The sequence below is a fragment of the Cibotium barometz genome, chromosome 26 (assembly GCF_041138505.1).
Source record: "Cibotium barometz isolate CiBa-2024 chromosome 26, ASM4113850v1, whole genome shotgun sequence".
In the NCBI taxonomy this organism is placed as follows: domain Eukaryota; kingdom Viridiplantae; phylum Streptophyta; class Polypodiopsida; order Cyatheales; family Cibotiaceae; genus Cibotium; species Cibotium barometz.
In genome coordinates this window covers 41,934,538-42,078,716 of record NC_141071.1, presented here as the reverse complement: position 1 = coordinate 42,078,716, position 144,179 = coordinate 41,934,538, and the positions used below count along the sequence as shown (strand labels likewise).

Genomic DNA, 144,179 nt, shown 5'->3' with positions numbered 1-144,179 from the left:
TAGTCAATGCCATAATTTTGCACATAGCCCTTGGCAACCAATCTTACCTTATACCTGCTCCTGAACCATCAACGTTATGCTTGACCTTATACACCCACTTACATCCAATTATCTTCTTTTCCTTAGGCAAAGACATTAACTCCCATGTTACATTTGCATCCAATGCTGCCATTTCCTCATTCATGGCATCTTCCCATTTCTTATTTTCAAGTGCCTGCTCAAAATAAGTGGGCTCCAACTCCTGTATTGCTTTAACTAAGTAAGCATAATGATGGGCTATATATCCATCATATCTCAACCTGTCAATAGGGTACCTAACCCCCATAGACTTACATAGGGTACCTAACCCCCATAGACTTACATACACTTGGATCACTATGCCAAGTGTCCACAAAATAGCCCTGGTTCTCCTTACACTAGGAGTGGCCACAGACAGAATGCCAAGCTCCTTATATCAAGGCTCTCTACTCAAAGCCGCTAGAATCACCATCCACATATGAGTGACCTACTAACAGATCAGGCACAAAAGGTTAATCTACCTTTTCCTTCCCTTTGCATGATACATGTGTACCTACAGCTGCCCCCTCAACCTGCCTGACCATGGACTAACATTGGATCCACTACTAGAGGACTCTCTAGGTCCACTAAGCACCCATGTGATTGCTACTCTACATGTGGTGTAACATCAACACTACTTACATATGCATCTTTTATTGCCTTCACTACTAGTGCATACCAGCTACTCATCTCGTCAAAGAAAACATCTCTGCTTACTCACATCTCATGAGTGGTAGGGTTATAACATCTATAAGCTTTCTGTTCCATAGCATAACCAATAAATATGCATTTCTCTACCTTTGGATCCAACTTTGTTCTTACTTCATCCAGAACATGCACATATGCAATACACCCAAACACTTTCAAGTGAGATACATCTAGTCTTAAACTTCTGTTTAGGCATTATACCATGAATAGTTGCAGTGGGTGTCCTATTCATAATGTACACAGTAGAGTTGCTACTACTATGGCAGCATCAGCAGTGGCTGTCCTATTTATAATGTACACATCAGTTGCTACTGCTTCTACCCAAAAATAATGTGACATATTCTTTTCAGCCATTAAGGCACATGCCACTTCTGTAATGTGCCTATTTTTTCTTTCCACAACACCATTCTATTGTGTAGAGTGTACATGGATGTAAACTATCTCTCAATTTCCTGCTTTCTCAAGAAATCACTGAACTCATTAGAGAAATACTCTCCCCCACCATCTGATCTCAGGCACTTTATCTACATGCCTTTTTCCTTCTTAACCGAGAATTTAAATCTCTAAAAGTGAGCAAACACCTCACTTTTCTCCTTCATGAAGTAAACCCACACTTTCCTAGTGTGGTCATTAATAAATGTAACATAATACCTATAAACCTGCAATTGTTGCAGTCTTGGTCGATCCACATACATCTGAATGTACAATATCTAATGGCCTTGCACTGACATGCTTTTCATGTGGGAAAGCATGTTTGGCTTGCTTACCAAGTTGGCATGTTTCACATATTTTATGCATACCATCAACCTTAAACTTTGGCAAACCTGCAACAATATTTTGGGCTTGCATAGACTTCAACCTGTATATTCACATGACCAATGCGCTTGTGCCATATGTCAATTTTTGCAACAATGATATCTATTTCATTCACAAACATGACTGCCTTTACCTCATGCATGTTCACATCCAAAGTAAACATCCTGCCATTTCTATTACCCTTTGCAACCGCGCGACACTAATTTTTGAAGTCTTCTACAAAACATCCTTGCGGATTAAACCTCATTTACAAACCCTGCTCATCCATCTGTCCAACAGAATCCAGGTTCTTTGTAATATTTGAAACATGAAGTACATCTACCAAGTACTTCATTTTACCATCGTGTATAGACAATGGCACTTTACTAACATGTGCAATGGGATGCGCAGTATCATCACCTAAATTTCTGCATAACCTGGTTTTTCCATTTTCTACATGTCTCTAAACCATTCACCATGACTGGTCATGTGGTCAGAGGCGTCAGAATCCATATACCATATATCTTGATATTCTGACACATCTCTTGTTGTGGAACTGATCATGTGCTGCATCACAAACAACTACTCACTTCTGTCACCACCCTATTTACTAGATGATGCATAGTTCCCTTGCTACAAGTCTCCACTTTTAATGTCATTCTACTTTTTATAGCAGTCCTTTGCCATGTGCCACAATAATAGCACTCTATCCTATTTGCACTCTGATTTCTTTGCCAACCACCTCGGCCTCTTTGGCTCCCCTTGCCTCTAGAATAGCTTCTTCCACCTGTGTATGATTGCTATTGCTATTGCTATGAATCATTGAACTGTTGTTGTCCAAAATGATGAGAAGGCTATGCTTTGGGGAGCCATAACTATGTATTACCTTTACAAATGCCCTATGCCTACTCTCATGACTCACCATGTTTGTGGTTGTGGGCTCTTATAAGCAACGACTCTTCTCTTGTTCATGGATTGGGCTGGTATAGTTTCTATTTCTCTCTTGGTAATCCATATACTACCATTGTCCTTATAGTACCCTTGTGCTTTATTACCGTATATATGCACTTGGGAACCCAACCTAATGGCAAGCTTTGAATTTTTAAGGTCTTGTTTTTTAGGTCTCATTGGCCTTTGAAGCACTCTTATGCTTATTATAGTATATGAACTTTACCTTCATGATGGCAACCTTTGATGTTTTTCCTTGGCGATTAGCTATGGTTGGCTCTAGACAAGCTCCAATTTGAGGGCTAGTTGAGTTAGTGAAAGCATTATTGGGTTATCCCTTAGCAAGGGTGGTTGCTCTCATGAGGGTTAGGAAACATTAAGACTAAAAACCTATCACATAGTGAGGCTTTGGATGGAACAGGGTGAATTACCTTGGCATAAAGTCTAAGCATGTGCCTAGGTAGTATGGTCAATGGTGAAGGTCTCTTTGGCAAACCTATGGAGAAGAAATTATGTCATGTATTCCTTGGGATTTCATGAATTTTGGTTCTTCATCTATCATAAGGATGATTATGTGTCTAGATGTTAGCTTAAGAAATAACCCTTAGTATTATTAATCACTTATACCTTATTTATTTATTCCTTAGCTTAGGGGTAGCTTAGGAAGGAGACCCAAATAGTCATGACAAATTGTAGAGGTGACATTGTGCTCCTCGATTCATGTGATCAATCTCTAGCACCATTGGTAGTGCGTTGTTGATGAAGATAGTAGGGGGAGTCTTGGGTGGGGGTGTCGCATTGGCTTTTTGATCATGTAATGCATGGGTGTTCCCAAGGAGCCACACCACTCTATATGTAGCAAGCTTGCTATCTTATTAGGGAGACAAAAATCAAGGGTGGTAGGGTGCCTCCCAAGGATACACACCACCCTATATGCACAAACTTGCTATCTTATTAGGGAGACAAAGATCAAGTACACATTTTGAGTCAAGGATGCTCATCCTCTCCTCTTGACCAATTGTGGAGTGATAAAAAACAGGAGCAGGATGTAACACACACAAGAGAAGCAAACCCTAATCCATAATCATCAACCATAAAGAAGGAGAGAAGCCATAGTCACCATCTCTCACACACACACAAAGGAGAACACAACATAGTGTTATGTCCACACTACAAAGTAAACCTAATGTAATGTCCACACACACTATGACCAGCTGGACACGCGGTCATTTATGTCTCACACATGTTCCTACCTAATCTGCCAGCACATAGCATAGCTGGCTCACACTGACATCGAGCTTGAATCTCAACAGCCCCTCTCAAGCTCATGATGTACTGCCGATGAAGATGTAGATGAGCTTGGGATATCAACACTCTCAACATCAACCATAAAGAAGGAGAGAAGCCATAGTCACCATCTCTCTCACACACACAAAGGAGAACACAACATAGTGTTATGTCCACACTACAAAGTAAACCTAATGTAATGTCCACACACACTATGACCAGCTGGACACGCGGTCATTTATGTCTCACACATGTTCCTACCTAATCTGCCAGCACATAGCATAGCTGGCTCACACTGACATCGAGCTTGAATCTCAACAGCCCCTCTCAAGCTCATGATGTACTGCTGATGAAGATGTAGATGAGCTTGGGATATCAACACTCTCAACACTCCCCCTCAAGCTCATCCCATGTACTCCCAACATAGTCCGGAAGTACTCAAACTTCTCCCTGCTAAGTGGCTTCGTGAAGATATCAGCCACCTGCTCATCAGTCTTCACATAGTGAAGATCAACTGTACCATCCAACACCTTTTCTCTGACAAAGTGATAATGGACCTCTATGTGTTTGGTCCTCGCATGAAATACTGGATTCTTTGCCAACTGCATACTGCTCATGTTGTCACAATGTATGACAACTTTGCCATCAAGAGGCTCACATAAATCTGCCAAGAGACTCTTTAACCATATAGCCTCACAAGTAGCAATGGCTGCACCTCTGTACTCAGCCTCTGTACTGGATAAAGCAACTGTAGGTTGCTTTTTGCTACTCCAACTCACCACAGCACTGCCAAGTGTAAAAGCATATCCACTAGTAGACCTCCTGTCATATGCGCTACCTGCCCAATCAGCATCTGTGTAGCCATGTATGTCCAAGCTTTTACCACTCTCATAGAATAAACCATAATGTGCTGTGGTTTTCACATATCTCATGATGCGTCTCACTGCATCCAAATGTGGTTTCCTGGGGCTCTGCATAAACTGGCTGACTAGCCCCACTGCATAACTCAAATCTGGGCGTGTGATAGTCATGTATATGAGACTACCAACCATCTTCCTGTACATGGAAGGATCATCCAATTCCTCGCCATAATCAGCCCGCAACTTCACATTTTGCTCCAATGGTGTACTCATAGGCTTACACCCTGTCATGCCATACTTTGCCAACATATCCAATGCATATTGGCGCTGTACTAACCAAGTACCTGCATGATCTTTCACCACTTCAATGCCAAGGAAATATCTCAACTCACCAAGATCTTTCATGTCAAATTTCCCACTTAAAGCTTTCTTGACATGCATCACATCTGCACTATGATCACCTGTAATAATCAAGTCATCCACATAGATGACTAGTAAAACAATCCCATGCTGTGTCTTCTTCACATACAGTGAAGAATCTGCTGTAGAAGTCTGAAAACCAAGTGAGATAAGATATCTGCTCATCTTATCACTCCAAGCACGTGGTGCTTGCTTCAGACCATACAATGCCTTTTTCAACCTGCATACGTGAGTGGGATATCTAGGGTGTACATACCCTTCTGGCTGTGCCATGTATACTTCCTCTTGTAGATCTCCATTCAGAAATGCATTCTTAACATCCATCTGATGCATTTCCCAGCCATTAGCTGCAGCCATAGCAATGACTGCTCTCACTGTGCCCATCTTAGCCACTGGGCTAAACGTCTCATCATAATCCAATCCATGGGTCTGTGCATAACCCTTTGCTACCAATCTTGCCTTATGTCTTTCAATAGAACCATCAGATTTGCACTTCACTTTGTAAACCCATTTACATCCAATAACATTCTTATCCTTTGGTAGTGCAACCAAATCCCATGTATCATTATGGACCAATGCGTCCATCTCTACATCCATTGCTTTTTCCCATACATGCTCTCCAATAGCCTCTGTATAGCATGTAGGTTCCACATGCTTCACCATAGATGTCATGTATGCATAGTGCATAGCAAAATCTCTGTATGTCAACCTGTCAACAGGATATCTGACCCTCTGGGATCTCCGCAATGCATGCGGGTCACTCTGTACACCTGTGACTCTAGCATGTGGTGGCACATATCTGTCCTGTCTAGCACCAGGTGTGCGTAAAACAGGTATGCCAAGCTCCTCATCCAAACTCTCGGAGCTAGATGACTCATATCCTGTGATTCCAATTCCTTCGACTTTCTTTTTGCCTTTATCCATAGCACTACTCCCAGTGCTCACACTCTCATGTCTCAGACGTCCTGACCATGGACGTACACTGCTACTACTCTCAGCTTCTGCTGGCCCAGACATAGTAGTAGAACTAGAACTTGCTTGTGATGGCAAGTTCACAGGCACATTTGCCTCAAGTGTGTCAATGACTCCCTCATCTTTGGCTTTATACCAACTAGCAAGCTCATCGAATACAACATCCCGTGAGATGACTACTTGTCTAGTTTGAGGGTTATAGCATTTGTAAGCTTTGCGATCCTGTGCATATCCAACAAATACACATTTCTCTGCCTTAGGATCCAATTTCCGTCTTCTTTCATCAGGCACATGAACATAAGCTACACATCCAAAGACTTTAAGATGTCCAATGTCTGGCCTATAACCTGTGAGCCGCATCTCTGGCGTGCTTCCATGAATGGCTGCTGTAGGTGTTTTGTTCAATATATAAACTGCAGTAGCACATGCTTCTGCCCAATAGTAATCTGGCATGCTCTTTTCATTAAGCATCGCCCTTGCCACTTCACATATAACTCTATTCTTCCTCTCAGCCACACCATTCTGCTGAGGTGTATACCTGCATGTCAATTGTCTCCTTATTCCATGCTTCCTCAAGAAATGCTCAAAGGCCTTTGAGGTGTATTCACCACCTCCATCTGTCCTCAGACATTTAATCCAACAGCCATACTGCTTTTCTGCAAAAGCTTTGAAATCCATGAATTTTTCCAATACTTCACTCTTCTCCCTGAGAAAGTATATCCATGTCATCCTGCTAAAGTCATCAATGAATGTAACATAGTATAAACTGCCTTTGATAGATGGGTTTTGTGCAGGACCCCATACATCACTATGTACGATCTCAAGTGGCCTGTTACTCATATTTCCTTCTCTAGGAAATCTCAATCTTGCCTGCTTCCCAAACTGACAGGCTTCACAAACATGCATATGTCCATCATATTTGAACCTAGGCAATCCATTGACTATGCCTCTTGTTTGCATGTTCTTTAATCTCTGTATATTTACATGACCAATCCTCTTGTGCCACATGTCAATATCCTGTACCACATTCCTGCTCTTTGAGAACATGGCTGATTTTAGCTCAGGAATTCCAGCATCCAGCTTAAACAGTCTTCCTTCTTTCTTGCCTTTAGCAATCACTCTACATCCATGTTTAAAGTCTTCAACGAAGCATCCATGCTCATTGAATCTAACCTGTAATCCCTGTTCTACCATTTGACCAACTGAGGCCAAGCTTTTAGTGATCGAAGGCACATACAGCACATCTGACATAGACTTTGTCTGACCATTATGCATGACCAATGGTACACTTCCAACATGTGTAATGACATGCTGGGTATCATCACCTGTTTCCACATAGCCCTTCACATCCATTGGCTTCATGTGCTCAAACCATTCTCCATGACATGTCATATGGTTTGATGCTCCTGAGTCCATGTACCATGTATCATCATTCTCAGCATTTGTTGTCATAGAACCCACAACATGCTTCATGGCAAACAAATGATTTGCAGTTCCATCATTGCTACTTGATGCATAGTTGCCACCATGTTGTGCATAGTTTCCACCATAATGACCACCACGTTGTGCTCTTCCCCCTCTCAAATCATTCTGTTTGCGAAAGCAATCTCTCGCCATATGACCATATTTGCCACAATAATGGCATTCCACATCTTGCATAGAATTTTGTTGGCCTTGCCAACGTCCTCGTCCACGGGGGTTACCTCTGCCTCGCTGAGGTGCATAACCACGACCACCTCGAGCACCATATGAAGGCTGAAAATTCTGCTGTGGAGGCCTATCCTGCCATCCACGACCATTACCACCACGTCCACGTGATGCGAATCTCCCCCTGCCTCGAAAGCCTCTAGATGAGTAAAAAGCTTGATTTCTTGCATGTTCATCATTGCTTGACGAGGATGCACCACCTGTAACACTCATACCACCAAGGCCAAGCTTCAATTCTTCCACAATGAGCAATGACACAAGCTCATTAAAGTCTGGCATTCCTCCCAACCTTACTGAGATGGAAGTGTCAAAAGATTTGTATTCTTTGCCTAAACCACGCAACGTGAGTGCAACCAAATCATCATCATCCATTGGGGCATGGATTGATGACAAGGAATCAGCATAACCCTTGATTTCCTGAACATACTCATGTATACTCCGATTCCTTCGTGTTACACTGTGAATCTGTTGCTTTAGTTGTATCTTCCTGGCACCAGTGTCTGTCTCATACATTCTGCACAAGATACCCCATGCTTCTTTCGGTGTATCTGCATCTTGGATGTGAATAAGCAAGGCATCTGTTACACATATTGAAAAATAATGCAACACCTTCGAGGACCGCTCTACCCATTGCTTGTGAGCCAGTAACTGAGCATTATTTGGTTGAGGAGGTAGGTATGGCTCCGGGTCTTCCTCCGAGACAAGACTCCACAACCCTTTGCCTTTCAAAAAACTCTTCATTCGAAACTTCCATACTTGAAAGTTAGTGCGATCAAGCTTCTCTCCAACAATCTGTATCGGACCATCTCCCATTGTTGCAAAAAAATAGAGTAGATGTACCCTTTCGATCACAATGTACGAAGTACCTGTAATGCTCCAAATCTCTTCAAATCACATCAAATGCTTGCAAATTGTGTGCATTAACATCCCACAATGGTTCACCAACAATGTACACTCGATTAAAGTTGAAATCAAATGAAACTCCTTCACAAAAAATTTTCTGGTTTTTTTCTCGCCAGTAAATTCTCGCCAGTAACCAGTCAAGATTATGCTCTAAATCCTTCAAATCTTGTCCAAATGCAATGATTCAACTTGCATTAGCTTCCCAACACATTGATCCAACATATCCTAGAAGGGTTTGATCCAATTCTTCAAGGGGAATGAGAACCACCAATTTTTGTAACCTCTGGTTTGAATTTTTCTGCACCTGTCAGGTACCACCTCTCACTAAAATTGCTCTATCTCCTTCAAATCTTCTCCAAATCCAAAACTTTTTGATTCAAAAGTTTAGCAACTCATAGGACTCTACTTGTACCAGAGGAATTTGGCCAATTTGATATAGGCAAAGATTAATGCCTTGATTAAAAATGCTCTGTTTCTGGACAGAATTTTTGCAAACCTGCACACCTCTGATAAATCACTTCAATGAGCTCCAAATACATGAAATGAGCTGCAACCAAGCATCACAAGGCCTTAGCAATGTATTTGCTAAACTCTCCAAGCTTTAAAGCATTCAATTTGGTGTCCAAATGAGTGAATTAGGATGAAATCTTTGAAAACTGTCCAGAATTCTGCATCTTCATGCACCGCCTACTCCAGAGGGCTGTAGAGAGAGGGGAAATCACAATTGAATAGATAGGCCTCTTAGCAATGACCTAATCTACCTTGGGTATGAAGGGTTTAGCTCAATTTTGCCTCTAGCTCCTGCAATTGATCCTCCACGGGGGGTATGTTTTCTGTTTTTGTGAAAAACCAAAAATTTTTGCATAAACTCACTTTCACTTGATTTTGCTCAAATCTGTATGCATCAATCTGCTTCAAGATCCTGTATGTTGTTTGTGTCCACTTTGTTAATACATTTGCAAGCCCGAATACATGTTCCTTTGTGTATACATTTGCCAAGAGTATACATTCACTTCAAGCTTTCCATGAAAGCTTAGAGAAAAAACCAAAATTTTTCCTTTGCTTTATGCCCTTCAATCTTCACTGAACTTGCTCTTTGATACCTGCAATCCGCAGAGGGGGTCTTGCTACACTCACCAATGGTCCTTAGCTCTCAGATCTGATGCCGGTGTGTGCTCCACAGCTTTTCCTTTGCTCCAAGCTCCAAAAACCAGAATTTTTCCTTTGCTTTATGCCCTTCAATCTTCACTGAACTTGCTCTTTGATACCTGCAATCCGCAGAGGGGGTCTTGCTACACTCACCAATGGTCCTTAGCTCTCAGATCGGATGCCGGTGTGTGCTCCACAGCTTTTCCTTTGCTCCAAGCTCCAATGGCTTCCTTCACAGCTTTTTCTTCTTCTTCTCTCTTCTCTCACTCACTCTCACAACTCAGCTAATGAGCTCTTGGCTCTGATACCATGATAAAAAACAGGAGCAGGATGTAACACACACAAGAGAAGCAAACCCTAATCCATAATCATCAACCATAAAGAAGGAGAGAAGCCATAGTCACCATCTCTCTCACACACACAAAGGAGAACACAACATAGTGTTATGTCCACACTACAAAGTAAACCTAATGTAATGTCCACACACACTATGACCAGCTGGACACGCGGTCATTTATGTCTCACACATGTTCCTACCTAATCTGCCAGCACATAGCATAGCTGGCTCACACTGACATCGAGCTTGAATCTCAACATGGAGCACCCTTGGGCACATTGCATCAAAGAAGATGAATCGACTAGGCACACAAAAATCCAGTGATCTTATTTTTGTGAATGCAAACTTTCTCCTCTTCTTGGCTAGATAGCATATCCTATGCTAGAGGCATTTGTTGAGTTACCTTAGGGTGGTGGGGTGCTAGTGGTCATATGGCCGCATGGTAGTTGTGCTTAATGGGTCTATGCCATGGTGCTCCTCTTTACATCAACTCTCTCTACACTGAAATTAGGCCACAATACCTCTCCGAACCCATATGTCATCAGGCATGCTCTCTAGGTGAGCTATGATCTGCATCTAGGTGAGCTTAAGATGTAGTGGATCTAACCTTACTAGATTTTTGTAAAATTTGGTACCGGTACATTTGAATTGACATTATTGGATGGTGTGATGTTAGCAAAGACAGTGGATGGATTTAGAATGAAACCCTATTTTGGTAAACATCCAGAGATAGTGACGGTGTATATGGATAAAGAAAAACTCAAGAGCATATCCAATGTTGTTGGGCCCACCATGGCTACAGCATGGCAAGATTTTCCAGAACAAGAAAACTGCTTGGATTAACATCTGTAGAGCAAAGAAAAAGGTCAGAGTCTTAGTGCTCTCCAAAGGAAAACTAGATCTGTATGTCCATCCTCTCCAAGTGGAAGGAGTCTCAATTAGTTGAAAGGAGTGGAGAACGATGATGTTAACCCCATTTTGAGGTTAACTTAACATCTCTCCATTACATAATAGAGATATCATAAGAAGTGTCTTGAAATGGCACTGCATTTTGAGGTTAACTTAACATCTCCATTACATAATAGAGATATCATAAGAAGTGTCTTGAAATGGCACTGCATTTTGAGGTTAACTTAACATCTCTCCATTACATAATAGAGATATCATAAGAAGTGTCTTGAAATGGCACTACAAATGTTGTAATTATGAGAATAGCTAGCCATGCCCAAGCCTATGTATAACTTGTAGTCATTTAGTTCATTTATTTTCAAGTTTTGGCCATCCAAGTGTAAATAAGGTCCAATTGTATAAATAACAAATTCTCATAATGCAAGACACAATCCCCCTTTGTGTCAATTGAGTTTAGTCTTATCTCCTTGCTCTCTTGTATATATGGTGAGAGAGAGAGAGTTGAGAGGAGAAAAAGCTTAATTCTTGGTGCATGTTCCTCTTATGCTTATGTTTGTGAGTGTGAGAGTAGAGAGGAGTGAGTGTCCTTGTATTAGGAGAGAAAACCTCATAGTGGTGAGCTTGAGGAAGGAGGCAAAGAAGTGGAGCTTGCCACCACTAGTGCAGCTTGGAGTCTCCAGAGATACGAGATTGGATGCTGGCAAGTTCCCCACGATGTGTTAAGGTAAGCATTATCCATTGTATTTAGAGAGGAGTAGTGTAGCATGTAACATTTTTGGCACCGCCACCGTGCTGGGGGGAGCCACCGATCTCTTTCTGCTCTATTTGCACTCCTTATCATCTTCTTTTTATAAGTTCCTTTTTCCTAAATATAGCTTCTTTAAGCTTTGTGTGATTGGTTGAGAAGAGGATAAGTTATGGACAAGGTTGTGAGAAAAGAGGAAAAAAGAGAAAAAAAAGGTTATTTTTAATTATTTTGGCATTTGGAATGGTTGTTTGCATTTTTTAGGAGTTACAAAAGCAAAAAAACAAAGCATTCGTATCTGTACTTACATCATGGGAACTCAATTATCACGTTGTGATTATGCAGTAAACACCCATTTTTACTTTTTTTAAACTTTAAAAATATAAAAAATAAAGAGCCATTGTTCCTATTGCTTGTTATGACTTAAACATTCATGTTGCAAAGGAAGCGTCTAGAACTTTGGAACTAGAGAAATTAAGATTTGCACCCCCAAGCCATTGCTTTTTGGTCAAAACCTATAGAATCACGTCGTCGTAATTCTATAGTCTGCAAAATCACGCCGCCTGTGATTTTTAATCATGCTGTGATTCTCTAAAATTATAGCTGTCTACTAACAGCCTTGGGATTGCGCATTAATTGTGTGTTATCTCTGATAGATTTCATCTTATTTTATCTAATCGCATGATCACAGTTCATGGTTCATGGATCATGGATCATGGTCTGTGAGATGACTAATAATCATGCCCATGAATGCTAACGTCATTAATCACGTCTTCCAATCACACTCGTGACCTCGATCACAGTGACCCCACTTGATAATTTGATAAGATTGCTATCTAAGACAAACACTAGAAACCTCAAGAAACTCACATATACATTTATTGAACTTGTTTGGGTGATTCTACAAAGAATCACGGCTGGGATTCTTGACCCTACAAAATCACATCAATTGAGACCTTGAGTGTCATCAAAATAAGTGCTCAGGGGTGTTTCTAAGGTGGCACTAGGGGTAATTGTCCATAGGTGAGAATAAATGAAAATTTACCATGATTTTTGTCGTGATCACGCTCATGATTTCTAATCATGTCTGTGATTCTACATAAATCTAGTAATTATAGAGCTGAATTGTGTACAACAAGTCAACATTTTTGCTAGTTAAAAACATTTCATACACTAAAGGTAGGAAAGGCTTGTTATTGGTGATGACATTGCCCCTGATGATACTGCATCTAACCAACTAGGATCCTCCTACCAAAGAAGCCTAGGGTCAGCTCTCAGGGCCAACACACAAAGGAGTGTGTTTATTTTGCAAAAGACTAAATTCTTTAGAATCATCAAACTATGGAGAGCCCTCTTAACGAGGAATTAGCAAGGGATAAGGGTACTTCTCCAACACTATCTGGTGGGTTCATAGCCTTAGCCTGAGGAATCCTAGTTGCAAAAGACTAAATTCTTTAGAATCATCAAACTATGGAGAGCCCTCTTAACGAGGAATTAGCAAGGGATAAGGGTACTTCTCCAACACTATCTGGTGGGTTCATAGGCTTAGCCTGAGGAATCCTAGGCTATAATTGTGAGCTTGAAAAGAAGCTCCACAAGCTATGAAGGGATAGCCATCGAGCTCCATAGGTTGCCAAGGGATAGCCATTGAGCTACCAACTGTTACTCCTGGTAACCGTTCCTCCTTCAATTGTCACTCTCTTCCGAAAAGAGAAGTAGATGGCAACAACTGATGGAGGACTGGTTACTACGTCCTCTGGTTTTGGGCCTTACTCCGATTTTGTCCTTGACTCCACTTTATCTTAGATAAATAGGAATTATTTATCGAGATCAAAGTTATCTTTGGGGGAGGGAACATAAGGGATTTTTGCTGAGTTGTCTCGTTCAAAAAGGCTTGGGCAAAATCGTCAGCCATCTTCACCACTTTTAATATTGATGAGGGTTTAGCATTTTTCACTAGCCTATCTAATGGGATCTAAATTTCGAATAAACTCATGAAGAAGCATTATGTCATTAATTACTCACACATAATGAATAGGATTCACATAGGACTGATGATATCCTTCAACAATAGACTTCTTGTTTGAGATAGCTCCAAGAATTCATTCATCTTGTTTTCTTGGAATCCTAGGGGGGACACAATCTGTGATGAAGGTATGCCTTCATGTCTTCCCACTTAAGCTGATCCTGATTTAAATAATTTGATTCAACATGGTTTCTCTAGCTATTTCAATCAATTCTAATTTTTTCAGACGAGCAACAGTCATCTTACTATGTTCGTTGTACCCTGTTATATCGAAATACTCATCCATAGAGTCGATCCAACTCAAAACTGCTTGTTCCATTTTTTTGGAGCCTCGGGAGCATGTTATTATGTGAGCATTGCATGCATGTATGTGTTTTGTGTTCGCATGTGTCCATGTATTACCATTATTATGTGGCCTTGTGTTTTTTTTTGGAGCCTCGGGAGCATGTTATCATGTGAGCATTTATGTGTTTTGTGTTCGCACGTGTCCATTTATTACCATTATGTGCATCTCGCATAATATTTATCTCACACCGATGATGATCTCATTTAGTTAGCCTTGAGGAGCTATTTTGATAGGGACAAAGATCGTTAGCGCAAGATAAAGTGTAACCTTTAAAAAAAATGAGAAGAGAAGATATATCATGTAAAAGGGGTGCAAGCCCATGAAGGAAATTTTGTCATTGTTTATCATAAAGAAGACCACCTATGAGTCACAGAAGTGGACTTGCATATTGCTAAAGAAAGGGGGGGATTATGGTCACTACAGATGAAGCCAGCATGAATCATGTGAAAGGGGGCTTTAAAAAGATTAGTATTAAAGGTAGGTAAAATCCTTTATATATAAACTTTAGGAAAAGAAAGGGTGGCCATTGAGCAAAAGCAACCTTGCAGTAGAAAACGCAAAAAAAAAAACGAAACCTTGCATGGCGCCAAGTGCAGTAACAAAAAAAGCAAGCTTGGCCCTGCACACAACATAAACAAAAGCAAGATCATAAGCAACCAAGAGCTCGCATAGAACCAAAAGCTAGCGTAGCAACATAAGCTTGTAGTAGCATAAGCATGTAGCAGCCAACAGCACACTTAGTGCACAGCAACATAAGGCCCATTGAGCCTTGAGAAGTTTTTTTTTTAATTTAATAAGAGAGGCCTTTGCTAGCCCAAACACACACACAAATAAACACATGGATGCTTGCAAGATATGTATATAGAGATGGAATTCTAGAGGGGCTTTGTTTCACACAAGGAGTTTGAGAGAAGAGGAGCATGACTGAGAGAGAAGCAAGAAAAGAAGAGGAGAAAAAAATAACTCTTCTTGAAAGGAGATTGGCGATGTCAGGGAACAAACAACAAGATAAGATATTTTATTTACCTTTTTTGTGATATCAAATTCATGCTCTTGTGATATATAATAACAACATTCTAGTTTTGTTGTGAAAACACTATCAATTATGAATATATTCAGTTGTTCTTCGGTTATGTCTCATGAATGTTGATGTTATATTCCTTTGTTTCATTTGGCTTATTGATGCTACATCAAAATAACATGTTCTTATCTTAGCTAGTTTGTGATATTAAGATTGCATTGCATGCTCCTGACACATAACATAGGTCCTTTTCTTGTTGGGCTTCGCTTTGGGAGTTGAGGAGAGCTGTCAATTTTGAGCAGCTTTCTTTGCTAGGTGTGTTCTTGGGCTTAGGTTTAGCTCCAGAGCTTAGGGTCAAGAATATTTCCTGACAGTGGCACACCCGGTGGGACATTTTCCTTTGCATTGTGGTCCTCTGATGCAAACCTATAATCTTTAACATGGAGATCATAGTACATTCCTATTTTCGTTTTAGGTTGCTAGCTTTTCTTTTGGATTTGTGGTATAATTGGACCGCTAGCACCTAAAAGCATAAGATTTCTAGAGAGTTTGTAACCCAAACTATTGAAAAAGTTGATAAAGAATACACAAAGTCTTTAGAGGACAACGAGGCTAGTTTCCTAAGAATATGGGATGAGTTTCTTGATAACCTTGTTGATGACCAAGTTTTAGAGGCCGAAGAGATTCTTGTGTGAGTAAAGGCAAAAAAGAGTGTAAGGAAGACAATGATGCAATCTAGACTCCTCTTAAACCTAGAAGGGTTGATATAAAGCCTTATAATGGGGTTGGGAGTGAAGAAGCAGACATTCATGTTAGAGATTTCATTCTTCAATGTCTAATAGCTAGATATATACACCCCAATGAATGGAAAGCATGGTAACCTATAACTTTGCGCGAAAAAGCCAAAAATTGGTTCTATGACATGGAGAAGCATGAAGCATATTTCTTGAGCAATTTTCACCTACCTTGAGTCCATTAAATGCCCTTATTGCATTGGAAGGTTTCTTTCAAGGAGAAAATGAGACAATGAAAAGCTATGTGGGTAGATTTGTCAAGTTTGTGATCCTCATAGTTATGATGAAAGAATAATGATAGAGATCTTTATCAAGGGTTTGTCGTACTCATTGTGCAAGTCTATGGGAGGTTAGCAAGGCCACTATCACTTAAGATGCATTCACCAAAGCTTATGAAGTAGAAAAAGCCATTTTGGATACAAATTTAGGACTACGATTTAGAGCTATGCAAGAGCCACAGGAAAATGAAATTCAATATAAGCTTGGAAGTCCTAGAGATGTGACAAATTGTAGCCTTGGTGAGAGAAACCAAAATGAAGAAGCAAACACATAGAGTGTACCATTTCAAGGTGATGTTCTAGGGAGTCATGAGAAGGGGGATAATATTCCACAAAAGTCCAGAGGGCCAAAGAAGAAGACGATTTATTTTTGGAGAAGGAAAGAAGGATGGATGGCCAAAACACTACTTGTTGTTGATAGAAGCCCACCAATGGATAAAGCACCCGTCTAATTTGAAAATCTAGGTTCACACTAGCAGGCTAGTGTTCTCATAGGATGCCACACAATGCGAAGGAAAGGGTCCCATTGGGCGTGCCACTGTCATGAAATTTTTTGGAGCCTAATCTCTGGAGCTAAACCCAACCCCAAGAATGCCTAACAAAGAAAGCTGCTCAAAACTGACAACTTTCCTCAACTCCCAAGACCAAGCTGTAAAGAAGAATGGATCTATGGGTTGGAGTGTACGTCTATGCTCACTATCTGCTAGGATTATGTAATGCAATCTTGTCTAAATATCCCTCCCACTGATAGGCTCAATGTTTATGCACAAGGTATGTGTGTATTAAATAGAGATAATCATCTTCACAAGACACAATCAATACAAAACGTGTATTAAATAGACATAATCATCTTCACAAGACACAATCAATACAAAACGTGTATATCAATGCTAAGATATTTATGTCACCACATATAAAATTATTTTCGTCATTCAATGACTGGGTCAACAAATGAAGAATGCTATGTTAGTCCATCTTGATAAAAAATTCAGATCCCATTAGATAATGTTTCTAAAGTCTTAAAGCATGTACAACAACAACTAATTCCTTGTCATATGTACTATAATATATTTCTGCTAGTTTAAACTTATGACTTTCATAAGAAGTGGGATGTCCATCTTGCGTGAGAACAGCACCAAAACCATGTCCACTTGCATTAGTAACTACAACAAAGAATGGTCATTGAAAATCTGGTAGTGTAAGAACTAGTGCATGAGTCAATGTTTTCTTAAGATCAAAGGAGGATGATCCTATCTACTAGTCTAATCAAAATGTCTAGCTTTCTTAAGGAGTTTAGTTAAAGGATGTGCAATATATATAAAAATTTTAATGAACTTCCTATAAATAGCTACACAATCCAAGAAAGATTGAAGTTCGTGAATATTACATGGTCTAGGCTAGTTAGCAATGCTTTTGATCTATTTGGGGTCTACTTAAATACCATCAGACAGAAACAATATGCCCTAAGTATTCGATTTCCTCTTGAAAGAATTTACTCTTTTCAAAATTGACATAGAGTTGATTTTCTTAAAAAAGTGAGAAATTTTTTTCTAAATATTGCTCATGCTCTTGATAATTCTTACTGAAAACTAAGATGTCATCAAAAGACAACAACAAAATGTTGATGTTTCAAGAATATTCTATTCATTATTCTATTGAAAGTAGCTAAAGCATTAGTCAAACTGAATGGCATAACTAAAAACTCATAATGACCGGTTTGGGTTCTAAAAGCAATCTTAAAGATATCCCCTTCATCCATTCGAATCTGATGGTAACCGGACTTAAGATCAATCTTGCTAAAAACTTGTGCTCCCTTGAGCTTTTCTAATAAGTCAACCACTCGCGGCATTGGATATCGGTTCTTGATAGTAATCTTGATGATCGATACACATTCAATATGTCCCATTCTTCTTTTTAACAAGAAGAACTGGAGAACCAAATGGAGAAACTATTGGGTCTAATCAATTCTTTCTCTAAGAGTTCTTCAACTTGTCTCTGAATCTCTTTTTGCTTAAGCATGTTAACTCGATAAGGAGCTTTACATGGCGGAGAGCTACCAGGGATTATTTTAATTTTATGATCTTTTAGATGAGTTTGGGTAAGCTAGGAGGTAGGTCATTTATAAAGTAATTAGAGAACTTAGAAATGAAAGAATCATGACACACATTTGGTTTAGAGTCAACCTCCTGAGCACTAAGCTAGTTGGCAAGAATAAAAAATGTCTTCTCCTTTTTCCTTACAACTCTTTTTGCTTGGGTATGAGTTAAAAGTGGACCTAAGTCACCCTTGGTCTAACATTGAAGACACATTTCTTTGTCACCTTTCATTAACCATGTTGTATGGGTTTCATAATCAATCTAGGGATTATGTTCATGTTTCCATGGCATTTCTAAGATAACATCAACACCTTGTAAAGGAGCAACTAAAAATGTTCTCATTTCTTTTAGTGAATCCATTTTCAATTCTAGATTATTAACCTCTTTAGTGCAATTGTACTTACTTCCTTGAAATGCAGCTTTCACTTTATGACTAGAATACGATGCATCTAGGTTAAGTGCTTTCAATTCCTTTTAAAAAATGAAGTCATGTGAGCTACCATCATCATGCAATATAGAAATTGGTTTTCTTTTTATTTTTGCATGAATTCTCAATAAAGCATGAATTGAAACCTTACCTTCATCTGAATGGTCAGGATCAGAATTACCCTCTTGCTTAAAAGAATCATCGTTATCCTCTTCAATAATGTTGAGTCGAGCCACATGTGTAGAGTTCTTTTTCTTCTCTAGATGGTCTAGTGCAAGGTGTCCTTCATTGTGACATTTGAAACACTTGACGATACAATTCTTCAGTTGACCATTTGAGGGTTTGTTGTTATTGTCTTTTCAAGCATATCTTTATCCTTGTACATCTTGGATTTATCAAAATTATTTAAAGGAAAAGATGGTTTAGAAGACTTTGTAAAAGACTTTTCCTGCATTTTGGAATCTCTAGAAATAGATGTTTTATATTTAGAATTTAAAGCAAGATCCACAACAGAAGTAAGAATATGAGGATGAAACATATTGACATCAGCTCTAATACTAGGCTTGAGAGACTGGCAATGAATTTTCTTCATTACTCCCTTTCTTTGACTTTCTAGGTTTAGCAATCTGATAATTGGGCTTGAGCCTCCTTCAATTACTGAATTCATCCATATGGTTGGATTATGAAGTAGCTTAGAGAGTGGTTTACCACCTCCTTTATCTTTTACCCTTTGGTTAAAGCGTGTAACTCTTGAACACCTTTGATTTAAGCTTTCAAGCTTTTAAATCTTACCTCTATCTTCCTAGACCCATAGCTCTGATACCAATGACATGGATCCATTTCTAGGAAAATAGAGAAAATAGGAACTTGCAAGAAAATAGATTATTCAACCTAATTAACTCATCAAAGACCACAAATTCAACATATTCAAGAATTGAATGAATAACAAATAAAATACTTAGCTCAAGATAACGACTCAACAATGGGTGCAATCATTCCCCCTCACGTGTGTGGCCTCTCCCCACACATGAGTATTTACGTAAATCTTTCATCCCAAAATAGGCCATAGCATTTAAAAATACAAAAAGGTACTTTTACTTACACGGCACTCTCTATGCTCAAAATAGAGTGTCGATAAATTGAGGCTAGGGTTAAAGCATATCACGCTTTACAAAAGCATTAAAGTTCAAGTCTAAGCTTGATAAATCAAAGGTTTCTAAAATAAATCAAAATGTGCAAAAGCTAGAACATTTATATACAAATCTTGTTTACAAAAATGTGTGGTGCCAACAAATAATATTGTGTATATTCTCCTCAATCTTCTGAATCCTCTTCACCTATAAAATAACCAACAACAAATTGGTAAACAAATATTTCATAAGTATACAAACCATCACCACACACATGTTTGCCAGGCGTAAGTAACCAAGGAATCACCCTTCCATACAAACCAACTGACAAACATTGGAGGCCCCAACCATACGTTAATGTATACAAAACATATTAATATTTACAATGGCATCATCCATGATATTAGCATGATTTGGCATTACACAAAGATAATCTGAGCATCCTCGAATTATCTAAGAGGGTAGAATAATATTTTTAAGAGAGCTTAAAATATATTCTCATAATAGTCCATGCTTCCTGTTGGTGTATTTTAATCATATTTGCTTGAAATACTTTGTGGGACTCAAAAATAGCTTCCACTTTTACAAAGATGTTGACTTCAACAAAAATAGCACATTTTATTGAATGTGCAAGACAAGCTACTCAAAATAGGTATAAACCTCAAACCATGTAATCTTTTGTAGAATTAAATATGCATAAGGGAGCATTCACATGTCCAAATAAATATATCCACTGCCAATAAATATGGATGCCATCTAAAATGGAATAAATGGCATGCATTACTACACAAAATCAAATAATAATCTGCAGACATCTAATTCAAATGTCTCAAAATATTTCTAACCACCACTCGCTCACCTCCATTTCCATCAATTCACTCCTAACATGCCCCAAGGGGGTAAGAAGAAATTGTTCTCACTTGTCGCAAAATCTAAAATAATCATGGGTAAGTATGAAGATAAGACATAATCAAGGATGGATAGTTAGTGAGGACATGATCAAGGAGCCATTGAGCCTATTCAATTATTATGGCTCACCCTAACCCCCCTTTGAAACATATCCAACAAGAGATTACCTAGTGAACCACAACTGTTGTGTGAGGATCTTTCCAATAATGGGTGAGCTCGTAACCCTTGAGGTCTCCAAGCTCTACAACTCCTTAAGAAGCAATTCCACCGCACCTCCCGTGAGCTCGTAACCCTTGAGGTCTCCAAGCTCTAGAACTCCTTGAGAAGCAATTCCACCGCACCTCCCGTGAGCGTTGTCACATCGCCGCATTGTACTACATGTACTCGTCCCTCCTCTCACCTCACCTCACATCACTCACACACACTCACTAGCATGCATTAGAGAGAGATTAGCAAGAGCAAGAGCAAGACTCTATTACATAATGGGAGAGTATATTGTATTATGAGATAAATTCACTTATATACATGGCCATAAGTGTTCACACTCACTTAAACTGTGGCCATAAGTGTTCACACTCACTTAAACTGTGGCGAGCTAGGTACTTTAGGCTCATAAGAGGCCTAATTCTATTATAACTACTACTCTCATAATATATCCATGAAGTACATCACTTGGGACTTCATCCTAACTTGCTACCACATGCTCTTGAAGTGGGAATCGCCATAAGTATTCCATCAAACCATTACGGACGCCCCTCCAAGTTGTAGATTTGGATGCCATTACTTCATATTTTGAATGTATGACCTTTTGGTGTATCTACCTTGACTCCTTGATATAAGATAATGGTAGTAGCTCTTGTTAACCTTAGGAATGGGTTAACATTCCCCCCTTCTTGATGCTGATCACGTTCTCGTGATCACGTGTTGAAGACCTTTGTGTGGGGAAAATTAATAAGCTTTGTTTATGGCTTTTGATGTTGAGTGACGTTCAATGGTCGTTATTCCTCTACGGAGGAATGAGAAGGGCTAGTTACTAAATGAAAAGGTTAGTGGATTTTTGGGAATTCCTAACGGGTGGGTGGGTGGGGTTTTTTGTAAATGATTGCATTTTTATATTTTTATGAGCATGGTTTTTTTTTGCCCACTTTGTTTTTGGCAATCATAAGCTAGGTTACATGTGATTTGTATTAGTGGTGGGGAAGCTAAGTGATGTTAATGATAGGGGAGAAGGAAGGATCTGGAAGAACGCAGACAAAATCATCAAAATGAGATTGTGTTTCTCAGTTCCTCATTTGATTCATTGAAAGCAACACCAAGCAAGCCACTCAACCTATCTTGTGCATACAGCACCTACACAAGAGCTTGTGTGTTCACTCATCCCATTGGCAACCAACCAGAAGCTGTACTTACTGCCTCAACAATACTTGAGCCACAAATTTAACAATCGATTTCCACGTCTACTACGGAGACTTATGAGCACATCAAAGACAAAACTCACAATGCTCTTTTTTGGATGTGACGTATAAGTGCAGGAGCTACGCGGCGGTAGACATAAGAACCTATTCTCTTAAAAAAGAGTAGATCATTAGAAGCAACTCCCAATGATCTATAATAGCCATTACAATTTTGTTGAGCTTATAGCTTACTATTCTTTTGGCTAAGTTAATGTACAACTGCTCCATGAGAACATATCCATACTCATGCACTGGAGAACATTTGCACCAAGGCCTCATTATCGACAACTTTCTAGGTACTTCTCTAGATGGGGGGGCCATGGTGGGTGAAAGCTTAGTTAATGGTACAACCGATCGCTTGGAACTTTCCTTCAAATTGCAAACCTCTGTAAAATTAAGTCTTCACAATGCATGGGTCTAAAATCCTTAGTGAAGATATCTTAGTCTTACAAGTCGACGTAATTCTTTCAAGTTTCATTAACAAGTGGCTACTTCAACAGAGCAGCTCAATAAGAGTCTATAACAACTCAATTCTTGTACTTCATGTATCTATGCTTCATAAGAGCACTTAAATATACATAAAAGCATAAAAAGCACATTAACTCCCCTTGAAACACATCTAACAAGAGATTACCTGGTGAAGTGCAATTGTTATAAGGATCTTTCCAATAATCGAGCTCAAACCCTTGAGGTCTCCAAGCTCTACAACTCCTTGAGAAGCAATTCCACCATGCCTCCCACCACGAACGTAGTCACACCGCCACGTTGCACTACGTGTACTCGTCCCTCCTCTCACCTCACATCACTCACACACACTCACTCACTAACATGCATTAGAGAGAGAGAGATTAGCAAGAGGATTAGCAAGAGCAAGACTCTATTGCACAATGGGAGAGTATATTGTATTATGAGAGAAATTCACTTATATACATGGCCATAAGTGTTCACACTCACTTGAACTGTGGTTGGCCAAGTACTTTAGGCTCATAAGAGACCTAATGCTATTACAATGACTACTCACATAATATATCCATGAAGTACATCACTTGGGACTTTATCCTAACTTGCTACCACACGCTCTTGAAGTGGGAATCGCCATAAGTATTTCGTCAAACCATTACGGGCGCCCGTCCAAGTTGTAGATTTGGATGCCATTGCTTTATATCTTGAATGTATGACCTTTTGGTATATCTACCTTGACTTCTTGATATAAGATAATGGTAGTAGCTCTTGTTAACCCTAGGAATGGGTTAACATTCCCCCCTTCCTAATGGCGATTTTGTCCTTGTGATCGCGTGTTGAAAACCTTTGTGTGGGGAGAATTGACAAGCTTGTAGATGGTTTGTGATGTAGAGTGACGTTCAATGGTCTTTGTTCCTCCAGAAGGAAGAAGAAAATCTATTTAGTGGAATAAAAAGGTTAGTGCTTTATTGGGAATTCCTAACGGGGTGGGGGGTGGGGTTTTTTGCAAGTTATTGCATTTCTATATTTTGTGAGCATTTTTGGGTTTTTTGCTCACTCTGTTTTTGGCAATCATAAGCAAAGTTACATGTGATTTTTGCTAGTGGGGAAGCTAAGATATGTGAAGAATGGGGGAGAAGAGAGGAAGGATCCAAAGGAACATAGACATAATCATCAGAACGAGATTGTGTTTCTCAGTTCCTCATTTGATTTATTGAAGTGACATTCATCATCATTTGAATATATTGGTCTTCGATAATGTCTCTTTGTATATGGGAGGATTCTTGTCAAATATTGTTGAGTAGAACCTATTCCTGCATGCTTCTTTCCATGTGCTTTTTATGCTTTTATGTATATTTAAGTGCTCTTATGAAGTAGATATACATGAAGTACAAGAATTGAGTCTCATAGACTCTTATTGAGTTGCTGCTTTTTGTTGAAGTAGCCACTCATTGGCAAAACTTGAAAGAATTACATTAACTTGCAAGGTTTATAGAGATATCTTCACAAAGGATTAGATATCATTATGTTGTGAAGATTCTATCTTCGTTTGGAGAGGTTTGCAATTTGAAGGAAAGTTCTAGACAATGGGTTGTACCACATTGACCAGGCAGTCGCCCACCATGGCTCCCAGAGATGTACCTGGAAAGTTGTTGATGGTGAGGCTTTGGTGCAAATGTCCTCTAGTGCATGAGTATGGATATGTACTCATGGAGCAGCTCCTACATTGACTTAGCCAAAAGAATAGTAAGCTATAAGCTTAACAAAAATGGAATGGCTATTTAAGATCCTTGGGAGTTATTTGTGATATTCTACCACTTTTATGTACGCCATGTGTGTGACTCCCTTGTGTTTGCGTGTTTTTTTTTTGTTACCACCTTACAAGCAAGAGGTTCTTATGGCCACTCTCCTTTTTGAGAGAATAGGTTCTGATGTTTGCCATGTAGCTTTTACACTTACGCTTCATATCCAGAGGGGTGAAAAGAGCATTATGAGTTTGTCTTTGATGTGCTCATAAGTCTCCATTGCAGACGTCTGAATTGATTCTTGAATTTTTGGCGCAAGTGTTGTCGAGGTGGTAAGTACAACTTTTGGTTGGTTGCCATTGGGTTTGAATGAATACACAAGCTCTTGTGTACTTGTTGAGTGTCTTGTTTGGTGTTGCTTGGGTTTCCATTCTTGTTGTCAAACTTTAGGTGAAGCTATTGGGGTTAAAGTTGGTGGTGAGGCTGTCTTCACTTGGTTTGATTTTGGCAACCATATGATAGGATTACCATCATAGTATCCTTGTTGTTGAAGCACGTGCACATACACATGCACCCATCTTTGATGAACATTATAAATTGGTGGCTAATTCCTTTGGTGCTGAGGCTTGTTTCTTTGAACAGGCTTAGGGAACTTTTTAATGCGCTTGGAAATCCAAGATTGAGTATTATTTTGGTAGTACCCTTGTGCTTGCAGCAATCTTTTTGGTGCCCACACTTGTTGACTTGGTGGAGTTCTTTGAGGAACCCGCACAGGCTTTTGTGGACGGTGCTGTGGAGTTTGCCGTGGCCTCTAAGTGATACGTTAAGGAAGAGGCTTTGATGATCAAGGCACCCGAATTGGATTGGTTCCTTCATAGTAGCCTTGGGCTACAAGTAGCTTCTCTCCACCCACCTTTAATACCATTAAGATACCTTGATTTGTGTTGTCTTGGTGGATTTTTCTTTTTGCTGGAAGTGGAAGGTTTTGGGCCCTCCTTCACATTGGTTAGCACTGAGGCTACAAGTTTGAGACTCATGGGCGTTGTTGAGATGAAGTTTAAGTCTCTTGTAGAGTGGTGGTTATTGATGTGGAGGCTTTTGAGTATGAACCACCTCTTTTGGTGAGGTTGGTTGAGGAAGATGTTGGAATTAGGGTTGCAGGAAAGCACACAAAGCTTGGAGAAGAAGAAGCAAGAATGCACACAACACAAAGTGTATTAGATTGTGTCAATGTACAAAAGATAAGTTAGCCCTAGAATGATGGGCGTATATACAAGCCGGGGGAAAAAAACCTCCTAAAGAGAGAAAAAGTGCCCCGGCGGTCCTAAGCGTGTTCACACACATCACTGCCTATATATATGGCAACAAATCCCCCCTGGGAGTGATGGTGTGAACGAGAGCTGGCACTCATGTATAGGGAAGTGCCATGCCCGAAGTAGATCAATCCACAAAGGGGAGCAAGCCCAAAGCTTTGCGAAAAGCTTCGAACTTCTCAGGAGGAAGCGCCTTTGTGAAAAGATCGACGAGGTTGTCCTGTGTTGGCACATGATCTCTCCTGCTGAGAGTCTCTCCCTGACATAGTGATAATGCACCTCAATGTGCTTTGTGCGAGCATGAAAAATTGGGTTTCTCGCAACTGCCAATGCGCTTTAACTGTCAATGAAGATAGAGGTGGCACTCCTGTCCAACACCCAAGTCAGCCATAAGCCGTCTGAGCCACACACACTCAACCGTAGCTGTGAAAGCTGCCCTGTACTCAGCTTCACAACTCGAAGTGGCCACAGTAGGTTGCTTCTTGCTCAACTAAGATATGCATGAGCTACCAAGCATGAAACAAAAACCACTTGTGGACACTCTTGTGTCATAGCATCCAGCCCAATCTAAGTCCGAAAAAGCATGCAAATCTGGCGGCAACGATCCCCCCTTGGGATAAAACAACCCAAGATGTATGGTGCCACTCAAGTAGCGAAAGATGCGTTTAACTGCCTTCCAATGCTGAGACCCTGGGCTATGCATAAACCTGCTCACCTATGAGACTGCAAACTGAATGTCCGGCCTCGTAATGCATACATAGATGAGGCAACCAACAGCTGTCTGATAGAGTGTGACATCAAAGTGATCTCCAGCATCATGAAGACTCAACTTCAAACCTGTCTCCATTGGAGTAGCAATAGGCTTGCAGTCTTCAAGGCCAAATCTCCGCAACAATGTCTCAATATACTTTGTTTTGACACAAAGCAATAGCTCCATCACACTGCTTAAACTGTATCCCCATATAATGATGCAAATGCCCCAAATCTGACATCTCAAAAGAGGCATTCAAATCAGCCTTAAAATCAGCAATATGACTCTCATTTGGTCCTGAGCAGCATGTCATCGACATAGAGAGCAATGATTAGATGTATATCATCCACACGTTTAGCATACAAAGTGCTTTCTGTTGGACTATTCTGAAAACCATGTGCACTCAAATATGCATGTATCTTTTCATACCAAGCTCGTGGAGCTTGCTTTAAACCATATAAAGCCTTTTTCAACCTGCACACTTTGTTTTCCTGTCCTCTTTGAACAAAACCACGAGGCTACGATACATACACCTCCTCATGCAAATCTCCATTGAAGAACGCAGTCTTTATGTCCAACTGATGTACATTCCAACCATTATGAGCTGCCAATGCACAAATGCTACGAATGGTAGTCATATGACAAGTGGGAGCAAAGGTCTCATCAAAATCAATGCCCTTTTCTTGAGCATAACCCTTTGCAACAAGTCTAGCTTTATAGCGATCAACACTGCCATCTGGCTTTCGTTTCAACTTAAAAACCCACTTACATCCAATGGCCTTTTTACCAATAGGCAAATCACACAAAGACCATGTACCATTCTTCATTATAGCATCATATTCACTTTGCATTGTAGCCAACCAATTTTTTTATTTTTGTGCCTCATCAAATGAAAGAGGTTCTTCCTCTTCACACATACTAGACACAGCCAAAGCATAACAATCTGATGCATAAGAGGCATGCTAAAAACCTGAACGAGTAAGGTACGACTAGACATAGGTGCATCAATTTTACTATCACGCAAGGTTTGCACCAGCCATTTAGGCATACCTCTAGCCTACTCATTTTCAGTCCTATCCTCATAGATTACATCCTGTAAATCTGCATCAGAAATAGACTGATCTATGATGTCGTTTGAAATCTGCATAGGCTGAGTATTTGCCTCATTAGGACTTACATTTGAATTCCCACCTGTAAATAGAGGCAACGTATCAAATATATCCCGTGAGCTCACACCTGTCTCTTTGGTACATGATAACAAAGGCTGCACAACATCTTCCACAAAAACAACATCTCGACTAATCAAGATACGCTTTGACTGCGGATGATACAATCTGTAACCCTTGCTCTCAGCACTGTAACCAACAAAAATGCATTTGATAGCCTTATCATCCAATTTTCTGCACTGTTGCATAGGCACTAAAGCATAAGCCAAGCAACCAAAGACACGCAAGTGACCAATAGAAGGCTTCTTGCCATGCCAAGCTTCGTATGAAGTAATAGACTGTAAGGCCTTAGTGGGACACCTGTTGAGTACATATGCAGCACACATGACAGCCTCAAGCCAAAATGCATGTGGCAACGCTTGGCTCTTGACCATACATCGTGCCATCTCCATAAGTGACCTATTTTTTCTCTCAGCAACACCATTTTGCTGAGGGGTATACGGCACTGTACATTGGTGTTTTATCCCACAGGGTGCCCACATTACAATTGGATACATTTTCAACCATAAGCAAAAACTGTTTGAAGCACAAAAACACTTCGGACTTTGCCTTCAGTGGATATACCCATGCATGCCTTGAGTAATCATCAATGAAAGTCACGAAGTACAAGTGTTTACGGAGTTTGCATAGGCCCACATACATCACTATGTACAAGTTGCAATTTGCGAGTGGCCCGCACAGAACCATCCTTTGGAAACGCAGAATGCTGCATTTTGCCCAAAATACAGCCTTCACAAACATGTTTCAATGGTGCCTCAAGAGGGGGCAATAAAGCAACCATATCAAATTTCTACAAACGCAGCAAACTAGCAAAGTTTAGATGACCAAAACGAGCATGCCATAGTTTTGCATCTGAAACTACCTTTTCATCAGAAACTGCATTTGCTGAATCTTCCACACACTTGTCATAAGAATTGAGCCTATACATCCCATGAAACAAGGTGTCAGATACAATAATCGTATCACCAGAAGTCAAATCATGAACAGTACATCTGTCATCCACAAATTTGACTACAAGTCCAAGTCTAGCAAGCGCAGAGACAGACAATAGATTCTTCTTTATCCCTGGCATATACAAAGCATCTGAAAGTGTGAAAACGCTGCCATTTGCAGCAGTGAGCATAATTTTACCAATGCCCTTCACTGGGTAAGAAGCATTATTGGCACATGTGACAGTATTCCCATTAGGGACAGCCTCAAGATAAGTGAACATATCACGATGCGAGGTAATGTGCTTTGTAGCACCACTGTCAAAATACCATACATGAGAGTCAACAGAAACTGCCAAACATGCATCATGTACAGATGGGTCATACTGGCAATACACGCTAAACGCCCATTCTGTATCCTGCACAACATTTGCAGAATCTGCATTTGTAGAAGCATCCGCTATTGTGGCTGCATTTGACTCTTTCTTCTTTGCCTCTTTAGCCTTTAGCTTAGCGCAATTCTTAATGACATGATCATTTGCCTTACAATAGTTGCACCTGATCTTTTTCTTGCCTTTATCAAGAGCCTTCTCTCAGACTTATTGTTGCTACCTGTGGAAGGAGAAGAAGTTGCAGACCTATTAATAGGAGAAGAAACAGTGGAAGGGGTTGCCTTACCACTTCTTCTCTGCTGGGCAGCAATAAATGCTTGATCAACTGCACGCTGCCTAGCCCTGTTTTGCCTAGACTGTGCTTCTTGCAAGAGCTTGTTGACTAAATTATCATACTTGACAACATCAGGTCTGTCCTCAGTAACAAGTCTCCACATGGAAGCAAAAGTCTGATATGACTCAGGTAAAGCATCAAGAACAGTCTGCACAAGAGAATGATCAGGAATAATCTCACCTGCAGAAATCAACTGTTCCTTGAGATCTTTAATCTCAGCAAGAAAGACATTTATGTCATCATCTTCCTGCATAATCTTCGATTCTAGCTCTTTACGCAGGTAAGAGATTTTTGCCTCGTTACGACCTGCATACAAACCAGCTAGAATATCCCAAGTCTGTTTTGCTGTTTTAGTTGAACGAATATGTGGGGTGATGTTACGTTTGACAGAAAGTGTAATCAAGGCATGAGCCTGTGCATCTTTACCATCCCAACGAGCTTGTTTAGCAGTGGGTAAAACAGCAGCAACAGTAGAGCTGCTAGAACCTGCAACATCCTCAAAACAACAGATCCTACATCCACAGAACCTGGACGTACATCCATACCCTGCACAATGTTCCACACTCCTTTTGCAAGCAAAACATGCTGCATCATGTATGCCCAAAGTGGTAGTTGCTGTCTCCATCCAGTTTGTCATCAGCACAGACAACATGCGAAATACATCATTGCTGTTATCAGCCATGGCCACTGACTGAAACTGATGCAAAAGCTACTTGTAATGAAGCAAAGACTGAACAAAAAATAACTCCTGCTATGTAGCACGGTCCACAGTAGAATACGTATGCCTGTTTTGCAGAAAACTGCACTGTCGAAATTTCTGCACAAAATGACGAAAACACCTGTGCAGAACTTGAAATGCAAAAACGGAGCCCGAAACGACCTCAGATGCAATCGGAGAACGTGAGTCGGAGGGTGCCGGCGACGTAGCCCTGGGAGCCGATGCTTGCTCTGATACCAATTGTTGGAATTAGGGTTGTAGGAAAGCACACAAAAGCTTGGAGAAGAAGAAGCAAGAATGCACACAACATAAAGTGTATTAGATTGTGTCAATGTACAAAAGATAAGTTAGCTCTAGAATGATGGGCGTATATACAAGCCGGGGGAAAAAAACCTCCTAAAGAGGGAAAAAGTGCCCCGGCGGTCCTAAGTGTGTTCACACACATCACTGCCTATATATATGGCAACAGAAGAGGCATTTGCTGTGAGGCTTTTCCCTTGAGTTCCTTGTTAGATGGTTGGGCTTGGGGAACTTCTTTAGGAATAGAAGTGGATTGCAAGGTTGTAGCTTTGGACTTTGTTGGTGAGAATGGAGTTGAAGGAGTAGATGCTTTATCGGAGTCGATCGTTGAGCCAGATGAAAGGTCATTGTGTAGAGGGGCTTCCCTGGAAGAGGCTTGTAACTTTTTGCGTTCAGTATCATAGAAATCCATTAGGGTTGGATCCTCTTCCGTGCAGTATGGTATTGTCAACTATGTGTCATTAACTGTCATGATGACCCTATCGCTAGCAAAGCACAGTGGTGCTTGGGCAGCAATAGGCCATTTATGTCCATGGATCAAATCTGCTTCGAACACATATTCAACCACAAAAAACTGGCAAGTAAAGGGGTTAGTTTCAATATACATTTTAAGTTCAAAGTACCCAAGACATGGTATGTGCAAGTCTTGTGTAAATGGCCATAAGAGTTGGTTGACCTAACAAATCCCATAACTCAAGGGTCATGAGATTCTGCTCTCATGTTAGATAAAGATGTGCTTGAATTGTGGTGATTTTATTGGAAATTTTCAATACAACCATAATTCTTGGGATATTCTGATATATTGGGAGTTATAACTCTTCCAAGGTCTCGTCCTCCTATAAGTAAGAGCAATTGCACAGTGCCTAGTGCACAGGAGTGTTCAAGACGACTGTTTGCATGGATTCATTAAGTGAATATAACGATTCACATATCCAAGTTCCGCCAAGAATGACATCATACTCAAGGGGATCTGTGGTAACATGGAATCTAAATTCCACATCTCCACCGATTGTTTCAGTAGCATAGCTAAAGTAACCTAGAACTTTAATGTTTTGTCCATTGGCTAGTCTTGCAACACCATTGTCTTTAGGGATGAGTTTAGGTTTCCCAAATGACACCCAAGTGTCAATTGTCATGATGTTATGACTAGCTTGAGGGCTAATCAGTGCATGTTCACGCTTAACATCATTGCTTGTACGGAAATCCAACCACACCATGATAGAATCTTCAAGTGGAACCATGGATGTTTTAGTTTTTGTTTCAGCTTCAGATCATGTTTCTGTTTCATATTCCCATTCACTTTCATCCTCTTTTTGGCTCTCAACTTTTTCAAGAGTACCCAATGTATACAATGGCACACTTGGTCCTCATACAATTCTAATTGAGGCCTGGTTGGAAACTTGTGAATCCTCACAGTCTTGTTCTATGTAGCTCTTGATGTCTTTGAATAACTCATGTTTAGTCGTTAAAGGTGCAAGTGCTGATGCCATGAGAGAAGAGCATTTCTCCAAACGAGGTTTTGAGAGACTACTTTAATTTCATAAGGGATTCATAAAATTCCTCACATGCTTTTTCAACCGCATAATTCATGCAATCTTCCTCTATTGACTCTTCTATAGAGAGTATGTCTTCCTCTTGAAAGGGGAAGTGGTACTCCTCAAGTTCTTGTATTTTGGTTATTTTTTTAGGATTGGCATTATGAGGTTCAATCACAATCGGTGATCTTGTAAGACACTCAATCATGCTAAGTATGCTGTCCAGAGCTTGCTTTTTGCATTCCACATATGGCATATAATCATGATTTTCAATTTGGGGTGGTTGGGCGGGTTCTAATTTTGCAATTGGTGTATTAAGTGCACTGAGTGACGAATCAGAACTTGTTTCATCCTCACTAAGTGACGTACTAAAACTTTCTAGTCGATTTTAATAAATATAGTCCAAATCTAGATTATTTTATTGATTTTATCTAGCCAATTTTAACAAATATAGTCCAAATCTTCGAAAGTGGAAATTAGGATTTTTCCAAATTCCCTAATATGGTGTTTTATACATTAATTTACACATTAGTTAATGCACATAGCTTAGCAATGCCTTGCTCTATCCAATGATATGCTCAATTGTGTGAATTAATTAGTGATTAGGACTTAATTAGAGCCCTTGACTAGTCTAAAAGAGGGAAAGATTAGTGAAAAGATTAATCTTTGATTAATTTCTAATCACTTTTTTACATAACTCATTAAGGCTAATGAGCATTGAATAAGTAGATGCTCATGAGTAACTGTTGTCAAATTGTCCATTTTGGGGGTCATTTATGAGAGGGGTTGTAAGGGGGTGTCATAAAAAGGTTGACTTGTTTGATTCCCACTTACCTTTTTGGGAAGTTGCCAATATCTCTCTAATTTAAAATTCAAAAAATATTTCTCCCAAACAAGGAAATTCGAATTACCCACTAGACTCCAAAAAATAAAATAAAATTTGCGAAGTGAGTCACTCCATGAACCGTTTCTGCACTCTTACGCCTTAAGGGTTCACATCAAAAAAAAAAATCAAAAAAAAATCCACATGAGACATGTGGCTCACGCTGTGAATTGTTCTTGCACTCTCACGCCTTAAGGGTTCATGTCCTAAAAAAAAAATCAACGTGAGCCATGTGGTGCACACTGTGAAACCGTTTCTGCACTCATGCCTTAAGGGTTCACGTCCTTTATATATATATATATATATATATATATATATATATATATATATATATATATATATATATATATATATATATATATATATATATATATATATATATCCGGTGAGCCACGTGGCTCATGCTCGTGAATCGTTTCTGCAGTCTCACGCCTTAAGGGTTCACGTCCCAAAAAAAAATTAAATCCAGCGGGAGCCATGTGTCTCACACCATGAACCATTTCTACACTTACGCCTTAAGGGTTCCAAAATAATAATAATAATTGAAAATCGGTTCACGTCCTAAGCGTTTCATGCTGTGAACCCCTACTGTTTCACGTCGTGAAACAGTCCTTCGCGAAAAAAAATTCAAATTTGTTAAAATCCGTGAAGTTTATTTCACGTCGTGAAAAAGGGTTCGTCGATGCAAAAAAAACTCTGGAAAATAGCCATGTTTGGAGGCTCGTATCTTCTAAACTGTGAATCTGATGAAGGCACTTTAGTGCTCATCGGAAAGTCGACATCGAGCTCTTCAAAATTGGTCTTGACCGTCTGAGGTTAAAATCGATTATTTTGGCCTCCAACCAATAGTCTCAAAATTCGACTCAAAAATCAAGGTAAAAAATGACCCTGAAAGCACTAAAAAAACAGCGCAAAAATGACTGCGAACCATATTCGGGCTACTTTTTGAGGGTCTAAACCACAAAATCACGAAAAACTCAGAGAGATAATGATGTAGTACTCCAAAAATACTACAACTCTCTTATACCGAGTTTTTTCAATTTTCTTTTGGAACACTTTTAAAATCAGGTTGCGAAACACGAAAATTTTTCCAAACAAAATTTTCATCTTCAGACAATGATAGAAAATAGGTTTTAGGACCTCCTCTTCTTCCATCTGGGGGAAGCTACTAGGATGCACCTTTTTTAGAAAAATATCTCTAAGATCGTTCACGTGCGTGTAGCGCCTAAGCTAATTAAGACAAACGGACACTCATTTGACTCATCAAAGAGTATGCCATGCCTCCTGACGCTATAACGGGCTGTGAGAAAATCTAAAAAGTTAAAAAAAAAAACACGTGTGCTTGCTGATTAAGGAGAAATTGACAGCGTCAGACATGGCAACGATAGAGGGACTACATGGGCCGACACTTTCACTGAACCCAATGGCTAACATCTTCAAGCCATTGAGATCCATGCTGCAAATGCACCTCCCAATACTATTCGCCATGCCAACAACAAGCGTGTCATCGGGTTTTACACCCCCTGTTACTTTAAACTCACTTTAAAATTACCAAAGGTATGACAAAATTGAAACAAGCTCTAAAAGTTATTACCAATATGATAAAATTAAAACAAGCTCTAAAAATTATTATCAATAAATATGTGGATTATTTAACTGTGTAAGATTATAAAATTAAAATCAATACAAAGATTAGACATAAAATGTTTTAATATTATTTTGGGAGGTCACTTTCTTAATCATAGATGGGTGGCGAGACAAACTCCAAATGATGAGGTTAAACTATAACTACTTGAGTAATATTTGCATAAATAAAGGGTTACTACAATGGCAAAAATTAATGAAACTTACATTAATATTTTAGAATGATGTCAAAAGGCTTAGAAATGTTTTGGTATCTTTTGAAATGCAAATGGAATTTTCCTATATACTCTGTGGGGAAAAAATCTCATTTTTTGAATAACTCCAAAACCTATGCTTTGGGTGGTTAAATAATGCAAGCTAATTTCTATGAGACTTTTATAGTCCCAAAAGCTTTAAAAAATTAATGAGAATTTTCTTTTTTGGGGATTTTTGGTAGTTTTTAGGCTCTTTTAGCTTTAAAATGACATTTTTGGCCTCCAAAAATTCATTAAAAATATCCTAAAAACATAAAAAAATCATATACTATTTTTTGGAACGTGTAGAGCCTCTAAAAAATTGAAGCCATCAGTTTGGTCACTGAAACTCATAAAAAGTGGATTTAGAAACTTGGATAAGCATTTTATTAAGCTATCTAAGCTATAAGGCTTAATTAAAATTAAGCTTAATGCTTTTCCACAAATCGGTGAAATCGCTTTTTAGGAGGGAGTTGATTTTTGCCATTTTGAGCCCCTCCTTCATGGAGAGAAATGAAATTAGGGGTTTTAAGTGGAATTGAAGTCTACTTTCATTGCTAATCACATCCTTGGCTTTTGATTAAAAATAGCATTTATGGCCTCCAAAAATTATTTAAAAATATCTAAAATTTTCATATACTATTTTTTGGAACCTTTATAGAGCCTCTAAAAAATTGAAGCCATCAATTTGGTCACTAAAACTCATAAAAAGTGAATTTAGAAACTTTTATAAGCATTTTATTAAGTTATTTAAGCTATAAGGCTTAATTAAAATTAAGCTTAATGCTTTTCCACAAATCGGTGAAATCGCTTTTTAGGGGGGAGTTGATTTTGGCCATTTTGAGCCCCTGTTTCATAGAGAGAAATGAAATTAAGGGTTTTCATAGTGTTTAAGTGGAATTGAAGCCTACTTCCATTGCTAATCACATCCCTAGCTTCCGATTAAAATGAGGAGGCCGTCCTTTATGTACTTGACCTATTCTTGGATACCATTAACGGAGATCAATGACCCATAAATAAATTGTAAAATAATAATTAGCATGACATAGTGTAAAATTTGCACATAACACAATATTGGGTTCAATTTGAGCCCACACAAGAGTGAGCCCACGCTTCCTCTTGGTGTATTTTAATCATATTTACTTGAAAAAGCTTATGGGGCTTTAAAAAAAACTAAGATGTCAACAAAAATAGCTTGCTTTATTGAATGTGCAAGCTAAACTACTCCAAATAGTTATAAATCTCAAACCATATAAGTGTGTACATCTTTTGTACATCTTTTGTAGTTATAAATCTCAAACCATATAAGTGTGTACATCTTTTGTAGCATTGAATATGCATAAGGGAGCTTTCACATGCCCAAAAAAATATATCCATTGCCAATAAATATGGATGCTGACTAAAATGGAATAAATGGTACATGTTGCACAAAATCAAACAATAATCCACCAACACCCAAAGTTGAGTGTCTAAAAATCTTCTTGACCCTACCACCACCAGCTCGTCTCCATTATCCAAACCAAGGATTTGTACTTACATAAACTATGCCAATCAATTAATTATATAAATATTTAAAAATATAAATAACTATTATGTGAAACTCAATAAATCAAGACGATGAAACCTACACTCTCATGCATGCACGGAATCACCTGTGTACACACAGAGTAAGCTACTATTGCCCGGATTCAGAAAGGCATCCCAATGTAAACTCACCTAGAAGAATTCATAATAATGAGAAACGTGGGGATACTAAATTCCATGCATTTATCTCTCTTTGTATATTCTAATCATATTTACTTGAAATAGCTTGTGGGGCTCAAAAATAGCTTCCACTTTTACAAAGATGTCCACTTCAACAAAAATAGTTTGCTTTATTGAACGTGTAAGCCAAACTACTCAAACTAGGCATAAACCTCAAACCATATGAGTGTGTACATCTTTGTAGAATTAAATATGCAGAAGGGAGCTTTCACATGCCAAAATAAATATATCCACTTCCAATAAATATGGACGTCGTCTAATATGGAATAAATGCTTTGCGTCGTTAAACAAAATCAAATAATAATCCGTCGACATTCAAAGTTGAGTGTCTCTTAACCACCACCAGCATGCCTCCGTTATCTAACCTAAGGATCTACACTTATATCAAATATCGAATTAATTAATTAATAAATTGACCAAAAATATAAATAACTATACGAAACTCAATAAATCAAGACGATATCACCTATACTCTCACACATGTACACAATCATTTGCGTATGCATAAAGTAAGCTACTATTACTTGGATTTAGAAAGGCGTCCCAATCTAAACCCGTCTATGAGAATTCATTAATAATGAGCAACAAGGGAATATAAGGGAATATTAAATTCTATGAATTTAATCCTCTTAGTGTATTTTAGCTTTCACTTTTACAAAGATGTAGAATTTAACAAAAATAGCTTGCTTTATTGAGCGTGTAAGCCAAACTACTCAAAATAGGTATAAACCTTAAGCCTTATAAGTATGTACATCTTCTGTAAAATTAAATATGATTAAGGGAGATTTTATATGTCTAAATAAATATATCTGCTATCAATAAATATAGATACCACTCAAAATGAAATAAATGGTGCACATTTTACAAAATAAAATAATAATCCGTTGACACCCAAAGTTGAGTGTTTCAAAATCTTCCTAACCAACTCACCTCCGTTATCCAATCCAAAGATCTACATTTACATTAACTATGCTAATCAATTAATAAATTAATTGATTTGAAAAAAATACGAAACTCAATAAATCAAGACGATGCAAACTATACTCTCACGCATGTACAAAATCACTCATTTACGAGCCTCATATGAAATCACCAGTATATGAGCCTCATACGAAATCACTTGTATACGAGCAAAGTAAGCTACTATTGCCCGGATTAGAAAGGCATCCCAATCTAAACCGATCTAGGAGAACTCTAAATAATGAGAAACCTCAAGGGGGTGCACTACTAAGAAACCCTATATATCAGGTGCATTCAAAGGGTATTAAAAAAACCCCTTACCTGTAATTTTTTTAAATAAAAAATGATCCCTTTTTCTTTATGAACTTACGGATTTTTATTTCAGAATCGATAAAAAAAACCCCTTCTGTAAATGCGTTTCTATAAATTTACCATAAATTTTTAAATTAAAAAACCCTTTCATTTGAACTCACATGCTATACTTACAAATTTTTAGGTGAAACCCCCAAGTGAGAAACATGGAAATATTAAATTCCATGAATTTATTCCTCATAACAATAAGTCAAATTTCCCTGATCGTATATATCCTAGTGGGGTCTTCTCAAGACATATTCTTGGGGCTGCACTCAAATTTTTTATGAATAAAATGAACCCCTTTTTCTTTATGAACTTACGGATTGTTTTTCCATAATTGATTTAAAAAAACCCTTCTATAAATGTATTTATGTAAATTTACCTTAAAATTTTGAATTAAAAAACCCCTTCATTTGAACTCCCGTGCTATGCTTACATATTTTTAGGTGAACCCCTCGAGTGAGAAATGTGGAAACATTAAATTTCATGAATTTATTCCTCATAACAATAAGTCAAATTTCTCTAACCGCATGTATCCTAGTGAGGTCTTCTTAAGACATATTCTTGGGGCTATACTCAAATCTCTCAAGAGCACATAATTCTTTTTCTTCTATGATCTTCTAGGGTCATAATAATCTCTATTTAAAGCAAATCAAGATTCCTCCTTGGCCATTTTCTTCTACGATCTTCTAGGGTCATAATAATTTCTATTTAAAGTCAAATCAAGATTCCTCCTTGGCCATTTTTAAATATAAGTTCATAACCTTAGAAATCTACTTAAGTTAGAAAAAATTTATGTCGGATATTCAACTAACTCTAAGTACCTATTTTTCTTTTTTCTTTCTAGAGTTGGACTATTTTCTTCACTAGTTTCTAGAGAGATAAAGAGTGAAATTGAATAAGGTTTCTAAATGCCAAACTGTTTTAACATGGGTCTTTTTATACATATTTCTTTCCAAAGACTAAGGTTAGGATTTTCACCTTATCTTGGATAATATTTTATACATACGTGTTCTTCATTACTTTCTCTCTCTAAAAATATTATATAACTATTAATCTAATTTACCAAATTAAAAATTAACCACTTCAAGTCACTAAAAGTCTACTTTTTTTGTAAAATTAATCCCCTTTTGAACCCTAAAGTATTATTAATCTACATGTGCATGTGCATTATGATTTTTGCTTTATACATTTATTGATTCAGTCCTAGACTATTAATCCTAATTCTAAGGTCAGATTAAAATTAACTTAGCCTAACCCTAGCTTAGATTAATCTAGGTGTAAAATAAAATACATAATTTTATATGGTCTAAATAATAGTCATTCTTTAATAATCCTAAGGCTAATGTGCTGAATCAAGATCAATTAATTTTTTCGAGGATTTACAGAGAGACCGCATCTCTTCTTAAAAACCTAATAAAATAGTCAAACATTAATCTAATTAATATCCCTTTACTAAAAAGATTAATTTGGGCAATTAAAGCTTTTTTGGTCACACAACCTTAAAAAAATCAAATCCTAAGGTATAGATAGACCTACCTAGGATGTTGCATAATAATTAAATTAAGAATTATTAAATTTTTATTTAATTTGAATTAAAATTATCAAACTCAATTCATGGGCAAGGAATAACAATATAAATGAATATAAGAGTTGACTTTACCTTTTTGCCTAGATTTGGGGGTTGGAATAGAGCCCAAAGATGAATTAGATGTATAGTAGAGCTTCCTAGACTTCCCTAGGTACTACAATACCTACCAAGTCCATGTAGATGGGCAAGGAATAACAATATAAATGAATATAAGAGTTGACTTTACCTTTTTGCCTAGATTTGGGGGTTGGAATAGAGCCCAAAGATGAATTAGATGTATAGTAGAGCTTCCTAGACTTCCCTAGGTACTACAATACCTACCAAGTCCATGTAGATGTGCAATTGAGGTACCCAAAGTGCAAAATATTGATTGCACTAGATAAAACTGAAGACATGTTAGGTGTGATGCCCATGTTGCCAAAATGGTTTGAGCTCGTGTTCCCCATGTTCTAGAACTTGTCTTCAGCTATTTCTCTTCAAAAGACTCTCAAAAGGGCAAGAAAGGCACGCCTCCTAGTATTTCTCCTTCTTGCCAAAATCACCTCTAGCAACCTGTCTACATGGCGTCTAGTTTGGCATTTGAAGTGAGTTCTTGCTTGGACAATTCATATCCTATGTGTACAACGTATGCCAACAAACCCCTACATTTCAGGAACTCTACATGTAACCATTCGTTTCTCATATGCAACTACCTCTAATTCATGTAATGGGCATGTAATTAACTCTTACACTTAGTGAACTAGCCCTTCTCATGCATGGTTCACTCAACTAATAGTCTCTCCACACTTATCTCTTCATTAATTTTAATTTCCTTGGTCCCAAAAGTCAACCTTAGCCTATTAACCTTTACCCATTTATCCTCAAGCAAATTAATGTACACATTCTTATTTATAATTGCCAAGGCCACTATTTTACACCCAAGCACATGCTAATTTTTAACATGCATAGGGAGTATTTAATTTATCATTTTTAATTGTTTAATTTACTTATTATTTTTTTCACAACATTTTCTAAAGGTATTTTTCCTTTGGGAGGGTCCCAATAAAATTGTGCACTCACTACCTTAATCTTGTTTACTCAAATTAATCTTAACCATTTATCTAGTTTTATTTTCTCAGGGTCTTGAGCATTTCTCATTAATTTGACACTTCTCGCTCTATATTTATAGTCTCTCATTAATTTGACACTTCTTTCACTAGAATATGCATCATTAATTTATCGCATGGTAAGAGGTATCTTACTAAAAATCCATCACCTCGAAGGGGTGGTAAAAACTTAGTCCGAATGTGGGTTTGGTTGTGTTCTTGTTGGCAAGCTTGACTAGGAGGCTTGTGCGCCTAAGAGTGGTGGGATTCCCTAGGCCTCCCAACAATCCTTGGTGATTATGTTGACACCAACACCATTATCCATAATAGTAACCTTTTCTCCAAGGTCATCATAGTCGACGTAACATTTTCTCTGAGGTGATTGGTGAGACGGCTTTATTTTGTCTCCTTCAGAGGCACTACCTCCCTTGTACATTGGTAGGTCCTAGCCCACCTTAGTGTGAGTATAAACCAAGCAAGTGCAAATACAGCCCCACAAGACATCCTTCTTGTCCTCATCAAGAGTTCGAGTTCTGATAAGTTCTCTTTTAGAAGGAATTCCCAAATTTGCATATACTTATATGGCTGATGATGAATAGGAACACCTAAGCACCCACACCGCTAAACTTGAACTTGAACTTTAAGAGGAGGAGGATAAGACATGGCCCATTTAGCACCCTCCCTCATAACCAAAACCTAAGGACAGCTAAAAGTGCCCATGAACAAGTTGGGATACTATTTTGAAAGCAACAAAATGGCTCTGTGTACAAGGAATGATGGTCTCCACCAAACATTTTCTCCAATCACCTTGGATAAAATGTTACACTGACTATGATGACCCATGGAAGGCCAACTTGCACCTCCCCCCGAGTCCTCCGTCACCACTACATCTAGCAATGTGGGGTCGAATTAGTTCCAGAGGCAGAGGCTCCAAAACTGGTTCTTTTTACAACCTCTTAAGAATGGTTATGGGTTGTCTAAGGCCTTTGAAAAACTCTGAGATTCCCTCATTGGCTCTATAATGGGTTCTGGGATAGGTTCTGGCAATATGCTCAAGCATGGGGCAATTGTTCATACTGGACCACTTGTTCCCATACCAACTCTAGTTCAATTTGCACCTTGTTCCTATACTAGCTCTAGTTCACTTTGCACCTTCCTCACAAGCTCTTAGGCGGGTTTCATTCTCTCTTTCTCCTCCAAAGTATGGGGTTGGGATAGTCCTTCAGTTTCTTTGAAAGGTTTTCAAAATCTATGGGCTTCTTTTCTTTGGGAAGAGCGAATTTGCACAGGGGATTGCTTGTTGTTTACGCAACAGGGAGGTAGCTTCACAGCTCTCATCTGAGCTACTTTTGATAGTTATGACATTGTTATCCTAGACATTTGATATGCATTGTGCTTCCGCATGCTTTTCGAGGTCTTCTTGTTTTGGACCTCTAGTTCTGTGGTTCTTTAGCCTTTTTAGGGACTTGTGCATGAGGCACTCTCTTGCTGCTTACTTTGAAGTTGATGCTTGGGCTTTCTACTTATTGGCAACCTTGGATATTCTTTTGATTTTGTTATCCTTATCTTGGTTGAGAGCCTTGTGATGGCATTATGGGGGACTATATAAATAAGTCCTCTTTACAAGTTTAGCAAGTTAAGACTCGTTGAAGTGGGCAATAGATGATGCTTTTGCCCACGACAACGATTATCATGCTGTGGGACAATCTTTGTAAGAATGGTCAAACCCACACTTATACATTGAGGTTTGGCACAATTCGAAGTGCTAAACCCCAATGTGTGTCTTTGTAAGGAATTGCGTTGAGATTTGGCATTGGATTCGAAGTGCTTGGAGCACTCGGGAGATTTGATGTAGGGTCTTTACGAGGATACTATGCAATACAACGTGGGCCTTTCTATTGAAAGCATTGCATTGGTGGCCTATATACCAAATCATTTGCAGTCTCGCTCTTTATTTGACCATGGCTTTGAACAGAGAGGCATAATAGTCTATGGGTGAAGCGTGGTGAGGATACCCATAAGGATCTTACTGTTGTTGTTGCTATGGGTCTTGTTGTTTATAAGACTCACAGCTCTCTTGTTCCTAGGTCTTTGTTTATATGGGCAGGGTGATGGAGTACTATTGTACTAGTGCAGTTCTTGGAGGCATGAACCACTTAAGGTGGTAGTATCAGAGGTGGATATGATAACTACGGCGGTCTACACATATGTCTCAGTAAGGGTTTTGATGGGTATGTACTAAAGCTCGTGCCTATTGAGGGATAAAAGGCGGGGCTAGCAAGGCCAATAGTTGCGTTGGCACGGGGAATATGTGTCATGATGCCAAAGTCCATTCTACTTGGTTTCCTTGTTGGTACCAACAACAAGGAATTAAGATGTGTCATAGTTCTCATGGCATGAGTAATGAGCACAAAATTGTTGTTTTCTAGGACTCAACATCGGACACTTTTTGTACTTGTATGATTTTAGCAGCATATTGCACACCAAACCATATCTCTTCGTGGAAATAGGTGTGGATGTCCTACTTGAGGTGTTGGCTGGGGCTATTCTTGAAGATTGCCCTTGGGGCTAGACTTGTCACTGCTGGATGAAACAACTCAACAAGTTTTCTACTAACTTATCCATGCTCATGTCATTGACTAAGAATGTGGGGCTGGTGGTGTTGGTGATGCACCCTTAGCTGAAGGCTTTGGATGATGCATCCCCTATCTCTTGGTTCAAGTGGACAACTTTGACCTTCTTATCTTGTAGATTGTTACTATGTCTATTGTCTCTCGCGAGGCAACACTCATCAAAGATGTAGTGTCTAGACTTGTAGAGATAGTCGTGTGAAACCTCTTACTCCTGAGAATCAATCCATGAGGGATAAGTCATGTAGTCTTTGTGCAAGGGCTATATCTCATGTAGAGATACTTGGTTCTAGCACTGTAATCCTACATTATCTCCCTCGTCTTGCTTAAGGTTATAGTTTTGTGCAATGGGGAATCCCACAATGAATATGTGTCTCAATACCTCATAACTGGCCTTTTCAAGTGGGTTTAGGGACCTAAACCATTGGCTTGCTTTACCTCTAGTCAAAGTTAGGATGAACAGATCTTAGTGGGATCATCAATCCATCCCATGGACTTGCAAATTTGATCAAACTTTTCCATGTATTGAATGGGATCTCTAGCTCCACTAAATTTGGTCATCATCCTTGAGATATGGATACACTTGGTTTGCCTAGCTATGAGCCTCTAGGTGTTATGTTTGTGGCAACCGCCCTTTCTATTTCAAGCGCCATCCTAAGCATATCTTCTGCATATTCATATGATGGTGGAACATAGGGAGAGGTTGTACAAAATCATTTGTATCAGGGTTTACAATTTTTACCCCATGGGGTTGACCTGTGTGGTTTCCAATGGCAATTGTCCTATGTTGGCTTGGCTTTAAGGTTGTAGGCTTACTGCTGGTGGCCAAGGACATGTTATGTGAATGCCCTTGTGAATCCCTTGGGTTTGAGTCCCTGACATTAGCTCTTTATCCTTCCCTATGTTCCATGTTCCTTGTCCAAATGGAGAAGAATTGGAACTTGGTTTTATGGTGAAGAAGCTTCTATAGTGAGCTCCTTGAGAAGGCGAGACTCATGTTTGCATTGTGTGCTCTTGCTATTGTGTGTTTTAAGGAATGGTATATCGAAAGAGACATGTCCCGGTTGCCATAACTATTGTTATTGGGTTGCTTTTTGGCATGGTCTCAAAATCGTTTGAAACATTGTGGCATCCACGACATGGTTCAACCACTTCTTGAGGGAGCGAACCTTAAGGTTCCTAACCATGCTCTTGCTCCTTCACTAGAGCTTCATCAAAAAATAAAGTGGATTAATACCCTTGAAGTTTATGATGATGCAGAGCTAATTAGTGAATATAGAGCTCGAAGAACTATGGTGGTGTTTCTAGGTGTTCTGCTACTCCTCTACTCACATCTACGTTGGCTCATTTCTTCCCAAAGCTCCTCGCTTGAGGTGGATCCGAAGGAGTTTTGCCTTCTTAATAGGGGAGAGCTCTAGTGAGCACTGGTCATTTGTTGGGTTTGAGAAAGTGTGGTTTGATGCACATACACCCGACTATATTGTTGTTTTCAACAATTAGTCGTGATTGGGTTCACATCAAAAGGTATTTAGTACTCCTGAAGCAGGTATGAAATTGACTTTAGACACCGTTGTTTTGTTTAAGCTATATAAAAAATAGTTTTTTGTTTTTATTTTTTGATTTTTTGAACCCTTTTTTTGTAAGCTCACATTTGTAGGCTCAAAGGCACGTCGGCTCACGTCTTTAAAATGAGGGCGTGACCTGATATGAATTTTCCTTTACTAGTCCCAAGATGAATAAGTGATAGTATATATTATCATTGAATAAGGTCTTAAGTGCTAGAAATATTCTATTTACAAAAATAACATTTATTTTTGAAGATTATATTGGGGCTCTCTCTCTCTCTCTCTCTCTATATATATATATATATATATCACGACATAAATACTTTCATTGTAGTCATAAACATTGAAAATATATGAATTGCACCTTGAAGAAAACGTGTATAATCTTTTTTTTTTTAATGAAGATGTGTCTGTTTAGATATGTGTATTGACATGATAGAGAATTTGACAAGTGTAAAGCACTCTCTATCATGTTTAATACACATACTTGAACATACACATATTTAGAAAAAGACTTTTGTTTTTTAAGATTACATTGGGGCTCTCTCTCTCTCTCTCTCTCTCTCTCTATATATATATATATATATATATATATATATATATATATATATATATATATCATGACACATATGTAGTCATAAACACTAAGAGTATATGAATTGCATCTTGAAGAAAACACGTATAATCTTTTTATGAAGAGTGTATGTTCAGGTATGTGTATTGACATGATAGAGATTTTGACATGTGTAAAGCACTCCAAGCTTGTATAAGTGAGCGGCATGCTCATAAACTCGTATCTTCACAAGAGTAAGGATTCCCAAGAGATTAGGATCGAGTTATAGGCCTTGGTTATGCGCTAGTTGACAAATGGATGCTGGTGAGCTAGTTGACAAATGGATGCTGGTGGACTCTAGTGGTATGAGATCGTGGTTTGGTGTAGTGTAGTAATTGGGTTGGTTAATGGATTGAGTCTAGCCTTAGGCTTGGGGGTGCTCTCGCCTGCAGAGCCGAGGACTTATAGTTGGGCAGTGAGTTAGCTAGTTATGTGTGTGTGTGTGGATGGCATGCAATGCATTGACGATCTTTGCTTCAAAAATTGGCTACCATGAACATTAATTAGCTCCAAACATGGTTGTCTTATTGGGAGTGCATGGTGTTCACTCGAACAATTGAGCAACCCATTCAATTATTGTCCTTGGTGCTGTCAAATGTTAGGAGGGTAGTATCCTATGGCAGTACGGCTCACTTACTCACTTGTTCTTGTTGCTTTAATTATCCTTTGGTGTTCACCATTTTACGAGCACCGTGGTCGCCTTTTAAGAGCAATGAGGTCACCATTTACAAGCACCAAAATCTAAATGGAATGTTAGTGGTATGGGGCTAAGAATGATCACATCATTGCCAATGAAGATAGAGCCTAGCAGTAAGGTGTTGAAGTCCCATGCAGGAGGTGCTGGGTTCAAAACCTGCTAGCTGTTTTGACGGAGGTGCTTGGTTCAAAACCTGCTAGCTGCTGTTGATGGTGGCCCCGAAGCACACACTCATACGAGCACAAAAGATCAAAAAATAAATAAATTCACATGACATGTATTTTATGATAAAAAGGGAGCTCGGGTCGGGAGTAAAGGTTTGACCCTTGTTTATGGGGTATTGAATTACAGGGCCTATTAAGGAACATTAATCCTGGATTAAGCCCAAAAAAACTGGCGACTGACAGCCCTTGGTCTGCGTTCTCAGCAGTCGTCCATTCGTCCATCTCATCGTCCTTTCTCCCGCCTACGATCTCTGCCATTCCTGTCTCGATCCGCCATAGCCAGGGCGCTCGCCTTTTAGCTCCCCCTTTCTGCGAAAAGAGTGTTTTCGTGGCGTTCTCCCGCCATAGCCAAGAGTACGCAGAGCCAGTGAATGCAAGACACCCATTGACCGTTGCAGCGCCACAGCTCTCTCTGCATCAAAAAAACCTCTCAAGGTAAGCGTTTCGTGCCATGAACTCTCGAAGTAGTCCAATTTTTATGCTTTTCGTATTCCATTCTAGCGCTTCGTCTTCCTGATTGTGGGGGAAAGAAGCTTGCACAGCTATGGCCATGGGGTTTTCTGAAACCTAGGGTTTTAGAAATCTTAGAGGATAACACAAGGGAACGGTTTGAATGAACAGAAGTAAAGGCAAAGGTTGGGAGGGGGAAATGAACAGAAGTAGAAGTCAGGGGGAATGTCAACCATTTAGTTCAAAATGAAGTACAGCGCACGCTTGCTTTTCCGTCCCATTGCTTGCTTTTGCAGTCCCATAGGTAAAATCATCCTCTGGGTCAGCAAAAAAGCTTAGCACAAACGCCATCTTCAGACTTAATCTTATGCTTCTGTAAAGTTAAATCTCATAGATATACAGTGTTAATCTCCTGTGGGCTTCGGACTTCTACTGTCCACTGATATTTTCACCTGAAAAACCTCAAAGGTTAGGGGTCCAGGTTGAATCCATAAAGCTTTTCCCATTGATCACCCGCAGACTAGCAAGCATTTGCATCTACATTACTACAGAATGTGTAACCTTTAAATTCTGAAATGGTCATCTTTGTCTTCTGCATCTCATGCTGCTTGGCATGGTTAATTGCGATGCTGCACTTCATGCATTTGCTGGATGATTTAGTTTGAAATCAGCATGGTGGTTTGTCTGTGAAGATCTCTGCACATACTATAGGGTGACAATGAGCCCATTACGTGCATGATGAAGCTGTTCGTTCCAAGTGTCGTGTGTTGGCCAGTTATGCCCATTGCCAGGGTGCCATGTGACATAAAACTGGAATGATGGGGTTGTAGACTCTCAAGAGGTTAGGATTGCATTTTTTCCCTGGTTCAGTTTGGGAATAAACTTTCGTCACCATGTGTCAGTTACTTTGCTTGAGTTCGATCAGGCAGCATGTTTTGACTTGAAGCATATTAGTGGCAATTTATAAGCAATGAAAGATCATGTTCATTAGGTGTAAGGTTCATCCCTATTTTGGATGAGTAATTGTGAAAGCTTTTGCTTGACTTGCTTGTTTTGTTCACTGAAGCAAAGCTTTCAAAATGCAGTACAAGCAGTAGATAAGTGAGTATTGCCAGCAGCAGTGCAGATAGAACAAATTACTGCGAGAAAGGCCAAAACAAAGGTTAAGGGGACCTGGCTGCCCCTGCTAATTCTTTGCCATGTTCTGGTTCCAAATCTGGCAGTGGGGTCCCATTTTTCATTAAGGTTACGAGCCTCATCTTCCCTGATAAAGGGGGCCTGGCTGCCCCTGGTCCCATTTTTTCTCAAGGCTGATGAGCCTTGTCTTCCCTGATGCCAGGGAAGAATTAGCACTGCCAGATTTAGAGCCAGCATATATGGGGTGAGGTGATCTAGTGAAAGGCCTCCAGTTCCTTCCTGGTTGGTCACCTGAATCTTTTGGCTTCTTGTCTTCACCCCTTCCAAAATGTCTGCAGCTTGACCTGCAATTCCATAAACAAATCTTACCACAAGATTATCCTGGGTATAATCCACCTTGCCTCTCTTTGTGGTGTGCTATGTTTTGTATAGGTAGAGGCTTGCAACCTCTTTCTCTGCTCTTCTGTCTGCACCACCTTGAATTCAAACTGATTCAACCTTTATATCTATTTGATTGGAGGGGCCTTATTGGGGAATTTGGTGAAGACACCTAGCTTGATACCTCGGAGCAAGCTGGTCTATAGAAGGGAATGGATCCTCCCGCTGTCAAGAATGGTCCAAGTCTTTTATGCCTGCTTAGATGTCCGTCTACAGCTTCTTCTATCTGTAAGTGACAAGCCTATTGGGCATCTTCTTGTTGCTGTTGGAGAGATTCTGTGGCTTCCTTATGGAGCCTATCTTCTCAGCTTTGTTGGAACTTCAAGTCTTTGTTAAACGTAGCCATTTTGTCAGCTGAGTGGTGTTCTTCTGCCTGAGCTTGCCTCTCTTCCTCCATCTGTTTGTCCATGATCTGCGTTTGATGTGCAAACATCGTCTGCCTCATTGCATCATTGAGTTCTTCTGCCCGAGCTTGCCTCTCCTCCATCTAAGGATCATTAAGTTATTGACATTTTTCCTACTTCCTTGTGGCCAAGGTCAATGTGAGGGTGAAAATGATGCAGCATCATAGTGCTGGTTATGCTTATCATGTTGTAGCTGTCCATGGGCTAAAGAGCTAGCCCAATAATGATATAATCATGCCATTGTAGAGCTATTTGCTTACAGCTTGTGTCCAGATGACCTTTCAGCTTTTTGCTTTTGTTACAATTATGGAAATGTTTTACTTTGGTTATTTGTACCTTTAAATAGAGCTCATGCTGTCCAGTTGAACTTTTTTGCATGCACCATTGTTGGCTTGTCATTCATTTTAGTTAAATTCATACTCAAAGCTCATTGCTCAAACATTTATGCAAGAGTGTAGAATTGATGATTTTTTGTCAACATGATGGTTCTTACAGTTTCACTTTGTCTTACAGATCGTCCAAGTAAGAGAGACAACTCACAAGCTCTTGAACATGACATGGAGCCTCCAGAGTTACAGGTTTCCTGTATGATTGAGCCAGCAAACATTAGTGCTTGCAAATTGGAGGCTGTGGAGGAACAAGGAGGCGATCTAGCACATGAGAGTGAGGACGAGCAGCTTAAGTGTCTTGGATGTGGACGGCAAAGTGAACTTCTTTCTAGTGCTTGTTTACAACCTGAAAGCGCCATTGAGGTGGCCAATGAAGAGGGTTGCGACGAGAAAAGTGACCTGGAGGAGGAACATACGCCTGAGAAGGCAATTATTCAGAGCGATTTTCAAGATATTAAGAAAATGAAGCATTCACAGTCAGATAATGACTCTAGCTGCTCAAGTTATGGAACTCAGATACCTGTTAGTAGGTCTGAGAAGCTACCAGACAGTGTTGAGAAGCACGAAGTTGTGGAAGATGTAGCTGCAGTTGAAAGCGCCCATCTTCAAGCAAAAGAAGTTTTGGTGGGATCACAGAACGAGGCTTGGCAGGAAAGCAGGACCGAGCCAAGCTTGGTTCGAATGTTATGGAGACAGATAGAAAGCCTTGCTCTTAGGGAAAAGGAGGTGGAGCAAACTTTGAGCAAGGAGAGGATAGAAAATTTAGTTTCTAAGGTGGAAGAAGAGGTTGAATTTGAAGGCATGGTTGAAGACATGTGCCTGAGATTTAGAGCTGAAGGAGAATTTATGGACATGGAAAGACGTGAGAGAGATTGGGAGAGGGAAAGACGGGAAGTGCGGCTTGAGGAAGAAGTGGAACTTTTGAGAAACAAGGTTGAATCTTTAGAAGAAGAAATTAGGATAGCAAATGCAGAGAAGGAGTATGCACTCCAGAAGAAGCAAGTTGAGATGCATGATCTCATTTGCAACTTGCAGGTATCGTCACGAGGAGGCCAAGATCAGCAGGCCTCTGGAATAGGGAATGCCTTCCAGACAGATGAAGAGAAGACTTTAGCTGTTATGAAAGCAAGACATCAGGACCTGCCTGATGTTGGAGGAGAAACTGTGCTTGCAGCTCTGAGAGAAATGCTTTCCTTAGTTGAAGACAAAGCAGAGCAAGATCGCAGAGCTTTGGAGGATGCTTTCCAAGATGAGCAGCAAATGTGGATTGACAATGAGCAGCAATTGCAGGATCAAATTTCTGCACTTGAAAAAGAGTTGAACAGCATGAGGGATACACTCAAGGAAAAAGAATCAGTCATAAGCTTGGAGAGGGAGAGAAGGAGACACTATGGCCTTGAGGTTGACAAGGTCCTTGCTTTTTGGAGGGAGGAAAATTCAGTTCACAATCTTGTCCGTCAGAGATTAAAGAATATTGAAGGTTTTTTGGCTGAATTTGCACAGAAGGGAATGCATTTGATGAAATTATTATCAGCAGGAGAAACAGAAGCTCAAAATGCTCTATCTGAACTGCTTAAGGACTTGGAAATTGTAGGTGATGAAAAGCTGGAGATACCCAGCCCTTCAAAAGGCCAGCAGCTATTTGAATGGGAGCTCATAGAAAGGTGGAAAGCTCAGCGAGATCATTTGGAGGATGAAAGGGATAAGCTTGAGGAGAAGCTCGAGTTGGCCACAAGGAAAGCAAGGGAGAATGATGAAAGGATTGAAACGCTATGGCAAGAAAAGGAAAGGAACTTGGTGGAGAAGCTTAGGAACCCCGAGGCCCAAATTGGTAATGAAGATATAGTCTGGAACCAAACAGATGCAGCTGTTTTGAAACAAAAAGGGATGTGGGAGCTTGAGGTTGCTGCTTACAAGAAGGCTTGGCAGGAGGAGCGAGAGAAAGTGCATGCTATGATGGTAGAAAGAGGACAATGGATGGAAGAACACACCCAGGAATGGGCGGCCCTTTTGGACGTGAAAGAAGAGGAGCTGTGTTCCTTAAGGTCTGCTCAAAAGAAGCTGGACAATTCTCTTTCCACAAGCAAGAAACGGCTTCTCAACATTAAGAGACAGCTGGTTAGACACAGAAAAGGCACTTCAAAAGAGTCCAGATTGATGGTTCAAAAGGCTAACTCAAATTTTGATGATAATGGAGTTTTGTGCAGTGATGAAAGCGATTGGGAAACAAGCTGCTCCATGGATTTGTTAGCCTCTCAAGAGAGATCAGGAGCTGGTCCTGGTGATGAGGCGTATTATTTTGAAGCTGAACAGCTAGCAATGGATATATCAAAAGAAATTGGAAGGCTTGCGAGGGAAATAAGGCGGGAGCAAGATAGGTTGGAAAGAGAAAGAACAGAAGTGAAGATCGGGACGGAGCAGTTGAAAGATGAGAGGAAGGAGTTGGAAAACAAAGTGGCAGATGCATTGACTCTCATGGAAGATTTGAGAGAGCAAATCAAAGTAAAGGAGGGCCAGATGGAATGGGAGCGAAAACAGATGGACTTGATCTTAGTTGCCAAGACAGACGAAGTGGAACACTTGAAGAAGCTGCTTAGCTCTAAAGAACATGAGATTGACATAAATGTGCAGAAGTTTAAGGATGAGGTGAACCTTATCCAAAAGGAAGTGGAGAAAGAGAGGAAAGAAAGGGAAGATGTTATGGACATGCACTTTGCTTCGAGAAGAAAACTAGTCAAAGAGATGAAGGAAAGGGAAGCTCGATGGGAAAAAGAAATCGAAGCCACGTCACAAGTGATGCAGGAGCTAAGGAGAGAGATTGACGAAAAGGATCAAAAAATTTTGAGACTCAAAAATGAATTAAGAGATCTTGGACTCGAGGCTGAGCACGAAAGGTCAATGAAACAAGAAGCCCAGGGAAATGCTAGTTGGGGGTGTAAAAAAGATGCACAGCCTAGAGAACTCAAGTCCACCAGGCAACAAGACCTGGACTTCGCGAAGACGAGCATTGGCGAGTTACATTCAGAGGACCTGCCAAATGAAAATTTGGCTCTGATCAACTTTGTTAGCTCTGGTGTTGAGTTGACTGCTCTAGGTCGTACTCAAGATAGTGTTTTCCATGGTAGGAGAGATGTGGAGTGGCAAGATGTCATTGGAAAAATAGCTGGCTTTGATAAGCAAATAGCCGAGGCAATGATTGCAATCCAGAGTCTTAAAGAAGAGCTGAATGCAAAGGAGAAAGAACTTCAGAGGGCAAGATTAGAGCGGGACTCTGATAGTAAGACAGCATGTCTACAAGAGTGGGAGCAGACAAAGGAAGCACAAGAGAAAAATAGGGTAATTGAGGTGCAGAGAGAATTTGATTGTGGCCAAAGAGAACAGGTACTTTTGAGGGACAATGAAGACTTGATTAAACTGCTAGAGGCTGAGAGAGCTGACACTGCAGATGCTATGTCAATACTTCAGGGAGCAGTACGAGAATTGCAATGGGCTTTAAAGCATTACAAGAGGAAAGATGATGATGTTTCCAGTTTTGAGCTGGAGAGAGAAACTCAGAGTTTCTCAACCAAAGGGGAGCTTGTAAAGGTTCATGCTTCACACTTGGAGGAACTTGATCGATTCATTCTTGATTTGAAGCTGAAGGCTGAGGAAGCAGAGAAAAGGGCAAGAGCTGCAGAAGTAGCCCTTGCTGTCAATGCAGTGAAAGAAGCTGCAAAAGGCACAGGGGCCACTTCAGCTTTGGTCAAGGTTGGGAAAGATTGGGTGGACAATGATCGGTCAAGATGTGCGGCAAGAGGGCGGGATGACACTTTTCCTGCAATGACAGGGAAAGACTGGGTTGGAGGCGACCTCGGATCTCAATGCTTTCAAAGTCCTACGAGAAATCGATTAAAGATTGGAAGGCAAGGGAGTGACGTGGTGGGCACGAGTATTAGAACGTTGCAGCAGGAGCAAAGGTGGTCTGGGGGATCGACAGAGCATGGCCAGCTGTGGGATGTTGGTATGAACAGGTATTAAACCTTCCCCATGGTTCAGCATGAAAGTAAGACTGGTAAGTTGTGTCCTGAGCATATGAAACGTGTGAAAGTATGCTAGAGCATAGGTCTGTGATGAGATAAACTTATCCCTTACGAAAAGAGTGTCTTCTCTTGCTACAAAAGTAAAACAAGAGTTCTAAATCAGAAATCCTAGAAATAGTGTCAACAGTCTTGCTATTCTGCCTAATGGACCCTGGTGTACCATAGTCCTTGATCTAGGGTCCTTGTTTGAGGGACCTTTGTCCTTCTTCCATGCAGTGGATGCAGCTGCTGCTTCTGTATCAACAGCTGCCACTTCAAGAGCCATTCCCAGCTTCCTTCTCTTACTCTACCTCTGAGTCTCAAAGGTTATTCTAGTGTCTGTATGGAAGGTTGTCATGGGTGACCTTCTGCATGCCTTTAGAAAATCTATGAGATCATAGAGTCAATTGAGAGGTATTTCTTGTGGTCTAGCTTGCTAACTGATGTAGATGCCTTTGTTCAGCTTCCCAACAAGTCAAGTTTAACCTTCAGCCCCCACATTGGGAGAGGATTTCCATTGATTCTGCTATGAATCTACCTCGTATGTTTTAAGTTTCTCTGTTATGATGATATCTTGATTGTGGTGGATGCATAATAAGGGAAACTTTTTTATTACAGGAAGAATACTAAGCTTGCTCACACAGCGCATTTGTTTTTACTATCTTCACACACCCTGGATGGGATTTTTCTAACTGTTGAAGGTGATGGTGACCCACGGGCTACGAGCCACTTTTGGGAGCTTTTTTTTTTTCCAAGAATTTGCACTCTAAGCTGAAATAAAATATTATGTGCACTCTTCTGGGGCTGTTTGAGACGATCTAAGCTTCAGAAGACGAGCTATGTTCGTAATTTTTGTAAGAGTGCTAGCTCCGCTCATATTTTTTTTGTAAGACAACAATGTACAAATTACAATTCCCAAAGTATCAAGATTTTCCCAAAATTTTCTAATATGGTGTTTGGAGTTGTCTACTTCTTGTGAGATAGAAGGAAAGGTTCATAATGCATGTTGAGGGAGGAAGCCTTGAGCCACAAGAAATAGCCCACCCTTGGTATAGCAGATCAAGAAGAGTTTCTGCAGCCCAAGCCATCCTTAAGTCATAGACTTTTCCGCTTTAGATGCCAAAAAAGTGGAACCTTTGTGCTTTCTTTATCACATGGAGCTTCTTTAGACCTATGAAGAAGCATTTTAGCCGAGGTCTAGTGTTTAGTAGCAGGGGAGATGCCATGCCTTTGCAAGCACGACTAAAAGTTGATAAAGAAATATTTATTAATGTCTACAAAAGACCCAAAGGGCCTATGAGACCATGGATATATAGTGCATTGGAAAAACTAAAAAAAGGATGTGAAAATTGAAAACGGAAACATGACTCTATAAGCCTCTTGATGGCATATGTGGCTATGGTGAGGGCTTGTCATGTCATTGGAGAATCTCATGGATCTGTCTTTGTGTGGTGGAGATCCTTGGTGCTCTGGGTCGGGGGTGCCTGGCATGAGGATGGAGTACGCGAATATGGCCCATGTGCACGGTTGGTATGAGGTGATGTTGTAACTATTTGGCCCTCTTAGCTCTTTTTCACATGATGCAACACATGTCCGGACACATGGACAGATTGATGCAAGCATGGAAAAAGGGTTCATGAAGTTGGCACATGAAAAAGCACCAGTTTTGGTCAAAAACAGGGAAAAGTAGAAAAGTCAAATTGAGTTGACCGCGAGCCAAGGGCACAATTGGAAAGAGGAGATTATATATATATATATATAGGAACATGCCCAAATTCACCTTTTAGGAACGTGCATGTTATATACTCATGGTAGTCAACCCACAAGACTATATAACTATCAACTCCATTATGCATAGTAAGACTAGATACTACGACATCCCCACTAACGTCATCAGTGCCCAATAGTGGGTGTAGAACTTTGTATCAAGATATTCTCTCTCTCACACACACACACACATAAGAGCATATGTTCACACAAAGCCCTTCGTAATGAGTTTCTGTCAAACCTCTGGAGATGCAGGGTAGACTCATAACACACTAGGCATCTGAACATATAGCGAGCCTCGTCATCTACCTCCCCTATGATGTATGCATACTCTACATATTTGCTCTTGTGGGATGTTCTTGGCTCTTCCCTCTCTACTTGGAGGCAGTGGGAGGATATTTTGAGGGGACCAATCGCGATGCGCACAGCATGTGACATGTGGATCTCCATGTACTTTGGGTTATCAAAGAATCCATCCTCGGTGAGTCTCAAAAAATTGCTCTTGCTAGAACTCACATTTAATCCCCATCTTTGATGATGACCCGAAGTCTGGCGTATGTGTAGGCCAAGTAAGTCCAATCGGATGATCCGGTTAATCTCCTGTCGTGATGGATAAGCCCAAGATTGTCTATCCCCAATAGAGTTATTTGTATGAGAAGTGAAGTGAACTTAAAGATCTCTTAGTCAAGAGATGAAGTACTAGTTTCTATGCAACCTAGCCAATTTCTTTCATTCTGGGCTAGAGGTTTAAGTGGATTTAGAAGAGATATTGTCTTAATGCTTAGCTGAGATTTGGACAATATCCAATGCTTATGTAGAGGGTGTATTTCCTTGCTCGCAAAAAAACAACTTCAAAATGTTCTACTCAAGACATTTGAGGGAAGTGGCGGATGTGCATGTGCATCACCACTAATGTGCTTCTCAGGAGTGAGGGATGTTGAAAGCATTATTGATGGGATTTGGTCCCCCAATGATACTGGGTATTGAGATTAGGGTAGTGGAGTTTTGGTGTGTTCTTTTGAAGACATTTTTGGAAAGTGGTGCATCTGTATGTGTGCCGTTGTGTTGCCACCAATGTGCTTCTCAAGAGCCAAGGACTACGAGATCAGGGTGGTGGAGCACAAAGATTCAAAGGATTGGCTTTGTGTGTAATATGGCTAGATATGTGCATGTGTGCCACCACCAATGTGTTTGTCAGGAGCCAATGATTGTGAGATCGAGGTATGGTTCTTTTTGATTGGATGTGTTTGTATGCTATCACCGATGTGCTTCTCGGGACCCCAGGATTATGAGATTGGCATCTGGTCTCTTTGATGGAGCACAAAACTTCTAAGGATTGGATGCGTTTGTGTTATGGTTAGAGGTACTACTCAAATCCAAGTGAAGATTTCAAGTACATAAATAATACGGCAAGTCATGCACACTCATTAGAGGCAGTAGGAAGAGCGGCTTATGTTGATTGTTACGAAGAAGGCATGGTAATGCTAGGATTTATAACCCCCCTTTCCTCCTCCCTCCCAAATTCTTTTTGACAAGTTGTCCCCCCCTCCCCCCCCCCCCAAACACCTTCCCAAACTAGACACACACACTCCATGCACTGTGAGGGCAAAAGGGCGAAGGGACCAAGTGTACGAGAGATCAGAGCAAAACAACATAGCATGAAATATGTGAGTGAGTCTATATATAGTGTAATGTTGAGTGAACATATGTACAAGAGCCCTCTGTTGTGAGGTGACTCTGAGTAGAAAGACCAGTGCAGAAGCAGAGATGATGTTGGAGCTGAAGCACGGTTGATGACGAAAGCTTGCGTCGATGTGAGGCAAAGTACTCCGAGAGGTGGTTGGTGTCGAAGGCATGCGTTGGTGGATGCAGAGGCACTCCGAGGTGGTAGTGACAGCCATAGTTGCATTCCGTACTTGTACTCATCGGTTTGGTACTTTCAATACGTACTGTACTGGTACCATGCTTTCGGTACCCGTACTAAAAAAAAACTTGTTAATTGGTTGATTTCCACTTTGTATCCTATCTATGTGCCATCTTTGCTTATACCGACTCTTCAAATCCCTATTCATGTGTCTCGCACCCTTGTTCCTAGCCCTCAACTTCTCCCAATTGCGTTGCTCTCTGAATTTTCCTTTTGAAAGGACTCGTAACCCACAAGGGTCTATTTATATTTCAGCTTGTACTTGGTCTTAACATTGATAGCTTCCTTATTTTCATACTTATTTGTGTGTGTCATGGATGATTTCAAATTTACACTAGTGTCTTTGATCTATTTGTGTGCCTCAGTGCATTTGACATTTCATGTCCAAGAGTAAAGTTGATTGATATTTCAATTATACTTGTCCATTTAATGTTTCTTGTGATTGATGAGTGCTTGATCGTTCATTCTTTATATATGTTTTTAACCAAATTTGTTAACCAGGTTCTATACTTTTTTAACTCTCTACACAACTAATGTACGTATCCTCATGTGCATCATACCATAGTCGTACCATACACCTATCATCTCATACTGCACCTACATATACCTAACCACCTTGCAGGTGAATTATAAGCTCATAAGTCATTTATAATATATATTTTTATTATTTATATATGCTAATTGAAAAAGTGAATGTACTCAAAGTACTTATCCGGACGTGTACTTTGCATACTCATACCATACATGTACCGTATTGAACCGTACCTGAAGTATTGAACCACTGTGGTGGCAGCGATGGAGGCTCTGGTGACAAGGGTGCTGTGGTACCTGAGGTGGCAGGTGAAGAGCAGAGAGGGCTGCCATCTTGAGTGGTGTAGTGGTGCAAGCTCTGATGACAAGGGTGCTGCAAGACCTGAAGGGTGCAGGCTCTGATGACAAGGGTGTTGCTGTTAGAAGTCATCTCCTGTCTTTATCAGACACCAGGGCCTCTGTTGTGGGTGTGCCCGCCCTGTATAGGTGTTTTATCATTTTTCCTCACTTCCCGTATTTTGTTTTCCATTTTTCCCTATTTTTCCAGGGTGTGGGAGGTAGTGTAGGACCTGTCGGTTGTACCCGATGCTGGCCGACTGGTCACAGGCAATCCCAGTTGCTCTCTGACTGGCTGACATCACAGGTGTGATGGCCGACTATGATATGCTGGTGGCCGACTGCTGTATTTTCTGGTCGTGGGCATTTCATGTCCAGTCGGCTGTCCATCTACTGGCCGACTGCACTCATGGGGCCATATAAAATGGCCCCATGGCCCCCGACCTATTGTATTCAGTTTTCATTGCGGGATCTTGTGTATAGAGAAGAGTTACACGCCTATCTCTCCTCTTCTCTTGTGATATGCAGCGGAAGTCTTTGTATTGGATGATCCTGTCACACAAATGCTCACACCGTCTTCTGTATCCTGAGTTTCGTGAGTTTAGCAATCCATTTCAATACTTCAAACTTTAAAGAGTTGAGAGAGAGAGATATGAGAACTGTACACCAGATTGGGTCCCGAATTACCCACTGAAGGGCCCCCTATCCCGATAACGAGATAGTATTTGCTTTATTTCTTTAGAGAGAAGGACTGTGGACTATAGATAAGCCAAACGCAAGATCTTGGAGGATCGGAGAGTGGCTGATCTGTACACGATTGTAGAAACACCTCGATGACTTGATCTCGAGCCTATGCACTCTTCCCAAGGGCATGAGGAAGGGCTGCACACCTGAGGCTGAGAGAAGAAGAAGGTGGACTGTTCTACACTATGTTAGAATGCTGAAAACACTTATGAATGCTGTGTTACCTTCACCAGATGACTGCTGCATGTATGGATGATGCACAGAAGGCTGGATGCTGATGCAAACTGCTGATTCAGGGCTGGAAACTGCTGTAGACTGTTGATTCAGGGCTGGAAACTGCTGTGGACAGAAACGCAGACCTGTAGGGAAGCTGCTGAACTGAAAACGCAGGTGTTCTGAGGCTGCTGGACAGAAACACAGAGGATCTGATGCTGCTGGACAGAAACGCGGGTGATCTGATGCTGGACAGATGCAGAAAACACTGGCTGAAACCTGGCGTTGAACTGGGGCTGATCTATATGCTGAATCAAGGCTGATTTGGTGCTGAATCAGGGCTGATTGGAGGCTGATAGCAGGCGCCTAGGGCTGACTGAAGCAAGGGTTCTCAAGGCTGGAGAAGCAAGCTTATGAGCTCCAAGGGCTGGATTAGTCTAGGGCTGAAAGCAAAGGTGCTCCTAGGGCTGAGGAGAAGAGCTCTTAGCACAATGAAGACTGAATGAGAAAACAAGCTCTATGCAAGCCTATTTATACTAACTGGAGGTTGGTCATTTAATAAAGTTTATATTTATAAATGCCCAATAATGCAAATAATGCTAAATAAATACTAATAAATATGAAAAAAATACCAGATAAATCCCAGTAAATTCCCTAAGGCTTTGGGGATGTTCTAAATGATGCACAGGCATATGAATGCATATTATGCAAGATGCAGAGTGCTTTCTGATGCAAACCCTAAGACTTCTACTGACTCTACATGCATGAATGATTCTCTCCAAGTGGGTTAAGGGACTTGACTGACTGACTGATCCGCTAAGGCTGAGGAATGACCTACGTAGCTCGTGCCTGACTTATCCTGGACTGAGGATGTACAATGGGGTCACGGCGTACGACAATTATCATCCTATTGGGTTCTAAAACTGTACAACTGTTGCACTTCTGATGATGAGCCATCTTGTCACCATGCACTGAGTGCAGAGTGCATGTGACATTCCCTCCTGATTAGCTTGGCGGCAGGTTCATGGCTTCCAAGTAGTCCGCCAATAACTGGGGGCACTCCTGGAAGAACTCCTCGTCGAGCCATACGGCTTCGTGGGTGCCTCGATCTCGGAATTTCGTATAGAACTGACGAATCCGTCGACCGGAACCATGCTTCCATCGATGAAGAAGGATCTGCTCAGGCTCAATAACTTCTTTCTCGTCTTCCACGTCTGGTTGCTGTTCATCTGAAACATCAAACACTTCTGGACCAACATATGGTTTTAGCCAAGAAACATGGAAAACATCATGCATTGTCCAATTGGTAGGCAACTTTAACTTCATGGAGACATCACTTAACTTTTTGACTGTTGGAAAAGGGCCAAAACTACTGAATAAAAGCTTGGGATAATGTTTGCCCACTTGTTTCAATCTTTGTTTCATGATGCACTGAGAGACCCAATCCCCTTCCTTGAAGTGGATATCTCATCTAAACTTACATGCCTGTTTGTGAACTGAATGATGGCCAGGCTCAAAATTGAGGGCCAAACTGGGTTGAGTACCAAACTCTGTGGAATCGACATACTGATCTTCTAAGTCTTTTCCAGAGATGTTGAGAATGGTAGACTCTTGAATGGTCGGGATGCTGGTTTTTCTACTAAGAACATCTGCTACTGGGTTATGCTGACCAGGGATGTACTTGATCATTCCTCCAACCTGGTGGAAGAGCTGACCCTGTCTAGTGTGCTGAGCACTCCACTGGGCACTTGGCATCGTCGGGAGCCACTTAAGTGCTTGGTGGTCTGTGGTGACTGTGAAAATGTGTCCATAAGGAACATGTTTCAAATGTTTGAGAACTGACTGTTGTTCTAGCTTGCCCTTGAAAGTCTTGGAAAGACAAGAGGGAAACTTGCTAGGAGGTTCTGCTAACTGTGGGATACTCGGTAGGAGATCATCCTTAAAAATGTCTGAATGAGAAAAGAGATCTGCTAACTGAGGGACTGAAGATGATGAGACAGCGGTTATTGATGAGATAGAAGCTGTCTGAGCATAAATTAATGCTCCTTTTGCTCCCTTGCATATAGCTCATCGGGCCTGGAGATGAGAAATCATAGGAACGCCAAGAATGCTCCTATCCCCCCGAATCATGACAGGCTCAGGAAAACCTTTAGAGATAATAAAGGTGTCATGCCCCCAATTGGGAATAGGTTCATACTGACGAAACCATTGGATTCCTAAGATCATGTCACATCCCAAAAGAGGAGAGACAATGAAATCTCGCTGGAATGAGGCCTTTTGAACGTGAAAAGAAAACTGCTGTGCCTTCTAAGAGATGTGGGTGCGGAGACCAGGTGTAAACCCGTCTACCTCCAAATGATAGGGCACTAAGGTACAGCTCATGTTGGTAGCCAATTGGGGAGAGATGGCGTCCTCAAAACTGCCCATGTCAAAAAGGATTATGAACTGTCGGCCCTTGGCAGAGCCATAAGCTCGGATCAGGCTTTTCTGTGTGGTTGTTGCCTCACCCTCCTGCTTAGCATCAAGTACCACGGATGGCATGGAATGCATAGAAGGTAAGATCTGAACCGCATTGGTGGTAGTAGGCAGGTCTGGAGGAGCGGGGGATACTGCGGCAACTGTGGCAGAAGGCTCTTTGGAGGCTTGCTCCGCTTGTCTTTTTGGACAATCCTTCTTACCATGCCCAATGGTATGACAGAAAAAACATTTGTTTTCTGACTGATACTGTCTTTGCTCCTCTGGAGGAAGATAGTCTCCAGTGATGCGTGCTTGAGCCTTTTCCTCAGGGGTCTTCTTAGGCTTGGATTCCTTACCCCCTGAACTAGAGCTAGGACTGTTGTCTCTCTTAGTGTCTTTACCCTTCCCCTGTTGGGGTTTGGTACTGGACTGAGATGACTGCTTGGGCTTGCCCCCGTTAAGCTTCATTTCTTCATTCTGAGCGAGAGTCAGAGCTCGGTCATATGTACTTGGTTCAAAGTTACGAACTGTGAACCGAATGTTGGAGTCCAATCCACGAATGAACTGCCCCATCTTGGCCTGCTCAGATAACCCTAACTGCTGTGCTAAAGTAATAACCTTACCGGAAAACTGAAGCACTAGGGATCCGTTCTGTCTGAGTCCATAGAACTCGTCTTTCAGACCGGTCATGTACTGGGGCGGGAGAAATCTGCTCTTCAGGTCATGGACAAAGATGTCCTAGTCAAAGGCTGTGACACCTGTGGCCTGGTCTGTATGAATACTAGACCAATGCTGCCACCAAGTGACTGCCTCACCAGTGAGATGGGGAGTCGCTAAGTGGACTTTGTCTTGTGGGTCTGTGATCCTAGCTAATGGAAAATGAGCATTAAACTGATGAACAAATTGATTAACTGATGAATGATCACACTACTGAAGTTCGGTTGATTGCGAATGATGGTGGTTGATGCTGCTACGGGCTGCTGGCTGGTGACACCTATGACTGGGGAGACTGAGGAGAGCTGCTGATACCTCAAGTGTATGGCCTCCTTTTCCCGTTGGTGTTCGAGTAACATACGTTCTCGATCAAGCTCACGTTGGTGTTCCCGAGCGGTGAGTTCAGCCTGACGCCGGTCTTCGTCGATCTTGCGTTGGGCTTCCTCATAGTCCTGTCTTTCTTCTTTTTCTCTTTTCCTTCGGGCCTCGTCCTCTCTCCTTTGTTGTTCCATCTGAAAGAAGAGGGAGATGTAGTCGGGTGCTGCTGGAGGTGTAGAAGGACGTGCTGCTGATGCCTCCAAGAGTTGGAGACGCTCCATGAGAAGCTGGTTCTGAGCTCGAAGAAGAGCTATGGTGTCTGCTGTAGGTGGAAGAACGAGGTCTCCTTCGGGGGAGACGTCTTCCGGTTGATGAGTACTCTCTCCTGTAGACATGATGCTGAAGTCGGTGGTCGTGCCGGAACGCAATCTAACCATCCAAGGATGCCCCACGCTAGGGTACGGTGTGTGTGGACAATCTGAATCTGATACGAATGTGATATGCAGCGGAAGTCTTTGTATTGGATGATCCTGTCACACAAATGCTCACACCGTCTTCTGTATCCTGAGTTTCGTGAGTTTAGCGATCCATTTCAATACTTCAAACTTTAAAGAGTTGAGAGAGAGAGATATGAGAACTGTACACCAGATTGGGTCCCGAATTACCCACTGAAGGGCCCCCTATCCCGATAACGAGACAATATTTGCTTTATTTCTTTAGAGAGGACTGTGGACTGTAGATAAGCCAAACGCAAGATCTCGGAGGATCGGAGAGTGGCTGATCTGTACACGGCTGTAGAAACACCTCGATGACTTGATCTCGAGCCTATGCACTCTTCCCAAGGGCATGAGAAAGACTACTACTGACTCTACATGCATGAATGATTCTCTCCAAGTGGGTTAAGGGACTTGACTGATTGACTGACCCGCTAAGGCTGAGGAATGACCTACGTAGCTCGTGCCTGACTTATCCTAGACTGAGGATGTACAATGGGGTCACGGCGTACGACAATTATCATCCTATTGGGTTCTAAAACTGTACAACTGTTGCACTTCTGATGATGAGCCATCTTGTCACCATGCACTGAGTGCAGAGTGCATGTGACATTCTCTTGTGCTGTCTATTTTCTGCACTCTACTTGCTCTTGTGATCTTAGATTTTGTTATCATCTCCGCTGCGTATTTTGACATGGTATCAGAGTCCTAGGCTCTTGAAAGATCTTGGGAGTTTTCTGAGCAAGAGGGGGATTGTTGCGTTGCTGATTGGTGGTCTGTTTTGGACTGTTCGGGAAGAGAAGTAGCAAGAGGAAGGCAGCTGGACAGCCACTTGCAAGTTTAGAGTTTTTTTTTCCCACCCACCCACCCTTTTCAGTTACATCTCCGCGATGGCAGATTTGTTAGAGATGGCTAAGAAGCATGTGAAGATCCAACTCTCCCCACGTTCCCAGTGGACCGTTAGTCGGACGGGAACAATTACGGCATCTGGAAAGTGATGATGGAGTCTGTGCTGGAGTCATATGACCTTGCTGATTTCATTGTTATCGGGGTTCCACGGCCGGAAGCAGAGGAAGGGGAGTTACTGTCAATGAAGAAGGACCGCGAGGCATAGGCATAGATGTGGGATCGTGTCAATGCCAAGGTCCGGTCATTTATCTTCCTCAACTGCACAGCACAAGTAATCAATCACGTAAAGCATATGACGCTCGCCAGAGGCATATGGCAGCACTTGGCTTCTCTTTATAACAGGGTATCGCCCATGAAGAGGATTTCCCTGGAAGTGCAGATGCAGGTTATGAACCCTGCAAAGTCGTCAACGATGCGGGAGCACATTAACAAGCTGCAGGCCCTTCAGCAGGAAGTACTCCAGGCTGGGAAGGAGATATCATCAGAAGATATGGCCATTACTAGTATTCCGCTTTCTACTCCTCTTTGATTACTAGGGGCAGGCTCAGCACCATTACCTGGGAGGAGCTTGTGCCTATGGTCCTAGACCAGGAGGAACGTTTCACGAACCCTCCTCACAGCGGAGGTTCGGAGGCCTTAATTGGCCTGGCCAAAAGGCCGGAATAACAACAAGGGCAAAGGGAAGGCTTCACCGGAGAAGTCTTCTGAGAAGAAGCCTGAAACAGAACGAGAGAAACTGAAGGCCGAGCGGTCCTACAATGATTGTGGCGAGAAAGGCCACTACTGGAGGAAGTGTCCTAAGCGGATTGGGAAGAGTGCTGATTCTTCGGCCTCAGCTGCAAAGACTCCTGCATTTGTGCACTTAGAGATGATGGACTCCGATGCTTTATCGTCTTCGAGCGAGGGGGCAGTTGGCTTCACCGCAAAGGATACCCGAGAATGGATTCTTGACAGTGGTGCTTCCAGGCACATGACTCCGTCCCGTGACTTCTTTTTGGATCTGAAACGGCAGTCAGGTTGCATTTTCGTTGGCGACAACTCTACCATTCCGATTCACAGTGAGGGCCGGATGGAGATTATTCTCGACGGCAAGGGGGGCAAGCATGTCTCCCGTGTTCTTTATGTCCCTGCTCTTGGTTTTCATCTTCTGTCAATGCATGAAGTATGCAAGACTGGCTTTTGGGTGGAATTTGAGGAGCATTCAGTTGCTCTACGGGACCGTGAGACTGGCCAGGTTGTTTGGAAAGGCGGTGTGGAGAATGGTATCTACAAGCTCTTTGCACTCTCCTCAATGATAGGTTCTCAGGTTGGAGATTTGTGGCACTTTCGTTTTGGCCACTTAAATGTGGATGCACTGCGGCGAGCTTTCCGGGACTAGATGGTGGTTGGCTTGCCAAATGTTGGCAGCAGGCAAGGACTTTGCAGTTCTTGCATATGTGGTAAGCAGCACAGGGAATCCTTTTCGAAGCAGGCTTCCAGGCGGGCTTCAAAACCATTGGAGTTGATTCACACTGACTTGTGTGGACCTCAACAGACACCATCAGTGGGAGGATCTCTATTGATGATTGTACCAGATTCACGTGGGTCTACTTTCTTTCACAGAAGGACCAAGCATTTGCACGGTTCAAGGATTGGCACGTGATGGTGGAAAAAGAATCTGGATTGCAGGTAAAGACTCTCAGGGCTGACAAAGGGGGTGAATTCTCCTCGAATGTATTTCTCAGATTTTGTGCAGATCATGGCATCAAGAGGGAACTGGCCAATACAGGATCGTCTTTAGAGAATGGAGTTGTAGAACGCAAAAATAGGACTGTAGTGGAGATGGCGAGGACCATGCTGGGGCATCGTGATCTTCCTCGTCCACTTTGGGGAGAGGCTGTGGCAACGATTGTCCATACCCTCAACCGGTCTCCAACGACTTCAGTACCTAATATGACTCCGTTTGAGGCATATTTTGGCAGGAAACCTGATGTCTCGCACTTTCGTGTTTTTGGGAGTGATGCGTATGTACATATTCCGAAGAAGCAGAGGGGGAAGCTTGACTCCAAATCCCGCAAGCTTATATTTGTGGGGTATAATTCTCTTTCCAAGTGATACAGATTGTATGATCCAGAAAGGAATGAGATTGTTGTTAGCCGGGATGTGGTCTTTGATGAGCATGTTCCAGTATCCACTGTCGAGGAGCTGCCACTTTTTGGAGATCCAGAAGAGTCTGATAATGATTCCCGGACTATTGTTCTAGTTGATCCACCTCAGTCAGTACAGGAGGTTGAGCCTGCAGTTGGAGTAGAGCCTCCGCAACAGCAAGAGGCTCCACGATCTGTTCGAGTACCCAGGTGGTTGTTGGACACCCTTCGGGAGTCAGGTGTCACGGAGTTACCCTCCGAGTGGACCACAGAGGATGGCCCTCGAAGATCGCACAGAGTTCGCGACAAAAGCAATACAGTGGAGCTTCTTTAGGTAAACTATGCTTTGATGTCTCGTATTATGCAGGACAAGGAGCCCACTTCCGTGAAGGAAGCCCTTTCACAGGATACTTGGAGGAAAGCCATGCAGGTGGAACTTGATGCCATCGAGAAGAACAAAACACGGGAGTTGGTACTGAGGCCGTCGAAACGGTCAGTCACTGGTGTCAAATGGATCTTTAAGACCAAATATGCGTCAGATGGGTCGGTGGACAAACACAAAGCCAGACTTGTGGCTAAAGGCTATGCTCAGCGGCCAGGCATCGACTATGAGGATACCTTTGCACTGACAGCACGGATGACCACGATTCGGACCGTTCTTGCCCTTGCTTCTTCTCAGAGGTAGCCAGTGTATCAAATGAATGTAAAATCTGCGTTCCTTAATGGTGACCTGCAGGAGGAGGTGTATGTTGAGCAGCCTCCAGGCTTTGTTGTTCCTGGATCAGAAGGGATGGTTTATAGGTTACGTAAGGCCTTGTATGGTCTTAAGTAGGCTCCCAGGGCTTGGAATCAGAAGATTGATTCCTTCTTTGTTCGGACTGGTTTTCAGAGATCGATTGCAGATCCCAACCCGTATCTCTTTCGGGAACGCGGCATGGTTACGATTATCATCCTTTATGTGGATGATCTCATTTTGACCGGCGGTCATGTGGAGCACATTGGCGTGACGAAGGCTACCTTGTCAAAGGAGTTTGAGATGATTGACCTAGGCTTACTCCACTTCTTTTTGGGATTGGAGATCTGGCAGACCCAGAGGGGGTTTTTTGTCTCTCAGCAGCGGTATGTTCATGAGTTGCTTGAGGCCTTTGGGATGGAGAACTGCAAGCCTATTACTTCGCCGATGGACCTGAACACAAAGTTAACCGTTAATGATCCTTGTGAGCCAGTTGATGCCTCGCAGTATCGGAAGTTGGTTGGTTCATTAATCTGGTTGCTGAACACCAGATTGGACTTGAGCTTCTCCGTGGGGCTGTTGAGCTCTTTTATGCAGACGCCATTGAAGTCTCATTGGGACGCAGGATTGTGGATCTTGCGGTATCTGCAGAGTACGAAGGATCTAGGACTCTTTTACACAGGAAGGGATGGAGTCAGACTCCAAGGTTGGAGTGACTCAGATTGGGGAGGAGATCAAGACACGAGGAGATCCACTTCATGTTAACAGTTTTACCCTCGGCTCAGGAGCGATTTCTTGGAGCAGTAAGAGGCAGCCAACTACTGCCCTATCTTCGACAGAGGTAGAGTACCGGGCTGCTTGTGGTGCTGCTTGCAAGGTTGTGTGGCTGCGGAGGCTGCTAGGCGAGATTGGGTTTCCACAGAAGGAGCCCACAGTCATCCAGTGTAACCAGAGTTGTATAGCTATTGCTCGGAACCCGGTCTTCCGTGCCTGGACCAAGCACATAGAGATACAGTATCACTTTGTACATGAGAAGATCTTGGCTGGTGACATCTTGGCTGGTGACATCTTGCTACTTTATTGTTCGACGGAGGACAATGCGGCGGACCTCTTTACAAAGTCTCTACCTCAGGGTACGCTCAGGCGGCACTCCAGCTCCCTAGGGTTGATTTCACAGCCAGGAGCTGAGAGGGGGTGTTAGAAGTCATCTCCTGTCGTTATCAGACACCAGGGCCTCTTTTGTGGGTGTGCCCGCTCTGTATAGGTGTATTATTTTTCCTCACTCGTATTTTTTCCCCATTTTTCCCTATTTTTCCAGGGTGTGGGAGGCATTGTAGGACCTGTCGGTTGTACCCGATGTTGGCCGACTGGTCACAGGCAGTCCCATTTGCTCTCTGCTGCTGGCCGACATCACACGTGTGATGGCCGACTATGATATGCTGGCTGACTGCTGTATTTTCTGGTCGTGGGCATTTCATGTCCAGTCGGCTGTCCATCTACTGGCCGACTGCACTCATGGGGCCATATAAAATGGCCCCATGGCCCCCCACCTATTGTATTCAGTTTTCATTGCGGGATCTTGTGTATAGAGAAGAGTTACACGCCTATCTCTCTCCTTCTCTTGTGCTGTCTGTTTTCTGCACTCTACTTGCTCTTGTGATCTCAGATTTTGTTATCATCTCCGCTGCGTATTTTGACAGTTGCGTATCTGAAGGGTGCAAGCTCTGATGACTAGGGTGTTGCGTACTTGAGAGGTGGTGAGGAGCAGAGAGGGCTGCCGTCCTGAGTGGTGCAAGCTCTGGTGACAAGGGTGTGGCGTACCTGAAGGGTGTCGATGGTGAAGACAAGCAGAGAGTGGGCTACCGTCCCGATGGTGTGATGTAGCAAAGAGTGGGCTGCTGTCCCGATGGTGAGAGCTGTGGAAAAACGCCGAAGTGCTCTATGTAGCAGAGAGGGCTGCTGTCCCATGAGCTGTGGTAAAACGCTGATATGCTCTACTGTAGCAGAGAGGGCTGCCGTCCCATAAACTGTGGTAAAACGCTGATGATATGCTGATGTAAGCGCTGAGATGTAAACGTGATGATGTGCTGATGTGAGTGCTCATGATATGCTGATGTAAACGCTGATGTACTGAATGTAGCAGAGAGGGCTGCTGTCCCACGGTGTGGACTGTAGCAGAGAGTGGGCTGCTGTCCCAAGATGTGGCCAGATGATAAAACGCTGAGGTGTTGTCCTGTCAGGCGATGATGATGAAGCATTGTGGTGTAGATTCAGAGAAGCAGCAGCAGCAGCAGCAGCAGATGGTACCGGATATGTGCAATGATGTGGTACACACTGGTGAATGATGAGGCAAAGCTATATATACTGTGGGACTGCTGGTTGGCCAGCTTAAAGGCTGTCGGCCAGCAGAAAAGACACAAAAATACTAAATAAAACCAATAAATGCCCTTTTAGGGCTGGACAAAAAGCTTTTTTCACACATGCACCCCTCCTACTTCTTCCTCATCTATGGCCAGCTCTTTAAATTTTAATTTCAGTTAAAATAATGGTTATGCTGTAGAGTACCATTCAAATCTGAATTTTGGAGGGGATGATTATTTTATGCTCGTCAAAGGTAATGGCATGCTAGTTTGAAGAAATTAGGTGCATCTGTCCTGCTATCAGTTTTGTGACATAAGCATTGACCTCCGGGTATGGTGAGTTGCAGTCCAGGAATGGATGTTACCTCAAACAGCAGTTCAAGCGGCTGGATGACTGTTAGGGGCGCGGCAGATGATACCTTTGTCATGCAGGATCCTTTTCAGCAAGGGCCTTTGACTCTTGCCGTTTCCACCCCTCCTTCCAGAAGTCAAAGAAGATGGCTTGTAGATGCATTTTGGCTGGAAAATGTCCGAAAGGTATTATGCATTATCTTGAAACTTTGTCTCTCTTTCACAACTACATTCATTTAAGTTAAATATGCTCCGATCCAGTTGAAGTGAATTGCTAGTCTATGCACTCACAAGCTGATGTAGAATTCCACATGGTGTTCTGGCTAATTGTGAGGCTTCACAAAGGTCCTAGAAATGCTGTCAGATATGCTCAAGGTTGGCCTTTCTAGCTTTTAAACAGCTTGGACAGCATGGTAGGAGGAAAGTAATGTTGTAACAGATGATTTCTTTCTCATCATGAAGTGTTGCTTTGCATGTGAAAGTTGATTCTATGATGACTCTTGCTTTTGTGACTCCTCAAAATTGCTCTGATTTCTTGTTATTTTGAGAAAATGCCTGAGCTTGAGCTTGAGCTTGAGCTTGTGTGTGTGCGTTCACGCATGCCCCCATAAATTTGTTGAAGAAGTACGTCTCTGGATTTTTGTTGCAGAAACACTCTCATGATTGATGAGGCCTTAATGTGATGTTTTAATAGGGTCTCCCCAAAACCTACCTTTCTTGGTGCATGTTTGACCTTGAGATTTAAACCTGGGACCCTGCATTCTCTTAAAAATTTGTTTGGAGCCGGTGCCAATCGGAAGATTTAGGAAGTTAAAAAAACATGTTCACCATCAACACGCGTGGGGATCTCCTGCTTCCTGGAGAGCAGATGTTGGATCATAAGTAAATCAACTAAGAAAAGAATTCAAACTTTCTTTACGTTCCAGTATTCAACAGACTTGAAAGACCATGAACAAAGATTGGCTTGGCATAATGGTGGAAAATTCATGTATTTCTTGTTAGTTTAACCCCCTCTTCCACATGTTTGATCTCATTTATTTGTCTTTCTATTTTTGTTGCTTTTACATTAAGGAGCAAGCTTCATTGCGGCAGCAGTTGGAGCTTGAAAAGCAGAGGGTCTCTGCACTTAAGCAGGTACTTTTTTACATTGAATAAGTGAAGAAATGGAAATTTTGTGACATGCTACTTATGCAGAATAGAGAAGAGATTGCTTTAAGTGCTTGCTGAAATTTGCAGAAATGATAAAGGAGAGAGAGAGAGAGAGAGAGAGAGAGAGAGAGAGAGAGAGAGAGAGAGCACACAACACACCTGATTGGGTCCCAGCCACCCTCTTAAGGGATCCCACCTGTTGCCAGGTGTATTTGCTTATGTATTGCAAGATGTAAATGAAGTACAAGATTGTCTTACTGGCTGTCCACTAATCAGGGAAAAGAGACCTTGGGGACTGTTTTTGCTGAATGGAACCTCTGTTTTGGGGCACCTTTAGGACTGTGTTTTCTCTCTGTACGTACCCTGTTGCTGCAGCTCTTTGGCTAGCCTGTATGCTGTGTTTTATGGCTGCTAGAGGCCGCCTATGTGTTGTGCATTTTTTGCTCCAGAGATGGCCTTTTTGATGACTTGTGTTTTAGGGTTACAGGCTGGCTGGACAGCCTTCTATGCTCTCCTTCAGATGATGAAGATATGCTTGAGCTCTATGCTCCCATTATGCAAGCTATTCAAGGGTCAATCGGCTCTTCATGGGCTTCCCCAAGCACCCGACCAAATAGTCTAATAATTGCCCGGCCACTACAACATTATACAACTTGCAAAGAGGGTTACAAAGACTTGTGCAACAGGCACGACAGACATTGACCCTAAACCTGGATGGTGCCTGGTGACTTGTCCCTTGGACTAGGGCTCACAATATGCTCTTGGCCCATAAAAAAAGGTGACTCTGTCCTTGAAGTTGCAGAATGTCCATGTGGCACCCTAGGACAATGGTACACGTGATATCCCCTCTTGCTTAACTTGTTGGTAGGATCTGGACCGCTTCCAAATAATCCGCCAACAACAACGGATATTGTTCGAAGAAGTTCTCGTCCAACTACACGGCTTCATGGGTACCCCGGTCTTTAAACTCAGTAAGGAATTGCCACCTCTTCCGACCGGTACAATGGTTGAGTAACTGCAACTCCACTTTTTTCAGCTCTAGTATCTCTGCATCATGGATGATGTCCTGTTGTTTTTCGTTTGGGAGTCGTGAAGGAGGAGAACCTTGAAACAACTTCAACCAACTAACATGAAAACATCTTCCTTCCGACTCAATGCATTGGCCTTATCCGGAAGATACTTGACCATCTCCCGTTTCGCTTAGAGATGGGAAATGAGAGGAAAGCTAGGAATGCCTGGTTCCCCTTTCAAGCATAGTGTCTTAGAAACATTGGTATGGACCGAGAACAAATAATGCTTCCAATTGGGAATGGGTCAAAACTTATGGAACCATTTCATGCCAAGAATGATGTCACAACCTATGCGGGACGACAATCAAATCCCTTACAAACTCGACTTGGTGTATAAGGAGCTTCACCCTCTGGGCCTCAAACTTTACATGGGTACTCATGCCTGCCCCAAACCTAGCTATCTCATGGTGAATGGGAGTCAGCCCACAGCGGGCACGTTGAGCGGCGTGTGCCATGATAACATCCTCTGTGCTGCGAGTATCAAACAAGATAACGACATGTTGCCTGCCAACCAACCCTTTACATTTGAAAAGATCACCGGGGGTATAGTTGGGTGGAATGCCCTCCCGCTTACCTTGCAGCTCCCTACTAATAATGGTGTGAACTGTATGTCCAGATGATGATGGAGTAGATGGAGGAGGAGACAGAGTGGCACTGTCTACAACCGAAGCTGTGGAGGCCTGCGGAGACTTGGCTGTCTCCTTGGGGCATTGGGCCCTGGTATGCCCCCTACCGTGGCAGAAAAAATAACGGTTATCCTTGCTATACCGGGCTATCTCGATAGGGGAGAATTTACCATTTGTGACACCTTGAGCATGCTTCTGGTCAGGCGTCAGATTAGACTGGGCCTCCTTGGATTTGGACATGGCACCTGGAGTGCCGTGAACAACGGGTCGGGGAGAACCCGCCCCTGGGACTTATTGTCTTTGTCAGGTTGATGTTTAGAGTGGTTACTAGTGCCCGAGAATTGCTTAGGTTTTCCAAATTGTATTTCATCTTCATATCTTGGGCAAGCGCACATCCATAGAGAAAAACACCAAGCATCCTTTATCAGAATTTTGAACTTGAGTCCCGAGCTGGGTTACTTTATTGGTGTATTGATGAAGGGCTGGCTGCAAGTTCTGGTGAAGACCTCGAAACTCATCCTCCAGCCTATCCAAATGTTGGGGACGTAAACATCTTGTCTTGAAATCCTTTATAAAAGCTTCCCACGTTGCCATGTGTACGCCCCCCTCCGTATTTTGGCCCTGCCAGTCATTCCACCAAATGGTGGCATCACTTGTGAGTTGCATTGATGCTGGTCGAAGTAAACTGATGCAACCATATGAATGAACAACATTGGCATCCATCTTACCATCATACTTATGGAACTGGATCCGCTCGTGAATGTCGGCTGTCTTTGGAGTTGTTGCTGGTTCGTGTCGTTTGGTGACAAGCATGTTAAATATTAATAATGTGGGAGTAAGCGAGTGCTAGGTAGCCCCCTGTCTTGTGCTCCCCCTGCTCGTCATCATCGGGCCCCCCCTCCCCTTCTCGCATTCGCCCTCCTTCACCCAGCTTGCCCTTGCACCCCCTTCCCTTCTCGCTTGCCCCTTGCTCCCCCTGCTTCACCTTCGCCCCCTTCTCCCCTGTCGCCCATCGCCATTGCATTGTTGTAGCATGGGCCAAGCTAGGACCGTGTGAAACAATGAAGCCTTTCTTTAAACTGAGTTTAATGAGTCTTTAGCGATCCTTTAAAACAGCATACATGAATTTGAAAGAGATGTAGAGATGACACCAGATGGGGTCCCGAATTACCCATTGAAAGCGCACCCGCCCCCCCCCCCCCAGCCCGTGCAAGCAAGAGTATTTGCTTGATTTCTTCTTATGGAGAACTGTTTACAAGCTGAATTGTGTCCACAAGACTGAGTGGAAAAACTGATTGACTGATGGCCAAACGCAAGCACAAAGTGACACTGGTCGGGCTCAGTGGGTTACCATGAGGATTGGCGAGGATTGTGTGGGCTTTCTAAATGTATATGCTGCGAACACCGCTGCAAGCAGAGCTACCTTCTGGAGTACAGTTTGCCAATCCCTCCCTCAGGTTGAGCATGAGTGGAGACTTTAACATGATAGAGTTAGCAGAGGATAGCCTCGGAGGGGCATGGCTATAGTTTCTGGGGCTCAGAGTACTTTGCTTGGGAGGAGTTGATCTTGGCACTTAGGGGTAGGACCCTTGGCACTTGCTGGAGTTTGGACGCAGCCTCGGGAGTCTGTGCTTCTCGAGGTCTGTTAGGAGGAGCACCGGCCTCAAACTTTCTTGACTTGATAGATTCTATGTGGATGAGTAGACTTGCGGACGAGGGGGCATGATTGGCATCTTGGCAGGCACCACTTTCTTTGATCATGCTCCGGTTATTTTGTCCTTGGAGGATCCCTGGAGAGGTAGGATAGACACTTGAGCACTAGGATCTCGGACAGCCTCATATAGGACTCCGAGCTATGCAGCAGGATAGAGTAGATATGGGAGGGGCTGGATTTTCTCTCAGGTTTTGCCGCAGGCACCTTGGATGTAGGCCTTGACGAGATTAGCAGTTTACTGCAGTAGGCAGCTTAGAGCAGTTTGGCTGGATTCCATGAATAGGAGAGGAGTATTCGCCCAGGCCTCGCTTCTCTCCAGCGTCTCTAGGAGAGTTTCCTAGATAGCCCGTGGATTGAGGGTCAGCTGGTTGTCGCCCGTACAGAGCTCAGATCCATAGGGGAGAGGTATTTGCAGGTTGCTAGGCTAGGATGGATCTATTGTGTCTGACCCTCTCCCCCTTGTGAGATATATAGCCACAAATTTTTTCAGATCCCTTCTCACGGGTTCCCCATTGTCCTCACAGGTGGTGGATGCGTGGGAGAGGGTCTGGCGGCACATGAGAGAGGTGGTTTCCCTCGCTCTCTGGACTCTCCTATTGACTCCCTTCACTGCTGAGGAGCTTGTAGAGGCCTTGACGGCTCTTCCTAGGGGCATATGCCCGAGAGCTAATGGGCTTCCAGTTTCCTTTTTTCTTCGTCACTGGGATCTCATGGAAGGCGGCCTTCTTGTAGCCTTATGATGACACTAGAGAGGTTGTTAGAGGATCCAATTCACTTGATTCCTAAGGAGGGTGGTGACAGATTGGAGATTCAGCAGTGGAGACTGTTAGCAGTCATCTCTTGTCTGTACAGTGAGGGCCTTTGTTCTGGGTGTGCCTGCCTAGAGCCTTTCTCATTTTTCCCCATTTTTTCCATGTTTTTTTCCTATTTTTACTGGTTGTGGGGGGCTGACTGTACTGGTCGACTCATACTATGCTGGCCGACTGAGCTTTTGTGCTGCCCGACTTTCATGTGCTGGCTGACTGGCTTTTACTAGTCGTGGACATGAGAGGCAGCCTGTCGGCTGATTTAGGGCTGGCCGACTGGTACCCTTGCCCCCACCTCCTCGTTTGTATCGGTTTCATGTGTATATAGCAGAGTTTATACAGCTTCTCTCTCTTACACTTTTGCGTTTAGTTCTCTAGTCTTATTTTTTCGTTGTGCATTCCGACATGGTATTAGAGCCCCAAGTGGCTTGAAGCTTTGAGATTGTGGGAGCTTGAGGGTTTGCTGTTTTTTGGTGCTGATTGGAGTTTTCTTGGGCTGTTCGGGACTTGGAGATCGGGTAGAAGGCGGCCATCATTGTCGGACAACCACCTTGCATAGAGTTTGCAGCCTCTTCTTCATTTTTTTCCACCCACCCTCCCTTCACAAGACCTTGTGAACCCTTGAGATGGCAGATTTACTTGAGATGGCTGAGAAGCGCATGAAGATCCCTACTCTCCCCACATTCCCAGTGGATCGACAGTTGGATGGGACCAACTACGGCATCTAGAAGGTAATGATGGAGTTTGTCTTGGAGTCTTATGACTTGGTTGATTTCATTGTGGTTTGTGTTCCACGGCCGGAGTTGGAGGACGGGGAGTTTTTACCCTCTACTCGGAAAGAACAGGAGGCTCAGGCATAGTTGTGGGATCGTGCCAATGCCCGTGTGTGTTCTTTCATCTTTCTTAATTACACACCATAGGTGATTAATCATATCAAACATATGACGCTGGCCAGAGGGATTTGGTAGCATTTGGCTTCTCTGTATAACAGGGTATCACCCATGAAGCGGATTTCCTTGGAAGTGCAGATGCGGGTGATGAATCCTGCAAAGTCTTCGATGATGCGGGAGCACATCAACAAGTTGTGGGCTCTTCAGCAGGAGGTTCTTCAGGCTAGGAAGGAGATATCTTCAAAGGACATGGCCATCACTTTGCTGTCTCATTTGACCTCTTAGTATTCAGCTTTTTACTCCTCTTTGATCACCAGTGTTGTCATGTGCACAGAGTGTATCTACCGTGTGCTACGGAGCTTCCCTCCGAGTGGACCATAGAGGACGGACCTCGAAGATCGCACAGAGTTCGTGACAAAAGTCATTCAGAGGAGTTGTTACAAGAAACTATGCTTTGATGTCTCGTATCATTCGAGACAAAGAGCCCACTTCCGTGAAGGAAGCTCTTTCTTAGGAGTCTTGGAGGAAAGCCATGCAAGTGGAATTGGATGCCATAGAGAAGAATAAAACTTGGGAGTTAGTTCCGTGGTCGTCAATATGATCAGTCATTGGTGTCAAGTGGGTCTTTAAGACCAAGTATACGTCAGATGGGTCGGTGGACAAGCACAAGGCCAGACTTGTGGTTAAGGGCTATGCTTAACGGCTTGGCATCGACTATGAGGATATCTTTGCACCAACAGCGAGGATGACCATGATTCGGACAGTTCTTGCCCTTGCATCTTCTCAGCGGTGGCTTGTATATCATATGGATGTAAAATTTGCGTTCCTTAATGGTGACTTGCAGGAGGAGGTGTATGTTGAGCAGCTTTCAGGCTTTGAGGTTCTAGGATCAAAGGGGATGGTTTACAGGCTGCGGAAGGCCTTGTATGGTCTTAAGCAGGCCCCCAAGGCTTGGAATCAGAAGATTGATTCCTTCTTTCTACGGACAGGATTTCAGAGATCAATGTTGCAGATCCTAACTTGTATCTCTTTCAGGAGCGCGGTTTGGTCACGTTGATTATCCTTTATGTGGATGATCTCATTCTCACTAGCGGTCATGTGGAGCACATAGTAGTGACGAAGGCTGCCTTGTCAAAGGAGTTTGAGATGACCAACTGAGGCTTACTCCATTTCTTCTTGGGATTGGAGATTTGGCAGACCCAGAGGGGGTTCTTTGTTTCTCAGCAGGAGTATGTTCATGAGTTGCTGGAGGCCTTTGGGATGGAGAACTGCAAGCCTATTACTTCACCGATGGACCTGAACACCAAACTTACAGTGAAAGATCCTTGTGAGCAGGTTGATGCCTCTCTGTATCGGAAGCTTGTTGGTCATTGATTTGGTTGCTGAACACTAGATTGGACTTGAGCTTTCCCGTGGGGCTGTTGAGCTCATTCATGCAGATGCCTTTGAAGACTCGTTGGGATGCAGGATTGTGGATCTTGCGGTATCTGTAGGGTACGAAGGATCTTGGACTCTTCTATGACACTACAGAGGGGACAACGGATGGAATCCGACTCCAAGGTTGGAGTGACTCCGATCGGGGAGGAGATCCAGACACGAGGAGATCTACATTAGGCTACGGATTTTCCCTTGGATCAGGAGCTATTTCATGGAGCAGCCAGAGACAGTCAGCTATTGCCTTGTCGTTTACAAAGGTAGAGTACCGGGCTGCTTGTGAGGTTGTGTGGCTGCGGAGGTTGCTTAGCGAGACTGGGTTTCCACAGAAGGAACCCACGATCATCCAATGTGATAACCAGAGCTGTAAAGCTATTGCTCGGAATCCGGTCTTCCATGCCCGGACCAAGCACGTAGAGATACAATATCACTTGATCGTGAGAAGATTTTGGTTGGTGACATCTTGCTTGTTTATTGTTCGACGGAGGACAATGCGGCGGACCTCTTCACGAAGTCTCTACCTCAGGCTATGCTCTGGCAGCACTCCAGCTCACTGGGGTTGGTTCCACATCCATAGGAGCTGAGAGGGGGTGTCATTTTTCCCCATTTTTTCCATGTTTTTTTTCCTATTTTTACTCGTCGTGGGGGGTTGACTGTACTGGCCGACTCATACTATGCTAGCTGACTGAGCTTTTGTGCTGCCCGACTTTTCATTTGCTGGCCGACTGGCTTTTACCAGTCGTGGACATGAGAGGCAGCCTGTCGACTGATTTAGGGCTCGCTGACTGGTACCATAGGGTGGTATAAATACCACCCTTTCCCCCATCTCCTCATTTGTATTGGTTTCATGTGTATATAGCAGAGTTTATATAGCTTCTCTCTCTCTCTAGATTTATGCGTTTAGTTCTCTATAGCAATTGTCTTATTTTTTTGCTATGCATTCCGACAGAGACCCATCACTGTCCTTGGGACCGCTTACAAGATTTTGGCCAAGGCCATTGGCTGGAGACTTCAGCCCGTCCTCCCCGATTTGATTCATGATACTCAGACAGGTTTTGTTCAGGATCAGAGCATTTTGGACATCTTCTTTACTTTTTGGGAGGCGACAACTTTGGCTAGGATGCGGCAACATGATCTCATTGTGCTCCTTTTGGATTTCGAGAAAGCCTATGAGAGAGTTGACTGGGGCTTTTTGGAGGGCACAATATACCGGATGAGTTTTCCGGAGGAGTGGATCTGTGGTGTTTCCGGACTTTATTTGGCCTATCACAGTCAAGTTCTCATTTAGGAACCAGAGGTGGCAGTTTTCCCCTTTCTCACTCGGTCCGACAGGGCTGCCCTCTAGCACCCTACCTCTTTCTATTTGTCACTGAGGCCATGAGCAACTTTCTTTGAGCTTAGGAGACTAGACTCTTGGGATTTCGTCTCCCCGTCTGTACTCGGGAGGAGCTGCCAGACTAAGAGTTCGCAGATGACACAGCAACATACTTATCTAGAGAGGTGGGGAATCTTCAGAGATTTTTAGAGGCAATGTTGGGGGAATAGATCAACTGGCACAAGTCGTGTGGTTTTTGGGTTGGTTCTCCACCCGCTTCGACTTGGTGCCTAGGTGAGGCTCTCCTGTGGATCCCGCTAGGCACTCCAGTCCGTTATCTTGGATGCAGGTGGGCATCGATATCTTCAGAGAGCAGTAGCTAGCCCCTCTCTTCTGAGCATTCGAAAGAAGCTTCTGTACAAATTGGTTACTACCATTCCTAATTAGTGGAGTCCTATCAGAGTTTTCATAGTTGCCCGAAAATCTCTATGGGAGGAGAAGGTAGTCCTATATCCTTTGAGGAGCTGGTTGGATTACTTCTCCATGATGAGCAGACAAGGAAGAATAGATCCAGGGGTGATGCAAGCAGAGGAGACCAAGCTTGAAGGAGCAACCGGAGCTAGGGTTTTCCAGCAACAGCTATGGCGGGTGAAAGTACACGACTGCAGCCATGATGTAAAGAGAGAGAGAAAGAGAGATGGAAGTACACGTGGGAGCTAAATTGCACGACTCTAGGTTGAGATTGATTTGATTGATGTACAAGCCCATGTACATAAAGGCCTTTCCCAATACCAAACCATTTGACCTTATTTAATGTATCCTTATCCACCCTAAGAGGCGATTCACATGTACACACACACACACACACACACACACACACACTTAACTCTCTATAAGAGAGTGTACACACACACACACACACACACACTTAACTCTCTATAAGAGAGTGTACACACACACACACACACACACATGAAGCTCCGATTTTCCAACAAATCTCCCCTTGGAGCAAAGGTGGGAGTGTGATGTGGAACAGTCAGGAATACACATGCTCCGAGCTTGGCATGTTCATGGTTGTTGCCTCAGAGGCTCATGTAACTTGGCTTAGAGGCTGGTGAGCTTGTCCTCAGCTCAACACTAGCATGGCTGAGAGGCTTACCCTAGCATGGCTCGAAGGTTCATGTAGCTTGTCCCCAACTTAGACTCAGGGGACAAGCTACATGACCTATATTGGTTTCATACACAATAATTCCCCCTTTGCTTTGAACACGGATAGCGGAGTATTATGAGATGACCAACTCAAAGCACACATACACTAATTATTACATCTCGTTTTGGATTTAATCCAGGCAGAGTATCCCACACACAAACATTATTTATTCATATTTGGGGGACTACCCGGGCAGAGAACCCTAACTCAACACACATAGAAACATAAAATAATTACGGGAGATTATTTTTCCCCCCTCAAACAGATGTCGGTGAAGATGCCATTTGCCACGGCATTGCCAGGCAATCAACACTTGGGGCAGCCGACGAGTTCTGCTGGTATGGATGCAATGCGATTCCGCTGCTCTTGGTACACATGGAGATGAAGTTGGTTGATGTAGGCTGCTTCAATTTTGCCATGGGATGCCAATTATTGAGAAAGCCTCAAAAAATGAGCATGCTAGGCCCTTCAATTTCAATGCACGAGCTCGATTTTTGCAAAAGCCAATTTCTCAAGAATGCAGGGGTTGTAATTTGACGATTTTTCACTAAATTTCAGAAAAGCCCAAATCTTTGATGCTGTGGGAGCTTCAATTACGCAATTTTGGCCAAAAATTAAAAACCCCCAAATTTCTGATTGCGCAATTTTACCATTAATTGGGAGAAGCCCCAAATCTGGCTTTGTTTTGATGGTTGTCTGCAGGTAAGTCGAGCTGCTGGTGAAAAGCGGCTGTGTGGAGTGGAGGCCTTTAGGTGGACATCGTGGTGAAGAGGTAGCTTGGAGTTCAGAGGCTCTTTGGGCAAGGCGACGGCCTCTTGGTGTCTTCAGTGGCGGTAGGTAAGCTGTGGCTGGGCGTAGGTTCTCACGGTGAAGACAGAGACAGACGACGCTGTCAGATGGCCCAGCGCAGCTTCTCAGCAGCAGGTAGTTGTGAGCAGGTCTTTATTAAGGCTTAGATAAGCCTTATAAGACTTAGAGACTACCACAGTGACACGGCAGAGCAGCGCACATCCCTGTTTTGGCAACGAGTATGACCACAGTTGACGAAGGTTGCACAGGTGGGCAGAGCGTCACATGGCGAGGAAGGCTGCCGTGGGCATGCAGTAAGCAGGCAGAACCTGGCAGCTCTGATACCAATTGAAGGAGCAGCCAGAGCTAGGGTTTAGCTATGGCGGGTGAAAGTACACGACTGCAGCCATGATGTAAAGAGAGAGAAAGAGAGAGATGGAAGTATACGTGGGAGCTAAATTGCACGACTCAAAGGTTGATTGATTTGATTGGTATAAAATGAAGTACAAGCCCATGTACATAAAGGCCTTTCCCAATACCAAACCATTTGACCTTATTTAATGCATGCTTATCCAAACACAGGAAAACACTAGAAGGGCTGGTTCACATGTAGAAGCTAACAGTGTCTCACGACTCAAGGTTGATTGATTTGATTGGTATAAAATGAAGTACAAGCCCATGTACATAAAGGCCTTTCCCAATACCAAACCATTTGACCTTATTAATGCATGCTTATCCAAACACAGGAAAACACTAGAACGGCTGGTTCACATGTAGAAGCTAACAGTGTCTCGTATTCCCAATTGGGGCAGAAGACCCAATTCGTACTTAATGTATATGAGAACCAAAAATAGCTATTGTTTGTGCATCACATTAATCTAAGCTAACTACTTGAGTTCATGATGAGCCTGCTCTATCAATAACCTTCCTGTTCTTTTCTTGCATCCTTGAATTTTCAATCAAACCACAAATTGCATGAAAAAGAAGCATTCAGCTGAGCTCAGTGTCTATTAGCTGCAAAGCATTCTCTGCACTATTGAGGATAACATCTCCTAGTACAGACAGCTTTTCCTCTAATGATTTGCCTGTATATTTATTTTGAAGGAGAGTCAAGTCTCTTGGCATGTGAATTTGAAACCTTAGTATTTCCTTGCCTGAGATATTTTGTTCCTCTTCTATTGTATATATTTCTTCTTTTTAGCCATTGTATCTAACTTGAAGCTCTTGTAACTTGGACATTCTACACTTCTAATTGTTAAGTTCACTTGCTAACATGTTAATGCTTTTACTAATTGACCATGTGTATCGTTTACAACTGTTAAGGTAGAGTACAAGAATGGTCTCACTAGGTCTCATGGGATATGTTCGTTTTTTCAGGTTGAAGCCGAAAATAGGTGGATGGAAGCAACAATTATGCAGGCCTTAGAGCAAAAAAAAGATAGTGACACAAGAGTCTTGGAGTTGGAACGGAAGGTGCCTGTTTGAATCTTATAGTAACTTGCTGTTTACTCTTTGGTACCAGTTCTGGTATCCCTGCCTGCAAGGCTGCAGTTTTATGCTTACTATTGTTACCCTGTCAGCCAACTTTTAGTTCCCGACTTCATGAACTAACAAAGATTATGTAACCATTGCATGTAATTGAGATTCTTATGAGTGGCTGCTGGTCATCAGGTTGCCTTCCTGGAAGCCATGATTACCAAAAAGGGTGGCAGAGAAAGGTCACCTTCATCAAGTCCATTCTACAGGGGTGCTAAAAGCTAAATCAGTGAACTAGCATCCATTTTTGAAACTTGTAAGAAATTTTTTGATCTAATTTTTTATACATAAAATTCATAGTTATTTTTCAATCTTAAGAAAGTGGCTTTAAAAAAGTATGTTTTAAGTCCATGGGTGTATAGCCTGGTAGAAAAGAGATGGGCTAGTACAATGGCGGATCAAGATGGGCTATTACAATGGTGTATAGCCTGGTAGAAAAGAGATGGGCCAGTACAATGGTGGATCAAGATGATCCCTTTGAAGCGTGGTTTTTGTTTTTTTGGCACTGTTTAACCATTTAAGGATATACTCGATGCTGGGCATGGGAATTTGTTCTTTATAATCAGCTTATTGAGAGCTGTATAATTGACACAAAGACGTGCCAATCCATCTTTCAGCTTGAGGAAGAGGAATGGAGTCGCAAACAGGGGTGCACACTGGGTGGAATAAACCCAGACTGTAGTAACTACTTTAGTTGGCGGTCTCTCTACCTCCATAGAATAACCAAGGCAGTATGAAAATTTGCTCGGAGATTTTCAGCATGGTAGAAGATCAATACAATGATCCTCTAGACAAGAGGGTGGGTGGACAAGGAGTAGGAGATTATCCCAGAGAAACAACTCCTAGAATTGGAAAAACAAGGCTTCGTACTTTCCATAACCTTTGAGCATGGTAGAAGATCTATCCAACAATCCTCTAGATGAGAGGGCGGGCAGAGACAAGGTAGGAGGTTGTCCTGGAGAAACAACTACAGGCCTGGGTACTGGCCTTTGGATGTAAATCACTGCAAGTTGGCCCCCCCTTCTAACTTCTCGCTTGGCCTAGATGAGAGGGCGGGCAGAGACAAGGTAGGCGGTTGTCCCGGAGAAACAAGTAGTGGGATTGGGAAAACAATGTTTTGTGCTTTTCCAAAGTACAAGCCTGGGTACTGGCCTTTGGATGTAAATCACAGCACATTGGGCGCCCCTTCTACCTTCTCGCTTGGGGCCTAGATGTGGGAAGTCACAGCAAAATTTGGGTTGCCACTCTCGCTCTTAATGATAGCCGGTTTAGATACTCTCTCTGTGATGGAAAACATATGCTTGTCAGAGCTTGGAATGGGCTTGAATTTGTGGAACCACTTCATGGGTAGGATCACATTTGTCAATGGAGTGACCATGAATGTATGCACAAATCCCATGTGTTGAATTATGAGCTTGGCATTGCGGGTTTCGTACCTCATCCTTGTACACATCCCGACACCGAACTCCTCTACTTGCCTCTTGAACTAATGTCAATGCCAAATGGGCACGATGAATGGCCTGCTCTGTGATGACGTTGTTGGTGTTACCACTGTCAAATCGTATGACATTACGTTGTCCCCCTATGTAGTCATAACATTTGAACAGTTCGTTTGGCTCGACACTTGAGTACACACCCCCTCCCACTCATCTTCCCGGTTGAGTGATGATAACACCTAGAGGAGTTGGCCTTGGAGGTGGTGGGTGACTACTTTGGCCATGGATGGTGTGGGGCTAGGGTTTGCTGACTGTCTTTTGGGATGGGACCTTTTGTTGTGTCCAACTGTGTGGCAATAATAGCACCGGTCCTTACTGTAGTTTGTTTTCAGACAAGGTGCCCCATGTTATGCTCTCCTTGGCCTTTTGGTCGGGGTCAAAATTGGTTCAAAGTTTTCAAACTTGGAGCTGGAAGCTTTATGTGCCTATGATTGGGCTTGAGAAGACCCTTGGGGTTGCTCTCTTTTATCCCCAGATTGGGGCGGCTTTGGCACATTGGACTGTTGGGTAGTCCGCAGCTTCCTGTTGTGTCCTGAATGTTGTCCTCAAACTATTGAGGGTGGAAGCTTTATAAGTACCACTAGAGACTGGTTCAATCCATATAGGAAAGAATTTGTTTTCTCCTTGTCTGACTTTTGCAACTGTAAGCCCAACAAGGTGACCTTGTTGGCAAACGTAAGTACAAGCTGCGTGCCTAGCCGCAAACTCCAGAACTTATTTTGTAGTCTGACAAGGTACTTTGGTGGAAGCAACCGCTTTTTGAGGTCTTCTCCAATCTGATCCAGTGGTAGACAACAACATGGGTCACTGGATCAGTGTTGTTATGTAACCGATTCCACAATCAAATGCAGGTCTTGCATGTCAGATGACACGTGGCCAGCATCACTTCATTCTTTTCGGACTTTTGGACTGCAGAAAAAGTGACTCATTGTGCAGCCAAGAATGAAAGGATGAGGGATTGGCTCATTGACTCACCTGAACGTGATCTTCTTAGGTAGATAGTTAACCTGGGTGGTTGACTGTGTTTGGATCTGCCCAATCAGAGTCACTCCAACCTTGGAGACTGACTCGGTCCTTCGTTCCCCCTCCAATGTTATAAAAGAGTCCAAGATCCTTTGTACCTTGCAGATACCGAAAGATCCGCAACCCTGCGTCCCAATGAGTCTTCAAAGGTGTCTGCATAAATGAGCTCAACAGTCTCATTGGAAAACTCAAGTCCAATCTGGTGTTCAGCAACCAAATTAATGAACCGATAAGCTTCTGATACAAAGAGGCATCAACCTGCTCACAAGGATCATGTACAGTAGCAAGTTTGGTATTCGGGTCCATCGGAGATGAAATAGGCTTGGTAGTTCTCCATTCCAAAGGCCTCCAACAACTCATGAACATACCGCTGCTGAGAAACAAAGAACCCCCTTTGGGTCTACCGAATCTCCAATCCCAAAAAGAAATGGAGTAAGCCTAAATCCGCCATCTCAAACTCCTCTGACAAGGCAGCCTTCGTCACAGCTATGTGCTCCACTTGACCACCAGTGAGAATAAGATCATCCACATAGAGGATAATCAAGGTGACCATACCGTGTTTCCGAAAGAGATTCAAGTTTGGATCTGCAACTGATCTCTGGAAACCCTTTCTAAGAAAGAAAGAATCAATCTTCTGGTTCCAAGCCTTGGGACCCTATTTAAGACCATACAAGGCCTTCTGTAACCTGTAAACCATTCCTTTAGATCCCCGAACCTCGAAGCCTGGAGGTTGCTCAACATACACCTCCTCCTGCAAGTCACCATTCAGGTACGTAGATTTTACATCCATCTGATACACTGGCCACTGCTAACAAGAGGTAAGGGCAAGAATTGTCCGAATCGTGGTCATCCTAGATGTTGGTGCAAAAGTGTCCTCATAGTCGATAACAGGCCGTTGAGCATAGCACTTAGTCACAAGTCTGGCCTTGTGCTTGTCCACGGACCCATCAGACATATACTTGGTCTTGTAGACCCACTTGACACCAATGACTGATTGTTTTGACGGCCTCGGAACCAACTCCCAAGTTCTATTCTTCTCTATGGCTTCAAGTTCCACTTACATGGCTTTCCTCCAAGTCTCTTGGGAAGAGCTTCCCTAATTGAAGTAGGCTCTTTGTCTCGAATGATACGAGACATCAATGCATAGTTCACCTGTAAAAAGCTCCTTTGATTGACTTTTATCACGAACTCTGTGCGATCTTTGAGGTCTATCCTCAGCCACTCAGAGGGATACTCCGTAACAACCGACTCCCGAATGGTATCCAACAACCACTTTGGTATCTGAACAGAATGTGGAGCCTTGTGCTCTGCTACCGCGGATCTCCAACCTCGGGCTCAACCTCTACAACTGACTGAGGCTGGCTAGCTGGAACAATAGCTTGGGAATCATCCTCATACTCATTTGGTTCTCCAAGAAGTGGTGGCTTCTCAACAGTGGAAGTTGGAACATGCTCATCAAAGACATCTTTGTTGACAACAACCTCATTCCGCTCTAGGTCATATAACTTGTAGCCTTTGGAAAGAGAGTTATATCCCACAAAAACAAGCTTCTGGGACTTTGATTCAAGCTTCCCCCTTTGCTTCTTTGGTATGTGAACATAGGCATCACTCCCAAAAACATGGAAATGGGAGACATCTGGTTTCTTGCCAAAATAAGCCTCAAATGAAGTCATCTTAGGCATTGAAGCCGTTGGAGATTGGTTGAGGATATGGACAGCCGTAGCCACAGCCTCTCCCCAAAGTGGACGAGGAAGATCACAATGCTCCAACATCGTCCTCGCCATCTCCACCACAGTCTCGTTCTTACGCTCAACCACTCCATTCTCTGAAGGCGACCCTGTATTGGCTAGCTCTTGGTTGATGCCATGCTCTGCACAAAACCACACAAAAGCATTGGAAGAAAACTCCCCTTCTTTGTCAGCCTGAACAGTCTTCACTTGCAATCCAGACACCTTTTCCACCAAAACATACCAATCCTTAAACCGAGCAAAGGCTTGGTCCTTTTGTGAAAGAAAATACACCCATGTGAACTTGCTACAATCATCCACAAGCAGCATGAAATACAAGAAACCTCCCAAAGATGGGGTCTGCATAGGTCCACACAAGCCAGTGTGTACCAACTCCATTGGTTTCGAACCCCGCCTAGTAGCCTGCTTCGGAAAAGACTCCCTATGTTGCTTTCCATGAATGCAAGAACTGCAATGTCCCTGCTTTCTGCCAACATCTGGCAAGCCATCCACCATCTGGTCCCGGAATGCCCGCCGCAGCGCATCCACATTCAAGTGGCCAAAATGGAAATGCCATAAATCACCGAGCTAAGTACCTGTAAGAGAAGAGAGTGCGGAGAGTTTGTAAATCCCATTCTCCACTCTGCCTTCCCAAACAACCTGGCTGTTGCTTTGTCTTGGATAGCAACAAAATGCTCATCAAACTCCAACCCGTATGCCAGTCTTGCAAACTTGATGCACTGACAAAAGATGAAAGCCAAGAGATGGGACATAAAGAACTCGGGAGGAATGCTTTCCCCCTCTCTCATCGGGAACGATCTCCAACTTGCCCTCGCTATTAATCGGGATAGTAGACTTGTCTCCAATAAAGATGTGATCTGTTTGCCTTCGAAGATTCGGTAACAACTCTCGGGAAGGAGTCATGTGCTTGGAAACACCACTGTCTAGAAGCCACTCCCGAGTATCCCCAACGGTGAGACCAACCGCCTCCCTGCTCGAAGAAGATGAAGCTCCGGCAAGTGCACAAAAGCTGGAATCTTTGCGGTTGCAGTTGAGAAATTAGCAGCTTTATTGGTGCTCCGCTAAGGACATTTCCTCCAATAATGACCCTTATGGCCACAACGGTTATAGGTCCGCTTGGCCTTCAAAGCATCACGCTTATAGTCGGGCTTCTTCTCAGAAGACTTTGCCTGTGAAGACTTCCCTTTGTCCTTCTTGTTGTTGTTGTTGCGGCCTTTTGACTGATGGCCAGTTAAAGCTTTAGAACCTTCGCCCTGTGGAGGGTTTAGAAACCGCTCTTCCTGGTCCAAAACCATAAGTCCAAGCTCTCCCATGTAATGGTGCTGAGCCTCCCACTGGTGATCAAAGAAGAATAGAAAGATGAGTACTGAGGGGATAGATGAGACAACAAGGTGATGGCCATGTCCTCTGATGATATCTCCTTCCCAGCCTGAAGAACCTCCTGTTGAAGAGCCTTGAGTTTGTTGATGTGCTCTCGCATCGTCGAAGACTTTGTAGGATTCATCACTCGCATCTGCACTTCCAAGGAAATCCCCTTCATGGGCGATACCCGATTGTACAAAGAAGCCAAGTGCTGCCAAATCCCTCGAGCCAGTATTGTGTGTTTGATATGATTGATCACTTGGGGTTTGCACAATCACTTGGGGTTTGCAATTGAGGAAGATGAAAGAACGAACACAGGCATTGACACGATCACACAACTGTGCTTGAGCGGCGAGCCTCCCGCTCTTTCTTGGTGATAGTGAAAGCTGCTCTCCCCCAACTCTGGCCTTGGAACTCCAACCTCAATGAAATCAGCCAAATCATAAGGCTCCAAGACAGACTCCATCATTACCTTCCAGATGCCATAGTTGTTCCCGTCCAACTGTCGGTCAATTGGAAACGTCGGGAGGGTGGGGATCTTCACATGTTTCTCTGCCATCTTGAGCAAATCAGCCATCTCGGGGGTTTACTTGGGTCTTGTGAAGGGAGGCTGGGTGTGAAAAAAAATATGAAGAAGAGGCTGCAAATAAATGCAAGGTGGCTGTCCAGCAATGATGCCGTCTTCTACCTTCTTCTCCACGTCCCGTACAGCCCAGAAATACTCCAATCAGCATCAAATGCAGCAGTCCTGAATGCTCTCATTGTCTCTAAATCTTCAAGCCACCTGGGGCTTTGATACCATGTCAAAATGAGCAGTGGAAACGAAAATCAAAATTAGGATGTACATATGTAAATATGACTTAAGTATGCACAGAAGTCGAGGAGCTAGTTGGCAGTGGCGTTGAGATGGTGGGAAAATCAAGGTTGCCACCCCGAAAAAGGATGCATGGATGGAAAGGGACACATACCACGTCGTCGTCGCCGTCGCCTATTCTTTGCCTAGTTATTAACGGTGCATCGGGCAGTCATGGTCATATTGTGAAAGGGATTTGGGGAAATCATGGAGATATCGAGCATTTATGGCCGTACCTAGGGAAGGCGTGCAACACGACAATGGCCGGCTACCTCTTCATCGAAATTATAATTCTAAAATCATTGTGCAAAAATTTCACCTTTCGCTGTTTCTAAACTTTGCTTAAGCCCACGCCTTCTGTCACTCAACCCCAGCACACCCGACGCCAGAAAGATGATGGAATTTGATTACCTGTCATCCACCTTATACAAGGAGGCAGATAGACATGTGTGGTGGCCGGAGAAGATGGTGTTAAAGGAGTTTGCGGAGCTGCCCAAGGAGGATCTTCAACAGAACTTCAAGGCCGCGGAGCAACTCGAGTAATTGCAGAAATTGAATATCATCACGCTCCCATTAGGTGAGAAGAGGGTATTCAATCCTCTTTATGTGGCCGAGGTATTCAAACTGCTGGCTGAGGGGGAGGCTGAGGTCAAGCCAGCTGATGAGAATGATCATGGGAAAGGTGGATGAAGACTGATGGAAGTAGATGCGCTTTGTGGTGGAGATGATCAATCTCACCCGCAAGCCATATTGCATGTTGAGAAAAGCCTACGGGATGGTGAAAGCGGTGGAGGCAGAAACAAAGGTGGCTTGGGCCGAGGTACTTTACAATAATTTAAAGGATCAGATTGGGAAAATTAACCAACCAAACACGAGAACAAAGATTGGCTCGTACCTGACAGCCTTGTTGAACGCACAAGTAAGAGCCGGAAAGGAGGAGGAGCCAGGTTGCAATAGAAGGCCAGGTCGCCTTAATTAGAGAGGAGCACATCAAGATCATCAAGAAAGTGCAGGCCAGGCTGATAGAGATAGAATTGATCTGGTCAAGGCAGAAGCCAGGTTGGCTGTCTTGGATGCCGATGAATTTCCGGAGGGATATGCCATCGAGGATCTAAAGGAGGTGCGGGGGAATATTTAAAGAAATTGACAGTGGTAATGCAAGCATCGACACCTTCCTGCAAACAGATGGTACCCTACCATTTACAAGACAAAAATCCAGAAGGAGGTTCCGGACAATCAAACCCAGCTAACAGGCTCGGAACTAGCAAGAGAGCCTTGGAAAATGAGGAGCTAAAAAACGAACTAGAAGTTTGGAAAAGGAGATTCACACTCCTAAATGGGGATGGAAAGAAGCCAGCCGCGCAGACAGATGGGAAGGGGAAAGAACTCGTAATATACAAAGGATCATCAGTGGACCTAATCCCCGACGATGAGCTAAAAGAGCATGCGCAGGCAGCAACGAAGAAGCTGGAGGAGAAGGAGAATGATGGAAGCCGTGCTCAGGGCTCGAATCGAAGAGCTAGAGGTCCTAGTCGAGGAGTTCAAAGAGCAGCAAAGACAGGACGGGTTGACAATAAATACCCTCAAGAAGGATGTGGAGGCTGCCACTCCTGCAAGGGTGACAAGAGGAAGAGGAGGAAAAATGACAGTCAATGAGCTGAATGTCGCTTTAACAACAGCCCATGCTGACATCTGGGAGAGACCAGAACAACTGGACACTATGAGAAGGATACACGCAAAAGAGGCACAGAAGAGGCAGGAGCAGATAGATGCTATGAGGAGGGTGCACGTTGAGGAAGTCAGAGCCAAAGATAAGATGATAGAGGACTTCCAAGGCTGGGCAAAAAGGGAAAAGGGCACGAAAGAAGATTTGCAAAGAAGGGTCCAGGAAGAATTGGGCCAAAAGAGCATGGGAGTCTGGAGGGGCACTGTCCTTGAATGTATGCATACTTTAATCCAGACAGCCCAACAAGGAGGTGCCCTGAGACCTTCCAACTGGGAGGAGATTGTAAAATTTATGAACCAGTTGGAAGTGTCGAAGACAGAAAGGCAGGGACAAGGCAACTCTCAAGCGGGGGCATGTCACATGCATCCCGCACTTGGTTGCCATGTAGACATATCTGTACAGAAGGTGCAGGACCTGGGATGGTAAATTGGTCCCATGTGAGCCTAGTCCGAGACGAGTCAGCCAGGGTTCCATCCCAGTCGTCCGAGGTCAGGTGTGCATTGTCCTGCACATGAGTCCAAGGTCAGGTGTGCACTGTCTTGCACATGAAACAGTGCCAGTCCACACTGTGAGTCTCCCTCTGGAAGGATGTCAGTGATTCTGTGTATCCAGTATGGTATTGGATTCCAGATCATTGTGTAGATAGTTAGGGTTTGCTTTTAGGAAAGGGGCCAGCCCATAGGGCTACCCCAAGTACTTGTGTGGGCATGGGGATAGTGTAAAACCACCCCCATGAGGGCCAGGAAGGCCTTGACTGTACCCACCAGCCATGGATAGGCCATGGAGGGCTGTAGGACAGCCCTAGGGGCAGGCTAGGGGAAGCATACAGGTTGTACAGCCTATTTATGGCTGTAAGGGCAAGTATGGGGCAGCCCATACAGGCTTCCCAGTCCCCAAACAGCCTGTAAACAGTGCCCAGCCCTATCTTGCACAGGCGCCTAGTGCCCAGCCATCAGGGAAAAGATGCGCAGCTTTTATTTCAGTTATTTCAGCATTTAATGCTGATTATTCAGTCGTGGGCAGAATAAGAGACAAACGACTGGGATTATAGCTGGCTGACTGCTTTATTTGAGGAGTATAATACGTGAGCCACAAATCCATTGTGTTATCTCATAATTCACCAAGAGCCAAAGCAACCAAAGGGCCAAGACAGCCAAGGGCTTGCTAGCGCAAAGGGGTGAAGAACTGTAGGTCAAGGGCAGAGTTATCTCAGCCAAGATCAAGTTTTCCTGTATTTTCTTTTCAGATTTACATCATTCTAATAAAGCAAATACACCATTCGTGGTGGGGGCCCTACAGAGGGTATTCGGGACCCATTACTGTGTCCTCTCCTCTCTCCCTCTCTCTCTCTCTCTCTCTCTCTATTTTTTGCACATCTTCATTCAGTTTTGTGCGTTAATTCCGTCGTGAAAAGCGTGCTGATTTTTGAGCATTGAAGTTACCAATCTCCCCCGAAGCTTCCGCGTGTTACAGTGCATTTGGACAAGGTAGAAGCCTCTCCCTCGGATCCAGAGCAGTACATGGAAGCAGCGGTCTCTTATGACTCGCGGATCCGGGTGAAAAGACAACAGCTCATTCAAAGAGCGACCTTGCTAAAGCCCCTCACCAACAGAGTCAACAAGCAGAAAGGAAAAGGGAGGTGCTAAAGCCTGAACCTACAGGAACACCACCCTATGGGTGGAAATGGAGTCAAGGTGAGCAGAGAAGGACAAAGGAACCGGAGCAGACTGTGTTTGAAGAAGACCTCATCACCCCAAAACAAACAGAGCCCCACGCCTTCGCAGGAGGCATGGCTGTGGAAGCAATGCATAGGGCAAGGGCGAGGCATCCGGAGGCACGGCCCATCGACGTGCAGTTCGAGGGCCGACGAAAGCACTAGCATAGGGCACGCTTGGGTAAGTAGCAGGAAGAGGGCTTATGAGTCACGATATGCTCCCAATCGCCCTATCAAGTTCATCTCAGGGGGCATTGCAACAGAGGAGGTACCATAAGAAGGCGGCTGGAACAGGCCGTAAGGAATCTGGACAGGAGGATCCGGACTAAGTGGCAACCCAGGCACAAATTTTTTCGAACAAGCAGCATGGGCTTTGTTGCTGGTGCAACGTCCATCGTGATCGCCAGGTGTTGGCGGCCAACCAGCCCGTTTGGCCGCCGCCCAAATCAGTGTTGGATTGACGATTGTGCAACAAACCGTGCCTTCTTGTTTTGTAACAAACTTGTAACAGCTTCTTGATGAACGGGTAGTACCCATGGTTGTAACGGGAAAAAAGGAGACTAGTTGGATAAGGGGATAGAGAGAAATGAAATGAAATGATATATTAATGTCCTCAAAAGGCCAAAATGACCTATGAGACCAAAAAGGTTACAACGATTGGTGGATCTGATACCTAAAACAACTAAACAACTAACTGAAACTGAAACAACAACTATGAGGAAAAGTAAGGTACTAGGAGCTCCTAATGGATAACATCTGGGAAGGAAAACTCTAGCAACCAAGGTAAGCATCATATACATCACTATCCAAAGATGTCTCTCATCGGTCGATGGCGGATATCCTCAATGTCCTCCATGGTGAGTACTCTGACTGGACGTCTCCCATGCTGTGCTAGTATGGTCCTGATCCTCTGTTGTAGTCTCCGCCGGTGTCGGGATGGGCCTCTCATCTTGGGGCGCCTGGACCACCCCAGCTCTATAGCCCGATCAATCAGTGTACCTCTGGTGCGGCTATACTCTGGGGCTAGCGGCAATGCCTGCTGGCCTGACTGCCCAATCTCTAGTCAAAAGAAGTCTGTAATCTGCCTCTGTAGGTGTCTCTCCCTCTGTGATCCCCTCCCTCTCAAGAGACCCTCTCTGTGTCTACGCAGCTCCAGCAAGTATAATCCGAGGCATCTCTGATCCTGGTATCTCATGACTCTGGAAAGTGGTCCAAAACCCTCTCTGAACAGGCAGTGAAAACGGCCTCGTATCTCATAATATACTGGACAGTGACATATGTAATGTAACTCTGTCTCTGGCTCCATCTGGCACAACTGACAAATTCTGGCCTAAGTTGGTACTCCTTTGAATCTATGAGTCTCAATCTCTAGCTGGTGTGAGGATGTGCGCATCTGACCAATAGCACACCGTACCCCATGAGAAAGATGAGTATCCATGTAGCTGGGTCTAATCCGAAACCCATCCTCCGTGAGCTGGAGAAGATGATCTCTATAGAAAGCCATCTTCGTACCAAGCTCGTGTGTCGGCTGTATCCATGTCCTCCTAGTGTCCAGCTGAGTCAAGTCCTGCCTGATAAGTTTGGTAATCTCTGCCCGTGTGAGAGAGAGGGAGGATGCATCCAGGGAGTACTGAAATGGAGGTAGCCTGTCCATACTAAAGCCATGCAGTTGGAACCAAGCTGTCATCTGTGCATACCAACATGATCCGTCTCCCTGTGATGCCAACTGTCGTGAAGACTCTAGGGCTAAGCGAGCATATCCGTCTCTAGGGAGAGCCCAAGTGCTATGTATAAAGGAGACTGATCGAGTGAGTGCCTCTACTACCAATGGGGGGGCAGCCATCCCTGCACCGATAATATCATGTGGTACGGAGGCGTTGGCCCTAATCATCCGAGAAATCATAGAAACCAAGGGCCTCTCCATACATCTCCATCCATCAGTGCTACCAGCTCGGCTGTGGTGATCCACTGAGGGTCCCCATATCTCCACTCCATACAGCATGGCTGAAGTGACCAAAGTGTCAAAGAGCCAGAGCTTTGTTCGAGGTTCTTGAAAATGAACCTGCGAACACATCCTCTCTAGTCTCCCCAATGCTGCATAAGCTTTGGTCAATCTGGTCTCCGCTGCTCTCCTTAAGGAAAATAGTGGGCCACTAAAAACCACACCAAGGTAAGTATATGCATCTGTATACTCCATTGTCTCCTCACCATATGTAAAGGTGGGTACTGACCTCCTAACCCACTGTGCTGTGGTGTTAAACACCATCACCTTGGTTTTACCAAGGTTAACAGACAATCCACTGTCCTGTGCAAACGTGTGCAATGCATCCAAATGACGCTGCATCCCCTCTGGAGAATCTGAGATGAGCACAATATCATCAGCATACAATAACAACGGAATCCATGTCCCTGCTAGCTGTGCTCCTCTGTCACCCTCCTGCTCTACATAGTCCGAAACCTCATCCACATACATCCCAAATAAGGTGGGAGAAAGGAGGCAGCCTTGTTTCACCCCAATAGTGGAGTGAACCATCTCAGATATACCCTGAGTAGTACGTACCTGCCCCACAACTGTCCTGTATAAATCCATGATTCCCCAAATCAGCTCTGTGGGCACTCCCATCTCCTGTAGTCTGCGCATCAGTCTGGCTCTCGGTACTGTGTTAAAAGCGTTGCGGAAATCCACAAAGCAACAATAAATCCTCCTGCCATATAATCTACCCTCCTCAATAATAGCTCTGAGTGTCAAGATATGGTGAAGAGTGGAGGAACCTCTCCTGAACCCTGCCTGCCCTGATGCATGTATGCCCTCTCTCTCTGCCCATCTACTCAACTCCTGCTCAAGAATAGATGCATATAATCTAGCCAATGTGTGACCAATCATGATGGTAGGATAATTCCCAGGAAGCATGGGATCCCCTGACTTGAAGATAGGCACAATCGTGGACATATTCCAAGTCTCAGGAAAACCCTCACACATGGCTCGGTTAAACATCATAGCAATAAGCTCTGCAAGCATATCTTTGGCATGAATAAAGTGCTCTGCTACCAAACCATCATGATGTCAACAAGTGTGGGTACCAAAAATATTACTGTAAGCACAAGGGCACTACCAAGGTAATACCGAATCTTGGATTCCCAAGCGTATCAAAAGGTCCCCTAAGCCTGCACAAAGAAATAAACCTCCGCACCAAAGGCATCAGCCACCAATTTATAATATTCATCAAAGATGGGTGCCTGTGAACGTGCTTCAACAAAAGTATTATGATGGTAATACCTTCATATGGTTACTAAAATCGAGCAAAGTGAAGAAATCCTCACCACCAACTTCAACCCCAACAGCTTCACCTAAAGTTCGTATGCTCTCCCAATCCTCATCCTGTCAATAGCTTTCCTTACCATCTCAGCAGTAAAGAAAGCACATGTCTCTAGGCATGGCTCTGATGGGTCTGGCAGGGGCGGCTGTCCTGGTGCTGTGTACAGGGATGTTGCATACTCACCCCAAATCTTTGTGGAGGTAATGGCTGGTGATGGTGAATGCTCATGGAATAGTCTCCATGCCTCGCTTGAGTCCTGACTCATAAATCCCTCTCTAACTGAGCAAGATAAGCTCTCTTGTTCCGTCGCACTAGGCGCTGGAAGGTAATCCATGACTGTCTATGAGTGGTAACATCCATGAGTACCTCGCTCTGTAATCTGATCCTCATCTCTCTGCACTCCTCATCATACCAGTTGTTCTGGGGCATGTTCCCAAATCGTCCGCGTGTAGGCTGACTATGGGGATATGCCTGTGATGCTGCAGCATGAAGCGTCTCTATCAATATCTGAGTGAGCTCATCTGATGGCCGTCCTGGCTCCTTGGCACATAAGCGTCTGTATATCTCATCCGTGTACACGGTGTCAGTCTCCTCGTAAAGGTATAACGAGTGTGTGTGGAGACCTGTCCCAATGGAGCGGTGCTGAACTGAAATGTGAGAGTGAAGGACAAGATAGCATGATCCACTGCTACTCCAACCGGCCTAGTGCCTACCATAAAATCTTGAAAAAATGAGACTGGGCGAGCCATAACATAGTCCACTGTACTAGCACCATGCCACTGTGGAAAGCTAGTGAAACCGCTTGCTGTCGGGAATCTCTGTAGGCCATTCAGGATGGCCAATCCATGTGCAGTTCCCATGTCTATCAAATACCGCCTATACACTGTATGTTCCTCATCCTGTGAGAGTCTAGATAGGCCCATATCCCTAACATCAAGCTCCCTCAACATCTCCTCTGAGGTATCATAAAATACTGTTTGGTTATGGGCGGTCTTGGCATTGAAGTCCCCTAGGAGAATGATGTCACCATCCCTGGAGAACTCCCAAATGCCATCATCCAAAATAGAAAAGAGAGACTGCCCGCTAGGTGATGCATACACTGATGTACTAGGAGCAAAATAGCATATAGCAATGTAGAGATATCTGCCAATCTCTGCCCTTAGTCTAACCCACATGTACCTAGCCTGCTCATCTCTGCGGACTATATGTATCAGTGGTTGCAGCTCCTCTCTAAACAATACTGCTACTCCTCCTGAGCCCCGTCCTCTATGCTCTGAACGAGTCTCCTGTCTACAAGATGTCTCCCATCGGTATCCACTAACATGTGGCATGGACTATCCAGGAGCCTGATGTGTCTCACAGTAGAAGATGATGTCCCTCCCAGTGAAACTATCCTCAAAAGTCCCTACATCAAGGCGTAGAGATCCATTACAATTCCAAGTAGCAACTTTGAGTGTAGTCCCATAGGTCTCGCGCCGTCATGAAGAGTGTCTCTCCATAATCACCACTCTTACCATCTCTATAGAAGGCCACTTTCCCTTTCTCTCGGGCTGCCCTTATCTTGGGCATAACTTCTTTCATGTGGGCAAGTTGCGAGAGTGTGAGGTCATCTCCAAGAAATATTCCCGTCTTCTTGAGTGTAGGACGTCTCTTCAAGAAGTCCTTCTTCGCTTCCATGGAGGGGAAACGAGTGATAAGTGCTCTCTCCTGAGAAGATTCCCCACTACCTTCTCTCTTCTTTCCCACTCTCCATGCCTTTGTGTGCGTGGCTTCAATGCCCATCATAGTGAAGAGCTCCTTGGTTTCCCCTTCCGCATCATCACGGTCTTTTAGACCGGACACTCGTACATGTAAGGCCCGGGTCTTCCTCCTTTGCTCCTCTTCAAGGGTCATGTTGATGATGGTGGGAGTGGGGATGGGTGGCGATTCTTTACGTTTCCCTTTCTTGGCGACCTCAATCCATTTCTCCGCCTCGTCCATCTTCTTTTGTGTCTCTGTGATCACCTCCACCCATGAAGATGTCTTCTCTTTATTCAGCTCTTCAATAAAGGAGGGCTGAAATTTTCCATCCTCAAGCTTGCCTTGTGAAGTGGCTTCCAACTCCTTTTTGAGGGCTGAGATTTCAGCCGCTTGACTTTTAGCATGCAATTTGGCCTCCACTAGTTCCTCCTTTAAGGCTGAAATCTCAGCCTCTTGCTTGGATGTTCTCTCTTCGAGCTCTTGGATTTTGTCAAATCCCTTCTCGAGTTTGGAGAGGCGGTTTATGATTGCGGTAACGGAAGAGTCGACCATCTTCTTGTTTTCTTTGATAATTGTGCTGAGCTTGTCATCCACCTTCACGAGCTCCTCTTTAACTCCGGTCTTGGCCATGACTTTTTGCAGTACTTCCCATAGCCAATGGACTGGAAATTAATCCATGACACCTGCGCGCAGCGCGAAATAGCAGCAGTGGGGAAGGGGGGGGGGGGGGTCAAGCCATGTAGAGAAAAGAGAGGAGATTCAGCAGAGAGAGAGTTATGTTGCTGCCTTGGGGGCCTGAGGAAGGGTGGATGGGAAAAGAGAGGAGATTGAGCAGAGAGAGAGAGAGAGAGAGAGAGAGAGAGAGAGAGAGAGACTCCTAAAAGGAAGTTTGCAGTCCGAGTGCAAGGAAGAAAGAAACGGTCGAGAGGGATAGAAGACGAAACAATGAAGGGAATAGAGTAGTGGAGGCTTAAGAACACCACTAGCGCGAGCAGGAGAACACCACCAGCGCGTAGCGCGAGAGAGAGAGAGAGAGAGAGAGAGAGAGAGAGAGAGAGAGAGAGAGAGAGAGAGAGAACGGAGGAAGGGGGCGACACAAGCAGCAGCGAAGAGAGGGAGAGAGAGAAAGAAAGAAAGAAAGAAAGATTTTATTAACGTCTTCCAAAAGACCGAACTCGGCCTATGAGACAAATCGGAGTACCTGTATGGGGTATCCTCTGTCATCCCAGAGAGAGAGAGAGAAGGCGCGTAGAGAGAGAGGGCGGGTGGGAAACGGGGGGCGACTCCAGGCAGCAGCGAAGAGAGGGAGAGAAAGAGAGAAGGCGCACGTAAGTGTGGAGAAGAAAACGCAGATGATGGAATCTTCTCAAGGGTTCCTGCTCTAGGGTTTCAGGCAGCAGTGGAAGAAAAAAAAATATTAAAATTAAAAAATTAAAAAAAATTAAAAAAAATTCAGGTTTGCAGGTTTTCTCAAGGGTGCAGCAATGGTTCAAGCAACTATTTAAGGGTTTGCAGGTGCTGAATTAGGTTTTCAGGTGCTGAATTAGGGTTTGAGAGAAAAGGTTTTCTTTGCTTTTGTACATGGATTTGGATGACCCGGCTGCTTTTGTTGGTGGCATGGCTGCCAATAGCCTTAACATGGATCTTATTGAGGAGATGATCAAGAAGGATGTGGGTTATGCTTCAGATGCCTCGGAGCAACAAAAACGTCAAAGGCTTGATGTTGATGCAAGTTACACTCTGGTGAATGTTGGAGAGAATGCAGAGGAAAGTTCTAAGGTACCTTCTCCAGAGTTTGCACGTTTTGCTGCAGATCACTGGTGAGCTTCTGCAAGAATATGTGAAGGCAAATAGAGTGCAAATGGCTGCAGTAGATAATGATGGTGTGGCTGATGTATGCATGGAGACTCCTTTGTTGCTACAACAGCTAGCAGATTTTCATGATCGTGCTGCTATCTTCTTCTTTACTGGGCGTATTCCGTTGTTGCCTCGTCTTAGAGCATGGTTGGGCCGCTTGGTGTCGCCTGAGGCACTTGAGGAGATTTATGATGGTCCGAGAGGCTTTTATGTAATACTTTTTCGCACTTCGGAAGCCCGTAGGGCAGTCTTGGAGCAGGTGCCACTCTTTTTGGATGGGGAGTTGGTTCATGTGGTTCCGTGGAAGCCTATGGCAGAGTACCAAGATATGTTGCGCCAGGCTTGCCCAGTTTGGGTTGAAGTGAAACAATTCCCACCAATGTTTTGGCGCGTTTTACCAGATCTCATGCGAGGTATCGGTGATGTCTTGGTGGTACCTCGAATGACATCTAGAAACCGAAATCGCCAGGATTGAGAGGCCGGGAGGCCAACTTTCTCAGGGTTCAGGGGCTCTTGGGGTGGATAGAGTAGAACGCTATCCTATTAGAAGTCGCCTAACAAAAGAAGCACAACAACAATTGCCTCTTATGTTTGGTTCGAAGGGTGAGGTCATCTCGCCATGGGATGGTCATTACCCTTTGGCACGTGCTCGAGAACTCCAAGGGCAGTCTGAGATCACAAATACCATGTCTAAAAATGCAATGCTTCAAAAGGTTCGTGATTTGGTAGATTGTCCTGGGCCTAGTACACGGCCTTGTTGATTCCTTTTCTTGGAAGGCTTATGAAAATTGTACAATGGAATGTAAAGGGTATTTCTTCGCGCCAAAAGCAGTTCAGGCTTTGGCGTACAACTTTTTATCATGGTTGGGATGTTTTGTGTGCAGTTGAACATAAGCAGCATAAGTTGGCTGGCAAAGCCTATGTATATAAGGGGTTTCATGTTTTCTACAGCGGACATCCTGCTTCGCAGTCAGGTGTTATGTTTGCTGTTCGTTCGCAGTTTCAGCCTTCTCTTGTGATTCAAGATGTTCATGGAAGATTTCTAGTGATACAGATTGTTTGGGATGATACGCCTTTATGGTTATTAGGGGTGTATGCTCCAAATAATGCTCGTGCACGCCGTTTGCTGTGGAATGACTTGTGTGCTCTTTCAATCTCTCATCCTGGCTTTGTGATGGGAGACTTTAATATGTGTGTCTCCGAGGAGCAAGCCACGTCGCCTCATTCTGTAATGGATGGCCCGGAGAGAATGGCGTGGGAAGCTTTTGCAGCAAGGTCGCTAAAACAAGACATGTGGTCTTGGTTGCATCCAGATGAAAGGGGTTACACTTATGCCTCACAACAGTTTCGGGGCACTTATGCTAGATTGGATAGGATGTATATTTTACATCAAGATCTCTTTTTGCCAGAGGTTCTTACTATGATGGTTGATCAGCAACAGGTTTTGTCGGATCATTGGCCGCTTGTATTTGAAATGGTCTATCATCCTGTGGATGCATATAAAGGCTTGTTGGGACGCTTGCCTTTGCGCTTAAATCACACTTTTTTGGAGCATGAAGTTTTTGATATTTATATGCGTCAGTTGATACGACATTTCTCCACAAGAGTGTCCATGGCTGATTATCATGCTTGGCCAGTGTTCCTTACCAACACCCGGAAATTGGCGCGGCATTATGGTCTTGCTAATGCCTCTATACAAAAACAGCATGTGGCTCTTCTTGAGTCGCTTTTAAAGGGCTTGCAGGCGTTCATGTTTACTGACTCTATGGATGCTGAAGTTGTGGATGCCATAGAATGGCTGAAAAAGGAGCTATCTAGGGTGCAGGAAGCACAATATGTTCGCTTTAAACTACTTGCACGTCTTGATGCTTTGCGGGATGCTAACTGTCAATCTCATCGCTTCTATGATAAGTTGCATCAAAAACATATGCGTGAGAATATTGTTAGGCTGATGGATGCCCAAGGCAACCTTGTTACTCAACCTTCTGAGGTTATTCAGCATTGCATCAGGTTTTATGAAGATTTGCTTGCCCCTCGAGAGGATGTCTCGCCGGCTGTCCTGGCTGCAAGGGAGTCATTGTTTGCTGAAGTACGATATCAAGTTGACCCTGATGTGGCGGTGCAGCTTGATGCTCCTGTTACTCAAGGGGAAGTGGAAGCTGTTCTCTCCAAACTTCCCATGGGAAAGAGCCCTGGTTGGGATGGTTTGACAAATGAGTTTTTCCGAAAATATGCTGATCAGCTTGCAGAGCCTTTGACACTTATTTGTCAAAGAGTTTGGGATGAGGGATATATGCCTGCCGATTGGAAGTTGGGCATACTTCGTTTGTTGCCCAAAGTCCCTTCGCTTACTTCTTTGGCTCAATGGCGCCCAATCTCACTTATGGGTATCATGTATAAAATCTTTACAAAGATTTTTGCCAATCGCTTGCAGAAGGTGCTTCCTACTCTTATTCATCCATATCAATATGGATTTGTGCATGGCAGGAATATTTTGCATAATATTCTTAATGTTCAAATTGGAGTGGATTATGCCAAGGCAAAGAAGCAAGAGATTGTGATGGTGCAGTTGGATCTTGAAAAAGCTTTTGATCATGTCAGCTGGTCTTTCCTTTCTGAGTTAATGACAGCCATGGGCTTTGGTCCCAAAATGGCTAATTTGGTGCATTTACTTGGCTCTGGCTCTATCACGCGGATTATGCTCAATGGAGGACTTTCGGATGGTATTTCTCTCACCCGTTCTCTCCGGCAAGGCTGTCCTCTTAGCCCTCTTTTGTTTGCCATTGCCACTCATCCTATGTTATCTCGCCTAGATGCTATGGCATCGCATGGTGAAGTGGTTGGTTTGCATCTCCCTCATGGCAAGCAATTGGTTGCTCAAGCCCTTGCGGATGACACTTTTATGTTTCTCAGGGCCGAAAAAGCCAATATAGATCGAGCAATGGAAGCTTGGAATAATTTTGCATTGGCTTCTGGGCTGAAAATAAATTCAACAAAATCAGCCCTCATTGTATGCACGGAATTTGATCTTGAGGCATTAGGGTGGCAAGGCCGTGTGGTGCATACAGGAGACATTGTTCGTCATCTTGGGTATCCGGTGGGTGTGGATGTGGACCCCCAAGCGCTTCTTGCTTGGATTTCTGCCCGGATCTCGGATAAATTTATGTATTGGAAAGCTCAAGGGTGGCCTATGCATGTGAGGGTTAAGGTAGCTCAGGTTATTATGCTTAGCATGATTTCCTATTTTTTGCCTTTGCTACCTTGGACGCACAAATCTCTTCTCCGTTTGGTTGCTCCCATTCGGTTTATGCTGTGGAAGAGGCAAGGAAATATTATGGGTCAAACATGGATAGCTTGGAATCACATTACGACGCCCAAAAGAATGGGTGGGGTTGCTTTACTGGATGTCCGCTTGCATATGGTGGCACGTAGGTGGGCGCTTTTTCAGGATATGTGTTTGCAGGAGCAGCCTTGGGTATTCATGGCTCGTGACTTGATTGAGTTGGAGGGATTGTCACATGGACGGACACGTGTGCAGGCTTCATGGTGGGACATTGTGAATGCGGCTCATCCTGTCCGTATTCGCTCATCTCACATTTTATCGCATATTCTCCTTTCTTGGCATGAAGTTCTACTATTGGCTCGGTGGGATCCTGGTCATGAAAGACTACTTTTGAACTCTTTGCAGTTCGAAACATTTGTGGAGTCGCGTGTCATTGTTTGGCCAGACAGAGATGCTTCACGCATACGACTCAACCGCATGGTCAGGTTAGGCTTGGTTAGAATCCGAGATGCTGTGATACCTGGTCGTAACAGGCTATATTCGTTTCGTCGTATTCGGTAGCACTTTAGGGTTCCTCGGACATTTCAGCCACTATGGGTTGACATCATGCATGCAGTTGAGCCTTTTACTCCATTGCCTCAGCCATCTGCAGATCAGCCTTGGCTTGATTGGGCACTATGTAAATCTGGTGACTTGATATCACTTTCTGCTAACCAGGTCTATCATAAGCTCGTATCAGAGAAAGATTGGGTTTCAGCCAAGGCCAATAAGGTGTGGGGATTGCACAAGTCTAAATCATGGTGGTAGAAAACTCTTATGCGTGGTTGGCAGTCTAAACTCCCTTACCAAGGTAAGGTTTTCATTTGGAGGATGTTGGTGGGAGGGTTACCTACACGGGATCAGCTCAACCGTCGTAAAATTACATTGGCCTCTTGCTTCTTCTGCACGACATGCACTGAAACAGTTATGCATCTGTTCATGAGTTGTCCAGTGGCCCGTCAGATTTGGTCTTTTGTCTCTCGCGTTTGGGAGGCAGTAGAGAGGTCTACTATTTCGGCTCATCAGTGGATATTTGGGATTTGTCCTCAAGTCATTACTTCGGACAGTCACCTTGTGATATTCCATTTCCTTAGATGGACAGGACTTTGGCATATTTGGACTACACGGAATGGGTTCATCTTTGATTCCTTGTCTGGAATACAGGGGCACATTCTACGTATCCGCGGTTTGCTGCTTTGGCAGTTTTCTTCTCTTCTCTCAGCTCAGCTACTACTGGATGCAGATGTTATTTCGTTATGGTCTACGGCGGCTCGGCTGGCTCATCTTTGATGCTTTTATCTGGGATGCTTATTTGGTTAGGAGGCTTTCTTATTAGTGTATAGGTTTGCATGGTCATAATCCTTTAGAGGATCTTTTGTGGGGGGGTTTTTTGGGCCATAGGTTCTGTGTGAGCCAAGTGGCTGATGTACTTTCTTACATATAATATAAAACACCATTTCACGAAAAAAGAGAGAGAGAGAGAGAGAGAGAGAGAGAGAGAGAGAGAGAGAGAGAGAGAGAGAGAGAGAGAGAGTACTCGACTGAGACTGTAGAGAGAAGTGCACTACTCTCTGGGTGGGAAGAGGGAGGTAGAAGGACGGGCCAGCCCAGGCGGGCAGAAGAGAGAGAGAGAGAGGGCGGCGGAAGCGAACAGAGGGAAGAGGGAGGCAGAAGGACGGGCCAGCCCAGGCGGGAGAGAGGCGGGCAAAGAGAGAGAGAGAGGCAGGCGAAGAGAGAAAAGAAAGAAAGAAAGATTTTATTAACGTCTTCCAAAAAGACCGAACTCGGCCTATGAGACAAATCGGAGTACCTGTATGGGGTATCCTCTGTCATCCCAACAAAATGAAAAAGTACTGAACAAAAAAGCTGAATCTGGGTGTGCAATAAGTACAATGAGTGGGGGAGGAGATGGAGCTCTACTACTAGGAGAATGCAAAGCTATATGCATGGAGTATACAATCATGATATGCAACCTAGCTAGCTCCATCCTGTACCATGCTGGGGGTATAAAATGGTATACATCAATGAAGGGGGTGTCCACAGCTCCCTGAAGAACATGCCTGGGTGTGCTCTGAAGCGAGCCAGTCGCTCCGCACCCTCTCTGTGAAACTGAGCTCTGATCTTTGTCATCTCTCTCTCTGGTATAGGCGTGGTGTCCGAAAGCCAGGTGTCCTCTGTCTCCTGCGGGCTCTGAGTGTCTCTGCTCTCTGGAGAGTAATTCCCTGCTGTGTAGGGGCTGGGAGTGGGATGGATCTCTGAAAAAATGTAGTAATCTGTGTCTGTCGTCCCCCTCTGGAGCTGTCTGAGCCTGTAATGATGTCTCTTTGTGGCGCTGTATGTCTAGAATGAATCTCCCGAGTATGCGCTGGTCTGCTGCCTCAAAGATCTGGCGTAGGGAATGTGGCTTTCTGAATAAAATGGGATATCTCTCTCTCTGATGGCTGTATATGCTCTGCATCTGCATACATAATGCTCCTCACTCTCCACCTCCTCTCTGCACAATCTGCATACCCTCTCCTCTCGGGGGATCCGTGCTGCTCTGCTAGTCTCAATCTCCAATCGGTGTGATGAAACTCTAAGCTGACCAATAGCCACTCGGGAGCCGTGTGGTAAAAAGCCCTCCATGTATCTAGGCCTCTCTATAAATCCATCATCAGTGATACTCATGAAGTGATCTCTGTACTATAGCATCTTCGGTGGAAGAGGCTGTGTAGGCGATATCCATGTCTCTCGTGTATAGAGCTGCCATAGGTCCTATCTCAATACTCTGTTCCTCTCACCATGTGAGAAACGGATATGTGGTGCATCCCTATCATACTGGAATGGTGGTAGATGATCCATGTCTAGGCCATGCTGTGAGAACCAATGTGTGACCTGTGCATACCATGATCCTCTGTCTCCTGCCTCAGCCAGCTGTCTAGATGCCTCAAAAGCTCTGTATGACAATCTATCCTGTGGCATCTCTCTGAATCTGTCTAGCAAGCATATAGTCTGAAATATGGCCTCTACCATCATAGGAGGCGTAGCAAACTCAGCTCGGATAATGTCATGAGGTACTGACGGTTTGCTGCGTATCATGAGGGCTTATGGTCTCTCTATCTGTGTCCACCAATGGGTAGCAAGGCCTGGCGCCCATACCGCTGCTCCATACATCAATGCAGGTGTGACTAATGTGCCAAATAGCCACCCCTTCGTCCGAGGCTCCTGAAAATGCGCCTGGTGGCACTGTCTCTCTAGCATAGCCAATGCTGCATATCCCCGTGTCAATCTAGCTCTGGCTGCTGAACCCATGGTGAAGCGTGTGGTTGCTGCAGAGAAGGTAACCCCTAGGTACATGTATGATGTCATCACCTCCACCTGGCGTCCTGCGAGAGTGAATGTCAGCTGACTCTTGCCCTGTCTCGATGTGTGAAAGACCATAACCTTGGTTTTCCCAAGGTTCACAGTAAGACCCCTCTGTGTGCAGAAATCATCAAGTGCATGTAGATGCTGCTATAGACCACCTGGAGACTCAGACACTAATACAATATCATCAGCATAAAGCATAATATGTACTGAGGTACTTGCTAAATCAACTCCATCTCCGCCTCCCCGTGTAATGAAGTTAGCCACCTCATCAATGTATAACCCAAATAGCGTGGGGGAAAGTGGGCATCCTTGCTTCACACCAATGGTGCTAGCAATAGTCTCGGACATACCTCCTGGACATCTGACTCGCCCAAAAACCTGCTCATATAATGCATAGATGCCCCATGTCATATCTGCTGGTATGCCAAGAGACTGCAGGCGCGCTGAAAAAGCCTCTCTCGTGGTACTGTGTCAAATGCCTTGCGGAAATCCACAAAGCAGCAATAGAGCTTTCTCTTCCTCACTCTAGCCTGATCAATCATACATCTCAAAGTGAATACATGGTCAGTGGTAGAGAAAGCTCTCCTGAAGCTTGCCTGCCCTGATGAGCGTAAACCTGCTCACTCAGCATATAAGCTAAGCTCTTGCTCCAACACTGCACCATAGAGTTTGGCCAGCACGTGGCCAACCATCACCGTCCTGTAGTTGCTCGGATCGAGCATATCCCCTGTTTTGTAAATCGGCACAATGGTGTGCATCGTCCACTCCGCAGGCAAACCGTCTGCTAGTGTCATGTTAAATAGGTGTGCAAGAAAAGGAGCCAAAGAATCTACTGCATATATGAGATGCTCACCCTGCAGGCCCATATGGTCGGCGGCCCGTCCATGCTGTAGGCGGCGGGTAGCTTCTTGTACCATCGAGTGGGTAAAGAAGCTAGCTGTGGTAGGTCGAGGCTCCTGTGGCTGAGGTATAGGTGGCTGCTGTGGGACGTGGTATAGGCCCTCTGCATGTGTGTGCCATGTCTGTGGGTCTGCAAACAATAGGTGTCGATGTGCGGGGCTCTCTGAAGTGCCGCCATGAGACAGGGATATCTCTACTCATGAAGAAATGAAAGATCTCTAGCTCCTGTATCTCTGCGAAGGCCCGCCTTTTGCGGCGAGTAAGTCTCCTCATCTCTCTCCTCGACTCCTACGGTGTGATGGCTCCCAAGGCTCTCTGTATGCGGAGCCGTGAGTATAGGGCTCTGCACTCGTCATCATACCATTTGTTCTAGGGCATAGTCCCAGATCTCGCAGGCTCTCCTGATTGGACACGATGTGGGAATGCCAGCTGGGCTGTAATGGTATCCATAGGTGCCAGGGGATCCATGAGGAGGAGCCCATTCTCTACTCTGCTAGTGTATATGTTTGCCATGTCATGTGTGAAGTAGATGGTAGTGTGTGGCGTCGGTATGTGGGGGGCTTGTGATACTGGTGATCCGGCTAGTGAAAATGCCAAGTATGTATGATCTGCCCCAATAGGACGAGGTGGAATGGAGAATGAGGTGACAAGCTGTGATGCCTCCAAAGACCCCATAATGTAGTCTACCACCGTGCCTCCGGTCCGTGTATGACCCCCATGTGGGAAGCATGTCAACCCTCCTGATCTCGGCCATTGTAGCATCCCGTTATAAATAACGAGACGATGCTTGGCTCCCAACTCTAGTAAGTGGTCCCCATAATGTCCTCTATCTGGTCCAGTGTTCTCTGATGCCCGACTAGCTGCTATCTCCTCTGGATCCACAGGGTGGAGGATCTCCATGTCATCATAGTCATACACCTCACACTGTCTGCTCTGTGTGTGGGCATTGAAGTCGCCCGTAAGAAATACTTCCCCTAGTGTAGAATAATGCATAATCTCCTCTGACAGACAAGTGTATGGCAAGACTCCTGTCTCCTCCTCCTGTGGCATGTCCTTTGTAATGACATAGGAGGTTCGTGATGGAGAAAAGTAACATAGAGCTATGTACATAACCTTGTCCTGTGAGAGCTGTAAGCTGATCCACATGTATTTGGCCTCTGGATCCTGTGCTACCACTCTCAGTCTCCCTTGTAGCTCCCGTCTGAATAGAACTGCTACTCCCCCCGACCCTCTCGAGGTACCCTGGCGTGTGGTCCTCCTGTATGCTGACTCCCACTGGAATCCCTCTACTCGAGGTAGCCCTCTCTCCGGGCTCTGATGTGTCTCTGTCAAAATTATGATGTCTCTCCCCACCATAACATGCTCCAGTCGTCCAGGCTGCACCCATAGTGAACCATTACAGTTCCATACTGCCATGTGTATCTTTGTCAGTGGCCTGGTCTGTGTCCCATAGGCCCCAAACCGCTAATCCATGGGCTGGCCATCAATGATGACGCGACCATCTCGATAGAAGGCCTTCTTGCCTTCTCTCCTTGCGTGTACACTCGTTGCATGCAAGCTCTCCTATGCTCAAGCTACATCCTCGTGAGATCATCATCCAAGAAAATAGGAGCTCCCTCTAAACCTCGTAGTAAAAGAGGCAGGCAAAAGAGAGAGAGAGAGTGGATCTAGTCTACTCGGCTAAGACTGTAGAAGGAAGTGCACTACTCTCTGGATAGAGAGATTCATGTCGGGTCTACTCAAGCCTTGTGGATAGGAATAGTACCAAATAGGGACACATGAGAGTTGAGTTAGCAGTTTATGAGCAAAGTTCTTCTAAGGCATTGTACTGTAATACTCAAGAATGGATTGGACCTTGTCATACTATGGCTTTCTATCTATTCATCTCTGTCTATTTAGTGTTAAATCTTGTATTAAGTCATTCATGTCTGGATGTGGAAGACTGTATGGAATTTGGGTAGCTATAGGAACTAACCTGCTTGCATTCATGCTCAATCTTCCCAGACGGTAGCTCAACGTCCTGGCATTGGCTTATTGCATTGGGCGCAACTGCATTAGTCACTACTCCTCTGCAGCCGACTAGGTGGTCTGGAACCACGTAAGTGCCGGGTCCTGACCAGACACCGACATAGAGAGAGAAACTCATGCATGAATTCTAGAGAAAATCATAGTTTTTTTTTGAGTTTTTATAGTGATTTTTGAATCCGGTTTGTGTGGAGGGCATCGTTTTGAATTTCAATTTAGTGTGAAGATGAGGCTCTTACACCCCTCTTACACATGTCAAATGACACCCAAAAGTGGATCCTATTTAACTTGGTAGACATCTTCTCATTGAACGCACATTAGCCACTAATGACGTGAAAATTAGTGACTAGGACTTAACCCTTTCACTAATTTTTTGGGATGGTTAAGAGCTCTAATTATTAATTAATTCACATAATTAGGCACAACATGGAATTAAGCATTGAATTACTAAGACATGTGTATTACCTAATGTGTGAATTAACAAATAATTAAAGATTCATTAAGTTCCTAATTATGGACTCTTCTCTTTTGCATAACTATGCAAAAGGGAGCTAAAATTCTTAATTTTATGAGTTTTATGGGTTGATTTGGTACATTATTGTATCAAGTGCACTCTGTGCATTGCTAATCCATTTTCTAAGCTCACTTTAATGCAAAAACCTCTAATTTTTTTTTTTGAGTTTTTTCACTCTTTAACTTCAACAATCACTCCCTTGCGTAAAAAAACCAGTCCAATTAGTGTATTTAGTGAAAATTAAGAGTTTTTATGTATTTTTTGATAATTAAGCTAACTAAAATGCATGCTAACACTCTAATAAACTCAAATGCAACAAAAAAACTCATTGCAAGTGTAAAAATTAGCATCTAAAGTCTGTTAAGATCAAAACTTTCACTAAAATGCTTACTAATGCTTAATGTGATACAAAATATTGTAATCTAACCATAGATTAGCCTATATGGATGCTACATGAACCATTACAACCAATCTAAACACAACAAAAACAATAAAGTAGGTAAGAAATTAAACAAAATAACATTCGTTTCAAAACAAAAGAGAACAAAATCACCACAAATCTTCATAAAACCAACTCTTTTTTTGTGTGGAAATCCACTACTAGAGAGTATGGGCAATGAATTATGGGTAGATTTAGAGAACAAACAACGAAAATAGCCAAGGGATTGCTCTTGAGCAATGGCACCAAAAATGTTATAGCTCGTTTTTGTCACTTGTAAAAACACATTCACAATAGCTTATCTTCACGAGCTACAATTGTCGTGGGGATCTTTCCAATGGCCGAGCTCGAGCACACCGCTTCAAGAGCTCCATACCTCCGTCGATAGCAATTTCCGTCATTGTCTTCCGCGACCATCATGTTATGGACTACGGATCCTCGTCTCTCCTTTCACCTAAAATCACTCAAACACTCACTAGCATGTAGTAGAGAAGGTAATAAGCAAGAGGATTAGCAAGAGCAAGACTCTATTGCACAATGGGAGAGTATCTTGCATTATGAGATAAAGCGACTTATATACAAGGCTATAAGTGTTCACACACTTAAACTGTTGCCGGTCGGATGTCCAAGGCTCATAAGTGGCATATTTCTTATACAATGCTTAATCTCATAATACATGTGAAGTACATTCATAGGGAATCCATTCTAGCTTGTTGCCACACGCTCTTGGAGGATGTTCCATCTGACCGTTTCTGGCCGCCTGTCCAAGTTGTAGATTTGGACACCATTGCTTTATAGATAAATCATACATGCTTTTGGTGTCTCCATCGTTGCTATTTGATGTAGAATTATAGTGGCAACTCTTGTTAACTCCAAAATGGGTTAACACAACTTGATATGGATTGAGTGATAATAAAATAAGTGTCAAGTACAAAAGGTAAGGACACCCAATAAGTGGATAAAAGAGTGTTCACATGCACGGAGGAAAAATCTCCTAAAGAGGGAAAAAGTGTCCCAGCTGGTCCTAAGTGTGTTCACACACATCACTACTATATATATGGCTAGAAATCTTCCCTAGAGTGATGATGTGAACATGTACAAAGATATAGTTAATTAATCTCTAAAAGGCAACAAGTCTAAAGCTTTGTGAGAAGCTTCGAACTTTTCACAAGAAAGAGTCTTTGTGAACCATGTTGTCATGTGTGGACCCATAGAACAAGATGATCTCTCCCGCACACAGTCTCTCCCTCTCCTTGACATAATAATAGTGCACCTCAATTTGCTTACTGCGAGCATGAACACTGGGTTTCTCACAACTGCCAATGCGCTCTGACTGCCGGGTAAGATACAAGTGGAGGACAGATGTCCGACACTCAAATCAGCCAAAAGGTGTCTAAGCTCAACACACTCAATTGTCATTGTAAAAGCTGTCATGTACTTAGCTTCACAACTCAAAGTGGCCCTTGTGGGTTGCATCTTGTTGAGCCATGATATGCATAAATCACTAAGAGGGATGCAAAAACCACTAGTGGACATCCTAGTGTCATAACATCGAGCCCACTCGGAACCGCTAAAGGTATGCAGTTGTGACTCACCCCTTGGATAGAACTATCTAGCGTATTGAATGGTGTGCAAGTAGTGGAAAACCCACTTAAGAGCCTGCTAATGCCTGGTACTTGGGTTGTGTATAAATCTATTGAATTGAGACACCCCATATTAAATATCTGGCCTCATATTGCATAGGTAGATCAAACATCCAATGCTTGTTGATATAATGTCTGATCAAAAGGCTCTCTAGAATCCTGAATGCTAAGCCCAGTACCTGCCTCAGTTGGTGTAGCCATAGGTTTACAATCCTCAAAATTAGACCTTTTCAGCAATCTGTGTATATACTTTAACTGCATCATGATAATCCCATCATCATGCTATAAAAATTAAATACCCAAATAGTAATGCAACGAGCCCAAATCTAACATCTCAAAAGAAGCATGTAACTCAACCTTAAAGGAAGAAATCTTCTTAACATCAAGACTTGTGAGTAGCATGTCATCTACGTGCAAAAAATCCTCTCTAGCCTTCGTGACATAGAGGGTACTCTATTAGAGAGTTGCAAAACCCATGTGACTAGCAAATCCTCTTGTCTTTCTAACATAGAGGGTACTCTTTGTTGGACTGCTACAAAACCCGTGTGCAGTCAAGTATGCATGTATCTTCTCGTACCATGTTTTAGGAGCTTGCTTAAGACCATACAAAGCCTTCTTTAACCTGCACACTTTGGCTTCCTGACCCTTACAAAACCATGAGACTGAGAAACATATATCTCCTCACATGCACTGCGGCACTGCCATAGCAATAATACACCTAATGGTGGTCATACGAGAAGTGGAAGCAAAGGTCTCATCATAATCGATGCCCTTTTGTTGAGCATAACCCTTTACAACAAGCCTTGGTTTGTAGCAATCACACTACCATCAGCCTTACGCTTGAGCTTGTAAACCCACTTCGTAACAATGGCCTTCTTGCCATAAGGCAAATCTACCAAATACCAAGTGTCATTTTTGAGGATTGAGGCATACTCATCTTGCATGCTTGCATCCATTGATCATCTTACTGTGCTTCCTCAAAGGAAACTGTGTACTGTGAAGATACACCAACTGGCTTATCCTCTCATGACGAAGACAAATATGATGACATGTTCTTTTGTGGTGCCTCCATGAAATCAGACACTGAAGATATTCCACCCAATGCAAACGGCAGGTGAGAAGAGTCCTCTTGAACGAAGCCAAAAACTGAAGCGATTGCCATTGAAGCCAAAGATTCTCCACTAAGTGCAAATGGCAACTTTGAAGGCTCTTCCTCAGAGATGTGGCTGAAAACTTCCTATGTTCGTACCTGTGGCTTGATGTAACGAAGCACCCTGGGTGTGTGCTCAACCCGAGAAATAAAAAAAGCTGAGACGCGCACACATGCATCTCCTTCACACTCATCCTGCGGTTCTAAAGAAGCCTCCCCCTCGGACTGCTCCTCCAAGGTCTTCAAACAATCCTTCACAATGTGCTCGATGGAGCCACAATAAAAGCATTGTCCAGTAGTCATCTTGGTCTCCCATTCTGTCACGAAGGTTGTTTTTTCTTTATCTTCTGGGGCCATCCGTACTTGGTTGTACCCGTTGAACCCATCCAGGGAGGAGTATGTCTCGTGCCCGGCTACCGCATCCAGCAAGAAATCTATGAATGGTAGCGGGAATGGATCAGACATGGTGGAGGCGTTCAGCTTGCGGTAGTCAATGCAAACCCTCAGCTTCCCATTTTTCTTCGGGAGGATGACTATTGGTGAAAGCCAATCTGCCTTGTCCACACTGGATAGATGAACCCCACCCTTAGCAGTTTGTCAATCTCCTCCATCACTTGTTTTGCGCAGTTGGGGTTCATTTTGTATCTGCTCGTCCGGATAGGAGTTGCATCCTCTTTTAAGTTGATCTTGTGTTGGTAGAAGCTAGGATCAATCCCCTTCATGTGTGAGTAATTCCAGGCAAACACATCTTTGTAGGACTTCAGCAAATGCAATAGCCTTCCTCTGAATTCCTGATTCAAATAGGTACTGATTCTGGCTGTTTTTGGCTCTTTGTTGTCCCCCAGGTTCCACTTCTTCTAGTTCGTCTTCCTGAACTCTGAAGTTCCATTTCTTGAGTTGGGCTTCCTTTTGCTTGAGAGCCATCATGGCTTTTTCTTGCCTAGCTTGCAGTTCTGCCACACTGTTCAAAGTGTCTTCCTACTATTCCTTTGTGCTTTCTTCATTCAGTAGCACTTCAGAGTCAGCCACCAGGACATCTGGATCGTATCTTTGTACGATCCTTTCTATGTCCACCTCAAATAGTGACAACAGATCTGGATTTTTCTTCATGATCTACTCTTCTTCGTTGTCTTGCACCCCTTCCGGGTAGCTTAGGCCCTTTGCATGCATTGATCGGCTGGCCAGATTCAGCTTGTCTTTTCCTGCGATCGAAATGCAGACCTTTTTCCTTCTCCTGATTGTGATCTTGTCCGTATCCTAGTTGTGCTTATTCTTCCACTGTTGAGACATGGTCTTCCCAAGAGCATGGGATATGCATCCACTATCAGTCATTTTGAGGACTATGAACACGGCAGTGAACATGTATCCTACCACTTCTATTTGTTTTTCCCTGATTATCCCAACTGGTCGGACCCTTCTCTGGTCAGCCATGCAGATCTGGAATGGAGCTGGCTGCATGCCAGTAATTCCTAGCCTTTTAGCCAGACTATCTGATATTATGTTCACTCCTAATTCTCCATCCAGAATGACCCTTGTCACTATCTGTCCTCTGATCTTGATGGTCACTACCGGAACGGACGTGTCACAATCTTGGACTGTTTCCACATTCTTGCATTCTGTTGTCAGGTTTTTCGGTTCCTGCAAGGGCATTTGCACTAGTTTCTCATTTGGTACTATTTTTTGAAGCAGCTTTTGCTTGTAATTGGGAACCAGATTCAATATTTGATCCAGTGTCATGTTCAATTTCATCCTCCCACAGGTTGTATTCCTTCATGGAGAAGTTGTTTTTCTTGTCAGTTGACGTGTCTTGGTTTCTGTACATCCTTCTTTCCTCTTTTGCTTCCCTTTCCTTTTCTTGACTTCCCCTTGTCAGTTTTCCTATCTGGATTCCTTCTAGATTTCTTTCCGTTTCTTCTCTCGATACGCTTTTGCTGCCCTGGGTTGTAATTGGCTCCAGTTGGCACTTCGGCATCGGCTTCTTTCTTGTGCCAATTTCTTCTCTTTTCTTGACTAGGCTTTTTCTGTCCAGATTTTCCTCAAGATGCTTTCCTAGGGGCGAGCTTTCTTGCATTGTCCTCACCATCCCTTGTGCGCTCTGCACGAACTTGGTGATTTGTTCACGGACTCTCTACTGCCGGGTCCACTGTTCTGGCTTCTGTTGCTATTCCGGCTCGGCATTCCTGTCTGGCAGCGTCTTGACAAGTCTTTGTGATCTTGTTACAGCCATCACCTCTAGTGGCTTTTCTTGTTCTTTTCTTGCCCCATGGTCCACTTTTACCATGCTTACAGCTGTATTAGCTCCTTCCGGGTTCGCCTCCCTTTGCAGCCTCGCCTCTTGGAGTTCCTGTTGATGGTGCTGAAATATGGGGCAGTCATTTTGTCTATGTCCTAGACCATTGCAGTAGAAACAAGCTCCCCTTGGTCCAAATCTACCACCTCCCCTTCCATACGGTCTGTTGACTGGCGACCTGGTTGACGGCTGGGGCTTGCTGTGCTACCTTTCCATCACCCTCGGATTTCTATTCCGGGTGTTGTAGAAACACATTTCTACAGTGTGATTGTTTCTCCTGCAGATACCGCATATCTACTGAGTGTTCCTTAACTGGCACTCCTCTTTCGTGTGACCTTGATTGTTGCACCTTGTGTACGAGACGTCTGGTCTGAGTCGAGATCCTACATGTCATTTGGCAATCTTAGTGTAACTAGAAAAGGGGGGGGGGGTCCCGGAACAATAATAGACAAACACTTTAAATACCAAACAGAGCATGAAGTCACAACGGAAGAACAATATACAATATAAATATATTGGAACGGCCGCCCCCCTTAGGTACTTCTTTATTGAGAGAGGCTTTTACAATAAACCAAGGTGCGGGTGCATATAGCACCGGATTTTCCACAAAGCATCAGCACAACTCTTGCCCAGATATCTATCCAGTGTCAAGATATAAACACAGCACCAAAAGCCATCCGAAAATTGTCTCAAAACAGTCCCATGACCATAAAACAGCCCCGAACTCTGTGCCAAAACAGCCCCGAACTCTTCGCCAAAACAGCCGCAAAACAGAGCCTCAAATCAACCCCAATAGAGCTGGCAAAACTGTCCCAAATTTATCCAAAACAGCCCCAGAAGAGAGTCGACCAGTCATGTGGGTGCTCTAGAAGAAGTCGACCAGCCCTATAGAAGGTATGGAAGAAGTCAACCAGCCTTGTAGGAGGTATGGAGCAAGTCAGCCAGCCCTATAGGAGATATGGAGCAAGTCGATCTGCCTTGAGGCATGGAGCAAGCCGGCCAATCCTTGTGGGAGGTATGGAGCAAGCCAGCCAACCCTGTAGGAGGTATGGAGGAAGTCGACCTGCTGAAAACAGCCCTCTACCTTGCTTTAATAGCGTCGAGTAGCTATATTTGTAGCACTTTTCCCTTTTTTCCCAAAATAGGTGAAGTTGTCCAAAAATATCAACTTCATGCTTTTCTTGGCTTGATGCCCAAGTTTTCAGCCCAAAATATCAACTTTATGCTTTTCTTGGCTTGATGCCCAAGTTTTCAGCCCAAAATATCAACTTTTGTGCTTTTCCCAAGCTTGTAGCCCAAGTTTTCTCTAGGTGCCTCTTTTTGTCCACATATACATGCCCAAAATAATAATGTCTAGCCCTTCATTAATGATGTGTGAACACACTGACTTATAAATATTATAAGTCACTTTATTGATAAAAATCCCATGGTGCTCATGTTGCATAGCCATCTTTCAGGCCAAACTTTGCCAGTTAATGCTCCAGCTTTCTTTTGTGGGAAATCCCCGTTCACACCTTGGTTCTGCTCAATGGTGACATCTCCTCTGTCTTATAAAGCAGTTGTCCGCAATCGTATAAATCTGATACCACTGAGATATCCTCCAAGTATAGCAGATGCACTACCAATCTGAAATATTTTATGATTCCGGGCATAAAAGTCATAAATCCATATCAACGATCCGAAATCAGATACGGGCACAAGAGCCAACCGTATCAAGAAAGAATCTTTATCCATATCTTGAGTCAACAACTCTAATAATGACCAGACACAAGCATAAGAGCCAACTGTGTCCCGAATATCCATAAGCTGAGCATAGTGGTTGTGTACTTTAGGTACGATGCGGTACGGTACGATGTGTATGAGTACGTAAAGTACACATCGAGATAAGTGCTCTTAAGTATGTTCACTTTTTTAAAATATTGTATATATAATAAAAAATATATATTATAAACCATTCATAATTTAGCAACACTGGTACACAAAATTACGCAAAAAACAATTGAAATTCAAACATCTATGCTATATAAATGTCACTAAGTACAACACGAAGTCTTGATGAATTTAAAATCCTAGTACAAAACTCTTTTAGCCATATAACTATCACAAAATAATATGTTATCATACATGTTTGATCATAAGGACAAGGCTAGTGTTATGTGCACAGTGTGCATCTACCGTGTGCTACACGCACACAAGACTAGCTTCGAGGTTTGGGGAAGCTTGGAGCTAGGCAGGCTGATTGACGAGCTGAGTGAGGGATAGACTAACGAGCGGGCACCCAAGTGTGGATGCCCAATGACCGGCCAAGAGCCTATAAAAGGGTGGCCAAGGTTAGTCATTAGTCATATAGAGTCTCGCGTGACTTTGTGAGAGCTATGGTCAGGAGCCTGGATCTAGTGCAGACGTGCACCTGCTTCATGCAGCCGAGGTTGGCAGCAGGCTCGAGGCCCGCGAGGGTAGCTTCGTGGCGTATGGGACGTCACGAGGTAGAGATTGGTCGGTACGTCCATCTAGTTAGCTCAGTTCGTGGCTCGGTGGGGACAGCCAAGTCTTGTGGGCTTGCCTACGGCTGTCGAGGTTGGGAGGTGAGCCAAGCCTGCACCCCCGTCTTGTTTGTTTGGATTGTTTGCAGGTTTCGAGTCATGTACCAGGAGTGTTCCACGAGGAGATCCTATGGGGATTTGACAGTGGTATCAGAGCAAGCCTCGTGAGCGAGCAAGTCGGTAGGTGGAGAAAGAGAGGTCGAGGAAAAGGTTTGAGTTCGAGAAGCTTGCTGTTTTTTCTGTGCATACTGCTGTTTTTCAGATGAAGTATGTTGCTTTTTCATCGAAGAAACTCGTGATGATGGAGATTGTGGTCTAGAAAGGATTGGCTTGCTTTGCAAGAAGTAGGGCTTAGATGTTTTAACTGTATGAACAGTTTGAAGAGAGAGAAAAAAGAAAAGCCTGTTGGTTGTTTGTAAGAGAGAGAGAGAGAGAGAGAGAGAGAGAAGGTCGTCGGCTGTAGCTGTGTAGCCCTTGTATGCGTAGCCAGGGCTGGTGCTTATTTGCAGTCGTTGGCGGGCTGTTACACATGTTCTGGCGCACGTGTGTAGGTGCTGGTAGACAGGCTGGCACAGGCGCCATTATGATGTGTAGGCGGCTAGGTATACGCATAGGTACACGACGCAGGCAGACAGTCGTGTGCAAGACATGTGCGCAGGCGGCAGCGCCAGCCAGGCGATCACAGGCATACATGGGCAGTTGACAGATTCCCTTCGTGCGCCGAAACGCTACAGGCGGCACGCGTGGGCAGTCGACGGGTGGTACGTAGGCAGGCAGGCGGCGCTCTTGTCCGTGCGTGCAGGCGTGTAGTACACGTTTGCAGTCGGGCCCTTATACGCAGGCAGACATGCAGCGCACGTGTGGCAGACAAGCAGGCGTAGCAGAAAACACGAAAAGCAGGCGTAGTTTTTTTTAGGTTTTGTTTTTTTTTTAAAAAGGAAAAAAAAACTACGCTACCTTGCTTTCATTTTTTTGGCTAAACCTTAGTAAAGGGTTTAAAGACCCACTTTATGCTTTATAGGTGTTTTTTTTTAAAGGAAACAGAATATATATATATATATATATATATATATATATATATATAAACACAAAAGCAAAAGCTAAAGATAGCTTTTGGGGAAGCCTATATATTCCCCTTAAGCGGGCTTCTTGCCACACATCTCTCAAGTCTTCAAGCTCTCAAGCTCTTGAGTTCCCTAGCACTCTTATTGCGCAAGATCAATTTTTCTCACCTTGCCCTCTTCAAGATGTCGATCCAAGAATCCGAGTTGGAGCCCCTTTTTGAACATGAAGGCTTGCCGGCTACGGAAGACACCGATGTTGATCTTTTCGACGATTATGTGTCAAAATCAGATTTCCAAGAATTTAAAGTTACTCTCAAAGCTTCTTCCTCGGAACGTCAAGCACAAATCGCCGTGCAGATGCAGGCTTTGCAGAACTCCATCTCTTTGTTGACCACTACCCTATCTACTCTTTCGGGTATGGATACCTTGGCATCTGCTTTAGGCCCCAACATTACTCTGGAACAGTTCGGGGGCGAGCAAAAGCAGCGTACCAAGGAGATAGTGGACACTTGGCTACATAAGTGGCAAGTCCATTTTCAGTTCCATCCATATGACGATGGGAAAAAGATCCAATTAGCAGCAGGTTTTCTCTCAAGCAAAGCTTTGCTTTGGTGGAAAGAACTCAACCCTAAACCAACGACTTGGGCACTGTTCGAAGACGTCTTCAAGAAAGAATTCCTCAAGGAGGAGGATGATTATGATGTTGCCGGGTTTACTACTTTGACCATGACCTTGCAGAACCTCACTTATAGGGACTTGCAGATGAAAGCTACGAAGATGGATCCCACAACTCTTTTGGGATTCTTCGTAGCCGGTTTACCCGACTCATACCGTTTACAGGTTAAAAATAATAAATGCAAAACTTTGGACGAGACCATTCACTCCGCTCGTATCTATGATGATACGATGGTCTCTTCCAAGTCTAAACCCGTTACCGAGCAAGGGAACAAGCACAAAAGGAAGTTCTCCGCACCAATGGCTAGCACGACTGAAGGAAAGTCTTCGGACCAACCTTCGAAAAATTCAACTTTGACACCAGCGAAGAAGAAATGTCTCCTTAAGGCTTTGAAGCTGAAGAAAAAGGACACATGCGTAACGAGTGTCCGAAGCAAAAGGGTGCAAAGATCAACGCAGGACCCAAGCCAAAGGCAGCTAACCAGTTGTAATTGATAGGTACATCAGTTACTGTACTTTCTCGCCGTAATACATGTTCTGATTGTCTGTTCAACTCTAAAGTTTTTGGCTTGCATGATCCTCTCGGAGTTTATGGAGAAGTGAATGGCCATAGAATCCACATTCTTCTAGACCCTGGTAGCTCACACAACTTTGTGAACTACAAACTTGTGCAGAAATTGGATCTTGATACAACACCCAGCGATCATACTTATGAGGTACGCCTACCTGCGGGTCGGCAAGTATGGGATCGAAAGGTGGAGATGCTACCAATCCGGATTCAGGACTACAAAGATACTTTGGAATGCTATATTATGCACCTAGAACATGTAGACTTGTTATTAGGGATTGAGTGGTTTAAGACTCTTCAAGTCCAGATAGATTGGTCTAGTCATATTTTTTCTTTTGAACATAGGAACACCCGGTATAGTATCTTAGGTGATTGTATACATTCCTCTCAGAGACCTCTTCTAAATACAGTTGATTTTGGTAATGTAATGGATTCTTCTTTGTAGACTGCTTTCCATCGTGTATTGATTCCACTTTCTTTATTTCTCATACCTTCTATGGATGTCAATGAATTAAGTGTATTTGAAAGCAAAGAAGTACAAAAGATACTTGATTCATTTCAAGATGTATTTCCTCAGGAACTGCCATCGGGCTTAGCACCTGAAAGGGTAGTAGATCATCGTATTGATCTGATCCTTGGTGCTCACCCTGTTAGTATTCCACCTTACAGGATGAGTCACGCTGAGGAAGATGAGTTGGCTAAACAACTCGAGAATTATTTGAGGATGGGCCAGATCCGTCTAAGTAAATCACCTTGGGGTGCAATTGTGTTGCTTAGGAGAAAGAAGGACAACATCTGGAGAATGTGTATCGATTACAAGAGATTGAACAAGCTGACAATTAAGAACCGTTATCCTCTCCCTAGATTAGATGACCTGATTGACCGGTTAGCAGGAGTGAAATATTTCACAAAGATAGATTTACTTACTGGCTATCACCAGATACGTATTCATGAAAGGCACGTCGAAAGAATCGTATTTCGGACTAGGTATGGCCATTACGAGTTTCTCGTATTACCTTTTGGATTAACCAATGCTCCAGCCACTTTCCAACAAATGATGAATGATCTTTTTCGTGAACATTTGGGGAAATTTGTAGTTGTGTTCCTGGATGATATTTTGATATATAGTCGTACTCTTGAGGATCGCGTTAGACACCTCACGATTGTCTTAACTATTTTAAGACAGAATCGACTATATGCTAAATTAAGTAAATGTGAGTTTTTCATGACAGACATCATTTACTTGGGACACAAGATCACTTGAGATGGATTGAGCATTGACTATGACCATGGTTGTCACGGTATAAAAATACGATACTGTACGGGGATTTTTGGTACGATATGAAATTTTCGGATACCGTACGATAAAATACGGTTTTTATTTTTTACACTTACAACCTATGGAGCTTCAAGCTTGAATGTGAGGAAAGGTTGGGAGGAGAGGAGTCTACAGTGCTTAAGGAACTAGAACATGGATATGTGTCTCTTCCAGTTGGATCTCCCGATTGTCTCCAAAAAAGAACCTGGAGGGTAATGCAATACCAAAGGTCTCCCAGTGTAGCGTTTATGACTAAGGGACCGTCCTTGCACAAATACGAGCAGTGCATCTAGGGTGATAGGTTTAGGGACTCCTCTCTAGATCAAAATGGCCATGTCCAAATCTTCTCCCTCGTACATAACTTGAGAATCTAACTGTCTAGCCTACCTATACCAGGGATCTCCAAGTGATATAGCAAGATTCTCTTATCCTACCAATTAAGTGTACACTACCAGTCGACCTCGCCAGATTTTTTAGGTCTCTCAACAACCCCATATAGAATACTAAGTGGACACGAAAGTTGCGAAGTATTGCGAGCATTTGGGATCTTCGTTAAGCAGGGTTTCTATATTTTTTTAAAGCATTTAGAATTTTTTTTTCAAGGAATTTTTTTTTTGGGAAAAAAAAAACTCGTGCTGTACGATATCGTACGGCATCGTATCGTACGGCATCGTATTGTACGAACCCATTTGTACCGGTACGAGAAACAACTATGACTATGACCGAGTTAAGAAGGTTCTAGCCTGGCCTATACCGCGAACAGTGAAACACCTTTGTTCTTTTGTCGGTTTTGTTGTTTTTCTTCGGAAATCTGTGCGGGAGTACTCTAGCTCACACTACCTATGACCGACCTGTTGAAAGGTCGTGGACGTAAGTCAAATCAGCCTACCACTTGGAATAACGATTTGGATATGGCCTTCAGACTTTTGACAGATAAAGTCAAGGAAGCACCTATCTTAGCATTACCCGATCCTAGTCGGCCTTATGTTCTTGAAACTGATGCCAGTGACTATGCCATTGGGACTGCTCTATTTCAAGATGGTAGACCTGTTGCTTTTGAAAGTAAAAAGCTAGACGACACTCAATCTCGTTGACCAATCCTTGAGAAGGAGCTTTATGCTGTGATTCACGCTCTTAAGATTCGGAGACATTATTTATATGACTCTAAGTTTGTGGTATTGTCTGATCATAAGTCAATCAAGTATGTGTGTGATGCGGACGATTTGAGAGGAAGGAAAGTTCGATGGGCTGAATTAATGCAAGATTTTGATTTTAAGATTCGTTATAGAAAAGGGTCCATGAATAGTGTTGCAGATACGCTTGGTCGAATTAGAGAGGTGAATACTTTGTCGTTCACCGAGATTTCTACTGACTTATTTCAGTCATTGAGAGAGCTTTGCAGGACTGATAGTTATTTTGGTCCATTTTGGCAGAAGATCCAGGACGGGAGCCCATTGATTGACCAAGACTCGATGTGACTGAGCAGCCTACCATTCAGGCTGCAGGAGGCCAATGGATGATTCGGAATGGCTTACTGCTCCGTAATGACAAAATTTGTGTATCACAGAGGTCCAAGATTCTTAAGGAGTGTCACGACGTCCCTTCTACTGGACACCCTGGGGTACACAAGACATTATCGTTAGTGAAACACACTTTTTATTGGCCAAAGATGAAAGGGTATGTAGAAGATTATGTTCTCAAGTATCAAGTTGGTCAAGCAAATAAAGCTGAACGCTTTAGACAAGCTGGGTTGTTGCATCCTTTGCAAATCCCAGGTAATAAATGGGAAAGTATTTCCATGGATTTTATTACCGGATTGCCAAGAACACATCAAGGCCACGATTCTATTTGGGTTGTGGTAGATCGCTTGACAAAAATGGCTAGATTTTTACTGACCTGGAAGACTATTACAGGTACGCAATTAGCAAGGCAGTTTATCGAGCAATTGTTTAGACTGTACGGGTTACCGCAGGACATAGTCGGTGATAGGGACTCTAAGTTTACGAGGAAACTTATTTTTGAGAAGTTGGAAACAACTTTGAATTTGAGTTTCTCAGATCATCGTCAATCTGATGGCCAGACTGAAGGAGTGAATCAGCGTTTGGAGGATATGCTTCGGGCATATGTATCCAAAAGACAGAGTTCATGGGAGGATTATCTTCCTATGTTAGAATTTGCATATAATAGTACTAAGCATACGAGTACAGGTTTTAGTCCTTTCATGCTTATGTATGGTTTTCAACCTAGATCACCTGTTACAATGGGATTCTCAGGACTTTAGCATGATGGAGCACGTAATTTTTTGCAAGATATGCAAGAAATGTTACAAGTTGCGAAGGAATCTATTAGAAGTGCTCAAGATTGAGACAGATTTTATTCTAGTAGGCATCGTCCACCCAGAGAGTTCTCTGAAGGAACGATGGTGTATTTCCAAAAGATTCCGAGACTTTACGGACAGGTCGATCTCCAAAATTATCCCCTAGATACTGTGGACCATTTCGTATTACACGACGGATTGGTTTAGTCGCATATGAACTGGATTTGCCTTCTCATGTGAAAGTTCATCCTGTATTTCATGTCAGTAGATTGAAGGAAGTACTGGGTGGAACACACCAGTTAGTTACTCCTCAAGAAATCATAGATGTTGAGGACATGACATTTGTTCCACACGAACCTGAAAAGATTCTTGGATTTCGTGAAAGAAGATTGTGTAATACGCTTCTCACGGAATACAAGATCAAGTGAAAGGATCGTGTTGAGGAGGACGTTCCATGGGAGACATTGACTACTGTTTAGAGAGATTAACTTGGCTTTTTAGTGAGCTCAGGAGTGAGCTCTTAGAGGAAGGGGAGTATGTCATGTGCACAGTGTGTATCTACGGTGTGCTACACGTACACAAGACTAGCTTCGAGGTTTGGGGAAGCTTGGAGCTAGGCAGGCTGATTGACGAGCTAAGTTAGGAATAGACTAACGGGCGGGTACCCAAGTATGGACGGATGGGCACCCAAGTGTGGATGTCCGATGAGCGGCCAAGAGCCTATAAAAGGGTGGCCAAGGTTAGTCATTAGTCATATAGAGTCTCGCGTGACTTTGTGAGAGCTCTATGGTGAGGAGCTTGGATCTAGTGTAGACGTGCACCTGCTTCATGCAGCCGAGGCCGGCAGTAGTCTCGAGGCCCGCGAGGGTGGCTTCGTGGCGGTATGGGACGTCACGAGGTAGAGATTGGTCGGTACGTCCATCTAGTTAGCTCAGCTCGTGGCTCGGTGGGGACAGCCAAGTCTTGTGGGCTTGCCCACGGCTGTCGAGGTTGGGAGGCGAGTCAGGCCTGCCCCCTGTCTTGTTTGTTTGCAGGTTTCGAGTTATGTACCAGGATCGTTTCACGAGGAGATCCTATGGGGATTTGACAGCTAGCCACTAGTAGCTACAAGCTGAATATGTAACTATTCAGTGGTCATTATTGAAGTAAATATTGATATGCTAACCACTAACTAGTAAGAGCAAATAGTCACCACAAGGCCATTGGCTAATAAATCAAGTCTCATGAGTCACCACTCACTCATTATCATCCAAGTCTGAAGATGAGAACGATGAGTAGTCTCCATCTGTGAGGAGATTTTCCATCGAAATCGTGTAGCGGCTCCTGCTCCACCACATCACCTGGTACATCAGCACCCGGTATCTCCTCAACAATGATAGAGAGTCCATGTCTCTCCTCTGGAAGAGTTTGCATCAGGTGTTTTGGATCGTCTCTATTGGGATCGCTCTGGCGGCTCTTCCTCTCGAATGTGCACCATAAGAATTGAGGGAAGTGGTCGTGAGAGCTCAAGATTGAGCTCGAGTGATTCGTCTATCAATACCCTCAAGCTCTCTTTGAAGCTGTCTGTGTATCTCCTCCTACTCAATCACATACTATGTCGCTCTCCTTGGCATGTTTAAGATTATAAGTAATAAGTTTCACAAAAATGGGGAGCTTAAAAGCCCATTTTCTGTTTAGATCATTTTAGCTCTTAGTTGCTATTTATCATTGCTTCTAGTCTTGCTTAATCATTGCTTTAATAGGGAAGTGATTTGTTTTTGCTAGTCGAGTTGTAGGTGCTAGCCTTCATCATGGTTGAGTCTGTCCTTTACCTTTGGAGAAGTGATAGAAACTCAGCTTCTTGGTCTTTGTATAAAAGAGCATACACTTTGGAGGAGTGGTGGGCTCAAGTTCACTCTACCACATACACTCCGTGTTGGTGCTATGACCACACACCTTGGTGGAGAGGTGGACTCAAGTTTACTTTACCACGTGAATATATGCTCTTATGTGTGTGTGTGTGTGTCACTGTGTGTTTGTGGAGTGCGTGTGTGAGAGCATATCTTGATACAGAATTCTACACTCACTATTGGGCACTGATGACGTTAGTGGGGATGTCGTAGTATCTAGTCCATACTATGCATAATGGAGTTGATAGTTATAAAGTCTTGTGGGTTGACTACCTTGAGTATATAACATGCACATTTCTAAAAGGTGAATTTGGGCATGTTCCTAGATTCATCTAGGTATATAATTGAGCCGTATTAGCGGACATGCAGATTTCACATTGTGAAGTTTTCGTTTGAGTTACGGCCAGTTGATATCGTGCTAATTCTTTCTATATTTAGCGGTGCATTTGTCCTATCAACTACTTATTTGCTGTACTAATTCTTTCTATTTGCTTCTTCCCTAAGTGCTAGGCTTCATTATGGCTGAGTCTGCCTTGCATCTCCGGAGGTTTGACAGAAACTCAGTACGAAGGCCTTTGTGTGAATATATGCTCTTATGTGTTTGTGTGTCTGTGGAGTGTGTGTGTGAGAGCATATCTCGATACAGAGTTCTATACCCACTATTGGGCACTGATGACATTAGTGGGGATGTCGTAGTATCTAGTCCATACTATGCATAATGGAGTTGATAGTTATATAGTCTTGTGGGTTGACTACCATGAGTATATAACATGCACGTTCCTAAAAGGTGAATTTGGGCGTGTTCCTGGATTCATCTAGGTATATATATTACTTTACCAGGTGCACTCGGTGGTGGTATTCTGATCACAAACCTCGAAGGAGAGGTGGGCTCAAGTGTAGAACATAAGATGAGAATGAGTCATAGGCATAAATATCTTGGTTCTCCATAAACATGTCTGCGACAAATAGTTTTACAGGCATTTTGGCCGCCAATAGTTTTACAAGCATTTCGGCCGATAATAAAAATCCATAGAAAAATTCTCAATCCATGAGATGTCCACGAGTTCTATAAGTCCACTGCATCCCAAATAAAGGGAGCCAAAAACATACTCCATCCAAGCAAAAGGAGCCAAAGAGCTGTATATAAAGCCCAAGAATCACTGGGCCAACGATAACCATATAGATGTGCCAAACCATTGTATATGTATAAATCCTCGAGCAAAGATATGCCAAAAACTTTGTCCATAGTCCTTGGACATATCCGTAAGAAAAACCATATAAACCATAATGTTTACTTGAAACAGTTCAAGGCAAGCAAACAACACACAGTTCTCCTTGTATAGGCATACAAGGGTTGAGTGTCCAAAGACACTTAAAAAAAATTGCAAAAAGCAACAACTTTGCAAAACTCAAAGTATACGTAGCTTCTTTTTGCCAGGTTCGTCTTGAAGCCAAAAGAAATATCTCCTCAGCATACTCATAAGATATCTTGAGAGAGAGCTCCATATAGCTTGCTACAAGCTTGCTTTATTAATCCACAATAATCCATATGGAAAAAGTGCTGAACACGGGCACATAAAAACAACTCCATATTCCGAGGATAAAAGCTGTGAATCCATAAATTCTTAGACCAAGCGGTCTATTGCTCATGCTCATGATTGCGTCCATAAGCTCAATAGCAAACTGTTGGTAAATGTAGTCCCCACTTCTGATCTTTTCTCTTTCTCATTGTTGGAAGGGAGCTTATGCTTCTGAGAAAGCCTATGCTTAGATACCACTATAACTAGAAAAGGGGGGGGAAGGGGGGGGGGGGATAGAACAATAATAGACCAACACTTCAAATACCAAACATAGCATGAAGACACAACGGAAGAACAATATACAATATAAATACACTGCACTGAGCCGGAACAGCCGCCCCCCCATGGGTATTTCTTTATTGAGAGAGAAGCTTTTACAATTAACCAAGCTGCCGGAGTTTCCACAAAGCATTAGCACAACTGTTGCCCCGATATCTATCTAGTGCCTATAAACACAGCGCCAAAGCCATCCGAAAACTGTCTCAAAACAGTCCCATGAATCAGCTCATAAACAGTCCATAAAACAGCCTGGTACAGAGCCAAAACAGCCCCGAACTCCGCGCCAAATCAGCCCCAGTAAAGCTGGCAAAACTGTCCCAAATTTATTCAAAATAGCCCCAGAAGAGAGTCGACCAGCTTTGTCAGGCTCTGGGAGAAAGCGACCAGCCATGTGGCTGCTCTGGAAGAAGTCGACCAGCATTGTAGGAGGTATGGAGCAAGTTGGCCAGCGTCGCAGGAGGTATGGAGGAAGTCGACCTGCCGAAAACAACCGTCTACCTTGCTTTAATAGAGTCGAGTAGCTATACTTGTAGCACTTTTTCCTTTTTGCCCAAAATAGGTGAACTTGCCCAAAAATATCAACTAGAGTTTTTCACGGTTGTGATTATCTTATGAATATTCACGATGTGAATTTCTTGAGAAAATCACGTCGAAATGTTTTCATCTTTTGGGGTTGAGAAGGTGACTAGATGATAGAGAGTAACTATTAAAGTTCTCTGGGAGTGAATTTGAATCCAAAAAATAAAAGAAATTTGGCGTAAAAAATCCAAGTTTTTTTTTTTAATGGCCGTGACTTTCTTTTAGATATTTATGTTGTGAATTTCTTGAGAAAATCACATTGAAAAAATGTCATCTTTTGAGGTTGGTAAGGTGACAACATATTTTGGATTGACTGTTTGACTTTATTGATAAAAAAATTATACTCAAAACTCGAAAAATTTTGGTGTGAAACTAGAGTTTTTCACAACCGTGATTTGTTGAGTTTTTCATGCTTGACTATCTCAAGAGATTCACCTCGTGAATTTCTTGAGAAAATCATGCTAAAATTATTTCATCTATTGGAGTTATTAAGGTGATTAATTGTCAGAACTTGACTATTAGAGTTTATTAGGAGTGAAACTATACTTACAGGATTAAAAAAATTTTATGTGAAAAATCGGGATAGAAAAAAAAGAGATTATAAAAAGTAGCCCTGTTCGCAGGCTTGTATATCCCAAATGGGGAGAACGGTGAAGTTGTTCTAGCTCATCTTCAAGAACGTTCTGGGCTCTTTAAATCTTTTCTTAAGCGATCTAAGCCGATTTCCATTGTTTTGGCCTATAACCAATGTCGCAAAAGTCGACCTGAAAATCGAGGCAAAAAAACGTTGTAAAATCAACAAAAACAAGCTTGTGGGTCACTTTTGGACTACCGTTTGAGTTGCCAAACGCAAGAAATTTGACAAGATTAGGAGAAAAAAGTTTTAGTACTCCAAAAATACTACAACTCTGTCATAGAACTTGTTTCCAGATTCCTTTTGTAGCACATTTGAAAAAGGACTGTAAAAATTGAAAGTGTTATTTTGACAATTTTTTTGGAAAAAGAACATGATTTGACAGTGATGGAAAAGGGGTTTTGAGACCTCTACCATATGGGAAACCATTGGCATTATTTCTTAGAGTACATCCACATGTCCCAACACCTTAGAGAAAATTCATGCAAACGAATCCTCACGGACCCTTGTTTGAGAGATAGGGGGGTAAACCAAGCGTACAAAGGTTGTTTCGGGCTATAAGGGGAAAAAAAGATAAACAAAGAAACAAAAGAAGAAAATGGTGGACATAATGACTAATCTTGGGGGCCGTGCGGGGGGCGGGGGAGGGGGTAGTAAACGTTCTAATAACGAAACTTAATCCAACGACTTAAACCTATCAGCCTTTGGGGCCATGTCTCAAGTACAATTGCCAGTCATATCTGCCATACATTTGACCTATCTTATGACTCTAATTATGCCACCAGGTTTCAAACCCTTGGTGACTCCCATTCCCACAGTGATCCTATGCCAAAATACAACAACTGGCCCTACCTTCTTGCAAAGGCTTGGAGTTGGAATCTCTCAAACCTTGCAATCACTAGATGCTCAAAGTCTAGCAATATTGAACAATCGAGGAGGGGGGTTGCACAAGGAATGCATGGTGCTTTAATCAAAGAAGGACCTATACATGACCTAAAGGAATCATCTAGAATGTGTCCATAGATATTTTCAAGCTCATGGGCAAATATGATGAAACTACCTATCCTATACAATTCATGCAAATGTTTGAGTAGCAATGTGAAGCATTTGGAAATCTAGATTGCCCTACCAAGATACACGTGTTGAATCTATGCTTAGTGAGCAAGACTAGTAGATGGTTCATCACGTTGATGCGTGCAATTAAGGCAATTTTTAAAATTTTGAAGACTGCCTTTATCTACAAATTCTTGAGACAAGGCCCTAGGTGGAGTGATACAATAGAACTCTACATAATAAAGCGAAGTTTTGAGAAAACCGTATAGGACTACATCTTATGCATGAAAGCCTTGAACTCACAATGTGAGGACCGGGAGAAACTCAATGATTTTCAAATGAAGTGATGTTTTCTCGTGGGATTAAAGAAAAACACTTTGCATAATTTGATCATAGGCCCAAAGTCTTTTGATCAATGTTGCAAAGAAGCAATCCGTTTGGACAATAACATGATGGAAGATACCATTGAGATAAACTCTTCCTCGTCTAAACCAGTGAAAGCAAGGAGCAAAGAGACATTGATCTCTGACATGTCCATTACAGAGTTCTATAATGCCTTGCTTGAAAGCTTAGCAAGTCACTACAAGAAAGAGGATGAGCTAAATTGTCAACAGTCCTTATGACCCCTTTCTCTTGTAGACCAATTGTGTTGTGTACATTGCGGCCCACTATCCCAATTCACATTGCATATACTTGTAAAGTCCTCACTAGACTGTGTCCAGTGATTATCTAACATAGAACCATTGTGGATCAAGATAGAGGACATACCTAAGAAACCCTAGCAAAGTTTCCATAGACCCGACATTGAACTCATCACGTGACCATGATAGATCGTGGCTAGCGACTCACCACCTGACTTGTAGGTTGAGTACCTTGAGCCACCCTCAAGCCTAAGGTCAGATTGCTACGAACCTGCAAGTCAGTGATAACCCCAACCTCGCATCCCATTCCAACAAACCAAATCACTTGCTGACATTTCGTTCCCCACTCTAGCCCTACGCCGGTAAGGACGTAACTTTGCGTCCTCTCGTGAATGCTGAAGGAGAACAAGCTTCTGGAAGCAAATCCTCATATCCGAACATCCATCCATAGCATCTACTCAAGTCTATTGCCTCTTGTCTAAGCCAGTATAAGACTTCTCTTGCAGAACTTGCTATGAAGATCCAATTGCTTGTTGTCAATCCAACTCTCGTCCAAGGCCGAATCCCAATAGGACAACCAATCACAAAGTGCAACAAGCTCTACCATAGCAACCCTAGCACAGATCCATAGCACAACTCGTCAGTTGTACCAAATGGCATCTTTCAAACGTTGTCGGAAAACACTAGTTCACTTAATGTGTAAACAAGTCCTAATGTACTTCCAATGTGTTTTCGTATAACTAGGAGATACTTATGTCTACTTTAGGGTAAGCATAAAACAAATTCTGGTATGTCCCATGTGCTCGAAAGCTTGAAGATCACATACGACTGTCAAACAATCCTGCGTATGTCCCTTGTCCTAAAATAACTTGAAGACAACATACAACTTTACAACAAATTCCATCCCTAAGATGTGGAAAGTCCATTACTCGATGAGTAACTTATCATGTCACTCTTTTTCTTGCTCCTCAAAATTGGGAATGGACATGTCCTCGTGTAGAGGCCCTACTTCCAAAAGCAAACAAGCAAGTATAATATTATATGTGGACAACTGGCTGTCTATGAGCCTTCTAGGAACCTTGGCCTAGGCATCTTTGAGTATGACCTACTCCACATGACTGCCTGACTTGGCACCATGTTCTGGTTATGTCAACTCCTGACAAGAAATATTTACGGAAACTAACTGAAGCTTTTATTTTCAATACTGACTTTATGGATAAGTTATTTAGATTCTAGAAGTAAAAAAACGCGTTTTTTATAAAAAATACTCGATGGGACGTTTTTTTGGATAAAAAACGTGAGGTTTTTTTTTTTAATTAAAAAATTTGCCAGGCTAACGTTTAACGTTATGCCTGGGCTTTTTTGGGATCCGCATGCGCTCTGGTGTGCTCTGTTGCTTCCCGAACCTGCACGCCCAAGTTCCAACCTCACACGGTACGGTACTCTCTCTCTCTCTCTCTCTCTCATCTCTGCTCGTTCGCCCCTGCTTGTCGCTCCCCCTCTCTCCCTTCGTTCGCTTCCTCGTTGTGCTGGTCGACACCCTTTCCCCACCCACCCTTGCTCAGGCCCCCAAGGCAGCAACATAACTCTCTCTCTCTCTTGAGTCTTAAAGTTCAACTCTTCAAGTTTCAACTTTAAACATGTATGTGACATGTCTCGACCAAATGTAATTAAACTAGTGTTTTTTATTTAAAAAAAACGACGTTTTTTATTTTGGCCCCGCGAAAAAGACGTATAATACGCGTATTATACTTTGCCGTATTATACGTCCCGTCCCGTACCTGGCTGCTATGATTTAGAAGTAAAACAGTGAAGAATCAGCTCCTGCATATGTGTGCTTGAAGGCTGGCATATGCTAAAAGCATTAGTTAAGAAGCTGTCTCTGTCTTAAATGCAGGTGCCTTTTGATGAAGTATGATGGGGTCCTACATTGCTGGCTCAGTCGGTACCTCCCAACTTCATGCAGTACACAACAATCACCTCGCTAGCTTCTTTGAAGAAAAGTTATGGCATATGCAATACATAGCAGAGTGACCTTGCTGACTTCTCTGAAGCAAGAACTCCATACAACTGACTGTCTATCTCATGCAGACAGACAAACGTCTATTGGAATACATCTAGCTTTGCTGCAATCGCATGCCCAAAAATTGGCTTGCAAATTCTTCCAAGGGGACTATCCTTTGCCACATGCATGCACAAAGGCAGAAGGCCTGCAGGTGGAAGCTTCTAGAAATTGTCAAATTCTTATTCAATGGCTATTTGATGCAGATATGGAAGCAGAAGCTACCACTAGAATATCCCTACAAAGGCTGTGGCATATGCTCAATGCAACATTGTACATTTGAGGCAGTTGCTTGATAATTCAGCTTCTGCTTCTGCACACGCAGGGCTGAACTCGTGTGCAGCATTTTGGCATTTGCACACCTGTACCTGTAGTCCATGAAATTTGGGGAAGGTTATGTGGGTCAAAGTAGGGCACTAGGTCAGTGGTTATGTTAACACCGAGTTTTGTATAGTCTTCTGCAAATGAAATGTACATATTCCAGAGGCTTTGTAACAGTTAATCTTACATTGGAAAGCTACGTGCCAATGCCTCTGCATACCTGTGTTCCTCGTCATGAATGCTAACTCTCATGTGGACTTTGCCACTAATGGAAAGGATCTGGTTTGCTGCAGGTACCATTTGGCACTCATATTGGTGACAACTAAGCTGCCTCTTGAGGATCCAATTCAGCCTTCCAACACCGGATACCATCATACGGATAGAGGTTTAGCCCTTTATATGTTGATAACAACAATGTCCTGTCCACAGTCTCATGATATCCTCCGACTTCTGTGTGTATGACAATGTACTTACATGTTGGGTCGCTCATCTTTATCTTAATCTTCATGTCAAATATACTCCTGGAGAGCCTCATGGATTAGAACATGTAGTGGAGCACAGATGAAGGCATCTAGATGCTCAAGCCTTGGGCAAGAGCTAGTTTTTTACAAAGATTAAAAACAAAACCAAACATCAAATGATGCATTCTTTGTAGGGGGAAGATTGAACACAGAGAGAGGTGATGAGAGATATAGAAAGAGAGGGCAAGATTCAACACAGAGAGCAGAACAGAGAGAAGGTGGGGCTCTACTTACAGGCTTGCTAACGAGGAGGATGAGAATGGTGCTTAGAGGGGTTGTAGCTCAGCTAACCATGCAAAGCTGCAATCCCTTCACAGATGTTGAGATGTCTTTCAAATGGGAAAAAAGGCTCTATACTTGTCATATACAAATCAAGAGACGAATACAAAAACAAAAATTTAATGATCGAGTCAATTAAAATGTGTATGAAGATCCTTTTAAATCCAGTTGTATCGGAAGAAGATCCAAAGGCTCTAATTGCATCTTTTAATGCATATTCAAATTTGGTAGAACAATTCAAAGCCTAACTTTATGCTCGACTCTTAAACATATCAAAATGCCACGTATAGAGTGTTTGTTCTTTGCTTTGTTGTTATAAGTTCACTAGCTCATTAAGCCTATACAGTATGTAACTTTTATTGCTAGTGTATAGCTTCACACTCATGCCATCACAAAAGTCTAAATAAATTTTAGCTTCCAAATAACATGAAAAAGGATCGCTAACAACATGATGCGTTTGAATAGACTTCATGTGCAAATGAACATGAAAATTCAATAGGACAATGATGTGTCAATATTTAGATACATAGTGTACACGTAAAGATCAAACAAGACAAGATACCTAGCATACATGCAAAGATCAATTCGGACAAGATACAATAGTTTCATACATAGTAGTATAGGAAGATGCATCAAACCAAGCAAGGTGCACACATGATATACAAACTCATATTAGAAGGACCAAACTAGATAGATACATGTATGGTACATAAAGAGATCAGGAGGAACAATCTAGAAAGATACATATATGGTAGATATGGAGATTATACGAAAGATAAACAATGTAATTAAACATGCATGGTTCGTATACATACTATACATGTAGATGGTAGTATACATGCAAACACATAATTGCAAGAGACGAAAGAGAGATCTTATGGAGAAGCGAAGAAAGTTACACACATGGTGCATACAAAGAGATGAAACTAAGTATACAGAGATGAAACAATGCAAGTAAACATATATAGTATACATACACAATATATAATATATAGATATAGATGGTAAACACATAGTATGCATGTCAACATACATAACAATGATGGACAATCTAGTAAGAAACTAAAGAGATTGGGTAGGGTCTATCTCATAGCCATCGAGGAGAAGATTTTGGACCTTCATTTGATGATGGTTTGGATTTTTTGCTCCAATCATTGAATATATAAGATGCATGAGCTCAGGAGACACAGAGAGACCCTCTTGGCAGACAGGAGACCGAGCCATGATGTACCTAGAACATATACATGTTAACTTATTAACCATCATTAGTCGTTGATGAAGGTTTATAGATTTGACTATGATAAAAGTGTTTCTTCTGTCCTTGTATGTGTGAAAAAAAAAGACCATACCCAAGGTATGAAAGGAGGTGCCACAACTTCCCCTTAAATCTATAATCCATAGAGGAATGTGCCATTCCCCCCATTTCGATGAGTACTGTTGATGTTAAAAGTGGAGCATAATCTCTTTCAATGTTCAAAGTAGAGGATAGTGCAGTGTTACAGAGCTATATAGCATGTCACAATGTACTTACGTTGCGAGCACTCGCTTCAAAATTGTTCTTGAGTGTCTTCTTCAACTAGTCATGTTAGAATATGTTGCATGGTTTGAAGCACGTTTGACGAGTCAATTCATTCCTAGTCTTTAAATAGTGTGACATAATCTGATCAAGTTCTCATAATGTTATTCATGCTGGTTGGTTTGCTCATTTTTATCTTCTTCATGTCAAATATACTCATGGAGAGCCTCATGGATGAGAAGGTGAAGTGGATTACAAATGAAGGCATCTAAGGGCTCAAGCCTTGGGGCAAGAGCTAGTTTTCACATAGATTTTAAAAAACAAACATCATATGATGCATTTTTTGTAGGAGGAAGATTCAACACAGAGGTAGTTAGTGAGAGAAAGAGAAAGAGGGCAAGATTCAACATACATACCAGAATAGAGAGAAGGTGGGGATACTTACACGCTTGCTAACAAGGGCACTAAGGAGGATGAGAATGGTGGTTAGAGGGGTTGAACTTGAGCCAACCACGCAAAGCATTGTAGCCCCTAAATATATTGAGAGCAAAAGAAGGTGCTATTGATCCTGGGGTCTGCATGGGCGTGCTACACCATTCCTTCTCTTACTCCTTAGGGACCTTACCCATGCCCATCCAAGCATGACATTGACACCCTAAGCTCATTGAAAGCATGATCATACCTAAATCTTACGAAAAACCTTAGGAAAATGGGTTGAAAGGAAGCTTAGAGAACATTGATCCATTTGTTGCCCCATCTTTTGAATCTGTTTAGGGTAGCTCTAATACCAGTTGGAGGATTGTAAGCATGCAAAAGGTGGTCATTTGTTCATTTGGATGCCTTATTGGGCATGTTAACATAGAGTTTTGTATAGTCTTTTGCAAATGAAATGTACATATGCCAGAGGCTTTGTAACAGTTTGTCTTACATTGGAAAGTTGGGTGCCAATGCTACTCACACAATCAGCATTGAGGAACTATGAAATTATATTGGATTATCTCCACCACCTTGAGGCTCTCTAGGTGGTGGTTGGCACTCTTGTGGGCCACTCAAAGCTACTATCAGTACTTGCCACCATCAACAATTATGAGATCCATTGGTATACCCTACAATGATAGGAATCTGTTGATGCTTAACTACATATTGGTATACCCTACAATGATAGGAGTCTGATGATCCTTGTTATACGGTAAGCATTGTGTATCAACAACCATTTACTATGAATTATGAAAGCATGCTTATATCAATTAAGCCCCACTCTAAGAGATTAAAATCACTATTTCTACATAATCTACTTCTTGCCAATGACCACTAGAAGTTTTGATGAGACAGTAGTAAATAATAAAATTGAACATGAATATCTGGTTCTTATGAAGCATAAAGAGTAAACACACATGGAGTTGGGGGGTAGGAAGAAAGTGAAAATAGGCATTTAAATGCCTGAGGGAGAAGAAAAGGTCATGCACCAAGTGCTGGGCCATACAACTATGGTCTCCTATGAAAGTTTAATCCCTTCAAGTATGTAGAGATGCCAAGCAACAACATCTAGAGGTATCTTTGTTAGAGGATGCGAGGGACTCGTGGTTTGCATGGGGAAGGATTGCATGTGTTAAAAGTTTCCCTCTCCTAAAAGAAGAAAAGAGAGGAATACAAAAACAAAAATTGAATGGTCGACACAATTAAAATGTGTATGAAGATCCAAAAGGTTCTATTTGTACCTTTTATAGTTGTTTCATAAGATGACCCAAAGGCTCTAATGGCACCTAATGGTGTCCTCTAATGTATTATGCAAAAGGCTCTATTTGTACCTTTTAAATCTAGTTGTTTCATAAGATGACCCAAAGGCTCTAATGACATCTAATGGTATCCTCTAATGTATATTCAAATCAAACCTTTTATCCATACTTTCACCACACCAAAAAAAATAATAGTCACTTAATTAAAACTAGTAAAAATCGTTTGAAGCTAAGGTAACCAAAATGCAAGTGTAGTGTACGTATAAACAACGCACAAGACCAGTGCACTAGCACAATACGTTATCATGTAACAATACCACAAAAGGAGCATGCAGACTTTTGGAAATCTTTCACAGAAATTGCTAGACAACCACTACATCCTATTTTTAGTCATTTGAGTGATACCAACTTTCAAAATTGATCCTGTTTGATGGAACCACAAAAAGAAACTTGGTAGAATAATTCAAATCCTAAACATATAAAAATGCCATGTATAGAGTGTTTGTTCTTTGCTTTATTGCTATAAGATCACTATCCTCTCGGCTCACTAAAACTATTAGTGTATAAATTTTATTGCTAGTGTAGAGCTTCACACTCCTTCCATCAAAAATCAAATAGATGCAAAGCTTCTAAACAACATGAAAAAGGATTACCATACAAACTTTGACACCATGATATGTTTGAACAGAGTTAATGTGTAAATGAACATGAAAATTCTATAGCACAATGATGTGTCACTATTTAGAAACATAACATACATGTAAAGATCAAATCAGACAAGATACACACAATAGTATGCATACATAGTATACAAACTGATATTAGAAGGACCAAACTAGAAAGATACATATATGGTACATAAAGAGATCAAGAGGAGAAAACTAGAAAGATACATATATAGTACATAAAGAGATCATACAAACTATAAAAAATGTAAGTAAACATACAAGGTTTATATACATAGTATACACGTAGATGGCAGTATACATGCAGATACATAGTTGCAAGAAACTATACATTTAGATGGCAATATACATGCAAACACATAGTTGCAAGAAACTAAAGAGGATGGAGAGATCAGAAGGAGAAACCAAGAAAGATACACACATGGTGCATACAAAGAGATCAAACTAAGTATACAGAGATGAAACAATGCAAGCAAACATACGTACACTATGTAATATATAGATGGTAGTATATACAAGTAAATGCATAGTATGCATGTTAACATATATGGCAACAATGTGCAATCTAGTAAGAAACTAAAGAAATTGGGTAGAATGATACTCCATGAGCCATTATTATTTGTGGAAGTTGAGCCTTTGCTCATTGCTAACGAAGTAACTCACACGGCTTGAAAGTCGAGTGGAAATCCTCTCTCGGGTAGAATATATCAAGAACTTCCTTAGAGATAGAACCTTTAATCTCTCATTTTATTCTTCCACCATCAGTTTTTTGCATAATATATTATTAATAATCAAGTCTAAGTTATTTTCTTTATCTTAGTAGTGAAAAAAGGGAAGAACAGAAAAGGACATTGAATGATCAAGAGAGGGAGATTGGGAGCGAGAAAGCAAGGGCTCAAAAAGTCTAGCGCACCATGCATGGATGGAGGCTAGTAGCCCTTATAAGTGTGCAAATGCTAGAAGTGCGAGTCATGGATAGGAAGAGGGTTGGATGGATCAAGAACAAGACTTGATGAAAGAAGATAAGGCAAGACAATTAGATTGAAGGCAAGTATGCAAAGTGTTGGCATGGGGGGCATGGATGATACATGCAAGAGTGGGATCCGATTTTGGAGTGCCTTGATAAGGTGCAATGTAGGCCATGGAGTGCAATTAGTGCGTAAGCCATGAATGAATGAATGGGTGCTAAATGGACCACAATCGGTCCGGTCGGATGTAAGTGAAGAGGATTGACTATACAAATAAAAAACTTACAAGGGTTTGGTTGGAAGTGGAAGCTACCAATGGTAGCGAGATTTTCTTTGAGGTTTGTTAGCGATTGGACTATCTGACGATGTACCTGTAAATAATCCTAACTATACCAACTCTACCCTCTATGGAGAGCACTACCCACTTAGTGGTAGGGAGCTAATAAAAGCAGTAAAAGGATGGTGAAGGGGTTACCTGCACTTACTGGATTGTCGAGAAGTATTTCCAAATAACATGAAAAAGGGTCAACATACAAACTTTGACAACATGATGCGTTTGAATAGAGTTAATGTGAAAATGAACATGACAATATTTAGATACATAGCATACATACAAAGATCCAATCAGACAAGATACACACAAGAGAATGCAAGATGCAGGCTTCCAAATAACATGAAAAAGGGTCAACATATGAACTTTGACAACATGATGCGTTTGAATAGAGTTAATGTGAAAATGAACATGAGAATTAAATAGGACAATGATGTGTCAATATTTAGATACATAGCATACATGCAAAGATCCAATCAGACAAGATAGTAGTATAGGAATATGCATCAAACTAGTAGTATAGGAATATGCATCAAACTAGGCAAGGTCCGCATAGGATATACAAACTGATATTAGAAAGGCCAAACTAGAAAGATACATATATGGTACATAAAGAGATAACGAGAGGAGAAAACTAGAAAGTTACATATATGGTACATATAGAGATCATACAAAAGATAAACAATATAAGTAAGCATGCATGGTTTATATACATACTATACATGTAGATTGGAGTATACATGCAAACACATAGTTGCAAGAAACTAAAGAGAATGGAGAGATTAGATGGAGAAACCAGGAAAGATACACACATGATGCATACAAAGATGAAACAATGCAAGTAAACATACATGGTATACAAAGATGAAACAATACAAGTAAACATAAATGGTATGCATACACAATATACAATATATAGATGTTAGTATACATGTAAATGCATAGTATGCATGTCAACATATATGGCAACAATGCACAATCTAGTAAGAAACTAAAGAGTGGGTAGGTTCTATCTCATAGCCATCGAGGAGAAGTACTAAATGTCCTCATTTGAGGAAAAGGCTAGCATCATATTGTGTGCACATCAAACTATGTGCATTTTATTATGTGCAAATCGTTATGCAATGGTGTAACCATGATACCAATTTATGTCACTATCCTAGAGTGTCTTACAATACCAACAAAGAGTACCACTTGTTCTACTTGCAACACCACCAAAAGCAACCGTAGCTATTGCTAACTAGGCTCATGCACTACAACCTCTAATATAAAAGGCTACACAAATCAATCAAGTTGAACTTGATTGAGAATATAAAAGTTGAACTTGAATCAAATCTACCATATGAGGATGGATCTTAAGAAACCTATAGAGAATTTGGGGTATAAAGTTGAACTTTAATCAAATCTTACTGTATGAGAATGGATCTTAAGATTCTTTATCAAGCTACTATCGAAATCATCAAGGATTCCAATTTTGGTCTTCTAATCAACCCTAAGGTAGAGATCAAATCCACAACATGTAGTTTTCCTCTCAAGTGCTATCATTGTTAGGGTCTATATAGAGTTACAAAGTGTCCTATGAATAATGTTGTGAATTCACAAACAGTAGCCTCAATGGCTCCTATTGCTATAAGTGTGGGATGAAATATTTATTTAAGGATTATCCAATGTGGGCATTCACATTATAGTGAGTTTCATTGATCTAGCCACTACTATCAACATTCTAAGTGTGCAAAAAGAAAAGTTATTGTAATGCCTTTTAGAGCACTCATAAGGTTAGAAGCAAAGCATGAGGAGCTACTGTTGTGCCACACCAAAGCCATTGAGAAGAAGAAGAGGAAAGTGGGAAAAGGAGAGAACAAAGTCCTTATCCAAAGTGGATTTGCCTAATGATGATACTACCAAACTAAAACTCCAAAGGGAATGGGAAACTACCCTAATTGTAAATGAGAGATAAAGAAGCTACTGATTTGGTACGTGAGTGCTAATATAAATTTGAAGCTAGGATTAAGGCTACCAAGGGCCCTAAAATAATACATCATTCTCCCACTGGTGGGTAAATCTCCATTACCATTAGCTTTTCTTCAATTTCCTCCCATGGCTCTCTTCTTTTCCTTCTACTTGCTTGAATTCTTTGTTGTGATTCTATGGAAGTTATAATCGAGTCTCCTTGCAGTTGTATTGTTAATTGATTTTTATCCCAATCATGCAATACTTTTGTTGTTTGAGCCATGGCCTTCCCATGGAAGTTGTTATTGAGTCTCCTTCCAATTGTATTTTTAACTGATTTTTGTTCCAATCATGTAATGCTTTTGTTATTATGAGCCCTGGCCTTCCTAGTAGCATCAGTATAAGGTACCCACATCTAACACTACAAAGGTTATGTTGAACTGCATACCTTCGATGCTAACTGGTATTTTTTCTAGCATACCCAAGGATTCTACCATCTTGAGATTAGCCACCATTGTGATTTAAATGGTGCCTTATTCATTCTCTTTAGTTTTAGTAGCCTATGAGTCTGTTCATTGATGATATTCACTCTTGCTCCTCCATCTACTAGACACCCAAAACCTCTTTCCCTTTGCACCTAACCTGAATTGTGGTTATTGAATCATCTTGTATGGGTGCATATTATTGTTATATTGAAAAGATCTTAGGATCACTTGGTAGCTCCCATTCTGTCATCATTGATGCTTTCCCTTCATCTCGGGATTCTTTGCCTACCTTTCCTAGTTTGATTTCCTTCTTGCCCTGGAGGAATTATTCTCTCAAATTGTATTATAATATCCAACAGATTTACTATGATTGTGTTGGATATTATAGATTTACAAATTTACAGATTTACCCCCATTTCCACCCAAAGGGTCTCTCTTGGCATGGCATCGTCCTTCTGCCTACGATCCTTGCCTATAGACTAGCAATGGTCTCTCTACCTCATCCCTATCCTTGCCAATAATAAGTTTTGCCCCCTTCCCTACCTCGCCCCTCGACTATGGCAGCCTCACCACTTCCCTGCCCACTACACACATGGTCATCATCTGGATACCTCCCAACTATCCCTCCTACTAGTATGGTTGTCACCATACATCCTATCGCTAATGTCCAATCAAAATCATCAATATTTTGAGATAAGCTAGCGTAGCATGCATAGTCCACACATGATAGTGTAATGTATATTTAGAAATTAATGCATTCACTTGTGTAGTATGACCCAATGGTTCTCTCATCTCACTTTAGCATTCACAATCAATTCCTTATATGGTTGCATATTGGTGTGAATTCATAGGCTTGGGAACAATTTGTTTCAATGTCGCACTTGTTATAAGTACACAAAGGATCTTGGATACACATGGCAAGCATACTTTGGTGCCAAGTTGGGCAAAGAGTTAATTGAAGAGATAAAAGCACTAAGACATTGGGCTTGGAACAATTTGTTTCAATGTCACACTTGTTATAAGCGCACAAAGGATCTTGGATACACATGGCAAGCATACTTTGAACAATTTGTTTCAATGTCTCACTTGTTATAAGTGCACAAAGGATCTTGGATAGACATGGCAAGCATACTTTGAACAATTTGTTTCAATGTCGCACTTGTTATAAGTGCACAAAGGATCTTGGATACACATTTTGGTGCCAAGTTGGGCAAAGGGTTAATTTTATTTTATTAAAAGAAGAGACAAGAGCACCTATCATGGCAAGCATACTTTGAACAATTTGTTTCAATGTTGCACTTGTTATAAGTGAACAAAGGATCTTGGATACACATTTTGGTGCCAAGTTGGGCAAAGGGTTAATTTTATTTTATTTTAAAGGGGGAGACAAAAGCACATTTTGGTGCCAAGTTGGGCAAAGGGTTAATTTTATTTTATTTTTAAGGTGGAGACAAAAGCACATTTTGGTGCCAAGTTGGGCAAAGGGTTAATTTTATTTATTAAAGGAGGAGACAAAAGCACGCCAAGGTGGGCAAAGGGTAGATTTTATTTTATTAAAATGAGACAATAATAAGCATAAGGTATAGAACTGTGCGTTTGTGCCGGGAATCGAACACGAGTTTATTATTTGGAAAGGAATTATTCTAACCGTTGGATTACAAACGCTTGATATAGGATGGGGAAGAAGAAATAATATCTATTTGCTTTCAGACATATTGCGCATTGGATAATTAGCTGGCTCCAAATCATCTCGGGTAGTCATGTTTCTTTAGGAGGCGCTAGAGCTCGGCTCCGTTTGATGGGTACATTAGCTTACGGAGAGAGGAGAGAGACAGAGAAAGAGAGTAGGCACTACCTTTGTACTTTTGGAACTCTTATCATGATGCCACCTAGGCTTGATTTTTGATGGGCCTCATGCATGTTTTTGGGTGTTTTGGACGTTAAAAACTTGTTATAATAATTTTAAACCATCAAAAAATACACAAACTCCCTTCCCGTCAAATTTGGCGAACAAGGGTGCCCATTAAAAGACAACAAATTTGGCGAGCAAGGGTGCCCATCAAAGGACAACCCTGATGCCACCACCACCTAAGGCTGATCCATATAATCTTCTTGTTAAACAACATTTTCTAAGGTGACGTTTTCACATGACACCACCCACAAACTTGCACCTATCCCTTAAGTGCTTCCCTATGCTAATCAATCTTATACAACTTTTCACAAATTCGTGACATAAAGCAAGATGAGCTCTAGCAAGTCCACTTCAAAGATATACCAATACAAAGAAACTATTTCTAATTTGTCAACATAGCAATAGATTTCTTTCCACATCCATAAGCTTGCAAGTCACTTTGCATAGGTCTTCTTCCTTCGAAACCCACACCATCCGCAAATGAGAGACATTGTAATCGATAGTAAAAGGGAAAGAGAGGTTGTGTAGGGGTGCAAAATCAAGACAACTTGGGATTCTTTCTCCCTTAGTCTAATTTTCTCTACAACCTACTCACCTTTTTTCAATTAATACTAAGAAGTCGTAACACGGGCACATTGCTGCCATACCCTTGTGCTTCTAGCCTCTTGCATTATGTCATTGCTTTGATAGCATGTAGAGAACTTTTGAAGAATGTAACCTTGGCAATTCACTTTAATTTTCACTTCAAATTCCTTACAACTAGCAAAGCCTTTGAAAAGCCTAGTGCTCACAATGGCTCTCTTTGTTTCTTGTTGTGTATTGACTATAGAGGAATGCTTAAGGTTCTAGAATATAAACACAAGCTTCCTCATGGCCCCATATCCTTTTACTAATAATGCAAAATGCAACAAATCACAACCTTTGTAGGTTAACGTATGAGTTGCTTGCAATTGCCAAGACTCACTTTTTGTGGATATCTTTTTCAATAGTAATTCTCTCTCTCTCTCTCTCTCTCTCTCTCTCTCTCTCTCTCTCTCTCTCTCTCACACACACACACACTAAGTGTTGCAAAGGTGAATGTCTCTCTCTCTCTCTCTCTCTCTCTCTCTCTCTCTCTCTCTCTCTCTCACACACACACACACACACACACACACAAAGTGTTGCAAAGGTGAATGTCTTGCCAAAGCTATGAGATGCAAAAACTCTTTTGGACTTTTACAAGGGCAATGATGGAGAAGGAATATATCCTAAACTGATAAAATTATGGAGACAAGAGTTGTTTCTCTAAGGTAGACAGGCATAGCCGCTATTGGATATATGCACTATGTGGCAAGTGCCTTTATACGTGTTAGTTTTAGGTGAAGGAGATGTACATGAGGCTAATCAATAAAAGGTAGACAGGCATAGCTGCTATTGATATGCACTATGTGGCAAGTGCCTTTATACGTGTTAGTTTTAGGTGAAGGAGATGTACATGGGGTTAATCAATAAAAGTAGTGGTGGTCCTAGTAGTTCCCATCCAACTTGTGATGTACTATTATGTACTAGAACTTCAATAGTGAGCACTCTAGAAGGATCTCAGGCCCTAGTAGTGGTGGTCCCAGTAGTTCCCATCCAACTTGTGATGTACTATTATGTACTAGAACTTCAATAGTGAGCACTCTAGAAGGATCTCAGGCCCTTTACACACTTTTTTCTTGCGCATTCTATGGGTAGGTGTTTTTAACCAAGTTTTAAACAAATTTGTAGGCAACGGTGAGACAATGGGACCCTCTTTTCAAAGAGGGGACGTGTTGATTGGTCCCTTTAAATAAATTTGTAACTTGGGCAGACACCCTTTATACATAGCCAAATGCTTTCAAGAAAAAGTGGGACACTGGGACCCTCTTTTCAAAGAGGGGACTTTGTGTGATTGGTCCTTTTCTAACCTGGCCGTCAATGTCCAACCACATTGGTTACCTAAGATAACCTTTTTGATGGCATCCTCATCACATGGGCATGGAATATACTTTTTTGTATGTAAGCCCAAGATATGAATTAGAGTCTTCTGATGAGTTATTCAAACCAAAAAGTTGGGCAATCCTTTGTGTGTGTAAAGGGCCTCATATCAAGACATTCAAAATCTCCTCATCTAGCCAAAAATAGCTATGTCATCTTTTGTTCCTTGGATATCTCATTAGTTGTGTA

At 42.6% G+C, this 144,179-nt stretch overlaps 1 protein-coding gene across 3 annotated transcripts; it reads left to right on the top strand.

Moving 5' to 3' along the window:
* The first annotated feature begins 46,357 nt into the window (after positions 1-46,357).
* Positions 46,358-132,587, top strand: LOC147623985 (uncharacterized). Of its 3 annotated transcripts, XR_015269243.1 has the most exons (8): positions 46,358-46,661; positions 49,169-53,054; positions 69,076-69,265; positions 70,151-70,213; positions 81,460-81,555; positions 81,754-81,874; positions 131,902-131,993; positions 132,264-132,587. XR_015269243.1 is itself a non-coding variant. In XM_086820663.1 (7 exons), the coding sequence occupies exons 2-6, from the start codon at positions 49,213-49,215 to the stop codon at positions 81,841-81,843; spliced, it is 4,281 nt and encodes a 1,426-aa protein (XP_086676789.1). In that variant the 5' UTR covers positions 46,358-46,661; positions 49,169-49,212; the 3' UTR covers positions 81,844-81,874; positions 131,902-132,587. The 3 variants fall into 3 exon arrangements, 2 of the variants coding, with proteins under 2 accessions (XP_086676789.1, XP_086676788.1); XM_086820663.1 differs by having other exon boundaries at positions 131,902-132,587; XM_086820662.1 differs by having other exon boundaries at positions 131,123-132,587.
* The last annotated feature ends 11,592 nt before the right edge of the window (positions 132,588-144,179 follow it).

What these genes read in the sequence shown, in the direction of transcription:
- LOC147623985 (XM_086820663.1), top strand. Translation starts at nt 49,213, where the DNA reads ATGGAGCCTCCAGAGTTACAGGTTTCCTGTATGATTGAGCCAGCAAAC. An exon ending in GGCTGGAAAATGTCCGAAAG is followed by an intron (nt 69,266 to 70,150) that starts GTATTATGCATT and finishes TTTTACATTAAG; the next exon opens with GAGCAAGCTTCATTGCGGCA. An exon ending in TCTTGGAGTTGGAACGGAAG is followed by an intron (nt 81,556 to 81,753) that starts GTGCCTGTTTGA and finishes GCTGGTCATCAG; the next exon opens with GTTGCCTTCCTGGAAGCCAT.